This window comes from Bos indicus, chromosome 20 (genome assembly GCF_029378745.1).
Source record: "Bos indicus isolate NIAB-ARS_2022 breed Sahiwal x Tharparkar chromosome 20, NIAB-ARS_B.indTharparkar_mat_pri_1.0, whole genome shotgun sequence".
Lineage (NCBI taxonomy): Eukaryota > Metazoa > Chordata > Mammalia > Artiodactyla > Bovidae > Bos > Bos indicus.
In genome coordinates, this window is record NC_091779.1 from 5,233,044 (window position 1) to 5,376,587 (window position 143,544).

Here is a 143,544-nt window from a genome sequence, read left to right on the forward strand (position 1 = left end):
TTCTAAGCCAAAAAGGCCAAATGCACAGTCCTTGCAAGGGACTAATGGCAGAATTAGCCAGAGAAATAGTTTTGCTTCTTTGGAACAAGAGACACATTTACCCACTCTGTAGGTGCTATGTGTGTTCACTAATTAAACTGTCATTACCAGTCAGCATTGCCAACTTTCCAAAAAGGTTTCTTAAAGTGGAAATGATTTTTAGTGTGCATTACAATTGTATGAAAGGCTTGCTTGCCACCCCTACCCACCCCTCCTCCCCACAGTAAGTCTCTGAATTGGTAGATCTGGGGTCAGGGCTACGTTTCTAACAATTCCAGGAGATGCTGATGCTTCCCGCTGGTGGCTGGGTGGTTATGCTTTCAGAAGTATTGCTGTAAGAAATCTGCTGGTATTTATTCAGTCTACACTACTAGTGAGTGTTACAAAATGCATGGGAACTCCTACACCCCCAGTTGAGTAAATAGAAGCTAAGGTTAAATGACAGAAATAAGATGAAACAATGCTCGACAATCTTGATCTAGAAGCCACAAACTTCACTATAAGCCAAGGGTTATACAGTCACAACTGGGTGGACATGGTGGTTTGGTGATGCCAATGAAGTGCCCAGGCTAGTAACTGGAAAGCTGCTGGGGGCAGCAGTCTCTAGTCAGTGGGAGATGCCGCCCCGTGTCAAAGAACTGGACCGCAAACATGAACATGGGGTTCTTCATTTCATCACGACTCCAAGGCTTGGATGGTTCCTAAAGGCTGGTGTTTGTTGATGTCTTACAGAGGTTAGTTCTGTGCTTCATGAGGCTTTTGCAAATGTTAGTGGTTTTTCCAACTACAGAGAAAGAAGACTTGAGGTCTGAGACAGCTAGTTTCTTGTTTAGGAGCTTGCTGGAGCAAGGGTGCTTAGGGGTGAGATGTTTTTGGTGGCCTCATCATCAGGGAGGAATTTCGCTTTTTCTCAGAACACAGATCATTTTCTAGGCTCTGCAAGCCTAATACTCAGCATGATGACTCCGGTGAGAATGAAAAAAGGCTTAGCAGGTGACCAGTTCTTGAGGGAGGAGGCGGCTTTGGACGTCCCAGCCCCCCAAGTGCTATTTGCTCTCATTCTCCCTGGCTGCCCACTTAACTACATTTACTCAAGGGAATGTGGGAACTACTTCCATTTCAATTTGGCTCAGCTAAGTCAAAGTCAGCCTTCTGTCCCAACAGTAGTAATGTGTCTAGGTACTTCTGTAATCTGATGATTTCATTTGAAAAAATTCCCTCTGGTCTATGGTGACTCTTAGTGGATATAACAATGATTTTTAACAATGATCTCCTTGGTATTTTGGCATATTTAACATTATGTGAAAATCAGAGTATTTCTCACTAACTGGTACATCCTTCTATAATAACGGAAAAAAAGAGAACTGAGACGGACCAAAACTGTCTGCCAAAAAGATGCACAACACAGTCACTTGCGAATTTGGGGAGAGGAAGAAGCTTCTCTGGGTTGCTCATACTGCCCGGTCAGCAGGTTGAGGCCAGTGGTGGACGGGCAGAATGCTGGTGGGGTTGAGAGGGGCTCTGTTGAGACCTCCCTTCTGGAGCAGAGGCCTCCCTGGGAAGGAGGCCCATGGTCCTGACCAGTGGGGTCCGGGTCTGAGAGGCCTCCTTGCAGAGCACAGGCCTGCAGTCCTTCCGTATCTGCCTCTTAGTGAAGAGGACTGACTGGAGGGCCCGTCTCTGGGCACTGAGGACCCGGGTGTTGAATCCCAAACTGAAAAGGGCAGCAACCTGCTCTACCTGGAAGCAGAACACATTGCAGAAGTTAACTGCCACCTGCTCTAAACATGGCGTCAGTTTGCTTTAAAACAAAGGCATATGCTGCCCAAACATCCTGCTAAACACAGAAGTGCAGTCCTAACTTGTGGTTATTGATGGTAAAGGTGGAACAGGTTAAAGTCTGAGTAACAATATCCAGGAGAAGCCTCAACTAACAATCAAAGACTCTTAGTTTGAAGTAAATTTTGATATCATCCAAAGCTTGGGATGCAAAATGGCAAGGGTCAGCAGTGAAAGCATCACTTGGAACTTGTCAGAAACTTTTAGGTCTTTCTGAACTTCTGAATCAGACTTTGCATGTTGTTTAAAATCCCCTGGTGATCCTTCTGCAAGTTCGGGAACGAGCACACGGCCGTCAATTAAAGAGGAGGACCGGCAATGGTCCGGGGAAGAGAGGACCGCTTCCAGGTACACCCACTAGCTTTAGGACGGTGGTAGCTCCAAGGTGTGTCCACCAGCCCTTCATTGCCACCAAGTCATGTGTTTGCACAGGAACGGCACAGACGGAGGAGAAAGGTTATGCTCTATGTACCTGGGGTCTAAAGTTAGCTGAAGTTTCAGAGTATCAAATGAGTTAATTACAAAACTCAAGTCACTTTATTCATTTTCTAAAAAACACAAAGATGAGAATAAAATAAATACACCCAACTCACTAGCCCTTGCAGGACAGGAAGAAGCCCTGGACAGACAGCCTGCAAGTGTCTTTTCTTACACTTCAGTCTGCATCTCCTCAGGCATTCCAGGGTCCCGTGTTTTGACCCCTCTTGCAGGGGAAAGGAAGTGGAAGCTAAAAAGTCACCTACAAGAGGGTTGCAGTGGCCTTACAGCTATTTGACGCTAGTGGCTTGTAAACTCTGATTTGCAACTCTCAGAAACTGATAGTATCAAATAAGCATTGTTAAAACCCTACCACCCCTGGCTAACCTTTACTGTCAATTCTTTGAAACTGCATCTTTAGGGCTGGTTATGTTCCTTCACTGTAGCTTCTGATTATCCTCAAGCACAAACCCTAAAATCCATACACAGTCTCTAAGTTCAAGTACATAGGTTTGCTTCAGGACAAACCCCAAAGTGATGTAGTGTTTTTTAACATGTCTGTAGTGTCTACTGGGTGTCACCCCCTGGATAGGCTAGCTGGGGGGCAGCACAGTATGGGGGCCCACATGGTCAACTTTTCTACAGCCCCACTTGCTCCCTATTCTATCTGGACACCGCCCCACAGTCAACGTTGAACTCTGAAGTCAGTGAGGACTTCAGCCTGTCTTCATTCTGAAGTTGTACTCTTACGTAACTGAATCCAGTTCTTCACCATTAATTCAACGGAGCTTCCAAAACATGTCAGGCATATTCTAAAAAGAAAGATAATCAAATCAAAATGTTAGTTTTGTGTTATGTTTAATTTCATGCTCCCAAAGGAATTAAGCTAGCTAGAAAGCCTTGAAGTGCATGTTTTACACTCCAGAATGGAATTGAGGTTTTCTCCTAATATAGCACAAAGGGACAATTTGTCTCATGAGTTCCCCACGCAAGCCTGATATTCTTGCTTTGTTCTCTCCCTAATGCTTAGTTTACTAATCAAAAATAACAGACACATTACAGACTCTTTCAGAGAGAACACCAATGTAGAATGCGGGGGGAAGGCACACCGTGATGGTTACCCGAGATGGCTGAGTCCACCACGGCTTACTTGTGATAACTGCATATGTTTGTTAATGTCTCCCAACCCCTGCAAACAGCACTGTTTTGTGCATCTAGAGCTGATTTTTAAAATTAATTTCAAATGTGAAAAAGAAAAAAAGGGTGCTCAGAGCAGAGGAATCCCATGGTAACTGACAGTGGTAAACTGAAATCCTTAATAAATACTACAAGGAAACCCAAGAGGGCTTAAAGCGGGTTCTAAGCACCACTGAGGAGGCATTTTAGCATGCACCACTGGTTTTATTCCAATTGTAAGCCCAAGTTAACTCATGTCCGGGGGAGAGACTCATTTAGGCAATTTCACAACAAGACTTTAATGTGAATTTGGCGTGTGCATACCCAGCATCCCAGCTGGTTTCTAATGAAGCATCTATTCATGGCTTAAATGTTCAGCTCTGCTGGCACAGAAAATCACACTCACTGACATACGAAAAGGCTACTAATTAGTTCTCAGTAAAAAATTACTCACAACAAAATGAAATCCATTTGCAGTAAACACTTTTCTGAACAGATAAGAAATGTGAACCTTGGTAATGGCTTGTCCCTTTTCTACCCATTTCCTGGGTCTACAAGCCGGAGGTGAATGCTCCTGGACAGAAGGCAGGACACTGACCTTAGGAAGCGTCCTGGGATGGAGCAGCAGGGTCCTGGCTTTCAGGCTCTGGAGGCGGTGCTGGCACGGCTTCTTTTTTCTGGGCTGCCAGGAACTCATGAATTGCTCGTTCTATCTGTGGTCTGAAGATGTGGTTCAGTTTGGGATCCACCACCTGGGAAATAATTCTGTCCACTCCAGCTTCCAACATCCCTGACCTTGAGAAGACAAACAGATTATTGCATTATTTAGCCTGCAAGTGTCATGGGAGAGAGCAAGAAGTATCCACCTGGTCCAAGATACAGCCCCATGAGAGAGTGCTTTCAAAGGACGGTGCACACAGGGTTCAAGCCATGATGTCTTTAGAGGGCAAGTCATTATTCCTAATTCACAATCTCAGTCACTCCCAATGCAACCTTGTACAAAAGAACCAAACAAAACTCTACCAACGACAAACAGTAACAGTATGGTTGAAAGAATCGACGCCATGGGTAGATTTGAAAACCTCAATCTAGCAAAGCCAGCATGCCTCCCACTTGACTCCACTTCCCTCAGTATCTATTCTTCTACACGTCAAAGCAAAAGTGGGCCCCAGCAGCAACCTGGCTGCTAAGTCGCTTCAGTCATCTCCGACTCTGTGTGACCGCATAGACGGCAGCCCATCAGGCTCCCCCGTCCCTGGGATTCTCCAGGCAAGAACACTGGAGTGGGCTGCCATTTCTTTCTCCAATACATGAAAGTGAAAAGTGAAAGTGAAGTCGCTCAGTCATGTCCGACTCTTAGCGACCCCATGGACTGCAGCCTACCAGGCTCCTCCGCCCATGGGACTTTCCAGGCAAGAGTACTGGAGTGGGGTGCCATTGCCTTCTCCGAGCAACCTGGCTACCAAGCCCTAAATCTTATACAGCACAAACCAGTCAGGGCTGGGAATGCTTACAGCATCATCAGCAATTCAAAGGCCTTCAAGCTGTGCTACGTACAAGGTAACGTGGAAGCAAACAAGTGAACAGACAAGAAATAGATTGTTTCTAAGCCTCTAAGGGGCTAAAATACAGCCCCAGTGGTTTTTGAAATAGAACAAAAATTAGTCAAAATGTTTATATTCAAACATTAGGGGTGGGTAGCAAGGAAGATTATGGTCATAGGAAACAATCACATTTGAAGAGTTTGGAACCTAGTCCGTGCAGGGTCAAACTGAATTGTTCTCCTCAAAGGATTAAAATATTCAAACACCATTCACAAGTGTGGTAGACAGGTTTTACTTACTTTCCTTTAGACTGGAGTTCTTAGGCCATTCAAGGTTTTGCTTGGGTAAAAATAGGTCCTGAGGTAATGGGGCAAATGGTGTGTCAGAGCACAGCCCAGGAGACGACTGAGCACACACACAGCGATGAGTGAGATGAGAAACAGGCCCTGAGCTGGTTAGGCTGAGCAGTCAATAAAGTGCTCCCTAAACCCAGTGGTGACAGACAGCTTATCAACAGGAAGCTTAGATGTAAATGGACCGCCATTAGAGTACAGGGGCACCTGCGAACAGACCCCAGTAGACAGTGTGTGCCCACGGACCATTGAGGTCAGCAGCAGCCTGTGGGTCAGCGGGGAAGCAAAGCCACCTCACCTTAGTCCAAGCCAAGGACTTGATATCAACCTCCATCACCCTGCTTCCTGGGTCAGGTTCCCAGGTGTCTTTCCAGTTCAGATCAGTCGCTCAGTCGTGTCTGACTCTTTGCGACCCCATGAATCGCAGCACGCCAGGCCTCCCTGTCCATCACCAACTCCCAGAGTTCACTCAAACTCATGTCCATTGAGTTGGTGATGCCATCCAGCCATCTCATCCTCTGTCATCCCCTTCTCCTCCTGCCCCCAATCCCTCCCAGCATCAGGGTCTTTTCAAATGAGTCAGCTCTTTGCATGAGGTGGCCAAAGTATTGGAGTTTCAGCTTCAGCATCAGTCCTTCCAATGAACACCCAGGACTGATCTCCTTTAGGATGGACTGGTTGGATCTCCTTGCAGTCCAAGGGACTCTCAAGAGTCTTCTCCAACACCACAGTTCAAAAGCATCAATTCTTTGGCGCTCAGCCTTCTTCACAGTCCAACTCTCACATCCATACATGACCACTGGAAAAACCAGAGCCTTGACTAGACGAACCTTTGTTGGCAAAGTAATGTCTCTGCTTTTGAATATGCTGTCTAGGTTGGTCATAACTTTCCCTCCAAGGAGTAAGCGTCTTTTAATTTCATGGCTGCAATCACTATCTGCAGTGATTTTGGAGCCCAGAAAAATAAAGTCTGACACTGATTCCACTGTTTCCCCATCTATTTCCCATGAAGTGATGGGACAGATGTCTTTACGGGAGGTGAAAATCTGACCACTGAAAACAAACCAAGAGTACAGCTCCCTTTCCTGGAGATTTTAAAAGTGCCAGGTGGAAGTAAGAAGTATTGTCAGGTGCCTAAAACAGAAGATGGAACAAACAACTATCATATGGGTTCCTCCAGGCTGGAGACTAGGATACGGCGTCTGGGCCTGAGCAGCGGAGCGGGGCTGGTCAGCCAGTGCTGAGGGCTGCAGTGTCGCACTGGCAGGGTTAAGGAGTGAATCCTCACTGTAAAACGTCATCAGAATTTGCCTCAAATTCAAAATGTTAGCAGGAATCACAGACAAATGTCTCAGTATGACATCCAAATTCATGTTTTCAGGTTAAATACATTCTAGATCAAACTGAAAAGCAGGGAATAATTACATAGATGGTAAAACTATGGAAAAAAAAAAGGCAAGGAAATAAGGACCATCCAAGTGAGGAGTATGGTCAACTTCTGAGAGGAGGACGGGTACCAGGAGAGGTGGGAGGCAGGGCTGGGTTGGGTAGGGCGTGGGGTTTGCAGGGTGCTGGTAATATTCTATTTCTCAACCTGGGTGGGACTACAGGGATGTTCTAATTATTTGTTATACTGCATTTCTGTTGTAAGCACTTTTCTGTGTTACATTTCACATGAAGGGTATATGAAGAGAAGTGCCACATGCATACCTCAAGGATGATATCAACACGCATTAGAAATTAAGAGTAATGCTGACAGTCTTCATGCCATTATTGGCACCTTTTCAAATATTTAAATTATTTTGTGCTTTATTTTCTTAATATGGTTGCCAATCTTTTAGAAGGTAGGGTTAAAAAAGTTTCATCTGATTTGTTACTTAAGCTGTCAAATAGTTTTTTTTTAAGGACTAGCAATAAGTCATATGCAGAGTACGTCATGAGAAATGCTGGGCTAGATGAAGCACAAGCTGGAATCAAGATTGCTGGGAGAAATATCACTAACTTCAGATATATAGGTGACACTACACTTACAGCAGAAAGTGAAGAAGAACTAAAGAGCCTCTTGATGAAAGTGAAAGAGGAGAGTGAAAAAGTTGGCTTAAAGCTCAGCATTCAGAAAACAAAGATCATGGCATCTGGTTCCATCACTTCATGGCAAATGGATGGGGAAACAATGGAAACAGTGAAAAACTTTATTTTGGGGGGCTCCAAAATCACTGCAGATGGTGACTGCAGCCATGAAATTAAAAGACACTTACTCCTTGGAAGAAAAGTTATGACTAACCTAGACAGTGTATTAAAAAGCAGAGACATTACTTTGCCAACAAAGGTCCATCTAGTCAAAGCTATGGTTTTTCCAGTAGTCATGTATAGATGTGAGAGTTGGACTATAAAGAAAGCTGAGGGCCGAAGAATTGATGTTTTTGAACTGTGGTGTTGGAGAAGACTCTTGAGAGTCCCTTGGACTGCAAGGAGATTCAACCAGTCCATCCTAAAGGAAATCAGTCCTGAATATTCATTGGAAGGACTGATGCTGAAGCAAAAACTTCAATACTTTGGCCACCTGATGTGAATAACTGAATCATTTGAAAAGAATCTGATGCTGGGAAAGACTGAAGGCGGGAGGAGAAGGGGATGACAGAGGATGAGATGGCTGGATGGCATCACCGACTCAATGGACATGAGTTTGAGTAAACTCTGTGAGTTGATATGGACAGGGAGGCCTGGCATGCTGCAGTCCATGGGGTTGCAAAGAGCTGGACACGACTGAGCGACTGAACTGAGACTGAGCAATAACTCATATAAGGACCAGTGCCAGATGTGAAACAACTGTTCTGTGCGTAGCAGCCACTGTCCCCTTCTCTTTGAAGGACTCCTGTGCCAGTCTGCTCACCAGAGGAACAAGGCCATGGGGTAATGAATCCAGAATGACAAGGTACTGGGCATCTTCTGGAATCATGCTTCTTCCCTAACTTTGAGAGCTTTTATAAATTTTACATTTAGAAAGATTCAGATTTCATCAGCCATATTTAAAGTGCCAGCATGTTAATAAACATTCTTTTCTACTTTACAAAACTTTCTATTTTGAAATTATATATTCATAGAAAGTTGCAAAGAAATACATAGGGAGGTCCATGCTCTCTTTACCCAGATACCTCTAAAGCTTGTACTGTGCACAACTGCAGTACAATATTGAAGCCAGGAACATAAGAGGGAAGGTTCTGTAACCATATGTGGTGATGGATGTTAACTAGTTATTGTGGTGATCATTTCAAAATATACATGAATTGAATGCTTGAAACTAATTACAACTGAAACCAATAAGCTGTATGTCAACAATACCTCCGAAAAGGCAGGGGGTGGGCAAAACCCCCCAGAAAACCAGCATGGGTACTCGACCTCATTTACATCCCAGTTATAGCTGCATTTGTGTGTCTGCATACGCGGCTCTGTGCAATTTTATCGTAAGAAACCTCATGAACCACAATTACTCACTTGTATCCCACCCTCTTTCAGCTACCCTTTCCTAGCCACACTCACATCCCTCCAACCCTAAGCCCTAGCAATCACTCATCTATTTTCCATCTCTATAATTACATGTCAGTTCACAAATGTTATGGAAGTGGAATCATGCACCATGTATCTTTTTGATACTGTTTTTTTTCACTTACCACAATTCCCCACCATTTCTCTTTTTAAAGAGGAAAGCATCACAAGCTTTTAGATATTCCAGGAGAGTGAGAGGATCAAGAAAACCTGAACATAAGCACTGGTATTAAGAAGAAAAAAGAAAAAGCTTATCTCAGGACACCAGATTTCACGAGCCACCTCCACTTTTGTGCCCAGTGACACGCAGAAGTCACTTGGATGTGCAATCAATAGCACCTCATTAACTGAGGTCCAGTTTGCTATTATGAAAAATACACTTTAATAAAACCTCATGCCTTCTTGAACACTACCACTGCACTTTAGAGGGGTCATGTGGATTCAGAAAGTCTGTGTAACTCACACCGGCTTGTGAGAAGATCCAGCTGCTCTTGCCCAAGGCTCACTGATATATCGGTATGAGCTTCAGTGTATGTTCATGCTACACTGAAAACTTCAAAGACCCTGAAATATGTCTTACAATTTGGAATACCTTTCCTGGTAGAGACGTGCACAGGAGGCCTCTGTAGGTGTCAAGAATTTTAACTGAGTTCTTTGCTTACTTGAACTTAACTGGGGGGTGGGGGTCTGCTGCAACTTGTATGTCATATTTGCTAGAAGGTACCATGCACTTGGGGCTTCCCAGGTGGCTCAGTGGTAAAGAATTTGCCTGCCAATGCAAGAGCCACAGGAGACACAAGTTCAACCCCTGGGTTGGGAAGACCTCCCAGAGGAGGAAATGGCAACCTACTCCAGTATTCCTGCTAGGATAATCCCGTGGACAGAGGAGCTTGGTGGGCTGCAGACCATGCACTTGACCAAACAGGGCCTTTCACTGGCCTTTGGAGTCACACTTGTGGTTACTGCCTTTTCACTTTCAATTCTGCTTACTTACTGAACCACACTCTGCCTCAGACCATTTCGCAGCTGGTTTTTGTTCATCGTGGGATTCCATTCCTGCTTGTCCAGATGTGTTGACACAAAATTATCCACTTTTTGCCTCAGGTTTTGGTAAGCTGGCTAAAATATTAAAAAAAAAAGGGGGGGGTCAAGGTCAGAAGTTACACACATCAAACTTTTATAAATTTGCCATTCAGATCACAGATTTTCATAGGAATACAGAATTTCAAGTCCTTAATTACACTCCTAGCATGTCTATGAAGGCCACCATACAGCACAGCAGAGCGTGGACTAATGACCAACACGTGTGCCCACTTTAGGGCATGCATGTGTGAGTGCTAAGCTACTTCTGCTGCTGCTGCTGCTAAGTCGCTTCAGTCGTGTCTGACTCTGTGCGACCCCATAGACGGCAGCCCACCAGGCTCCCCCGTCCCTGGGATTCTCCAGGCAAGAACACTGGAGTGGGTTGCCATTTCCTTCTCCAGTGCACGAAAGTGAAAAGTGAAAGTGAAATCGCTCAGTCGTGTCCGACTCTTAGCGACCCCATGGACTGCAGCCCACCAGGCTCCTCTGTCCATGGGATTTGCCAGGCAAGAGTACTGGAGTGGGGTGCCATTGCCTTCTCCTAAGCCACTTCAGTTGTGTCCAACTCTTTGCAACCCTGTGGAGTGCAGCCCGCCAGGCTCTTCTGTCCATGGGATTCTCCGGGCAAGAATAGTGGAGTGGGTTGCCATGCCCTCCTCCAGGGGATCTTCCAGACCCAGGGATCAAACCCATGTCTCTTATGTCTCCTGCATTGGCAGGCAGGTTCTTTACCACTAGCACCACCTGGCAGGTAGGTCTGAGGCCAGAGGCTCTACTGCGCCGATTACTTTTCAGATAACTCTATGAAGGTGGTCCTATTAGCTCTCTTCTGCATTCATGTTCAAGGATTTAGGTTTAGAAAAAGTAAACAACTTGCCTACAAGGCTAAAATGTGGCAAAGTCAAGGTCAGACCCAGGCCATTTCCAAAACAAAGGAACTGAGTTCTAGCCCGGCTCTACTGCTTACTAGCTCTCTGACTTTCAACAAGGCAACCAACCTGAGTCTCAGTTATTTCCATCTGTAAAACAAATACTGCCCCACTTACCTCATAGGGTATTCTCAGCAACAAGCAAAGCCTCTGTGTAAAATGAAGCCACCCAGCCCTCACAAACACAGACTGAAGTCAAAGTCTATGGAACACTGGGAGAGGCTGACAGGAAGCAAAACTTAAGTCCCCAGAGGAGCCTGACTGGCAGCACTGCTCTCTTAAAGCCAACTAGTATGAGGAGAACAAAATCAGAAAGGAACTGGATGAACACAAGGGATGCATGTGAACACAATGTGCATTCTGAGCCTCCAAGACCTTCTGTTACCATCAGCTGCTGTTGTCCAAACCAGGTGTAACAGTGTGCATCGCCGTTTCACACTTCACGCCTCTCTCCTCCCACTGTGGCCAGGGACCACTTCCCTGCCCCTTGAGGTTGCATTTAGCAGTGTGATTTTATTTGGCCAATGAAGCGTCTGGTAGCTCAGCTGGTAAAGAATCTGCCTGCAACGCAGGAGACCCTGGTTTGATTCCTGGGTTGGGAAGACCCCCTGGAGAAGGGAAAGGCTACCTACTCCAGTATTCTGGCCTGGAAAATTCCATGGACTGTATAGTTGGACACGGCTGAGTGACTTTCACTTTGATAATACTGTGTCGCTGACAAGAAGTCCTAACGTGGTTGTGGCATCTGGCATGGCTCTGGTGCTCTGGTGACCTCCTATGAGGGTCTATTCTTTGCAACCTCTGTCCCTTGGGCCTGGGATGCAGGAAAACTACACATGCAGAGATCTTCTCCCAACCACAGCTTGGATCTAAGCCCAGGTTGCCTATAGCTGAGCCACCAAGTCTATCCAGATCAGCTGAACTTTAGCTGACTTGCAGTCCCATCAGCATGCAAACAAATGCTTATTATAAGCCACTGAGATCTGGTTTACTATGCAGTGTTACTCTGGCAAAAGTCTGTTAACAGTCAGGTATTTGACACTGACAAAGGAATCAAGAGGCCTCAATTCTGTGAGTGGGCTCTTCCCAAAGGCCATGACTCACAAACAAAGACTCTCCACCAAACCTGAAAAGAGAAAGGCAGGGAGATGGATGAGGACTAAAATTCAAAGATACCCATGTACTATCCACCTAGCAAGCCCTTCTTCCTGGTAATTACCTTCCCTTCTTCACAAGGATAGGGCAGTGGGTGCTACATTCTCCTGGCCACAGGGGTGGCTGCCTGACCCAGGTTTAGACAATGTAGGTATTTCCTGGGTTTGTTTTTTTTTTTTCCTTTAACTGGAAACATTTTGAGAGGAAGCAGCTGTAAGATGTAACCAAAAGTACTAGTAACCAAATGGATGACTCTGCTCTGCAGTGACATAGGGTTAGATAGCCCTGGTGGAGAATTCTTGGTTCCAAATGCATCCCTACCCTTCTGGCAGTTTTTTAAATTCTATCCTTCCTTGGATTCCCACGAGTCAATAGATTCTCCCCCTTTGCTCACAGGAGTTAGAGTTAGATTTGTCACTTGTAACCATCAATCCTGATACTGTATCTTTTACTATTCAAAATAATTCACCCAGTTTTAGTTGGACTGGTTACTGAAAAGGACAAAAGACAGCTAATGTCACCAACCAAACTCTAACCTTAACAGACCCTGACAACATAGAAAAATCCCTTCAGTTCATGAAGTGAAAGATCTACAGTGCCTGTCACTAACGTTTTATTATACTACCACTTTCTCTTAACCTATCATTCTATTTATTTATATTTTGGATGCATTGCAAAGTAAATTACAAACATCAGCAGTACACATTCCCTTCCATACATCTGCAGTCTGGGGTGGAACCTAACAATATGCAAATCTAACAAGTTCTTAGCTGATGCTGATGATCCCAGGACCACACTATGAGAAACCTGGGACTAAAGCAACAAAGGATGTGCCTGGAGACACACTACCTCAAGACTAAAGCAACCTGGTGACAACCAGAAAGAACATCTAAGGGGGTGTTAAGTGGTGAAGGCTCCGCTTCCCTCTACCCCAACAGATTCTCAATACCGACTAAAACAAATGTATACTACATTGGTTAGGCCACGTAAAACCTAATGAGACATAAGAAACATAGTGGAGAACTTGCGATGGGAAGCTGAGAGTACCCAGGACTGGAAAACGTGAAAGTTCTGTCAATACGTATGTTAAAAAAGAAAAATTAAGTATCCCATCTCAAGGAGAGAACTGCTCCGTGAGTTTTTTAATATTGGAGAATAACAGTATACGCTACTTACTATACATATTATCTGGTCTACACTTCAGTTTTCTACGCCAGAATATACACTTTGAGGACAGGATAGTGACATGCTTGACTCTGTGTCCAGAAACCTCACCAATAAATGTTTAATGGATAACCTATCTTTAAGGCCTAGTTCTAAGCTCACAATCTTCCTGTGAGGTAGGCAAAAGATTTCCATGTTGGGCTCAGAGAGGAGAAATCACTTCCCTAGAGGAGCCCATTCAGTAAGAGAGCCTCCTATGTCTACAACCACAGTCTTGTGAGAGAAACTTCTGAAAAGGGAGTAAAAAAAGATTTCGGCGACCACTCTTTGTCTGACACTTAACACCGGTGACTTCACTGAACCCAAATGAATCTGGGCAAGGTCAAGTGAAACAGTATTAGTCGGTTGACCTATGGCATTAGGATCTAACGGAGAATCTTTCAACCAATGATGGAATACAAAATACGGGTGCTGCTTCTACGAAAACGTACCTTAATTAACTGCATACTCAAGCCTGCAAATCACTGAGCTGGAGAAAAGGAAGAAAGGCTGATGTTTGTGCATTCAAACCATTCCTGCTTACTTACCCGGTTTTCTCCAGTGTTGTTAACATACTGAGATTTGTTACTGTTGTGCTTAAAGGAGTCTCATCTTGGGAAATACAGGGTCGAGGTTGTAAAACCCGTACTGGGTCCCCAAGTTCAGAGATGCTGTTGGGCTAAGCAGCACAGAGCAAGGATGGGGCGGGAAGCCGAACGCACGTGGACATCCCTCAGAAAGCTTCCTATACTGCCCCAAGCGGTCTCCTCGCTGCTGAGATTTGAAAAGTACCTTTTGTTTTTCTCTAGGATTTGGAAATGCGAAGCTGCAGCCATAGCAGCCTCACGCCCACCCGCCCCCCGTGAGCCCAAGCCGCCTCTGCTGACCTTGGTGTCCACGTCGGCCAGGCAGTCCCGGCGGAAGCTGTCAAACAGACCCCGGCTCTTGAGCTGCTCCACGATGAGCGCGATGAGCTGCGGGTCGCCCGGGGGCAGTGACGCCGGGTTGATGGGGCCGCCGCTCCCGCCGGCCCCGCCGCCGCCCGCCGCTGCCCCAGCCGAGGCCGGGCCCGCGCCGCCGCCGCCCACCGCGCCGGTGCCCCCGCCGCCCCCGCCGTCAGCCATGGCTACGCGCCGGGCCCGCCAAGGGGCCCGAGTAAGGCTTCCTCTCAGGAACAGAGGGCCCAGGTCGTGGAGAGGCGGCGGAGGGGCCCGAAAAGGAGAAGGCGGCGGCGGCGGGGACGTAGGAGGAAGGGGCGGCGGCGGCGTCGACAGCGGCCGCAGCAGTCTCTCAGGTAGCAGAGCTGCTGCCGGAGGCGGCGGAAACCACCCGCCGCGTCCCGGACGCTCTCCGGATGACGTCACCGCTGACCTTTGCATTGTGGGGCGGGAGGTCTTCCGGCAGGCAGCTCCCTCTCTCTTATAGGCAGAGATCTGGCGGACGGAAACTACATCTACCGGCAGGCTCCGGGCTCGCGTCTCCAGTTTGTGGGACAGGATGGGACTTGTAGGCGTAGGCCCTAGTGATTGCTGCAGCATGGGCTGGCCTTCCTCGCCCTCACCCGGTACTGCCCCCTCGCTCTAAATCTGCGCATTCCCAGAGTACCTGATTTTAAGAATCGTCTGCTAGGCTGATTGAATATATAGGTTAACAGGTTTGTCCCTTAGAGATTCTGATTCAGTATTTCTAGGTCGTGGCCTGGGAATCCGTGATTTTTACATGTATTCCCACGCCCTTCTTGAGCAACAAATATGATCTGGGAAATGTGGGAAGCAGTGGACTAGTCACATTTTTTAAATTCAAAAATTGTGGGTTTTATTTCCCCTTCTGATTTTAGTAGAAATACATACTTATTTTAGAAAATTGAAAAATAACAGAAAATTGTGCTGTAAAAAAGTTCCCTGATTTTGTGTGTGTGTGTATTTCCTTCCGGATAGTTTTTTTTTTTTTTTTGACTTGCTTGGTCAGTTCTGTGTGACTCTTTGCAACACCCATGGACTGTGGCTTGTCAGACTCCTCTCTCCATGGAATTTTCCAGGCAAGAATACTGGAGTGGGTTGCTATTTCCTTCTCCAGGGGATCTTCCCCACTCAGGGAACAGAACTCTAATTTCCTGTGTCCCCTGCTTTGGCAGGTGGATTCTTTACTACTGAGCCACCTGGGAAGCCTATAATAATAATAAGTGAATGTTGAGTAATTGGAATATTACAGGCATGATACCAAGTACTTTATATACACTACTTCATAATCTAAAAAGCAGTTATTATCGCTATTTTGCAGATCCAAAAATGGAGGCACAGAGTTTGTTACCCTGATCACCTAGCTAAAGGTGCAAGAGGAGGGGTTGAAGTCAGGTCTCCTGAATCCAAATCTTGGCGATGTTTAAGCTAAGGTGTACTACATTTTGCGAGCTAGCTGATATCAAAGGTAAGGCTTTTTTTCTTATTTTTTTTTGTAGCTACAATTCATCATTGGAACTGCCACCACTATCCTCTCTTCCTTTCAGCTTTTGCCTGTTACTGACTGAACTCTTGCCCATAACCTAGGCATTGTTATTTCCTCATCTTCCATAAGCAGTGGAGGATATGTAAATAATAAATTCTTCAATATCCTTGGCTCCTAAGAAAAGAAATAATAGAGATCTCTCTATTATGGATGCTCTCCACTCCAACATTTCCCATGTAAAAGCATTTAGCCCTTAAAATGAATACTGGGGTGTTATAGTTTATACTCAGCCTTTAACTCAAGTTCACTCTTCCTCAAAGGTTAAGTTAACAACCAACATTATCTCTTAATACTTCAGCCATCCTGGGGATTTCATAATGACTATTTCTCCTAATTGTTCCCACACTTATCACCCACTTTTAGCCCCAGGAGAGGCCTGGGTTCAGGCTGCCTGGGCCCGCAAGTTCATTCTTCTCTAAACTCTCTGATCACTTTGGCCAGCCTCTTCTCCATTTTGACAGGTACATCTTACTCTCTTTCCTCAGGGTAAACTTTTCTGACCTTCTGACCTAATTGGTTTTATCTCACTTTTATAGACTCTCAAAGCCTCTTTCTTGTAACAATTATTATAATTGAAAGTGAATAATTTATAGGTAAATTGGCCACCTGTTCCCACGGCTAAAGTTTTAGAGCCAGGACCGCAGCTTGCTGTTCATCACCATGTTTCCAGCCCATAGCTCAATACCTAGCTGAAACTACATTTTGGTCCATTTCCTATAATCATGGGGTAAAGTCAGAGAGACAGTCTGTGTTGGGGGTGGGTGGAGGAGGGTGTCATTTGTAGCCACCACTTGCAGAAAAAGCAGGGGATGATGGATTAATCCATCATGACCAAACGGATAAGTGATCCTGGAGACTGACAGCAAATGGTTTAATCGTTTGTCAGTCTCATGAGGACCTTGTATCATATCCTAGTTGCTAGAATTCTGAACTGTGAAAACAGGTTGAATCTTATAGCTGTGACCTTGTGTCTGGAATCGCTATAAATGGGTTGTGGTGGGGTCAAGGGAATGAAGAGAAAGTAATCAAGACTTGTGCAGTTGCTAAGTCCTATTTGACTCTGTGACCTCATGGACTGCAGCACACCAGACTTCCCCGTCCTTCACTATCTCCCGGAATTTGCTCAAATTCATGTCCATTGAGTCGGTGATGCCATCCAATCATCTCATCCTCTGTCACTCCCTTCTCCTGGTTTATTACTCATCCAGAGTTGCAGTAAGTTTCCACTACACCCAAAATACAAAGACATGTAATATACAATGACTGTCACCAGGGAGCGCCATTGCTGTATTAATAATCCAGGATCTTTAGAAATTTCTACGCAGATATTGTTTTAATTTGGCCCAGGTAGTGATCTCATTTTCAGATATCCTTTAGGAAAAAATAATCATTGCTTCTCATTGTTACAATTGGTCTGTAGCACATTGCCTGAGCCCTGTGAATTGTACATACTAAGGACTGGAATATTTTATGTCAACGACTACAAGGCTAAACCTGGATGTCCAAAAGAGAGAGGGCAGAAACTGGAAATGAGATCCATAATTTGCCAAGGGAGATATGAAAAAGCAGCCAGGCATGAGGGCTTCTGCATCAGATGACACTGGATTGGAATCCTGGCTGCATCGCTTTGGGGTGGTGTGACTGGGAAAGTCGCGTCATGTCTCAGAGCCTTAGTTCCTCAGGGCTCTGGTGAGGATGAAGCTTCAGTTTGACATTCTAGTTAGCGTAATTCCTGGTCCCCAGCCAATGTTGATAATATAATACAGTCACAAGTTTACGTTTGGGTGGGGAAGTTATTTAATTAACCAGTGTCTCCTCTACTAACTTCTAAATTACATGAAGGAAGGGTTTGTCTGTTTTATCATTGTGTCCTTAGCACCTAAATAGTGCCCGTACGTATAGGCTCTTGGTAAATATGGATGAATGAAAAAAAATAATGAGTAAATGGGAAATTTGCTCTTCTAAGTATATAATGTAATGTAATGTTAGTCGCTCAGTTGTGTCTGGCTCTTTGTGGCCCATGGACTGTATTCCTCCAGGCTCCTTTATCCATGGAATTCTCCAGACAAAAATACTGGAGTGGGTTGCCATTCCCTTTTCCAGGAGATCTTCCCAACCCAGGGATTGAACCCTGGTCTCCTGCATTGTAGGAGGATTCTTAACCATCTTCTAAGTATCAGTTCAGTTCAGTTGCTCAGTTGTGTCCGACTCTTTGCAACCCCATGGACTGCAGCACACCAAACTTCCCTGTCCATTACCAACTCCCGGAGCTTGCTTAAACTCATGTCCATTGAGTCGGTGATGCCATCCAACCATCTCATCCTGTCGTCCCCTTCTCCTCCCACCTTCAATCTTTCCCAGCATCAGAGTCTTTTCAGATGTGTCAGTTCTTTGCATCAGGTGGCCAAAGTGTTGGAGTTTCAGCTTCAACAGCAGTCCTTCCAATGAATATTCAGGACTGATTTCCTTTAGGATTGACTGGTTTGATCTCCTTGCAGGCCAAGGGACTCTCAAGAGTCTTCTTCAACACCATACTTCAAAAGCATCAATTCTTCAGCGGTCAACTTTCTTTATGGTCCAACTCTCACATCAGTACATGACTACTGAAAAAACCATAGCCTTGACTAGACGGACTTTTGTTGGCAAAGTAATGTCTCTGCTTTTGAATATGCTGTCTAGGTTGGTCATAACTTTTCTTCCAAGGAGTAAGTGTCTTTTGATTTCATGGCTTCAGTCACCATCTGCAGTGATTTTGGAGCCCAAAAATAAAGTCTGACACTGTTTCCACTGTTTCCCCATCTATTTGCCATGAAGTGATGGGACTGGATGCCATGATCTTCATTTTCCGAATGTTGAGCTTTAAGCCAACTTTTTCACTCTCCTCTTTTACTTTCATCAAGAGGCTCTTCAATTCCTCTTCGCTTTCTGCCATAAGTGTGCTGTCATCTGCATATCTGAGGTTATTGATATTTCTCCTGGCAATCTGGATTCCAGCTTGTGCTTCATCTAGCCCGGCATTTTGCATAATGTACTCTGCATATAAGTTAAATAAGCATGGTGACAATATACAGGCTTGATGTACTCCTTTCCCAATTTGGAACCAGTCTGTTTTTCCACGTTCAGTTCTAACTGTTCCTTCTTGACCTACATACACGTTTCTTAGGAGGCAGGTCAGGTGGTCTGGTATTCCCATCTCTTTAAGAATTCTCCACAGTTTGTCCTGACGCACACAGTCAGCGGCTTTGGCGTAGTCACTAAAGCAGAACTAGATGTTTTTCTTGAACTCTCTTGCTTTTCCCATGATCCAGCAGATGTTGGCAATTTGATCTCTGGTTCCTCTGCCTTTTCTAAATCCAGCTTGAACATCTGGAAGTTCATGGTTCATGTACTGTTGAAGCCTGGCTTGGAGAATTTTGAGCATTACCTTGCTAGCATGTGAGATGAGTGCAATTGTGCGGTAGTTTGAACATTCTTTGGCATTGCCCTTCTTTGGGATTGAAATGAAAACTGACCTTTTCCAGTCCTGTGGCCACTGCTGAGTTTTCCAAATTTGCTGGCATATTGAGTGTAGCACTTTCACAGCATCATCTTTTAGGATTTGAAATAGCTCAACTGGAATTCCATCACCTCCACTAGCTTTGTTCATAGTGATGCTTCCTAAGGTCCACTTGACTTTGGACTCCAGGATGTCTGGCTCTAGGTCAGTGATCACACCATCATGATTATCTGGGTCGTGAAGATTTTTTATACAGTTCTTCTGTGTATTCTTGCCACCTCTTCTTAATATCTTCTGCTTCTGTTAGGTCCCTACCATTTCTGCCCTTTATTGTGCCCATGTTTGCATGAAATATTCCCTTGATAATCGCTAATTTTCTTGAAGAGATCTCTAGTCTTTCCCATTTTATTGTTTTCCTCTATTTCTTTGCACTGATCGCTGAGGAAACCTTTCTTATCTCTCCTTGCTATTCTTTAGAACTTGCATTAAGTTGGGTATCTTTCTTTTTCTCCTTTGCCTTTAGCTTCTGTTCTTTTCTCAGCTATTTGTAAGGCCTCCTCAGACAACCATTTTGCCTTTTTGTGTTTCTTTTTCTTGGGGATGGTTTTGATCACTGCCTCCTGTACAGTGTCATGAACCTCCATCCATAGTTCTTCAGGCACTCTGTCTATCAGGTCTAATCCCTTGAATCTATTTCTCACTTCCACTGTATAATCGTAAGGGATTTGATTTAGGTCATACCTGAATGGTCTAGTGGTTTTCCCTACTTTCTTCAATTTAAGTCTGAATTTTGCAATAAGGAGTTCATGATCTGAGCCACAGTCAGCTCTGGGTCTTGTTTTTGCTGACTGTATAGATCTTCTCCATCTTTGGTTGCAAAGAATATAATCAGTCTGATTTTGGTGTTGACCATCTGGTGATGTCCATGTGTAGAGTCTTCTCCTGTGTTGTTGGAAGAGGGTGTTTGCTATGACCAGTGTGTTCTCTTGGCAAAACTCTTCTAAGTATAGGAATAGCCTATTCAAGATTTTTGATACTGCCCTCCACCAAATGGCAGAATATCATCAATATACTGGCTGTGTTTACAGAGGGGTCAGGTGCAATCCAGTGAGCTTTCCATAATGAATGACTGAACTGAGCTAGGAGCCTGGAGCTGAGAGCAGGCCCTAAGGTTAGAGGGAAATCTGTGGGTTGCCTTGATATCCTTCCAGTCTTTCAGGAGCATTCCAGAGTCCGGGGCTGCATTTAGACACCACGCCCAGTTGGGTTAGACAGGTTGTTGGTCCTCATTCATGTTTATGGTGTGGCCCTTTTTCTCCTTGCTTCCATATGTTCATCCAAAGAGCCTTACTAAGTCTTAGGCCATACAGATGTTCATTTTTTAATTGACAGTATACGGCGTTTCTCGAAATTTGCTGTCTGTAGTATATTGGCTACATCTGCACCAAGGGATCTCAGCTGCTTTTTGTTTATTTCTTTGTGATGTTTTCCAGAATCTCTAATGACCGACTGGATCCAAACACACACTCAGAAAACAAGGCTTTGATAAGCAGGTGTCCTCAGCACCGATCAATACTATCACTGCCTCTCCCACCAAATGTGCATCTTAGATAACATTTCAGGCTGCAATGTTTTTAGCACATTGTCATTTCAAATTCTTATTACTAAAGGATGCTTAGTGAAAGAAGTGATCTGATATAATGTAAGAAAAGAATGGGAAGTTTGAAATCTGGGTTGAGTTTGGATTGGGAACCTCTCTTATCATGTGTGTGACCTTGAACCATCCATGAACCAGTCTGAGCCTCAGTTTGCTCATCTGTAAAATGAGAATATTAATACTTGCTATTTGTTGTTGTAAAACAGATAGTATGTATGCGGAACCTGACACATAGTTGGCACTCAATAGCTAATAGCTAATAATATGGCCTTGATACAACTTCCTAGTGTACTCAGTTGTAGTCTGTTATGGGGCAGAAATCTTGATTAATATGTGTTTATTTTATAATTTTTTTTTAAGTATTTGTTTTTATTTGGCCACTCCAAGCCCTCACTGTAGCAGACGGGATCTTTTAGTCTCAACATGTGGAATCTAGTTGTCTGGTCAGGAGTTGAACCTTGGCCCCGTGGTTAGGAGGGTGGAGTCTTAGCAGCTGGACTTCTGGGAAGTCCCAATATGTATTTTGAATTATACTTGCTACTTGCTAGTTTTGATCTTTTGATTACATAGAGAGCCTCTTAGCCAGCCCCTGCACTGATGGCCTCAGGGAAGCCAGGCTCACAGTTGGGCCGTCCACGCTACTGCTGTTGGGATCTGGATCCATTCTGTCTGTCTTCTGTTTTCACACAGACAATGCTACCTGTCATTCTCCAGTGACTCCCCTGTTGATTCATTTGCTTCTAGTTGCCTACCCAGTATCCACTCCCTGTCTTATCATCCAAACCCAGTTTTCTCTTGGGCTTCAGTGTGCCCTGTTAAAGTGTCTGCCCCAGATTCCTTGGGTTGCTAAGGGTGACCATAGGTGTCAGTTCTGACCGAGGAGATAGAAGCTGAGGGTGTCTGGGAAGGCTTTGTCTTGCTGATAGAGCCTCTGCCCCGTCCTGCTGTAGTATGGAGGTGCAGCAGTCCTGAACCAAAGGGTTAGTTGGGGGCCATGTAACTGGTTCTGGCCAGTGAGCTGTAAGCAGAAGGGATTCATGTCCCTTCTGGGCTGGGATATTTAAGTACTAACATGAGACCCTCCAAGAATTCTCCTTTCACCTGTCATGATAACCAGCACAATTTGAGATAGTGGCTGATCTATCATCCTGGGCCCAAATGAGAGGTCGTGGAGTAGGGGCTCCAGTTGGCCCCTAATGGACCAGCAGGATTGAAAAATAAACCTTGGTTGTTTTGAGCCACTGAGATTGTGGAGTTGTTTTTTACTGCAGCATAATCTAGCCCATCCTGACTGATACAAACCTGACCACATTGCTCCGCTAAATCCATTATTGTGGAATGACTGAACATAGAAACTAACAAACAAATGATTGGCTAAAAGCGTGAATGAATCAGCTTCCTTCTCCTGGGCCCCATCCCTTCAGATCATGTCTAGGAATGACTATAAATCCACCTAGTTCACTATGTATACCTTTATAGATGTCTTTGGTTAGTCTTTCTTCAACTTTGGTGTTCATCAAAATTCCCTGAGGACCTCATTAAAAATACAGATGCCCAGCCGTCCCTCAGATCTACAGAATCATTCGCAAGAGATGGGTCATGGCCATTTGCATTTATAACAAGTTTCCTAAGAGATTCTGACAATGGGTCCGGATCAGGAACATTTGCCTGTTTGGGTAGAAAATTCCGACCCCCATCAACAAGCCCAAAAGGGCAATTATTTTTTGGCATGTTGGTTTTTTAGCTTCTCTTTGTCAACCTCCCCACCTCAACCTCTACTCCCAACTCTCACCCTTGTTTCCAGCTGGCCACTTATACCTAAGTGATTACCTTTGGTTGATGGTGCCCTTGAAAATATCCTTGACATCTCCCCTCTGGCTCTTGCATCTCTTGTCTGTAAAGAGAAGCACGTTCATACCTTGAGGGAGGTCATCAATAGTGGTTCCTGAGAATGGAAGTGGGTACCAAGGGTACAGAGGGTGCAGGTAACTGCTCAAGTCAGCCGTGGGGATGTCCCACAAGAGGTGACATTCAAGCAGAGTCCTCATGAGTGTGGTGGGTGTTGCCCTTCTTTATGGAAGTGCCTTTGAACACGTTCGTTCATTTGGGCCACCCTGCCTGTGAGTCTCTGTAGGGTGGGGAGACCTCTTCTACCTGGCAGCCCAGAGACTTATTTCCCCACTTCCTAAGCGTATGGTTTCCACTCCAGCTATCAGAGGCCACTGTGGTGCTTGGTGCAGCAGGTGGCAGGTGAAGAAAGCATGTTCCCTGCCAGAAGGTGGTGTCCTGCTTTCAGAGGGCCGTGGTGGGGGCCCCACAGGGGTGTCCAGTATCTGTACAGTCCATGTCAGAGGCACCTGATGCTGTTCCGACCCAGCACTGGGGCGGTGGCATCTCCGTGGAATGTCCAGTGCTGTGATTTTAGGGGCGACTCCTGTCCACATGATCTCTAGGCTTGGATCTCTGGCCCTCCCAGGGATTCCAGGAGCCATTCGTATTCCTTTTTTTGGGGGGTGGGGGGGTGCTGTGCTGAGTCTTCGTTGTGCAGGACTTTCTCTAGTTGTGGCCAGCAGGGGCTACTCTCTACTGTGGTGTGTGGGCTTCTCTTCGCATGGCTTCTCTTGCTGCTGAGCACAGGCTCCAGGGCACACGGGCTTCAGTACTCGTGGATCCTGGGCTCTAGAGCACAGGGTCTATAGTTGTGGCACACAGACTCAGTTGCCCTGTGGCGTGTGGGATCTTCCCGGATCAGGAATTGAAACCCCTTGTCTCCTGCATCGGCAGGCATAGTCTTTACCACTGAGCCATCAGGGAAGCCCCACCCCATATTCTTTACTGCATAACTTTACTGATTAAACCAGCCAGAGTTCATGTATGTTGCAACTAAAGGACCTTTCCTGGATAAGCACATAGAGAGGAGAGAGGATCAGAGCCCCAGGCAGAAGGTTCCAGCTTGAGCAGAGGCCCAGGATCTTGAAGAGCATTGGATGTATTCTGCAGAGGGATGCCAGTCCCGTGGGGTTGCAGAGCATGTATTTGGGGTAGAGTGGGGACCAGCAGGAGATGAGGTGGATGAAATAAGCTGGGAGCTCAAATGCTACCATTTCAGGAATTAAATTTGACCTTGGAGTGGAAACAGTGGGCTTTAAATAGGACAGAAGGAGTACCAGATGGAAAATTGACAAAGATTTCTCTGGGGCAACATGGGGTGTGATTGGACCTGGTGAGACTTGGGGCAGGGAGACGGATGAGGAAGCGGCAAGAAGTATCTCATGTGGTGGATGCTGGCTAGGGCGTCCCTGCCCCTTGAAATCTGGCTCAGACTGCTCACTCCTTCCTTGTCACTGCCCACCCCGCCCTCTGCCCACCACCACTATCCTAGACCCTGCAGAAGGCCAAGCCTGACCCCACGACACAATTTCTGCAACCTCTCCATGGTCACCGCTGCATCAGAGCTCCAGCCTCTACTGTGTTCATTTTAGTTTATGGATTTTCTTGTGAAATGCAGCACCTTGATTCCTTAGACGACTTAGATTCTTAGACGACTTTATATATCCCGAGGGATTCATGGTCAGCTGTTTCTCCCCATGGGCACACCAGCCTCTGTCCCAGCTCATCACCTTCTCTCTTCCCTTACTCGCTCCGTCTCATCTTCACTCCATGCCTCGTGGTTTGCCTGTGAAATGCCGGATACTCCTGCCTGACAGGTTGCCCCACAGATGATGCCTCTCAAGCCCTCTCTTCCAAACCCAGTTCCAGGCCCATGAAAGAGGCCATCCGAACATGAGGTCACACTTTTAACAAGCCCCATGCTCCTTCAAAGACAGGAGTGATTAACAGTTACTTTTCTGCCTCTACAATAGCTTTGCACAGTTGAATTTTGCTTTTATCAATAGTAATTATAAACCACAAAATAACAGAAATTCGTCTGTCTCATGGAAAAGTCTGGAGGAAGACCGACAGGGCAGCTCCATGACCTTTAGCCTCCCAGGCTCCTCTGCCATCGTGAAAGCTCTGACCCAGGTGGGCTGCTTAAGTCACCAGGCCCTAGAGCGCTGTGGAGCAGGTTGGGAAGTGTAGCTGGACCTCTGGTACAACCCCTGGTTAAAAACTGCTGTACGTATTCTTAAGGAAGAAGCGGCAAGTGTGTGTTGGGAGGAACTAGTGGTTTCTGCTGTGTCCATGAAACCCACTTGTCTCAGAAGTTCCACCTGCACTTTTTCCAGGACTGGATCTTGAAAGAAGCTTAAATGTTTAGTCTGTGGATCACGGGGCACAATGGTCCCAATAGTTGCTCTCACTCCTTTGGAAGTGTCAGCTTTGCAGCTTTAGGAAGGGCTGGGGTGCAAGGCCGCTCAGGAGTCAGCAGACGCTGCTCACAGTGCCCCACTCCCTGATTTCCTGGGGCTCAGTCTGGCAGGCACCTCTCTGCAGCTGAAACAGAATGGGGCCCAAGAGGCCTGTGAACACACCGGAAATCTCAGCTCTTGTTGTTCACAGAGGGTTAATTTCCAGAGGGATCCTGGGGCTACCGAGAAGTGCTTTTCTTTCTGGGGAGACAGTGCAGCCGCTGAAGAGCCTGTGGGTGAGGACAACATTGCCTTCCTGCCTGAGCTCCAGGAGCCTGGGTCCGCTCCTGGCACTGGCTTCTCCAAGCCTGTTCAGGACTTCATTGGTGGGCTGTGTGCTGAGCATTTGCTGCTGCCACATGCTGCTAATATTTGAGTGGACTGCTTCCTGGGATCACACTTCAAAGTGGCGGTTTTCTCCATTTTTAGGGGTGCTAGAGAAATGTACAGGTCCCAGTGGCTCAACCCAAAATGAAACCCAGGTCTCCTGCCTCCATTCCAGTGCCATTTTCTTCTATTCCCTCCCGAGGAAGGCTCTGATTGGCAGGTTCCATTTAGTGGGCTGTGGACATCACCAGGTATTCTCAGCTCTCTGCCTTCTAGGCCCAAGGCAGTATTGTACATGTTGGCCCCAAGGCAGGACCATGTGACTAGTTCCAGCCAATGAGCCAGGAGTAGAGTGATGTCACTTCTGGACTAAACTCTGTAATAACTGCTCCAGATCTCTCTCTCTGGCAATGATGGTAGATGCTCCATTAGCCTGGGCTCTGGGTGACCTAGAGCAGAGCCCTCAGCTGACCCTTGATGGAGCTGTAGAGTGATCAAGAAATAAGTCTTTGGTGTTTTAAAGTCATTCAGATTTAGGATTTTTTTGTTGTTGTTACCTGGCCTGACCTGACTTTACCTGCACACTTACCATCTGCTTGGTCACTTGGCATTTCAATACCCTTCCTATTTTGGGGGTAGCCTCCACCCTCTAAGATTTGTTGGGCAGCAGAGCCTTCCTATAGAAGGTGGAAGTGCCCAGTACACACTTTCCCGGCTCCCCTTGCAGCTCGGGTGCAGACACGTGGCCAAGGTTAGCAGAGACAGCACCGGTGGTGGCGCCACAGACTCTGTGTTTGTAGCAGCTGCAGTGGTGACGTTGCTGGGCTGGTTTTGTTGCAAGAGTTTGAGCTGTGATTCTGGCTGTGTGACTTCCCTTTATTCCTGCCTACCTTCTAAGCCTCGTTCTCCACCCTTCCTGTCTCATATGTGAGCTGCTCAGCATCCTTTTAATAAATTTGCTTTCAGTTTAAATCACCCATACTTCATTTATGTTGCTTGCAGCTAAGAGCCTTGGACAGATACAACCAAATAGAGGGCAGTGTGGGGTGGCACAGGAGCCAGGACCTGGAAGGAAGGATCTGGCAAAATGTGCCTGACTTTTCTCCCTTGCACAAATTGCTTCTCTGGGAGCAACTTTTGTCTGTCTTAGGCCGGAGCAAACCAAAGTGCTGGGTAGGAGCTCTGGTTAGACTTGGTCAGCCTTTTGGGCATGTGAACCTCACTTTTCTTATCTGTAAAAGGGCGAATGATAGGACCTCACTTATAGGGTAGTTGTGAGGCATGTATTTGAAAGAGAATATATTTGAGGAAGTTCTGGGAACCATAAAACAAAACCCCAGTGAAAGTTCACAACGTTATTCTTCTGTGTTAACTTGCCCAAATATATCCAGCTGGGGAGTCTTGGATGGCACGACAGGTTAAATGAAACCCATTCTTCCTGATGCCACCGTTCTGTCACTCACCTCTCGGGAGGTCACAGACCAGTCCTTAAGATTCAGACCTATCTGAGATTCTGCTCAGGAGACCAGAGACCTCAGACTGGAGGGGATGAAAAGATTCCTGGTGGGCTTGGTAAAGGCAGAGAAGCACAGAGGTGAGAAAGGATATTAGGCCTTGTTCTATTCAATCCTCTCCATTTTGAGAGTCCAGAGAGAGAGGGAGAGCCTCCAGCCCACGGCCACTCAGCAGCTCTGTGGCTGAGCTTGAGGTTGGGATGCAGATCTTTTCATTTTGACAGCGTGCCTTCATCTGGACATACATGTGTGCTATCATCCAAGAATGCAGAGAACACGGGAATATGACAACTCTTCCTCAAATTAACAACCCCCACTTCCTAGCAACCTGTGACCGACTGGTCCTCATCCCCCCATAGAGAAGGATCTCCAGAGCACTGTTTCTGTTTTTTCTTTCTTAGCCCTCTAAACACTTTATTGAGGAAGGCTGAAAACTGCTGAATCGATTTTTTTTTTTTAATTAGCACAGAATCTGAATCAAAGAAATTTGGAAGAAGAGAACTTTCTCATCCAAGTGGCTGCCGGCACCCCCACCCCAGCTGAAGCGCTCCCTTGTTCTCGCCTGCTCTGCCCCAGATTCATGGGCCGCGCTCGGGATCGTTGGCAGTTTCCTCTGCACTGTCCTGACAACCTCCGGCCATGAAACTGAAAAGCTAGTTAGCGAATCTCGCTCCTACCGGCTTTGTCCTTGCCAGGGATTCAACAGAGAAATGTGGAAGAGGGAGCCTCCCCACGCCTGCAGCAGGCTGAAATGCCACCAGAATGACAATGGGCTGGGGTGTGGGAGGAGGGGAGCGTGTGCAGCGTGCCAGGAATGAATGAATGAATGAGAGGGAGTGAGAGAGAGCAAGAGAGAGCGAACTTGGGGCTTCAAATTAAAAAATTCCAGGGTCTCAACAGAGGTGCTGGTGTCTGTACTCCAAGGCTTGCTACCGAATGCTGAGCTGGGCACTTTTCCCTAGGCGGGTGCCCTCTGGCCCTCTGCCAAGGTACAGAGCTTGGGGCTGCAGAGGGGGGAAGTAGGACTTTGGGGGCGGAAATGGCTCCAAACTGGGGCAAGGCCTGGGAGGCCAGCCTACCCAGTCAGCTTACTGTCTGGCCAAACTCCCCCTCCCATCCCCCTACCACCTCAAGGGTCTCCGCTGAATTTAGACATTAGTACTCACTCCACATACCCTCCCCACCCCACTAGAGGAATTTTAAGAAATCCACAAAAACCAGAGGAATTTTGATTACCCTTAATTAAGGAAAAGCTTTCCAGAAGACCACGTGATGGGTGACTCCCTGTGACATGGGTGTCCCGCAGCTGCAGGAGGGTGGGGCAGCCCGGTGGCTCTGTGTCCTCTGCCCTGGGCCCTGGGACTCACACAGAGCAAGGTCCTGGTGGATGTTTGTAGGAACGGCTTCGTTCAAAGAGCTCTTGTTCCTGCCTCATCCCCTCCCTAGACTTGGGGACTGACGTAGGGGTGTGTGGGGAAGCGGGAGAGTGAGGTGTCTGAGCAGTGGGCCTCCAGGGCCAGGCTGAGTGGGGTCTCTGACTTGATAGCCAAGAGACCTTGAGCCAGTTGCTTAACATCCTCAAGTGTGTCTGCTTATCCCTGATGTGGGAATCACCATGGTGACCATGCACAGGGAGGCTGTGAATTAAACAAAGACCTCCATGTCTGCTTGCCGGGTAGTCAGCGTTCAATAAAAATAACTAGGCATAAACCCAGAGCCCATCCTGACATAGGGAGACTCTTCTCAAGAGCTTCCACCTCATCATCCACAGATCCTGGGACTGGTCTTGTTACTGGACCGGCCTGGCATTGGCAGGACCTTGGGAAGCTGGGCAGGTCCTTTGTGTTTTAACTGAGCATGTGCATTCACTCAGTCAGCCTCTCTGTTCTTGTTCAGTCGCTCAGTCGTGTCCGACTCTTTGCGACTCCATCGACTGCAGCACGCCAGGCATCTCTGTCCTTCACTATCTCCCTGAGTTTGCTCAAACTCATGTCCATTGAGTCGGTGATGCCATCAACCCATCTCGTCCTTTGTCATCCCCTCCTGCCTTCAGCCTTTCCCAGCATCTCATTTGTTCGCAGAGACTGTTTCCCGGTCTCTTATCTGTTCACGCAAGTATTTATCGAGTGCCTTCCACACGCCGTCTTGTGCTGGGGTTTGAGCTAAAAGAGCAAGTGAAAGGGCCCCTGATCTCAGTTCTTGAAGCTCACAAGCCAGCAAGAAACAAACAACATCAAAGTCAGAATCATCTGCGGCCCAGATCAGTAGGTGATCAGGGAAGGCTTCTCTTGGGGGCAATGTTTGAGCCTAGATCTAAATAGCAATAAAGAGCAGCCACCTCCTGAGGGAAGGGCAACCTGGGAAGGAAGCAGTAGTTTGGAGGCTTGGAGGTGGGCCAGGACTGGTTAGGGGGTGCTTGTGGCTGAGGCTGATGGAGGTGGGACAAGACTGGTTAGGGGGCGCTTGTGGCTGAGGCTGATGGAGCACCAGGACTGCGGCGGGAAGGAGCAGATGCATTCTGGGAAGCCACGAGAGAGCTTATTTCATAGGAAGGCAGCCTGGAGGACTGGGGTTGGGCCCAGAGTCCAGCATGTGGTAGGAGCGGGGTGCTTCTGCCAGTGCCTCCGGCCCCGCTTTGCCCTGCACCTGCTGTAAGTGCATTGAAGGACAGATCATTCAGAATCGAGGTGTAGTCCCATCATTATTATGCATGGCCTGCTTTCTCAAAGGGCGTCTCCCCGAACTTGGGGTCACCCCTGGGCCCGGTTGAGGGGGAGTGGATATGCCCTCCCACCTGTCACCAGCCTCTCCTGCTGTTCTCTGTGTGGGGCGCACACGCTGGTGCTGACTCCCAGGGGTGCAGGCAGTTCTGCCGGAATTGGAGACGCCCTTCCCCAGCTGGGTCCTGACTGAGGCAGGTGTCAAGTAAGCTCCAGGGTGGGCCTGTTGTCCAGGCCTGCAGCCTGAGATCACCCCCATGATCAGTCTCCCTTGGTCCCAGCTGCACAAACAGAGGACCTGCAGCCACCCTGAATGTTGGATCTGGGGTCCCAACGCTGTGTGGGCATCGCCAGCCGATTCCCAAAGGGCTGCCTGCTGGGGTCAGGCAGCCAAAGACCCTCTGGTGGAACGGAGCCTGAGGCTCTTCTTGTTGAAAGGAGCTAAGAGACGTGTAACCCAGCCCCATTCGTTCAGTCATTCATTCAACACATGTTTGTTAAGCACCTACCGTATACCAGGCATTGTATTAGTGCCAAGTTATACACTAGACCCAGGGAACTACGGTGAAGAGCAGACCAGCGCTTCTGGTCCTCATGGCTGTCAGTACTTTTAAGCAGGTGAAGACACACAAAACAAGGAAACCTAACAAATACATAAATTGGAACATAATATATGTGAGAGAAAACATGAGAGCAAGACATACAGCATATGGGACAGACCCAGTTTGGTCAAAATGGTCCAGGTGCGAAGGCTCAGGTAAGTCACAGTCCCATATAAATGGGATTTATATAAATATAAATCCCCAGAATGCCCGTATCATCTCTGAGGCTCATTACTAATAATACTGCCAAAAGAATAAATATGAAAACCATGTAGAGAAAATCTGAAACGTGGCCAATATTGAGATTAGTTGCAAATCCTGATGTTAATGAAAGTGGTGAAATCTGACAGTCGCTGGCTGTGTTTATAAACTCAGAGATAGGAACAGGTGACATGTTTGTGGAGCATCTCCAGTGTTAGGCTATGTGGTGGGGGGTCCGGGGGTCCCCAGGATGTTAAATGTTAGCTAGAAGTAAAGTATTCCTGCCTGCACCCAGCTTGGAGCACCTCTCAGGGGCTGTCTGTGCTGTGCCACGTGAGGCATGGCAGAGCTGCAAATTCCCAGCTGTCTGTTTTGTTTTGCTTCAAGATCTGACCTTGTTGCCAGATTTCTGTCAAGATTAACTTACAGAGTCCCAGATGTAGTTCATTCTATGGCAGGTTAGGTTTCCACAGTCGATGAAGTTAGTTATATCTACATCTCGGTGAAGCAGGCACAGAAGGGGAGGTTTGAATGGCAAAAAAAATCTCATTTTAGATTGGGAAAAATAGAATTCATGCTTGAGAAAAGAGTGCTATTTCTGTCTCCAGTCTGATTTTACACCCATTTCAGTTTAAAGCTGTGTCCCATTCCAGATCAAAACCTTCCTCTCCCCCTCCTCTCACTCATCTCCTCTCCCTCCTCCCAGCCATCTCCTCCCCCTCCTTTTACTCATCTTCTCCCCCTCCACCTCCTCCCACTCATCTCCTCCCACTCATCTCCTCTGCCTCCTCCCACTCATCTCCTCCCCTTCTCCCATTCATCTCTCCCTCCCCATCCTCCCTCCTCATCTCCTCCCCCTCCTCCCAGTCATCTCCTCCCCCTCCTCCCACTCATCTCTTCCTCCTCCTCCCACTCATCTCCTCCCCCTCCCCCTCCTCTCACTCATCTCCTCCCCTCCTCCCACTCATCTCCTCCCTTCCTCCCAGTCATCTCCTCCCCCTCCTCCCACTCATCTCCTCCCTCTCCTCCCACTCATCTCCTCCCTCTCCTGCCACTCATCTCCTCCCTCTCCTCCCACTCATCTCCTCCCCCTCCTCCCACTCATCTCCTCCCTTCCTCCCACTCATCTCCTCCCTTCCTCCCACTCATCCCCTCCCCCTCCTCCCACTCATCTCCTCCCTCTCCTTCCACTCATCTCCTCCCCCTCCTCCCACTCATCCGCTCCCCCCTCCCCCTCCTCCCACTCATCTCCTCCCCTCCTCCACTCATCTCCTCCCTTCCTCCTACTCATCTCCCCCTCCTGCTCCTCCCTCCTCATCTCCTCCCCTCTCCACCCTTGTCTTTTTGCCTTTCCTCCCACCTCCTCTCCCCTACCTCCTTCTCCCACTCTTCCCTGTCCTCAGTCCATTTGCTTGACTTTGACTGGGGACGTAGTAGCAATCAGGAGATTTAATGTTAGAGGGAAATCCGATAACCTTGGAGCCGCTGACGCAATTTATAGGAGTTCCTCTGTTTTTATCTGTAAAATGGGAATGGTTCAATACCACGTATATTTGAGCCTATATTTGTTTATTCTAGTCTTCTAGGCTCTGTGAGATATAAGAAAAGGAACGAATGGGACTGTACCCTCCCTCTTAATAACTTCCTATCTCAACGGGAACCTCCCATCTGATGGGGACTTTCTATCTCAGGACACTCGAGACAGACTACAGTATGTACATAATTGAAAAACAGATTGAGAGGCACAGACAAAAATTGCTCATGGAGACTGGGCTCACTGTGGGCTGGAGGAAGGCTCTGCAGGCAGTGTGCTGCTTTAACTGAGTCCTGAAGTTTGGAAAGATCCAGAGTCAGAGGGCTAGACATCCTGGTTCTGATGGAAGGAATGGTCTGTCACAGGACCAGCTTGTCTGTCCCCAGATTCCCTGCTCCTGCACCACGGGACTTGCCTTCTTGTGTCTCTGCCTGTCGCCCCTGCGCAGCAGCCCCCTGCCCCCACATCTTTTTGGTATTGGGCTTTTCCTCTCCCTTCTCCACACACTGACAAGGAGCACACCTGTTAGTCGTGCCCATTCAGTCTGGGAAAGGTTCCCTTGTCTCTCCCAGGAGGACCAGGTGTCCTAACACAGCTGGAGCGGTGAACGTGGCAAGAAGGGCTTGGGCTGTGAGCTCACACTCGCTTGCGTCTGGATCCTACTCTGAGTGTGGACCTGGGCAAGTCAGCCCACAAGCTGAGCCTCCAAATCCTCTCCTCTAAGCTGGGGGTGATAATCCCTGCCTTGCAAGGCTTTTTCTTTCTTCCAGGAGGAAATAAGATACTTCAATGGGTAAAAGATCTGGTGCAGGCAGAGACTCTCCCAGAATGCTCGTGTCAACTTTCTGCCAGTTCATTTCAGCCAACTGTGATGAATAGCAAAGAAGATTGGCGGGAGTAAGTGGAGTAGAGCAAATGCCCTCACCCCTGTGGAATCTGATCACACTGGCCTTGGTTTCTGGTTCTTGGGTCCAACTGTGGTGTCTTTTGGACAGAGGATGTATCCTTTGGCAGTTGCACTTTCCTCATCGGTCGAACAGATCCACAGTCCCCCCAGGCCTGTGCTCAGTTTGAAACTAGACAATGCAGTGAAGAGTTGCGCCCAGTGGTTGGCGTGTAGAAAGTACAAGCATCACTGTGGTGACCGTGGCTGAGCCAAGGCCACAGAAATGGTACCTGCGTGGCATCAGGCAGAACTTCTGTGCCAGCCTTAGATGATGAAACGAGCTGGAAATGACATCAGGTCTTTGCAGGGAGTGGTTCACCGTCTCTAACAACAGTATCCGCAGGCCAGAAGCATGTTTGGAAATAGAACCCGGGAGCCCCGACATGAGTGATTGACTTGAGTCGCCCTTTGGAGCTCACGCACACGTCCTACCTTCTTCAGAATTCACACAATGCCAAGATCGCATCACACCTCGAGAAGAGAGTAGCCAAACCTGAGGCAGCTGGCATCCTGGGGCGCTTTGCTCACTAACCTTAAAAACAAACACATCGCACTGACAGCAGCCCACCAGCCTGCTTCGGGCAGGGCAGAGCCTGGAACCCAAGAGCCCTCCTAGTCTGCTGATGAGAGTGACAGCAGCAGAGATCAAAGTTTAACGCACTGACTGTCTCTGGTTTTGAGTGCCCAGCGGGGCTGAAGGGGCTGCCTCCTCCTCGGGGCCCAGAGAGGGTGGTTGGGTGGACCTGAAGGAGGAAGGCAGCTCAGCTGATACAAAGCCAACCCCACTGCAGGCTCAGTCGGGGCTCTGGGTGCCCTGGGCCTTCTCTGCAACTTGGCTGGAGGGCCTGGTTCAGTTATTTTCAGACTTCCCAGATCCATGGAGTTTCAGCAGGCATGAAGAACAGAACACAGGGAACCAGCTGGAATAAGCCCTCAGAATAGAACTGCTTGCAGAAAGACCAAAATAATAAATATCTGAACACATTATCCTGTTTCTAGATTGGCTTCAAATGCATTGTGTTACCAGACCTGCCATTATTATGGGAAAGTGGACCATGAAACAGCTGGGTGTAGGAGGTGCTCACCCCCTCTCCCTTCATGATATTTTACAAGAGTGATTATTTTGATGACAGTAATGAAAGCAGCTCATGTTGATTGAGTCCTTCCTATGTGCCAGGCAGATTACTAGACACTTGACATTCATTAGTGGAATGCTCCCCACAGCTCTCTGAAGTAGAGTACTAGTATCCCCATTTTACAGAGCGGGAAATGGAGGCTCTAAGTACAAGACCCAAGAGGTAATTTTCTTAGACCAGTGTGGTGCCAGCCATCAAGGAGCCTGAGGTCCAGTGATGGGTCATTAGGTTTGAAGAGTGGATGAATGAATTGATCAGCAGCTGTGGGCAGACCATGCTACCTGATGTCAACACAAATAAGAGATGCAGACGATTAGAAAGAAGAGGTTGTCTGAGCCTGAAAAGATTGGTGGGAGTCCAACAGTCAATCAAGATGGGAGGGAGAAGGGGCTCCTGCTGGAGGTCACTGCTCCGAAAAGACCCAAAGCAAGTCTGGATGAAAAGGAAGGATCCTGGCGTGGCTGGACTGGGGATTCATAGAAGGCAGGCTGGAAAAGGGAGGTGGAGCTGGGTTGGGAAGCCTTGAATGCCAAGTGGAAGGGACTGGATCTTTTTTGGTCAGCTGTAGGAAACTATTGAAATTCAAAGCAGTCAGGGCCCAGAACACTGCTCTTCCTCTTGGCTTAGCAGAAGTAGAAAGAACAAAAGTGGCCTTGGGAATCAGGAAGTCTGGCTTTAATCTAGATCTTTCCCATAGATTTGCTATATTGTCCTGGAGTCAGTCACCCCACTTCTCCAAATAAAGAGAATACTTACGTGCATTTCAGAGGTTTTTGAAAGTAAAAGTGTTAGTTGCTCAGTCATGTCCCACTCTGTGACCCCATGGACTGTAGCTTGCCACGTTCCTCTGTCCATGGAATTTCCCAGGCAAGAATACTGGAGTGGGTTGTCATGCCCTTCTCCAGTGGATCTTTCCGACCCAGGGATTGAACCTGGGTCTCCTGCATTACAGGCATATTCTTTACCATCTGAGCCACCAGGGGAGCCCCACCAGGGAAGTGCCACTTCTCCAAACAAAGAGAATACTTAGGTGCATTTCAGAGCTTTTTGGAGAGTGTTAAATATAATGTGAGTGCAGCACTTTCACAGCATCATCTTTCAGGATTTGAAATGGCTCAACTGGAATTCCATCACCTCCACTATCTTTGTTTGTAGTAATGCTTTCTAAGGCCCACTTGACTTCACATTCCAGGATATCTGGCTCTAGGTGAGTCAGTTTTCATTCCAATCCCAAAGAAAGGCAATGCCAAAGAATGCTCAAACTACCGCACAATTGCAGTCATCTCACACGCTAGTAAAGTAATGCTCAAAATTCTCCAAGCCAGGCTTCAGCAATATGTGAACCGTGAACTTCCAGATGTTCAAGCTGGCTTTAGAAAAGGCAGAGGAACCAGAGACCAAATTGCCAACATCTGCTGAATCATCGAAAAAGCAAGAGAGTTCCAGAAAAACATCTATTTCTGCTTTATTGACTATGCCAAAGCCTTTGACTGTGTGGATCACAATAAACTGTGGAAAATTCTGAAAGAGATGGAAATACCAGACCACTTGACCTGCCTCTTGAGAAATCTGTATGCAGGTCAGGAAGCAACAGTTAGAACTGGACATGGAACAACAGACTGGTTCCAAATAGGAAAAGGAGTATGTCAAGGCTGTATATTGTCACCCTGCTTATTTAACTTATATTCAGAGTACATCATGAGAAACACTGGGCTGGAGGAAACACAAGCTGGAATCAAGATTGCTGGGAGAAATATCAATAACCTCAGATATGCAGATGATACCACCCTTATGGCAGAAAGTGAAGAGGAACTAAAAAGCCTCTTTATGAAGGTGAAAGAGAGCATGAAAAAGTTGGCTTAAAGCTCAACATTCAGAAAACGAAGATCATGGCATCTGGTCCCATAACTTCATGGGAAATAGATGGGGAAACAGTGGAAACAGTGTCAGACTTTATTTTTCTGGGCTCCAGAATCACTGCAGATGGTGACTGCAGCCATGAAATTAAAAGACGCTTACTCCTTGGAAGGAAAGCTATGACCAACCTAGACAGCATATTCAAAAGCAGAGACATTACTTTGCCAACAAAGGTCCGTCTAGTCAAGGCTATGGTTTTTCCTGTGGTCATGTATGGATGTGAGAGTTGGACTGTGAAGAAGGCTGAGTGCCGAAGAATTGATGCTTTTGAAGTGTGGTGTTGGAGAAGACTCTTTTGAGAGTCCCTTGGACTGCAAGGAGATCCAACCAGTCCATTCTGAAGGAGATCAGCCCTGGCATTTCTTTGGAAGGAATGATGCTAAAGCTGAAACTCCAGTACTTTGGCCACCTCATGCGAAGAGTTGACTCCTTAGAAAAGACTCTGATGCTGGGAGGGATTGGGGGCAGGAGGAGAAGGGGACGACGGAGGATGAGATGCCTGGATGGCATCACTGACTCGATGGACGTGGGTCTGAGTGAACTCCAGGAGATGGTGGTGGACAGGGAGGCCTGGCGTGCTGCGATTCATGGGGTCGCAAAGAGTCGGACACGACTGAGCGACTGAACTGAACTGAACTGAAATATAATGTGAAGGGATGGGAGGAGGGTGCAGGAGGGAGGGAATAATGTACACGAAAGCTGATTCACTTTGTTGTACCGCGGAGACTAACAGAATGTTGTAAAGCAATTATATGCCAATAAAAGACGATATAAAGTGCAAGGTATATAGTAGGTATCCCATGATGGCAGCCAGTATTTACTAATAATTTACTAGGAATATGAACTCTGTTGTTTATTTTCTTTACTGTACCCGTTTCCAGAAGCAGGTCTGCAGACTCCTAGGGATCGTCCAGACTCTTTCAGGGGGCTCTCGAGCTAAACTGTTTTCATACAAACCCTGGGACATTGCTTGCATTTTGTATCCTGTTGATATTTGGACTGGTGGTAGTAAAACTGCAGGTGTCTTAGTACCAATCAAGGAAGTGGCACCAAAGGGTACAAGGAATTGTTGTGTCATTTACTATCACTCACATGCCAGCTTCACTTAAGAATGTCTTTAATAAAGCAGTAATATGATTAACTTTATCAATAGACATCTCACCCTTGAGTACCTGTCTTTTTAATGATTTGTGTAAAAAAAATGGAAGCACATATAAGGCACTTCTGCTGCAGACCAGAACACACTGGTTGAAGGTAAGGTCAAGGAGAACACATGTGAATTAACTATCTTCTGGACTTGTGGCTTTTTTCATGGCACACCATTTTTACTTGAAAGAAAGCTGATACACCATGATTTTCAGATTTGAGTATTTGGCAGATATTTTCTCAAAAATGAGCAAAGTGAACCTGTCTCTTTGAGGAAAGCAGCAGGCAGTATTTGTCACCGGTAATAAAATTCAAGCTAAGTGAAAATTAGAAGTTTGGAAAACTTTTATCTGCTGCTCTGAACTTGACAGCTTCTCATGAAACAGTCTCTGATGAGAGCTCTGGTGATACTAATGGATTTGAATTTTTGATGCTGTGTAATATAATGTGTCAATATTTGGAAGATCTATAGGAGTCAGTGAGGCCATCTTTTTCAAATGAACCATGTTATACAATGTTATAAAATCATGCCTGGGTAAAAGATCTCGTTACAGTGCAAGATAGACCAGTGAATTTTAATGTGACAGAATACAAGAGTTCATTGACGTGGTTTCAGATCCTCCATTGCAACAACCCTTCACACTTGTCAAGTTTTGGTATAGAACCAGAGAATATTCATCATTATCTGTAAAGGCAATTAGAATACGTTTTCCCTTTTCCAGCTGCATAATCTGTGTGAGACCAGATTTCCTTTATACATTTAAACCAGAACAAGATACTGGAACAAACCAAATGTAGAAGCTGATCAGAGAATCCAGCTGTCTTCTGTAAGCTGGACGTTGAAGAGATTTGCAAATATATGAAACAATGACCTTCTCATGAAATGTTTTTATTCTGTAAAATAGTTTATTTTCATAAAATGTGTTACATGTGAAGCTGTAATGAGTTTTTTTAATTGATCTATTTTTTTCAGGTATATAGCAAAGTGACCCAGTTTGTGTATATATATATATATAAATTATTTTTTCAGATTATTTTCCATATAGGTTATCACAAAATATTGAATATAGTTCCCTGTGCTATGCAGTAAAATCTCGTTCCTTGTCTATTTTATGTATGCGTGAGTGCTAAGTCATGTCCAACTCTTTGCCATCCTCTGGATTGTAGCCCACCAGGCTGCCCTGTCCCTGGGATTCTCCAGGCAAGAATACTGGAGTGGGTTGCCGTTGCCCTCCTTCAGGGGATCTTTCCAACCCAGGGATTGAAGCCACGTCTTACATCTTCTGCAATGGCAGGAGGTTCTAATGCCCCCAGGAAGCCCGTTTTATGTGTAGTAGTGTGTGTATGTCGATCCCATACTCCTAATTTATCCTTCCCCTCTTCCTTTACCTTTTGGTAACCATGTTATTATTATTTTTAAATGAATGAATGAATCTCAGTGTAATTCTTTAGTTTCTTCTATGAAAAATAGAAGGAAAAGTGCTTTGGGGTCCTCAGTGATTTTTAAATCTCTGTAAAGATCAGAGATTTGGGGAGCTGCTGCCTCACGGGCTGGCACGTAGCAGGTACTCATTGGCTAGGCGTGGAGTCGGGTCTTTGGGAGTGCTGGCAGGCCGGGCCGCTGGCCCCCTTGCCACTCTGTCCCTCTGCTCTTTGAAGGACTGTATCTGGGCTGCCCAGTGCTCCCTCCTGTGGTTCTCAGCAGGGCCTGGACTTGGGGACCTTGGAGCTGCCTCAGACTAAGTTCTACTGAAAGTGTTAGTCACTCAGTCATGTCCAACTCTTTGCAACCCCATGGACTGTAGCCTGCCAGACTCCTCTGTTCATGGAATTCTCCAGGCAAGGATACTTGGAGTCTGTAGCCATTCTCTTCTCTGGGGGATCTTCCCCAGCTAAGGATTGAACCTGCAGCTCCTGCGTTACAGGCAGATTCTTTACCGCCGAGCCATCTGGGAAACCGCTTATGCTGAGCAGGGTTACCGTGAGCCCACATCCCAGATCACCTCCACGGACTGCAGGTTCTGATTCCATCTTTGTCTGCCTTTATCTGTTGGGTTTAGAGCAGACTGAGAAGCCTGCAGAATTGCTTAGACAGCAATTTGCGATTAAATGTAAGAAATGGTAGAGTCAGGCCTGAGGCAGATGTAGGCTATTTTTAAAGACGGGCCACTTGAGAGGAGTCAAGGTGGACCATTAGCCCTAGGGCCTTCCTCTGCCTGGGATGCGGCTCCTGCAGGAGGGGAAATGCTGATTCCACCCTCCTTGCTCAAAGGCGGAGAGAGGCTGGGGAGCAGTGACCTTTCCCTGACTCCCCGCCATCCAGTCTCCTTTCTCTCTCCTTCTCAGGGCTGCCCTCTGTGAGCCTGAAGGAGTGTGTCTTCCCCTGTGGCCTGAGCGCCTGCCTGTCATCAGCGTTGAGGCCATGATCCACTTGATCCTCTCAAGGAAAGAGTAATGGGGCCTGGGAATGAAGCTAATTAGCTGAATGTATTAAAACACAGAAATAAAGAAACCCACCCACCCCCAAGGCTTTCAGGGCTTGTGGAGGCTGAGGGGACCCTGGGGGTTCAGGGCCCTTTGAGAAGGTCAGACGCACCTGGGTTCCCTTCACCTGGGTCTTACTGGGGAAGGACCACTGGGGAGATGGAGCTGTGCGGCGCTGGTTGGGAGCAGATGCTTTTGGACAGCATCTTCGGTGGAGTTTCTCAGGTAGCAGGAGGTGTTTGGGAGAGTGGACTCAGGAACCACACCTGTGATGGAAGGTGGGCGGGGCTCGCAGGAGAAGGTGGGCTGGGATGTGGCTGCAGCAGAGGCCTCAGCCCATCCCCAGGGGGTCGGGGGCCTGCAGAGTTATCCTGAATTGAATGAATCAAGGGGGTTTCCGTTTTGTTCCTCCGCAGTACTCGGTCCCTGCTTGTCCACCATCCCCAGGGGGAAGGACTAGAAACGACGTCCACACAATTCCCAGAGAAGGACTCAGTGGGAGTCGTCAGCTTCCGACACCCCTGGAAGCCAGAGGGATGGGTGCCTGGGTCCCGATGAGCCATCCAGGCCGGGCACCACAGCACAGCCCCTGGAGGCAATTGCAGGCCATTTGAGGATGCAGGGACCAGGGGATGCGAGTCAAAGGACACAGGGAGCTGGATAGCAAATTTCACTTAAAAATAATTATTGCTTCATAAGAAACACAGAAGATACTCAATGTATATCTGTTCAAAGGCTAGATGAAAGAAAGAATAGAAAAATGAAGTTGTATATGGGAATCCAATATGTAGAAAGGATAGAATGGCTCTTGGGCAGGTATTTAACCTTTCTGTGCCTCAGATTTCTCATCCATAAAGTGGAAATAGTCATGGCACCATCATCATCAGTGTTTTTGTGAGGGTGAAGTGATTTAATGCACGGAAATGCTTAGAACAGGGCCTGGCACATGATAGGGGATATAGAAATGTTCACTATGATGGTGGTCGGTGCTGCCCAGGCGGTGGTTGTGGGTACTGCTTTTCTGCAAAGTACTCACCCGCCGTGGCAGGCCCCAGGCGCAGCCATGAAGTTCAGGGTCTCCTGTGAGCATAGTTACAGCTGCTGGGACCGTGGAGACACGTGTATGGTTGGGGTTTGGCTCAGGTTCTGGCTGGGACCCAGCTTCTCTCGGTGTGGGGAACACCAGTAGTTTGTTGGGCACCTGTAGTGAGGGACACAGGAAAAGCGTCAGAGACAGCATCTCTCAACCCCGATGCTGTCAGGAAGCTCTCGGTGCTCGGGTGTCCCCGACACCTCCCTACTGCCAGCTAGTCTCTCTCTAATGACAGCTAGAGAGCAGGCTGCAGACTGAGCGCCTCTCAAGGCTGCGGAGCCTGGCTGGGTGTCAGGAATGTTATCTTGCTTTCAGTGTTCTTATTTTTATGATGATCTCTCTATAGCAAGTAAAACCTGTTTTCCAGTTGTTACCGTGAGAGGAAGATTCTTCTTAATATAAATTTCATTTTATTAAAATATCTTATTTTAATTTTAGGGTAGGTTTTTAAAGCTGTTTAAATTACTTTTTATTGAACATTAGCTTCTTTTTTTTTAAGTCATTTTTATTTATTTTTTAACTTTTGGCTGTGCTGGGTCTTCACTGCTTTCCCGGGTTTTCTCTAGTTACGGTGAGTGGGGCCCAGTCTTTGTTGCCACGCAGAGGCTTATCATTGTGGTGGTTTTTCTTGCTGCAGAGCACCAGCTCTAGGCACACAAGCTTCAGTAGTTGTGGCACTCAGGCTCCGTGGTTGTGGCCTGTGGGCTCTAGAGCATGGGCTTGGTTGCTCTACAGCATGTGGAATCTTCTTGGACCGGGGATCTAACCTGTGTCCCCTGCACTGGCAGGAGATTCTTATCCACTGCGCCACCAAGGAAGTCATATAGTTGTTTTTTTAATATGCTGTCTAGGTTTGCAGTAGCTTTATTTGCAGACAAATGTCTGCATGTTGAAAACTATGGTTTTCCCAGTAGTTGTGTACAGATATCAGTGTTGGACCATAAAGAAGGCTGAGCGCCGAAGAACTGATGCTTTTGAATTGTGATGCTAGAAAAGACTCTTGAGAGTCCCTTGTACAGCAAGGAGATCAAACCACTCAACCCTAAAGGAAATCAACTCTGAAGATTCATTGGAAGTACTGACGCTGAAGCTGAAACTCCAATACTTTGGCCACCTGATCCAAAGAGGCAACTCTTTGGAAAAGACCCTGATGCTGGGAAAGACTCGGGGCAGGAGGAGAAGGGGGCGACAGAGGATGAGCTGGTCAGATGGCATCACTGACTCAGTGGACATGAGTTTGAGCAAACTCCGGGAGATAGTGAAGGACAGGGAAGCGTGGCATGCTGCAGTCCATGGGGACGCAAAGAGTTGAACGTGATTGAACAACTGAACAACAGCAACAAAATTTTTATGATGATCATCTATGGCATGTGAAGCCCATTTTCCAATTGCTACTGTAAAGTTAAGATTCTTCTTAACGTAAATTTTATTTTATTTTTCGGGAAGGTTTTAAGTTTTTAAACTAATTTTTATTGGAGGATAGTAACTTTACAACGTTGAGTTAGTTTCTGTTGTATAGCAAAGTGAATTCAGCATACAGCATATGTTTACATGTATCCCCCCTTTTTTGGATTTCCTTCTCATTTTGGCCACCACAGAGCACTGAGTTCCCTGAGCTATACAGGAGTTTCTCATCCGTTATCTATTTTATACGTAGCATCAATAGTGTAAGTATGCCAACCCACCTCCCCTCCAAACAGAAATTTTATAAAACAGAAATTGGTGAGTTGATTTAAGGAAAAATGTGACGTAAAGAAGAGCACAGGTTATACAGGGATATGGCAAACATGCGAGGGGTTTCCGTGAAGGACTGAAGTTTGTGAAGCCCTGGGTTTAAGGAGCAGAAGGACGTGTCGGGGAGGCAGGATGGGCAGGGCTGGAAACGGCCTCTGTCGCTTTGTACACAGTTGGCGCCACAGGGCCTGCTCCCGTATTCGCCCGTCTGCGCCCCGGACCCCCCACGCCTTTCCCATCCTGGCTCCAGGGCCACTTCCTTCACCAGACGTTTCCCGGTGGCTCCCCAGGTGACAGTTCCCTCTCCACCTGCTCCGTCCCGAGTTCATAGCAGGCAGCGGGGCGCTTCTGTACTTTCAAAGCAGCACACACTGATTCAGTCTCGCGCTAGCACAGGACAGGGCGCGCAGCAGGTGCTCCATGGATGCCGACTCTGAATCAGCGCCTCGCTTACCCGTGGCCAGGTGAGTGGGAAAAGAGGGAGCCCAAGGCACAGTGCTGTGGGGCCCCCAGCGGCCGGGTGCACGGGGCCTCCTGTGCTCAAGACTGTGACGCACATGTTTTAGGCCAGGGCCTGACGCTGCTTAAGGACTGTGATGAGATGCCCAGGACTCAGGCTGGACTTGGTGGGAAGTGGGCCTGAGGGCTGGGAGGTGAAGCACAGAGGCGGGCAGCCACCACGGCTGTTTCTGTGAGGTGCTGTGGGCCGCCAAGGGCCGCGGGAGCCCTTCAGAGCTGATGCCTGCGGCCACTCTTGTCCTGTCCCCAGAGCCGTCTGCTCTTATCAGAGCCACTCCCGCCTCCCCCACCTCAGGGCCCTGCCGTGGCCTCCTCCAAATCAGAGGGGACTAGCATTCTACCCTGCTGGTGTTAGCAGCTCATCAGGAGGCAAGAGGAGCTTTCTTCTCTCAGCACCATGATTACCTTCTGCCTGTTTCCATTTGGGGGGAACCATTTCCATAGTTTGGCCTGGTGGGAAGCTCCCTAAGGGGACCCTAGCTCCTCTGCCGATGGCCTTGTGACCTTGGCCAGTGACCTCCCTCTTGGAGTCTCAGGCTTTCGACTGCCATCCCTGCCCTCCAGGTTGTGCCAACATGACCAGCCCAGGGATGGGCAGGTGGTAAGAACTCCTGTTCCACAAAGCTTGGATGCCTTCGCGGGCTATGTTCCAGAGCTGCAGTGAGGTGAGGAGTGGCCTGGCTGGGGAGAAAAATACCAAGATGGGAGGGCACCCCTGCCACCATCTTAATGGCCTCAAGTGAAGAGCTTAATTTCCTATTAAAATGGAAAATCCAGAGTTTGTAGCTCTCAAATTTTAGTGAGTGTAAGCATCTGAGGATGCTTGCTAAAATGCAGATTCTTGGGTGCTGGCTGCAGAGTTTGGGTGGGGCTGGAGAATGCCTCTTGAAACAGTCCCCACAGGCATCTACGCGGGTGGTTCCCGGAAAGGCCTCTGAGCGCCATGCCCTGCTCACAGGGCTAGTCCACCTAGGGCAGAGGTCGCAGACCTCAAAACAGAGTTTTTCTTTTCGTTTCTATTTAGATTTCTTGTTCTTTAGGAAAAGCTGGCGCCTTAGCGACCCTGGGCCTGCTGTCCTACCTGACGGGTTGGGCAGCGCTGGGTGGCGCCTGCTCCCTTTCAAATGGGGCTGCCGCCTCTATTTCAGACCCTGGCTTGAACCCTCGTGGCACTGGCGTTTGCAGCCTCTGGCTCAGTCCAGTCCCTTCAACCCACAGATCCAGAAACTGAAGTCCAGAGTGAAAATGTCCAAGAGATAGACAGCGGGCTGTGGGTGCCCTGGTCAGAGGCCACCTCCAAAGAGCTGCTGTTTTCCACTGTGGTCTGAGTGGGGAGAAGGAGCCAGTGGTTGAAAGGGATGGGAAAGGGTCACTGGGTTCTGGGCCCTGACAGATAGCAAGCCTAGGGGAGCAAGCCCTAAGTGCCACGTGCAGACAAGGGGGATCACTGGGCAAGTCCAGGCTCAGCGTGGGCACAGGATGAGAAGTAGACAGGGTGGCAGGGGGGCCTGGAAGGCAGGGAGCATCTTCTGCATCGCATGTTCTAAGGAGAGGGCCCAGGTGGTGGTTGTACTCCACTCCCCTCAAGGAGTGAGCCTCCCTGAGGCTTCAGAAAGCTAAGCCCAAGGTGGGAACGGGGAGAGGAGAGAGAGAGAGAGAAGGTCCTCATGATGTTATATTTGAACTTCCAGATCCAGCCTATGTCATGAGTTATAAGGCGCCACCACAGCTGTGTTTGCCAGATGAAACCCAGCTTGGTCTGAATTTCAGATACACAATGACTCTTTTTTTTTTTTTTTTTGGTACAAGTGTGCCCCCATACAATATTTGAAACATACCTGGACTAAAACGTTATTTGTGGTTTATTTGAAATTCAGATTTAACTGGGAAACCTTTATTTTTATTAGCTAAATTTGGAACCCTAACCTCATCGCTCTCTGGGGCTGAAGCCAGTCTGGTTGTTTCTGAGTCTCTCAAGTAAAGAAATCTCAGTGGGAGCAGGCACTTGAGAAATGACTCAACTTGCCCGGGGTCACAAGGCCAGCAAGTCACCGTGGCTGGGTTAGAACTTGTGTCTGTGACTCAGGAACTTGTGGTTACTCCTCTGGGGATCTGGGTGTGGCAGAGAACAGATGATCTGAAGCTCAAGTGACACAACTGGGCTTGAACAGACCGGGGAGCAGGGAAGAGGGCGAAGAGGGAAGGAGACGGGGATGGGTAGCTTTGTTGCCTGGGAGATGGAAGTACTTCTTACCATTGTTTGCTAAGCTGCTTACTCGATACTTACCAAGTACCCGTCAGGCACTGTGCTTGTTTCTCTGATGTCTGAGACGGGCTGGTACTATCATTCTCTTTCCCATTGTACAGAATGGGTACATTGTACAGAGGCTCAACAAGGCGGTGGGGACAGGTGCTGAGGGACCTGGGACTTTTCCAGGCCTCCTGAGCTTCGTGCCCCAGCCTGCCCACCCTCATGGAGGCAAGTCGGCTCTGCCACATGCTGCATGTTCAGACTGGACTCCCCATCCCCTGCCTGAGCAGAGCGATGCAAATTGAAACTCTTAGTAAAAAACACTCAGGCTGCCTCTGCCCTTGGCAGGTGTGTCTGCTGTGAGGTGTCTGACGTGCAGTCCTGACAGCCTGTGTCCCGCACCTGGCCGCAGCTCTCCTAGGACAGCCCCTGTGTGGGGCCCAGCTGTGTCTCCTTTCTGTGTTGTGAACCGGAGGATGCTTAGGGGAGGGGAACAGGCACTCCGGGAACCTCAGCAATGCCGGAAGTTGGATCCTAGCCTCTGGTGCCATGGTGATGGTTACTATGGAAACACATGGACTGCACTCCACACTCCTCCTGCAATCTATGGGGGTTTTTCCTAGACTGGAGTTGACAGAGAGGGGGCAACTCCATAGTCCAGAGTGAAGGGCAGGTCTCATCTTGGGGCTGCACCCCACCATGTCTCAATCTTCCTCTCCTGCCAATGCCCCACCCCTGCCCTCCCCTTCCCCCGAGTTGTCTCTGGTCCTCTCAGTCCGGAGGACCCAGGCTTCTTCCCTTGGCAAGTTCCTTCTCCTCCTGCAAGCATCATCCTGATGCTCTCTCTCTCATTCAGCAATTATTTAAGGAGTATTTACTAAGTAAGAAGAGATGGCAAGAATACACAGAAGAACTGTACAAAAAAGGTCTTCACAACCCAGATAATCACGATGGTGTGATCACTGACCTAGAGCCAGACATCCTGGAATGTGAAGTCAAGTGGGCCTTAGAAAGCATCACTACAAACAAAGCTAGTGGAGGTGATGGAATTCCAGTTGAGCTATTCCAAATCCTGAAAGACGATGCTGTGAAAGTGCTGCACTCAATACGCCAGCAAATGTGGAAAACTCAGCAGTGGCCACAGGACTGGAAGAGGTCAGTTTTCATTCCAATCCCAAAGAAGGGCAATGCCAAGGAATGCTCAAACTACCGCACAATTGCACTCATCTCACACGCTAGTAAAGTAATGCTCAAAATTCTCCAAGCCAGGCTTCAGCAATATGTGAACCATGAACTTCCTGATGTTCAAGCTGGATTTAGAAAAGGCAGAGGAACCAGAGATCAAATTGCCAACATCTGCTGGATCATGGAAAAAGCAAGAGAGTTCCAGAAAAACATCTATTTCTGCTTTATTGACTATGCCAAAGCCTTTGACTGTGTGGATCACAATAAACTGTGGGAAATTCTGAAAGAGATGGAAATACCAGACCACCTGACCTGTGTCTTGAGAAATCTGTATGCAGGTCAGGAAGCAACAGTTAGAACTGGACATGGAACAACAGACTGGTTCCAAATAGGAAAAGGAGTATGTCAAGGCTGTATATTGTCACCCTGCTTATTTAACTTCTATGCAGAGTACATCATGAGAAACGCTGGACTGGAAGAAACACAAGCTGGAATCAAGATTGCTGGGAGAAATATCAATAACCTCAGATATGCAGATGACACCACCCTTATGGCAGAAAGTGAAGAGGAACTCAAAAGCCTCTTGATGAAAGTGAAAGTGGAGAGTGAAAAAGTTGGCTTAAAGCTCAACATTCAGAAAACAAAGATCATGGCATCCAGTCCCATCACTTCATGGCAAATAGATGGGGAAACAGTGGAAACAGTGTCAGACTTTATTTTTCTGGGCTCCAAAATCACTACAGATGGTGACTGCAGCCATGAAATTAAAAGAGTTATGATCAACCTAGATAGCATATTCAAAAGCACAGACATTACTTTGCCAACAAAGGTCCGTCTAGTCAAGGCTATGGTTTTTCCTGTGGTCATGTATGGATGTGAGAGTTGGACTGTGAAGAAGGCTGAGCGCCGAAGAATTGATGCTTTTGAACTGTGGTGTTGGAGAAGACTCTTGAGAGTCCCTTGGACTGCAAGGAGATCCAACCAGTCCATTCTGAAGGAGATCAGCCCTGGCATTTCTTTGGAAGGAATGATGCTAAAGCTGAAACTCCAGTACTTTGGTCACCTCATGCGAAGAGTTGACTCATTGGAAAAGACTGATGCTGGGAGGGATTGGGGGCAAGAGGAGAAGGGGACAACAGAGGATGAGATGGCTGGATGGCCTCACTGACTCGATGGACGTGAGTCTGAGTGAACTCTGGGAGTTGGTGATGGACGGGGAGGCCTGGCGTGCTGCGATTCATGGGGTCACAAAGAGTCGGACACGACTGAGCGACTGATCTGATCTGATTTACTAAGTACGGGACACAGGGTCACTGGGGACCAAGACAGACAAGGGCCCTGCTCTCATGGAGCTGCCAGTCTCAGTGGAGAGGCAGGCAGGACAGAAGCACCCAAGTAGGTGCCCAGGACTCCATTCCGATCAAGCGGTACCTTGGCGGGAGCAAGGAGGCTGATGACAGCGCCAGGCCGCAGGGCTTGCGGGTCAGGGGAGGCGTCTAAGGAGTCTGTCCTGTGCGCCCTCCGGCCAGCCCCACCTGCGCAGCCTGGCCTCCGAGTCAGTGCACTGACATCATAGCACCAACAAAAGGTCCCTGCCCAGTTCCCACCCTGAGCTGTTTCCCCTGTGAAGGCAGGAGTGCAGCTCCATCCGTCTCTGGGTCCCTAGCGTCTGGTGTGTAACCGGGATTTGATAAGGCGCCCACTTACTGAATTGGGCAGTATCACAGACGGCTTCTCATCTCCTCTTCATATTGAGTCCAGGACAGAAGTATAACTTGATCATTTCTTATCACTTTTGAGATTTCAGAACCAGGCTCCGCCAGGTTAGGGAACTAGCTTTATGTCCCGCAGCTAACCCAGAGTAGAGCTGAGAGTCAAAGCCAGTCTACCCTGTTTGTGCTCCTTTTGTGTTATAACGCGGCAGATTTATTGAGATGTAATTCACATACTATACAGTCTGCCTTTTAAAGCATACAAGTTAATGGTTTTCAGTTTAGTCACAGAGTTGTGAAAACATCAGAACAATCAATTTTAGAACATTTTAGTCACCCCCCCCCACCCAACAACAACTGAATTCCTACAGCCAGGGCCCAGCCTTGTAGGAGGACTTGAACTTCAGAAGTTGGCTGCAGTTGTAAATTTGGAGCTGAGGGGTTCTGTGTGGGATGGCTGCCTCTCTCTTGGCATAGCAATAATGAGCTTTTGCTTTTTGGCATTTTAAATGTATATTCCTGACTTCTCTGAATTAAGACCCTGATTCTCTACTGCGAATCTCAAAACAACCTACGGACAAATAAGCCAAATTCCAAGAGAGCTTTGGAAGGTTTTCCTAGCTGGGGGCATGGGGGCTGCTGTCTGTGGCTCAGAATGTCTGGAATCCACCAGACTCTGCCTGCTTAAAGCCCCAGGCTTTCTGGAAGCCTGACTCTGTGGTATGTGCAGGCACAGGAGGACCTGTAGCCAGGGGAAACCAGGAACTCTTTGAACCCCAGGACTGCTGTGTCCTCCTTTTCCTGAAGGGCCCTTGGTGACCCGTTTAACCCGTATTTCCAGTTCACTTAGCCCCAGAACCCGTGAGTGGAGTAGGCAAGGGATTCACTCTTTCCTCGGTGCCAGGGGAGGTTCCATTGTCCCCATTCTTCTCATCCTTCCCCCCTCCCTCCTACAGCTAACCAAAATTCACGTCCAGGGATGTATTTATTAAAGTATTGAAGGGGAGTTGTTTAACTTTCCCCTCCTGGTGCACAGAAAAGTTTGCAGGTCATTTCACTGCGCGCACCATAGCCCCCAGTGGCCCAGTTTAGCAGAAGGGTTAGAACCGCGCTCCTGGCTCCATCTCTCCTTCCCTTGGGATTGTGTAAGAAATTCAAGTTCTTCATTGGTCTCCAGGGGTCAGACTGCAGTCAAGGACGCGTAGGGTGAGCTCCGGAGATCCTTACCGGTCCTTGCATCCTTTTGCTCAAGACTGGCTCTGCATTCTCTGCCCCTGCTCAGAAACAGGAACCAAACCTGACCAGTTGAAATATAAAAGGATTTCTTAAATGTTGCTGGTTGGCTGGCTTCCAGAGTTCTTCCAAGGGCCAGAGACCCAGGCTTGAAAAGTCACTTAGCTAGAAAACAACTTCCAAAACCACACAGCTGTTCTTCTGCTGGTCTCAGATGCTGCCTCTGGCACCAGCAGGGCTGGACCCTGCATCCCAGGCTGATGTTGCCACTGGGAACAGGATTCGGCTCATGACTGTCATCTTTGCCGTACAGTCCCTGCTTCTCTGTGTCACTGGTGGAATGTGTCAATGCTGCTGTCCCTGGAAGGGATGTCTGATAGTAGCCTAGCTCATGTGGCATCTACCTAGCTGTACTGGAGGCTGGGAAGTGAATTTCAGATTTGTAAAGGGAGGTGGTCTTTGCCCACCTGCTAGACTCATGAAATGGTGAATTCGCCCTTAAATGAGCCACCCAAATAAATAGTTACCAATGGCTTCTATACAGATTTGCCTGTCTCCACCCTGTGCCTCTGTACCATGGGGTGTGGAGAGGGACAGCCATTGGCCCCTCCTTCTCCCTCCCCAAACCACGATTGTCCACCTGGCATTTCTAGAACTATGAGAAGCCACAGGTGACTGCACAGAATAAAGAAGCCTACTTCAAGATGACTAAAACCCACATGGACCCAAGTGGGAGGAGCTGTTATCTAAAGGAAATCAGGGTACTGTTTCCAAGTGAAGGGATTCTGGGCAGGAAAAACAGCATACATTCACCATAGTTAGGGAATCCTGTGGCCAACTGATCAGGAAGCAAAAATAACATATTAGAGGAGATACAGAGGGGTCTCAGGGAACACCAGAGTCGGCAGTGAACGCTCTGGAGTGCGCATGGCACTCAGCCTGTTCTGACACTCCTGTTGCCCCCTCAGAAGTCCCTTTCCTCTCCTTTCCATATTCTGCATTCCTTCCTGCCTTATCCAGGGAGGCTGGGATGCCCTCACGTGGGTCTTCATCCTTGACAGGTAGTATGCTCTGGGCTTAGAGATCGGGCTCTGGACTTGAGCAGATCTGGGTTCTGCTTGGCCTCTGCTTCTTTTAAAAATTATTTTATTTGGGGGCCATGTTGTGTCATATGTGGGATCTTAGTTCCCTGACCAAGGATCGAACCCAAGCTCCCTGCAGAGGAAGCACAGAGTCCCAACAACTGGGCATCAGGAAAGTGCCAGACTCTGCTTCTTTTTTGCAAGTTGAGCAACTTTACCTTTCTCAGCCATGGTCTCTTCACCTATCAGTTCAGTTCAGTTCAGTCGCTCAGTCATGTCCGACTCTTTGCAACCCCATGAATTGCAGCACGCCAGGCCTCCCTGTCCATCACCAACTCCCGGAGTTCACTCAAATTCGAGTCCGTGATGCCATCCAGCCATCTCATCCTCAGTCATCCCCTTCTCCTCCTGCCCCCAATCCCTCCCAGCATCAGGGTCTTTTCCAATGAGTCAACTCTTCACATAAGGTGGCCAAAGTACTGGAGTTTCAGCTTTAGCATCAGTCCTTCCAATGAACACCCAGGACTGATCTCCTTTAGGATGGACTTGTTGGGTCTCCTTGCAGTCCAAGGGACTCTCAAGAGTCTTCTCCAACACCACACTTCAAAAGCATCAATTCTTCGGCGCTCAGCTTTCTTCACAGTCCAACTCTCACATCCATACATGACCACAGGAAAAACCATAGCCTTGACTAGACAGACCTTTGTTGGCAAAGTAATGTCTCTGCTTTTGAATATGCTGTCTAGGTTGGTCATAACTTTCCTTCCAAGGACCAAGCATCTTTTAATTTCATGGCTGCAATCACCATCTGCAGTGATTTTGGAGCCCCCAAAAATAAAGTCTGACACTGTTTCCACTGTTTCCCCATCTATTTCCCATGAAGTGATGGGACCAGATGCCATGATCTTTGTTTTCTGAATGTTGAGCTTTAAGCCAACTTTTTCACTCTCCTCTTTTACTTTCATCAAGAGGCTTTTTAGTTCCTCTTCACTAGAATAAATAAAATGATAGTATTTATGTCATAGGATTGTTTTGAACTTTAAATGAGATTATTCAAGTGAAGTATATAACAGTGCATGATATACAGTAATTCTTGATAAAGGCAGGTTTTTTTTTTAATATTACTAATGATAGATAATCGTTATTATCATTTAAGAGTTGGGGAAAGTTATTCACCATCTCTGAGCCTCAGTTTCCCTCATCATAAAGGGGGAACAGTTGTGCTTGCCTTTAGAAAGTTACTGTAAGGATGCTATGAAAACATCTGGATGGAACCTACCAGAGTGTCTTCAATTCTCAGCTCTTTATTTAACTGGGAAGTCACCACAAAGCATTTATTCTGTGAGGAAGATCACATCAAAGTAATAATGGAGTCCACAGCCAGGAAGGACTTTCAGTCTACATGACGTGTGGAGAGAGCTGTTCTTCACAGAAATGGCTCTCGGGCTCAGAAGTGGGGCCATGAGAGACTGAATTCCCTGCTCGCCTGGGTAAAATGATACTTTTCTGCTTCATTAACATCAGGCTTGCCCATGTGACCTGTTTCAACCTGAAACGTGAGAGAAATGAAGTGTGTTACTTCTGTGGGAAAGCTGTAAGGGTCATTGTGTGGTTCTGCATATTCATTTATTCTCTGCCACAAAAGTAGCCATGTTGCAGGTAAGGGTCTCTCCATCATCCTGAGTCCTGAGGAAGTCCTGGAGCAGAGTCAGTGGACTCTGCTGGGCACATAGCCAATTGACTGTTGTTGTCATAATCCACTGAGATCTGGAGTTTTCTGTTTTTGCAACATAACCTAACCTATCCTAACTGACACAGGCCAGATACGCCAAACAGTCCTCTTCTCCCTTCCAGGCCACTGTGACCAGACTCTTTGCTTTCAGTCTTGGATGTTGCTCAGGAGTGATAGTCTTAACTCATACTGCCCCAGAGGAGGACAAGGCAGTGGGATCCAGTGAAGACTCCATTTCAGTGTGTATAAAGTTGTTCTCAAAGTTGTGGATGGAACGTGACTTGATCTCACCTAATCACACCCAGTAGCCACTGTTGAAGTGTGGTGCAGGGAGCACTGTGGATTGTCTACCCAAATTTCTTTCTACCTTCAGGCCTTGCCAACGTTTCCCTGACTTTCTCAGCTCTTCATCCTGCCCCACATGAGTTGGGGGAAGCTGACCCCATCCCAGGTCTAGAAAGAGATTCTGAGTAGTCTAGGCCAGTGTTACTCAAAGTGTGATCCATTGACCAGGGCTGTTCCACAAACCATTTGTTACTGGTGCATTATGAGATGAGTATAGAAACAGAGTACAGTGATTGAACCTTGCCATGGCATGCAGATATATGAGAAGTGAACTCTTGTTGAACAGAGTGTTGACCCTTGAGATGCTGTCAAAACCACGGAAGTTTTCATGTGATAGAATTGCATACTGTCCATGCGCATAGGGAACCCTGTACTGATCTATGGATGGTCTCGGCCAATCATGGTAGCCCTCTTCCACTTACCAGTGATTGGTCTAGGCTTGGGCATGTGACCCAGATCTGGCCAATGAGACATGAGAGGAAGTCTGATGGGGGTTTCTGGGACAGTTTTCTATATTCCTAGGAAAGAAAGAGAAAGAAATCATTCTTATTTTCTTTGGGGCATTGGAGTCTGGATGTAATGTCCCGAACTGCTGCTGCTCTTCCTCTGGATATTAGTTATGTAAGAGCACGTTTCCTCATTGTTTAAGCCCTTGGGAGTCTGGCACTACTGTTATTTATGGTACTCCCACCAGTGCATTCACTCAGGGCTGGTAAAAAAGTCAGACTCTCCGACTTCTTGAATCAGTAACTTGCCGTCATAGTAAAGCCTTCCCTTTTTTTTCTTTTCAGCTAACAAATGTTCGCTGATCACCTATTATGAACAGACATTTTCAAGATACCCAGTTGTGTAAGACAGTTCTTTTACCCACAAACACCTTATAATCAAATCACAGAATATAAAACTATATGCAAATAAAGCCAGCTAGAATGTAGTGCCTATTATTAAAAATACACAAAAACATGCAAACAGAGAGCAGGGATAACTAATTTCCAGTGGATGTAATAATACGTTGTTGGCACAGCAATCAGCAAGTACTATAGCACATATCTGAGAGCATGGCTTTGTTTTTCTCTTCTCTCTCTCTTTTTTTTTTTTTTTAAATAAAAACTGTTTTAAATAAGAGAAATTCCAGCTGAAAGCTGTTCGTGTTCTTCATCATTTTGCTTGTCCATTTTACCTTTAGTATTTCTATTCAAGTTTTACATATTGATATCAGTATGATTATGGCCTGTATGTGTTCAGTTTTATTTAATGTCACGAGCACTTTCTGTCTTTTTCTTCCTGGTTCTCTTCCTTTCTTTGTTTCTACTTTAATCCCCCTGAAGTAACAATAACAGTCTGACGTGTAGCTTTTCATGCTCTTGCTATTATGTATAAATATGTTGTTTTTGTTTTTCTAGAATGGGGACACAATATATAAATTTCTCTGTAGTTGCTTTTCTTATTTAACCATAGGATAAAGACTTTTTTTTTTTTTTACCAACTCCTATTACAGACAGTTGCTGGATTCGCCTTGCTCTCTGTTCCCCAGGTAAACGTATCCTTGGGTGTCTCTGGAGGGCAGACACGCTCTTGGCCAGCGGGTTCCCTTCTAGTGTGTTGGTGCCCTTCTCTCCCTCTGTTGACTTCTGGGTTTACAGGAGTCAGGTTGTGTGGGTCTCTAAATCTGGTTATAGTGTTGCACTTGTAACTGTATCTCTGCAATTAGATGTTTTATAAATCAATGCAATGAGCATATAAAAGAAAGAGCATCTCGTTTCTATGAAAATTAAGTTAAAAGCTTAGGAAAGATTTGCCAAATGTAGCTTTCTAAAAATATTTGCAATCAAGGCAATGGTAAAGATCAGAAATAATATGGTGTCTTTTACTTTGTAACAAACCACCACAAAATGTTTTGGTTTAAAACAATAATAACCTATTGCTATGGCTTGAATGTTTGTGTCCCTCTCAAATTCATATGTTGAAGCCCTAACCCCCAGTATGATGGTGTGTGGAAGCGGGGCCTTTGGGATGTAACTAGGTTTGGATGAGGTGATGGGATCAGCGTCCCAGAGCCCTTTCTCTTGCATCACTCTGTGAGCCCTCAGCAAAAGGCAGCCTGCTGCAAATCAGGAGGGTTCTTACCAGAACCTGACCAAGATGGCACCCCAATCTCAGACTTCCAGCTCCTAGAGATGTGAGAAGGAAATGTTTGCTGTTTAAGCCACCCAGTCTCTTCTGCTCCATCCAGTTGGTAAAAGGACATCACAAAGTCATCCCAGCTTCAAGACGTAGGAAGCGGAAATGACCTCTTGATGAAAGAAACAGCAGTCACGCTGCAAAGGAGCATGCACAGGGGATAGGAGGAATCTGTGACAGCACTTTGCAATTTAACACAAGAGGAGAAATTATTTAAAATCTAGAAGTATTCATTCATAGGGTTTAAGCTTAAAAATATAAAAAACAATGTGTCTTTTGCATGACTTTTAATTGACTAACTCCTACCCCAGTTACATTGCAGAAGAGAACTTCTGCCATATACCAGGCTTATTCTTTTAGGCCAGTAACTAGAGAGGTCTCTCTCAGCCTTTTTTGTGGCTCCATGGAATTTCATGTCATGGGTATGACATATTTTATTTAACCAGTCTCTTATTAATAGGTGTTTGGGTGATTTCCTTTTTATTGCCTCACAGTGAACAGTGTTATGATAATATTAATGTAAATATAGCCTTTCATACTGGTGTTTTATTTGTGTGTTTAAATATAAATATATGTGTGTGTGTGTGTGTGTGTGTGTGTGTGTGTGTGTAGACACACACACAAGTCTCAAAGGAATTTCTGGGTCAAATGTCAGGTATATATTTTAAAATATATTTATATTTAAATGTATTTCCTCTTCGCTTTCTGCCATTAGAGTGGCAGAAGAGGAGCTAAAGAACCTGTTGATGAGGGTGAAGGAGGAGAGTGAAAAAGCTGGCTTAAAACTAAATATTAAAAAGACTAAGATCATGGCATCCGGCCCCATTCCTTCATGGCAAATAGAGGGGGGAAAGGTGGAAGCAGTGACAGATTTCCTCTTCTCGGGCTCTAAAATCACCGTGGGTGGTGACTGCAGCCTGAAATCAGAAGACGATTGCTTCTTGGCAGGAAAGCTATGACAAACCTAGACAGTGTGTTGAAAAGCAGAGACATTACTCTGCTGACAAAGGTCCGTCTAGTCAAGGCTGTGGTCTTCCCAGGGGTCATGTATGGTTGTGAGAGCTGGACCAAAAAGAAGGCAGAGCACCAAAGAATTGATCCTTTCAAATTTGTTGTGCTGGAGAAGACTCCTGAGAGTCTCTTGGACAGAAAGGCTATCAAACCAGTTGATCTCAAAGGAAATCAACCCTGAATACTCATTGGAAGGACTGATGCTGAAGCTGAAGCTCCAGTATTTTGGTCACCTGATGCAAACAGCCGACTCATTGAAAAAGTCCCTGATGCTGGGAAAGATTGAGGGCGGAAGAAGAGGGCATCAGAGGATGAGATGGCTGGATGGTATCATCGATAAAATGGACATGAACTTGGGCAAACTTCGAGAGGTGGTGAGGAACCGGGAGGCCTGGCACGCTGCAGTCCATGCGGTTGCAAAGAGTCGGACACAACTGGGCGACTGAACAACAACATTTTAATGTATATTTTAAATTGGGCAGATATTGCCAAATTGCTTTCTGAAAAGCTCCATAGTAATTTTCATTGCTGCTAGCAATGTAAGAGAGTATCTTTTCCCTGACCTTTCCAGCCTTTAAGTTTTTCTTTTTGCCAAGCTGAGAAAAATGTGAAAAATGAGGGAGAGAGACTTTTTTTTTCTTTTTTGCTAAGGGAGGAAAGCACCGTGTCCCTGCCATAGTCTGCATGGCCCGGTGAAAGAATCTCTCAGTCTCTGCACTTTTGTGTTTGTTCTATACCTTGTTTTCCATGTTATACACCTGGATGCCCTTTTTTCTTCTTCCCTGCCTGGTGAGCTCCTTCATAGCTTTGAGAACTCAGCCAGAATGCCCTCTGCTTGGGAGGCTGCCCTAATCCTGCCAGATCAGCATGCCTTCCTCTCTACTGCCTTTGCTCCCTCTGTGGTTTCTCCTGCCAGGCCCGCGCCAGGGCACAGACAGACCCTGGGTTTCTGGAAGGCTCCCCCACAGGACTCTAAGCTCCTGGGGGGCAAGGCACAAGTCGCAATCTTCCCTGGGTCCCTTTTGCTTGAACTGTGCCTGGTGCAGAGCAGCAGTCCTGGAAATGTTCGTTTATTAAGTGACATCATAATGAAGCTTTCCCATAAATGTCTGTAGAATAAAACAAGGGATTTTTAAAAATTAATTTTTATTGGGATATAAGTGATACAGTGGTAAAGAATCTGCCTGCTAATGCAGGAGACACAGGTTGAGTCCCGGGGCCAGGAAGATCCCTTGGAGTAAGATATGGCAACCCAATCCAGTATTCTTGTCAGGGAAATCCCACGGACAGAGGAGCCTGGCAGGCTGTGTCCATGCGGTCGCGGAGTCGGACGCAACTGAGCGACTGAGCACACACCCGCATACTTGCTTTATAATATTGAGTTAGTTTCTGCCGTACAGCAGAGTAACTCAGCTGTATGTTTGCATATATCTCCCCTTTTCTTGGATTTCCTTCTCGTTTAGGTCACCACAGAGCACTGGGTAGAGTTCCCTGGGGAGGGGCTTTGGAAAAGGAGACTGCTGCTTGTGGCTGTGCAGGCAGGGTGAGGTGGAAGCGACGCACGATTACACACTCCGTGGACAAAGCACCTGGGGTGGAGGGAGGCCACAGGCGCCGAGCAGGGCTTGAACTTTAGCAGTTCCTGGGAGCCGACCTCCTCTCTTGTTCATTCCCCACTCAGGCATCCAAGGTCACCTTGCTGTGGTTCTGTGTGAAGACAGTACCCCAAGGGGCCATCGATTTGGAACATCTGATCGGCTCTCTGAGTTGTATCCACTAGCTCGTAAAATCCAATAAATGTCAAAGATCTGGCAGGCCCATTAACCTCTGGAGGTCTATTAAAAGACTCTGCTTTTGCTAAGGAGGTTCTGTTTCTGTATGATAGATGCCAGGGCAGCCAGTTCTAAAAACTCCAGAATTAAGGAAGTTAGGAAGGGGGCAGATTTAAAGTGGGGTCACCTGGTCTCTACCAGTTTTGTCCTAGGACTCTGTCATCTCTTGCATTGGTACATACGGAGCCTGTCAGTGTGACTAGCCCCATGGTAGCTTTGTGAGTGGGGGGCCCTCCTCTAGGAAATGTTCCAGAACTTCTTTATCTGCCTCCAAGAAAATGAACCCAACCCCTCTCTTCAAAATACCCCACGTACATCTCTGTTTTACCCCTTCTGACACTGAAGTGTAATTATTTGCTGCATGTGGGTCCTTTCTGTTTGACTGTGAGGGCTGCAAGAATGGAGCGTTCATTGGAATCTCTTTGACAAGAAGTGGGGGAAACCTGAACCCAAACTACTTTAGCAAAAATAACTTCGGTTGGCACACCTGTCTCAAGCCCTCCCCATACACTGCAAGATGGTCCCTGGCAGATCCCATGTGATGGCACGCTGCCTCCAGCAGCTCCAGCATCCTGCGGCCAGCCTCACCTTCCTGGGAAAAGAAACTTTTCTCTTCCAGTTGTTGTTTTCCAGTGGCTCAGTGGAATGAATAAATGAATGAAATTAACATCGTTGTTGGTAGTCTCCTATGTATTCTTGTTGTTTGCTGTTGAGGCGCTCAGTTGTGTCAGACTCTTTGCAATCCCATGAACAGCAGGACGCCAGGCTTCCCTGTTCTTTACCATCTCCCGGAGCTTGCTTGAACTCATGTCCATTGAGTTGGTGATGCCATCCAACCATTGCATTCTTTGTTGTCCCTTTCTCCTCCTGCCTTCAATCCTTCCCAGCATCAGGGTCTTTTCCAATGAGTCGGCTCTTCACATCAGGTGGCCAAACTATTGGAGCTTCAGCTTCAGCACCAGTCCTTCCAATGAATATTCAGGGGTGATTTCCTTTAGGATGGACTTGTTTGATCTTTCTGTCCAAGAAAGAGTTTGAGAGTCTTCTCTAGCACCACAGTTTGAAAGCATCAATTCTGCGGCACTCAGCCTTTTTAATGGTCCACCGCTCATGTCCGTGCATGATTACTGGAAAAACCATAGCTTTGACTAGATGGACCTTTGTCAGCAAAGTGACGTCTTTGGTTTTTAATATGCTCTCTAGGTCTGTCATAGCTTTTCTTCCAAGGAGCAAGAGTCTTAATTTCATGGCTGCAGTCACTATCCACAGTGATTTTCGAGCCCAAGAAAATAAAATCTGTCACTGTTTTCATTTTTTCCTCATCTGTTTGCCATGATCTTTGTTTTTTGAATGCTGAGTTTTACTCCAGCTTTTTCACTCTCCTCTTTCATCTTCATCAAGAGGCTCTTTAGTTTCTCTTTGCTTTTTGCCATTAGAGTAGTGTAATCTGCCTATCTAGGTTACTGATATTTCTCCCAGAAATCTTGACTCCAGCTTGGGAGTCATCCAGCCCCGTATTTCAGATGATGTACTCTGCATATAAGTTAAATAAGCAGGGTGACAATCCACAGCTTTGATGTACTCTTTTCCCAATTTGGAACCAGTCTGTTGTTCCATGTCCGGTTCTAATGGTTGCTTCTTGACCTGCATACAGGTTTCTCAGAAGGCAGATAAGGTGGTCTGGTATTCCCATTTCTGTAAGGATTTTCCAGTTTGTTGTGATCCACACAGTCAAAGGCTTTAGCATAGTCAATGAAGCAGAGGTAGATGTTTTTCTGGAATTGGCAATTTGATCTCTGGTTCCTCTGCCTTTTCTAAGCCCAGCTTGTTTATCTGGAAGTTCTCAGTTCACGTACTGTTGAAGCCTATCTTGAAGGATTTTGAGTATTAACTTGCTAGTATGTGGAATGAGTGTGATTGTGCAGTCATTTGAACATTCTTTGGCATTGGCCTTCTTTGGAATTGGAATGAAAACTGACTTTTTTCAGTCCTGTGACCATAGCTGAGTTTTCCAATTTGCTGACATATTGTGGGTAGCACTTTAACAGCATCATTTTTTAGGATTTGAAATAGCTCAGCTGGGATTCTGTGACCTCCACTAGCTTTGTTCATAGTAATGCTTCCTAAAGGCTGCTTGACTTCTCACTCCAGAGTGTCCACCTCTAGGTGAAGGACCACACCATCGTGGTTATCTGGATCATTAAGACCTTTCTTGTATAGTTCTGTGTGTTCTTGCCGCCTCTTCCTAAACTCTTCTGTGTCTCTTAGGTCCCTACCATTTCTGTCCTTCATTGTGCCCATTCTTGCATGAAGTGTTCCCTTGATACCTCCCATTTTCTTAAAGAGACCTCTAGTCTTTTCCATTCTATTTTTGCCTGTATTTCTTTGCATTGTTCATTTAAGAAGGCCTGCCTATCTCTCCTTGCTATTCTCTGGAACTCTGCCTTCAGTTGGGTGTATCTTTCCCTTTCTCCCTTGCTTTTTGCTTCTCTTCTTTCCTCATATATGTAAATCTTCAAGTGACCACTTTGCCTTCTTGGATTTTTTTTCCCCCTTCGGGATGGTTTTGGTCACTGCCTCCTGTACAGTATTATGAACCTCCATCCACAGTCCTTCAGGCACTCCGTCTAGGAGCTCTAATCCTTTGAATCTATTAATCACCTCCACTGTATAATCATAGGGGATTTGATTTGGTTCATATGTGAAGGGGCTAGTGGTTCTTCTTACTTTCTTCAATTTAAGTCTGAGTTTTGAAATAAGAAGTTCATGATCTGAGCCACAGTCAGTTCCCAGTCTTGTTTTTGCTGACGGTATAGAGCTTTTCCATCTTCCATTGCAAAGAATATAGTCAATTTGGTTTTGATATTGACCATCTGGTGACCTTCTGTGTGGGGCTTCCCTTGTGGCTCAGCGCCTGAAATGCCAGAGACGCAGGTTCAATCCCTGGGTTGGGAAGATCCCCTGGAGGAGGGCATGATAATCCACTCCAGTATTCTTACCTGGAGAATCCTGTGGACAGAGAAGCCTGGCGGGCTACAATCTAGAGGATTGCAAAGAACAGGACATGACTGAAGCGACCTAGCACATACGCAGCCTTCCGTTTATTGGGTACTGTGAAAGTCTTTGTAGAAAATTGTATTTCCAAAGTGACTGAAAAAAAATATTTCCTACCTCCCGTGCCTTTTTGTGAAAACTTCTGTGTGCGTACCAGTGGCAGAGTCCATTTGTCCTTCCCTTGAATCTTGGCACGGGCCCTCACACCTGTTATAATCAATGGAATGTGATGGCAGTGACACTGGGTAACTTCTGGGTCTTAAGAAATCTGTAGCTTGTCTTCACCTCTTGGGTTGCCCTTCACAGCATACAGGCAGCCGTGTGGTCGAGGAGCGTGGAGGAGAACCGAGATTCCTGGCAGACGGCTCCAGCTGAGACCCCAGATGGTGGTCGGAGCTGAATACCAGGCGTATGGGCAAGACCATTTTGGACTTTCCCACCATCCCTGGGCTTCAGCTGTACCATGTGAAGCAAAAGAATCATCCAGTCAACCTCCAAAGTCCCGAAATGTGTTCAATAATAATAATAATACAGCTTTATCCTCACATCAGTCCTGTAGAAATAGGTTCGGAGATGTTATACAGCTTTCCTTAAATCACACAATCCTTAAACAGCAGATCATCTGACTTATAACTCAGATGTGCTCATGGAAACTAATTTTGCCAGCAGATAATAGTAGAAATCAGTCATTGGAACGTAAACCATCTGGCACCATCCCAGGGATGCATCTCACAGCAAGGCAGTGGGTTTAGCGCGACTCTTTTTGAGGACTTTAGCATGGTAGCTAGAGTTAGCCTGGCAGGACCTTAGGGCCTAACCTCGGGGCTTCAATAGTGGCACAGCGGGAGAGATGCAGGCAGCTGTGGCGTGGCTGGGGCGGTGGGGACGCTGGCGAGCGGGAGGGGCGTGCCTCCTCTGAGAGACCAGCCAGCGTGAAGGCCATTCCTGGTGCTGCCAGGTGCTGCTCGGCCCAAGATCGCCAGTTCTTTCAAAACTTCAAAAGCACTAAGTGTTCAGAACCCTCAATTTTGTCTGACTCGGGGATGAGGGATGGAAGAAGACATTTGCATACCACCACATCTGACCCACAGAAGCCCAGATTTTGACTTTCCAAAAAACTATCCACGTTCAGTCTCTAGAGAGGGAAGCATACCCACTGCCTTTGTTCCAACAGAAAAAAAAAAAAAGGAAAGAGTTTTCACTCTAAGCTCTGGAAACAGTTCCCAGATGTCCCAATTTTTTTTTTTTTTTCCCTGTAGTTAAGATAATTCACCAGGGACTCCTGGCCCATCATCCACCTTCCACCTGGCCTTTACTTCTCTGAGTCCTTTAATCCTATGAAATGCTGCTGCTTCCCAGGGAAGGCCAGCCAGGGAAGCTCCTTGTGGAGAGGCAGGTAGTTCCTGTTTTCCTACGCCTGGCTGGCCGTGCATGCCCGTCCCAGGCACAGGTCCCAGGCGGTCTGGAGGGAGATGTACTCCACGCCTGCGCCACGCATCTGTGTGCCCCACGGGGCCACCCTGGGCAGAAAGCATAGCAGTAGGTGACTTGCTTACGGGGTCCGGGGCCTGAAGGTGGAGGCTTCTGCAGGAGCAGGAGCCGGGCCTGCTGCCCTCACCCCGACCTTATCTTATGGCCAACCGCAAGCTCATGGCCTTTGTTTCTCCGTGTTTTTCTGCCCATTTACAGAATGATGAAAACCTCGCCCGCTCCCCTGTCTCACGACGCTCCGTGCGGCCGTGTGGGTGCCGTTTACAGCTCCATCGAGTGTGTCACGTCCATGAGCTGATTTGGCATCTACTGCCGCCCACCCGTGTTGTAGCGCGTAGACCGGGGCTCAGAGAAGGACAGCAACTTGTTCAAGATTGTGCAGTCAGTGAACGTATTAATAGTCGACCCAGGTGTTCTCTGCTTCTTTCTGTTTTGCACGTAGAAGGTTTTGAAAAAAAAAAAAAGACCATAATTCCTGTGTGAATCATTGAAAAATTCCATTCTTTACCCTGACTCCCAAATGCCAACTCTTCTCCCCAGAAATAGCCACTGTGACTGGCTTCTTGTGTGTCCATCTGGATATCAAACATAATAAAATTAATGAAGTTGGGACTGGTTGGGATTCACCAGGCTCCATGGCCACTTAAGCAGTGACCAGGGGAGAGCCTGGGGCGCCCTCAGGGACGTCCATGCGGGCCACCGGTAGCAGTGACGATGCAATCAGGCTCTTCACAGCACTGAGGTGGAGCTGATAACTGACCTGATGCAGGCCACTTATTTTCACTGGGCAGCATGCTCCTCTTTCACAAGGTGAACCAGGAAACTCCCATGGTGAGTGTCCATCTGAGTTATGGGGGAGCTTTCTGTAATTCAGATTCCCGGGTGTCACCCCAGGCCAGTGGGATCAAACTTTCTTTGAGAAGGACTGAGAATCTGTCATTTTTAACTTCCTTAATATGCTTTAGCAAACTCACAAAAGTACACAAAGATTTATGCATAAGGGAATCTAAGTGCTAGGAAGACATGCTGCTGCCTTGCTTGAGCACATAACTAGAATGTCCATAGATGGCCATCCATAAGGGGCCAGGTCCACTCAATGGAATACTACGCAGCCATAAAAGTTAGTTATAGCTTCACGTCCTGGCATAATGATGGATGCATCAGCGTGCACTGGCAACAAGAATGGGGAATGGTGTGTGGACTGGGCGTGTGTAGAGGAGTGTAGGAACAGCTGTGCCTGCACACATATGGTGACCTGCTAGAAGTACATAAGAAAGAGTGTCTGCTTCTGGGGAGGACACGCTGGGGGACTCTTTACTGAATACCCTCTTGTACAGCTGGAGCATCCCCGGTGTGTATGCAGAAGGAGACCGTTCTCACACTAATGTCTGAAATGCTCCCAGGTAATCTGATGAGCCCCCAGGCTTAGTAACCACTGGATTAGATGATTCTTTGGCCTCCTGAGGACATTTCAGCTCTAAAACTCAGGGCCTGGGATTTGTGGTTAATACATGTGACAGAGATGAATGAATGGTAGGGTGGCCCCGGAAGTGCAGTGTACCATCACTGCCCCTGGTGAGTCAGTCTGGAAAGGCCACAGTGATGGTACAGTCTCTGATGGGGCAGTGCATGCAGTTCATACATGCCAGCCCCCTGCAGGTACACACCAAGCACGGGCTGTGTTGGACCCCTGAACAGTGCTTGGCCTCTGCAGCCCTTCAGGGAGAGGCACGGGGATGGGACACACCAGTGGGCCAGAGCCTGGTACACAGTAGGCACTCAATAAGCATGTTGCCCAACTGAACAAATGAGCCGATGTCCTTTTTGCTGGAGCTGCTGCTAACACACTGGGTGACTCTGGACCTGTTCCTTCCCCTCTTCTAGCCTGTTTCCCCATCTCCGAGGAGGTGGGTCCCTCCTACCAGGTCTCATCTGAGCCAGCCTTCAGGGACCTGTGAGCAGCCCAGAGCAAGTTGTCCTTCTATTTCCCTGACTGTTAGTCTTCAAATTAAACAGATCTCTTTGGAGTGTTCGGCGTCGCCATGGTATTACCACTGCTCTTGTGCTCTCTCTCTCTCCCTCTCCCTATCTCCCCAAGCAGTTGAGTCCCTGCCTCCTCCCAGCACCCTCCAATGCCAGCCCAGGAGACGTCACGGACCAGCTCTGCAGTCCCCAGAGAAAGATGCCTTCTGAAGTCACAGGATGGCTGTTGCTTCCTGGCAAGGCACTCATTTGGTTTTGTCCTTTGGGGAGGCAAACTGTAGCTAGGAGCTGTGGAATGAGAGCTCCCTAAGGAAGTGGGGACTCTCCCTAGTCTGCAGCTGTGGCTAGGGAGAGCGTGCCTGAAAGGTCAGACTCTCATTCCACCTGTATGACTCTCATACCAGTGTGACCCCTGACACATGCTGGGTGGGAAACAGGAACGTCCTCTAAATGGATCCATGGACAGAGGACCCTGTGCAAGGCCAGAGCGCTGCAGACATAGGGCATTCCTTTGGGGCAGTAATTAATATTTAAAATTTGAGACTTAAATTTAGTCATGGTTGCTCTGTGAGGCAGAGGCTTTGGGGATGGAATTTTCTTTTCCAGCTTTAATGAGATATGTGGTGGCTCAGTGGTAAAGATTCTGCCTGCTTATGCAGGAGACACACACTTCGATCCCTGCGTTGGGAAGATCCCCTGGAGAAGGAAATGGCAACCCACTCCGGTAATCTTGCCTGGGAAATCCCATGGACAGAGGGGCCTGGAGGACTCCAGTCCATGGGATCACAAAGAGTCAGACTTAGCAGTAAGTAGCACCAACAACTGACATAACATTGTGTGAGCTTAAGATGTACAATGTGATGATTTCATACATTAGTATATTGCAAAGTGTTGGCCCTGACACGGCTTATGAACACATCCTTCACCTCACATAATTACCATATTGTTGTTGTTATGGTGAGAACAGTTACGATTTACTCTCATATCACCTTTCAAGTGTACAGTGCAGAGTTGTTATCTATAGTCTCCATGTTGTGCATTAGATCCCCGGGACTTACTCATCTTATAACTGAAAGGTGTGCGCCCTTTGACCAGCGCCTCCCCGTTCCCCACCCCCAGCCCCTGGCAGCCATCCGTCTACTCTGTTTCTATATGTTCTGCATTTTCAGATGCCATGGTCAAGTGAGATCCTGCAGTATTTGTCTTTCTCTGTCTGAATAATTAGGGGTGGAAGTTCTCAAAGACACTGCTGCAGTGGGAGGGAAGGGCCAGAATTTCCTCAAGTAACCAGATTCTGGCAAAAGTTAGTAGATAATAATATATTATTATTATAGAAGTGATAACTACAATAAAATATGTGTGCCTGATGTGTTCTGAGCTAAGCAGTAACATCCCCATTTCACTGATGAGAAAACAGAGGCCCAGAGGGATCCAGTATTTGACTGTGGCAGTTTGGACTATGCTGTTCAGAAGGCCCTTTGCTGCATGGCTGTGAGCATGAGCTGGTGGTAGGAGGTACGTGTGTGAGAATCCGGAAGTGGAGGTGGGCAGGGACCACACTCGCCGTAGACCTCGTTGCAGGTGGGGGGAGGCAGTGAGATGCAGAGGGGCCAGAGGCTCCTGGGGGCTTCTGCTCTGTTTGGCTCTGTGTCCAGCTCTCCTCTCCCAGATGCACGGAGGCAGCAGCTCCCATATTTCTCCCCCACTAACCACCACCCACCCCCACCACCCCCACCAGTCCCACTCGACTTCCTGGATCCTGGCTGGTGAGCCACCTGACTCACCCACTCCCTGTCCCAGCGTTCCTTCTCCCGCACGGTGTAAGGTCAAATTCCAGTGATAAAGCCCTTGTCCCATGCCCCTCGTGGCCTTTCCCCACTTGAATCCTGACTGATCCCTTGAGGAAGGCATGGTGACTAAGAGGTGGAGGAAACCTCAATCTAAACCCAGCTCCGTCCGACTGGGAAGCCTCTATTCTGTCCAGGATGTCCTCTAGGATTCCCATCGGTAGGGAGTTACTGGTCAGCCTGGTGCCCAGTGCTGTGGGTTAGACCATGGATGACACTGAAGACAGAGAAGCCAGGCTTGCTCTCCAGGAGCTTTTGTCTGTTTAGGGAGAGCAAGTGAAGATTCCTGGCACTTTGAGGATGTACATATACCAGGGTCTTTCCTAGCAGAGATCATGTCGATTACAGAGTTTAATTCCACCAGCTTATGTGTAGGGTGTAAAGCAGTGCCCTGGAAGGGCTGCAAAGGTGAGCCAGCCACAGGCCCCGGCGGAGTGAGATGTGCAATTACGGAGACGCACAGCTGAAGAGCCAGTGACACTGGCTGTGTGTGCTTGGCTGGCCTCCAGACCCTCTTCTTCTAGAAACTTATTCCTTTGGGAAAGTGTGTCCTCTAATCTCACCGCGTGTGACGTGGACAGGGCTGACCCTTCTCTCCGGCCACAGTGCGGGGTCCAGCCTGCTGAGGGTCAGTGGAGGGACTTTGGCTGGAGCAATAGGAAAGAGAGCTCTTGCCATGGGCTCGCCACGCCGGCAAGTGAGCCCCGGGTCTTCCAGGGGCTGCTGCCTGGAGAGGGGCTGCCCAAAGGTGGGTGGGGAGGCAGAACGAGAGGTAAAAAGAGGCCGCTTCCAGGCGTCCTTACGCCAGCCCTGGGTCTGCTCTGGCCCTGCCATGCACAGATGTGTGAGCCGCTCCTTCCAGTTGCACTTTGTTGTGGAAACCACCAGGACTCAGGAGAGAGTGGTCACACTGGGCCTCAGAAGGGCCTCCTGGGGGGATTGGCCTGGATCCTTGGGAATGAGGTCAGGGAGGGACAGATGAAGGCAGAGAGAAGGGAAGGTGCTCGGGGAGCGGTGAACTAGGGCAGGGAACGGGCTCCAGGCTCTGTGGGATAGGGTAGGGTGATGTATGGAGGGCCCAGGGACAGGCTGGAGTGGCCTTGAATCAAGCTGAGGCCTTGCAGAGTTCTGGGGGCTTTGACATTGGGGTGCAGTGGGTGTCATGCCTGGTGTTGCTGAAGACGCTCCCTGTTCAGGAGGATGGGTTTATCGGCATGAATGAGCGGTGATGTCGTTCAGAATGTGAGGTGTGCTCCGTGGCATCTGCACTGGGGAGAGGCTGGATGACTCACCCCACACCTGGCTGCCTCGGGCTCCAGAACATCGCTGGGTCTGAAGCTCCCCCACCGCTTAGGAGAGGATGGGGTGACTCCAGTGAATGGGGACCAGCGGGAGGCTTCCCCAAGTTCCATAGCGGGAGGCGCCCAACCCCGTCAGGCCCAGGCCTCAGGAACGCCCCCCTCGCCCCACTCCTCCATGTCCCCCGCTGCACACTGATCACCCAGTTGGAGGATTATTCGGTGACTGTCTGTCCGTCTCAGATGCTGATGAGGAGGCTGCCGAGGCCAGAGAGCTGAGAGAACAGAATGAGTCCTCATAGAGTAGGGGCCTGATGGGCAGCAGAGCTCACGACCCTCTGGGGGTGGCAGGACCCACTCTGGGCAATGAATGCCCGGAGGGAATGGAATCCTCATTTTCCTAAGAGAAGCTAGAATTCTAGACTTTGATGTGAAATTGCCTGGTTTTTAAATGTTGGAAGCCATTTTCTTTTTTTTTAATTTATTTTATTGGAGGATAATTGCTTTATAATACTGGTTGGTTCTGCCATGTATCAGCATCAGTCAGCCATTGGTACACATATGTCCCCTCCCTCTTGAACCTCCCACCTCCAACCCCATCCCACCCCTCGAGGTTGTCACCAAGCACCAGCTTTGAGCCCCTGCGTCAAACGGTAAATTCCTGCACCAAACAGCAAATTCCTGCTGGCCATCTGAGTTTACCTGATAGTGGATACGATTCAATGCTGCTCTCTCAGTCGGTCCCACCCTCTCCTTCCCCTGCTGCGTCCACAGTATCTTCTCTGTGTCTGCGTCTCCACTGATGCCCTGCAAAGCCACTTTCTTTTAGGAATAAACCAGACACACCCAGGGCCCGAGTCCTGTCAGCCCCTTGCCTGTTCACCCTGAACCAGCTCTCAGTCCCACAGGGACAGGAGCGGGTCGGCTATAGCCCCGGGGCCCTGCTCCTGGAAGGGAGGCTGTGCTGCCTGCTGTGTGAACTCAGGAGTGGAGTTTTTCATGGTGTTTCTGGCTGGACCACGGTCGTGGATCCAGAGGACCGTCCTCTTTTGGATACACTGATACAACCGCCTGGGCTCTCTGGCTGGCCTGCTGGCCTGGAGGCATCACGAACGAGCACATCGACCACTTTACCTCTCTGGCAGCGGCAGAACCTTTATTAGCGTCATCCATCCCATCAAGAAGACGTTCCCCCACCATCTTCCCCAGCTACGTGGCTGGGATTTCTGGAGCCCGAGGAAGGTGCTGGCTATGTGCCGACTTCCAGGGCCCTGCTGCGGCTTGGGCGTCTTTGGGCAGCCATGTGTGGGAGGGGACCAAGATGCCGCCTGGCTGTGGGCGGCAGGTGTCAGCACCCCATCTTCTGGACACCTTCCCGGGGCCAGCTTGTTTCCTCAGCTGTCCACCTTCGTTGGTGGAGTGAGGGGCCCTGCAGTGAGCCCAAAGCCAGCTGGCCATTTTCCAAAGTCTTCCTGCGCCAGGGGAGGAGAAAGTCACTGCAGCCCTTCCATCCCAGAAAGACCTCTCATCTTGTCCTGGAGTCACTGGGCCTGGTACCTGAGACCCTCTGGGGATGTGTCCCTCCCCGACTTTTCCCCTGCAGGCCCCATCTCTGCCAAACATCCTGGGCTTTAGCATCTTCCTGTCCACGCAAAAAAAATTTACAGCAGGCTTGCTGGGTGCAAGACCCACCCATCAGACTGAGTCATCACAGACGTGTGTGTAGAAGTGTCAGCTCTGCTGAGCATCAGGGAGGAGAAGAACATCATATCATGAGGCCTGAAACAGGGATCTGATCTCGTCGGGGCTGGGAGGCCTTGTCAGGGAGGAGCATTTGAGCAGCACCCCGGAGGGTAGTTTTTAGCAGGGATTCTGGTGTGCAGAGGTGAAGGCTGTCGTGGCTGCTCCAGGGGTGCGGGCTGGGGGTGTGGGACACCATCAGGAGACGGCGGCAGCAGAGGGAGGAGCTGGGGGGAGCTGCTGGGGGCGGAGTGGTGGGCAGATTTGGGCTATATTTAGGATTTGCTGACAGCTTGGACCTGTGAGTGGGCAGGTGCCAGGGCGCCTGCCGCCTGTGTTTGTGGCTCGTGCCCTTGGGAGGCTGGTTGTACCTCTGCTAAGATGGGGGATCGCGGAGAAGAAGCAGGCTGTGGGGTGGGGTGGGGGTGGAGAGGATTGGGAGGGGGTCTGAGGCAGCCATCTGTCGACGTCATCCCTTTTCCTCAAAAGTACTCCGCTTCTCACACCTGCAGACTTTTCCAGCTGCCTGGAACACTGGTTCTTTCTGCCCTCTGGGTCAAATGCCTGTTGAGGTTGCAGGGCCCAGGTAGGATGCCCCTTCCTCCAGGCTGCTCAGCTGCATCCCTGGTGGGAGCTCAGCATCTCTTTTTGCTCATAGCGAGTCCCACCTGACCCAAAGGAACATTTCAACTGGGGAGGAAGAAGGTGGGGAAGCTGGCAGCAGGCTGAGGGTCACCGTGGCTTCTGAGAGCAAGAGTGCAGGGTGTGTGTGTGTGTGAAGAGAGAGAAAGAGAGAGTCTATGAGTGTGCATTTGCGAGAGCATGAATGTGTGTGTGTGTACTTGCCTGAGGGAGGAGGGGGAGGCTGGCCTTGCCTGGCCCTGCCATTCCCAGGAGGGCTGTGTGCTCAAGGTCATGGCGTTGGGGACAGGTCCGCCTTGTTTTGTGTCTGGTTCTTTTCCACATCATAAGCTCTGTGCCCTTAGGCAAGCACTATCACCTATCTGAGCCTAAGGGGACTTTGTCTGTAATGGGATTATCATGGCATCTGCCCCACAGGGCTGGTGTGAGATGTGAGTAAGAGATACTTGTAAGAACACTTAGGCAGGACATGAAAGCACTCAGACCTAGTGGCCCTTCACCCTGGCCTCCCCTGCCCTGGGCACACTGCCCTGACCCACCACCCGGGTCCTGTCTCCCGGTCATGCCTGTGCTCAGACTGTGTGCCCATGTGCTTCTGCGGCAGTCAGCAAGGCAACAGTCCTGTGTTTATTTATGCTGATGTGGTTGAAATGATCTTCTCCATAAGCTCTAAGAGGGCTGGAGGGGGTCTTGCTTTGCTCACTGTTGTCTCCCTGGCACCTGGCGGGAGTTGCACACAGTGTGACAAGCATTCATCGGATCTGTGAATGAATGTAGAATGGCAGTCTCTTCCCTCCTTTTCGCCTTCCCTCCTTCCTTCTTGTTTCTTTGACAGCCCATCCCCACTAGCAGAGCCAGCCTTCGCACTGGACCTGGGACAGGCCTCACTGCCCTCGCAGGGTGGGGTGAAGCTGGGAGCCGGAAGGCAAGTGAAATGGCCAAGACAGCTCTGAGGCTCCCCTGAGACTGTGGTAAGGCCAGTGTCAGGCAAAGAGCTGGGGCTTCATTATTGAACTGATGGTTGCTGTCACCGTTCACACCTCTGTGCATACTTGAGAAATTACACTTCCCTTTTTTTTTTCAATCCTAAGGTTCATTATAATTTTGATTACTTTTAAGATCTCCATTCCTGTTTTAAGCATCCTTAATTAAAGCCATTAATTTATATTCAGCCATAATGGCAGAGTTTTCTAATTTGTTAATTATTGTTGAACTTTAACCTGCTAGATCTTACCAGAAGGTAGCTTTTGGCCTGGGGAACTCTTAAAATTGTTAATGAATCTGTTCCTGGTTGTACGTCCCACCAAATAAAACAAATGCAAGAAAGCATTTGCCATCTGAAAGATTGCTGTTCATCCTCCTGAAATAAAACCTCTTCTTTCCCGTTATCTTTGGGAGCTGAGGCTCAAGATATTTACATGGAAGACGAGGAGCGGCCAGCAGTTTGATGTTTTCCATTTTTTTTTTTTTTACCTTCAGGAAATTGCTCTCTTATGCAAGAGAACTGCAAGTTCACCCACAGCAGAGCAGTCATATGATAAATCTGTTTGCAGGAGAGGGAGGCTCATATCCCCTTTGAGAAGCTGCATTTGTTTGCGGGAAGCACGGAGGGAGAGCATTTTTCTGGGGGACAGCGAAGGGATTAAGGCATCATGACAAGCACATGGCTTAGAAATGAGCCCAATTAAAAAAACATGAACCTGTCTGACCCTCATAGGAAAATCCAGAGCTGTCACCGTTCACGCCTTGATTTGAGAAACCAGCACAATTACCTTGGAGATCATTAAGATTCTGGGGGAATGAGTTTTCTGGTTTTGCCTGTGATTTCCATTTTCTCATTACTGACAGAAGCCGCATTTATGGATCTTTCTCTTTTAAACAGGAGCTTCTCAGACTATTAACAATTGGCTTCCCCCAAAGGTATCATGTCAAAGCTTAAATGGGTTCATCTCGGCTGGTTCCGTGAGAACTGTTTCCCTCCCCCTGCCCCTCCCCCTCCTACTTAAAACAGTTTTTTTTTTTTTTGCCTTTGGAGAGGGATTCACAGCCATGGGCAGGCAATTAGATTTCAAAGCTGGAGAACTCCGTTGCACTTTGCCAGGAACTGCTGAAGCAAGCAAGACAGCCCATGGGCTTTGAATGGCTGGCCCGGAAGCAGGCCCTCCCAATGCAGCTCTCCCAGGATGGGCTAGAAGAGTGTGTGTTTGTCTTTGTTCTGCAAAGGGAAATCTAATTTCATCCCTGGAGCCCTATCTGCGTGGTAATTCCGTAGCTAGGCGATACTGGCACATTCAAAAGGCTGGGAGATGGCTGAGTTTGTGAGAGGCTGAGAGCTGGCGGGGTCTGAGAGGGGGACAGCTTCCAGCAATCAGGGCAGCCTTTGGGACTGATTCTCAGCCTTTATCTGTGACTCGCTTCCTTGGAGGGCTGCTATCTCTCTGAAGACTGAAGGCACCTTTGTGTCCTCATCGCACCCTTCTCTCTTGCTGCCGACTGAGTCACACGGCTTGGGAATGAGATCTGATTTCCAAAGCTGCTGAGAACAAAATGCCAGCACTTGTTTCAGAAGCAGGCTGGTGCGATGGCTAGAACTTTGAACTAGGAGCTGCCTGGAGACTGACCCAAAATTGTGGGTTGTGTTTGTGACCCCAAACAACGCTGCTTCTCTGGCGCTCATTTTGCTCATGGGGGAAGGAGAATACATAACTGAATAACCAGAAACATATTGCTGGTGATGAGTGCTGGGATTAAAGAGAAACTGAGTGATGTGAAAGAGCAAGCCGGGAAGGCTCCATGGTGGAGGTGACATTCAAGGGGAGACTTGATGAGAAGGAGCCAGCCATACAGAGATCTGAGGGCACAGCACCCTAAGGCAGTAGGTGCAACACCTCTGAGCAGAAAGTGATCTTGGCATGTCTGTGAGGCAGCATCTGCAGCTGGAGCCTGGCAGTCAATCAGGAGAAGGCCTGAAATGTAGGCATAATCTAGGAAGGGGTTTGGGGGAGATGTTGTGTGGTGGTAGTTTTGGAGGCAGGGAAGAGACAGACGACTTGATTTGTGTTTTAAGAAGATCACTGTTTTCTGGATGGAGAATGGATTGGAGGGGCACAAGGCAGGAAGCAGGGCTGCCAATCAGAAAGCTACTGCAGCGCCCCAGGTGGGAGAATAAAACCATTTTGTCCTCCAATGACAGAAGGCACCTTCCACAAAACGAATGGGGTTATATTTCTAGGGTTTTGCTTGTTTCGGACATTGAGAACCTCACTCAAAAGTAGGCAGCTGGGTGGAGGTTATGAATGCTTCCTGAAGTATGTTTTACTAACCAGGCCCCAGAAACTCGTTTGTGTGCAAGGATCTGATTTTTGTTTTTTGGTTTTTTTTAGCACCAGCAGCTCTGCAATAATGAAGCAGTGTGGATGGGCTTGAGCACGGTAGATACTCAGAGCAAACCCCAGGGGAGAGGAGCAAAGGCCACAGTCTGTGTTGTATAGCAACAAGAAAACAGAATCGCATCAGCCATGCCTGATTTTCAGGAATGCGCTCCAGACCACGGGTCTGATGCTTAGCTGTCTATAGAAATCAGCACAAATAGGGATGAGTTTAACATATGCTGTATACTTATTTCCCACACGTTGCATAGGCTTCTGATGTGGATATCAGCTACACTGTACAAAGGAAAACGAATCGTGTCCATTTTAGTATGTGATGTTGTACACCATTCAAATTTCTTAAATCCTTTGTGATTTCTGACTTTACACAAGCTGGGAGAATATCATTAGTGTCAAAAATCAGAAAAATTTCTTTGGAAGGCTTTTGACTGTCATTCTCCCAATTGCTGTATGACTTGGAGCAAACTAGCTGCCTCTCAGGGCCTTAGTTTGTTCTTTTGTGAGGTGGTGCCTCCTTCTCAGGCTGCTGTGTGCGCTAAGTCAGATCTTGACCACACAGAATTCTTGGATAGTGTTTGGGCCCTGGTGTGTTCTGGAAACGTGTCAGCTGCTCCTGATGAGATAGCTTTTCTTCATATGAGTAGGGCTGCATTGGATGTAAAATGCCACGGTTGTAAATAGACAAGGGATAAAAGTGTGACTCTGCAAATCAAACTGCTAGCAAGTCAAGGACTACATGTCAACAACAATGATGATAATAACTATACAGTGAATGGAGCTAGTGCTACTATTAAAAGGTATATTTTCAAAGTCCCGGCAGGAAATAGAACTTCATTCAGATGATTCCATTGAATAGACACTGATGAAGCCACCACTCACATAGGAATGGAAACTTAAGGGAACCAAAGAATTGAAATAAATTCAGAAACTATGGTGCTAGATTTCAAGTTAGGGTCACAAATTCTTCCCACTCCAGTATCCAGGCCCCTCTGCAAAGAGACTTTGGAGTTGCTCCTATGAAAAGATGAATCCATTTTCCCATTCCTTGAATCTGGCCTAGTCTTGGCACTTGCTTTGGTCAATAGAATGTGCCAGCAGTGGTACTGTGAAAGGTCCAAAGCAAGGCTTCTGGAAGCCTTGCAACTTCTGCTTTCACCTTCTTGGAAGATGACCTGAGACTTCCCTGTCCAGAAGCCTGATTTAGCCTAATGGTTGATGCGAAGCCACATAGGGGAGAACCAAGGCGCCCAGCCAATAGCCAGTCAAACTGTCAGATGATGGCAGCTCCATGAGTGATCCTTGACCAGCAGAATAACTGCCCAGATGAGCCCAGCCCAGACTGCAGAATCATCTGCAAATAAGTAATGATTGATTTGAATCCCTACATTTGGGATGATTTGTTGCACACCAATAGATAACTGATACGTCTCATAATAGCGAAAGCTGTTACCAGCCCCAGGTCTGAAGGGTCACACAGCTGCTAGAGACCTGCGCTTTAGGAAGATGGCAGTGGGGAAGAAATGCCCCAGCCTCTCTCCCTTCCTCACTTTCTTTCTCTTTGGTGCCTCCTATTCGGCAAACTCAACCAGACACCAGAGGTTGGGAAAGACTGGGTGGTACCGTCCCAAGGGGGCAAGCTTCCAGGGCTGGGAACCGCTTGGGGGGTGGGAGGAGGGCACAAAAGGAAGATAGCCAACTGAGAGGAACGAGTGTGAGGCCTCACACTTACTCCGCCTGAGCCCCCAGCCCCTGTGGTTCTGCAGAGCCCTCCATCCTCAGAAAAACCCAAACGCACACACAGCCAGCCCTTCTAACATCACTTGATTTCCTGAAGAGGAGAGGACAATTTGAGACTGTGCGGTCACTGTTTGTCCTGAGCTTTCAGTGGGTGATTTTCTTCATCGTCTGTGCCATGCTCACCACCACCCAGATGCTCCCCGTTCCCCGTGAAACCTGAAGAGGGAGAACGGAGTGCACACCGATCCGGGGACTTCACTCCCTCCATCCTCACCTCGCAGCACGTTTCCCGCAGGGGAGCCCCTCAGCCACCCTCCAGACTTTGATGAGCTCCCCAGTCCCCGCTGACAGGTTGCTGGCAAGCAGTGCGCTCACAGTTCTGCAGGGCTGTGCACTCCTGCTGCAGACTCCCACTGGCAGCACTCTCCAGTCACGAGGTCGGTGACCTGGACCCCGAAGTTCTACTCTCAGGCTTAGAAGGAGCCAGGGGGCTTTCTTCTAATCCCCGGCCTTGCAGCAGGAAAAACGAAACCGTATTTTCAACACTACCCTTTCATAAGCAGCTAGGAGAGGCTTTGTGAATTGGTGATCATTTCAACTTAATTCTGGAAATGTGGAAAAATGTGATCTTCCTGCTGTTTTACCCTGACATGACATCAACAGACTAGAGAGTGGTCTCGCTTTAGAGAGTAGCAGGGCAGGGTTTCTGGGAGGCACGGGTTTTATCCTGACCCATGCAGGGCTAGAGGAAAAAGCCCAGAGAAAAATTGCAGCAGGTTGACTGATAGGGGAGAAAGGAGAGCTTGCAGAAAACCTGGATAATGAATGCAGACAATACAGGCAAAGTAACTCTTTAGCATCTCACAAAAGAACCCAAAGGAGGAGCCAGCTGATGTTGGGATGGTGGAAACGGGCTGCCTGAAGACGATGGCATGCTAGCCGACTCTAGCGCAGATGGACCCTGGCTCCCCAAAGCAGAGCCGGAGAAGTTCATCTCGGGTGTTAACCCCCAGGGTGGAAAAGCAATAGAAGGAATGTGAAAGGGAGTCGCTTCCCTGGGAGACAGACCTAACAGCCTTTCATTCTTGGCCTCAGGGTGCTGGGGTCCTGGTTCAGTGGTGACTTCTTCAGGAGGCCCAGCGTGGGGAGGCTGCCCGGCTGTGTACCCGTCCCACAGCCATAAACAGAGCCCACTGTTTCCTATCCTTTTCTGCTGTGGAATCCAGGCCCATCCATCCTGCTAAGTGACGGGATGTGGTCAGCATCCCACGCTTCCTATCTCTGGCGGGAGCATAATGATGTGCCTCCAGACCTTGGGACCCAAGAGAGACGAGGCTTTCTTCCTGCTGGAGATAGAGAAAGGGCGGGCCAGGGTTTCAAACACCTACCCTTCCTGCAGTTGAATAGACTGGATGTGGAAAAGTGAGAGGCAGCCTGGAAGACTCTGCAGCCTGGCCGGGAGGAGCAATCCGTCAGGGACCTGACATTTGCCTGCTGACCTCTTATCGGAGTTGCTAAGTCATTGAGGCCTTTGTGCTGCAGGGTTGGGAAGGAAGGGATCACCTCGCCGGCTCCCAGGCTGGCGCCCGCCATTAGCATTTCCCTGACATCTGACTGATATCTTCATTTCACTTTGGTAAACAGGCCACCTCAAGGCCAAGGTGACAGTGACCTCTGGCGCTGCAGGCAGCACAGGATTCTCCCTGGAGACCCCGCTAAAGCACTTTCACGTGGGCCAGGGCTCTTATTTCCCATCCCCACCACACTGAGGAGTGCTGACAAAAATAAATAAATAAAAAGCCCTCCTGCAGAATACACAGCGGGGTGTGCTGTTCGGAGAAAGAGATGGGAGGAAGGGCGCCAGGGAGGGATGGATGAGGCTGGGGGTGGGGGTGGTTGGATTTAGAAGGTATCCTTTGCCTCTCTGCCTCTAAGAACAATGCGGCTGCCCAGGAAACACAGCCAGAGGCTATTAATAGGCTGGGGCACGAGACTGGCCAAGCTGCTGCGTTTCTGACGTTTGGGAAGGATCTCCAGTGCAAAGTTGCTCGCAGGCTCTGATTTTGCAAAGACAATTAAATATAGATCCTTTGGGGAGAGGGGTGGGCGGAGTGTAAGCTGCCGCTTCAGTGCAATTTTAATTCTGAATGTTTCCACGGATCTAGTTGCACGCCTGGCAAGTGCTTTTGAACGTGCCCAGTGTGCCAAGTGCAGGGTACACCCGGAAGAGATGCGCCCTGCCCCCAAAGAAACCCATGGTCCAGGGGATTGCAACCCCTTCTTCCTGCAGGGCCAGGGAGGCGACATAAATAAAGTGAAGCGGACGTGCATGAGACAGTAGGGCCTGGTGGGGTCTGTGCGAAAAGTCCTGCGTCTTCTGCACAGGAATTAGGGAGCTACTCAGCCCCAGTCGACTGGTCTTACACAAGAATGACTGCCCAGTGTGGCTGTGCTTTTGTGATTTTTAAGGCGAAAACGCACTTAAGGGTGTTTTAACCTTAGGCAAGTTGCAGTTTCTCTGCCTCATTTTCCCTCTCTTTAGAATGAGGATAAGCTGACTTTGTCTCAGTTCTTCTCAGCATTGTAGATGTTCAAAGAATTATTCGATATTTGTTGAATGAACAAGGTGCCCATTACTAGGTCCACATGTAATTATTTTATAGTAAAAATTAACTTAAAAAAAAGAAAGAAATTTTGTATGATTTTTTTTCTGTTTGTTTGTTTTTTTTTAAATGGAAAGAAATACTGTGGGCCAAACAATGTCTGTTGGTCTGTGGCCCAGGGGAGATCTTATAATAATATATGATAAGGGCTGAAATAGAAGGAATCTCAGAAGCTTATGAGAGCCTGTGTTGGGGTAGTGGTGGGGGGTGGGGAGGGCATTAACCTAGTCAGGGTAGGTGTGGGAGTGTCTTCCCAGTGAAGATGAACTGAGTCTTGAATGATGGTAAAGTGAGCCTAAATCATGACAGAAAGGTTGAGAGACCCATTCCAGGCAAAGGAGGAGAAATTTCACTGGCTACATTGCACGTGCCTGCCCAGCCAAAGAATGCATTTGTCAGCCTTCATTGCAGCCGCAGTGGCCGTCGGACTCCCGGTGTCTGTCTCTGAAAGGGAGAGCCTTCAGCCTCACCCTCCCAACTGGCTGATAGGTGTGGTTGCAAGAGCTCAGATGGTGGAGGGCTTTGTTTTTGTTTAAAACTGAGTTACTACTCTCTGCCTCATAGGATATAGGTTAAAGGATTCAGAGCTCTAAAGCATTTAGAACAAGGCCAGCCCCACACGTGTGCTGCCACAGCATTATCCCATCAGTGCGATGCTGTTGGCAGCGTGGTTCTGCAGTGTTCAGGGGAGGGCAGGGCAAGAAGAGTGCTGGAGCCCGGGCCCCAGCTGCCGCCTTGCACCCCCACTGATGCGCGGGGACGTGCTGACTGCTTTCTCCTTTAAGCTTCTGTGTGTCTGCCTCTCTGATGCAGCACCTAAGCTCATATCCTTCCAACACAATGAGTCAGAAGTCAGCTGAGGTTCACTAGATGAATTATGTCAAACTGCCCCAAAGTGCATGACCCACAACAGTCCAGAGTGACCCTAATACCCAGATGCTTGTGGCTCTTGGACCTTGTGAGCCCTGCATCTTCTCATGCTACCCTGGCCCACACCACACCGTGCCCTGGAGTTCTCACAACAGTGACAACAGCCAGGTGCCCAGATGATACCTCGGTGGACGGAGCTGAGTTCACTGAGAGGTTGACAGAATCCCTGGGTGACGGGGAATGTGACCGTCACACAGACATTGGTCCCCAGCTAGATCCCTGGGTCTCCTTCCCCCCTACCCTGCTGGGAGCCCATTCATGCCCTGCCTCCCCGCCTCAGCTGCCTGTGACAGCCAGGGAATGCTCCTTGCAGTCCTCTACTTGCAGGGTGTGTAAGTGACCAGGGGCCTGCTGCATCTGTGTGGCAGGAAAACTAAGGTGGTCCATCCTTGGCGGACACAGGACTCCTCTCACAGTAGACTTGGCAGAAGGACAGTCCTGCCAGACTGTTGCTGCAGCATGACAGCCTAGGGCATCTCCACCCTGTCTCCCCTCTCCCTCACTCAGGGTCAAAGTGCATCATAGTCTGCCTGCTGTCTGCATCCCCCCTCCCTCCCCCATTTAATCCTGTGGGCATTTCCTTTAATAAAACCCCTGTACATGCGTTACTGTCTTTGCATCTGCTTCAGTGGGGAATAGTTACTGCCTACATTTCTTAGAAGAGAGAGATGTGATTAGTTCCTTCACAGTTAGGGGACTTATTCCATCCCAGGACGTTTTGCCTGCCTAAAGAGAACCATGCCTGACTCAGAGTGGTATTCAGAGACCAGGAACACGTTTTGGTAATGGTAGAGCTTTCCTAGCTGCCTTCAGAGCAGACCCTGTGTGCTCTGTCTTTACACAACGAGGAGAGTGGGAGTGCAGTGTCTGGGAGTTGGGAAATGTCTGGAGCTTTGACTAGGCCTGTTTGAATCTCTCGAAGGAAATGGGAGGTGGTTTCATGTACCAGTTAAGGTGCTTTGGAGGCAGGTAACAGAAATCCAACTCAATGATTTAAACAAAGGAGGATCTATGATTCAAGGCAGAGTGTCTGCAGGGCCTGTGGACTCCTTTGTTCTTTATGTTCCCAAGCATCCCGTTTCCTTCCGTCTCACTGCTTCGACACGCTAGGCCTATCAGTCCTGCCTTAGGCTGCTTCCCTCATGGTGCCCAGGTGGCTGCCACAGCCCAGTCATCACACTCAGTTGCAACAATTTTTTGACATAAGTAAAAGATACTGAATTTATCTGTGTTTCTCATTTTAAGAGTGAACAAACTTTCCCCAGAGTCCTGCAGCAGGACCATGGTCAGAAATGTGTCATAGGCAGTTTTGTGCTTATTATTGTCAGAGGAATGGGATTGTGTGTTTGGCTTGGACAATTGGGATTTAGTCTTGAGCTGAGGATAGGGTTACCTTCCTCGGAGTGGAATCTGAGCACAATCGTGATTCCATTTTTAGTTGGAAAATGTGTTGCTCTTCCTCCACTGCCCACCATTCAAGCTGTTCAGCCCCTTTCTATTTTTGCTGAGCTGTCTCTTGGTCTCCCCAAAGGCAAGAATTTCTTCTTGATCTCTTGACTGCTAAATTGGTTCTATTTAGTGTCTTCCTGAAAGCCAAGAGTGGTCTGATTCCTGAGGTTATTTTACTAGTGAGTTGCCTTTGGCTGCAAATGATTAAAATCTTTTGAAGTAATCATAAGTAATGAAAGAGCTTTTTAAAAAATGACTTTCTGACTATGTGATTTCATATTAAAGATAATCTCTTAAGTTCCCTTCCAGCTTAATGTCTGACCTTAGGACTGCAGACTAGGTGTCCGGCCGTGATGGCCTGTGCTTTGCCTCTGGTGCGCTATGAAACTGGGGGGGAATAAGGGTCCCCCTTAGGGTCTCAGAATCTCAATCCAGCAATTTATTGGGGTGGGCCAGATCTGGGATATCAAGTCATTTCAGTTAAGTGGCTGAGGCTGCCTGGAGCAATACATTAAGAAGGACTCGGAAGTTCAGAGGGAGAAAGTGCTTTGATCTACTGGTGATGTCTGCCAAGGGCACGAGAGAGGAAAGCGACAGGACACGTTTTGTTGACTCTGGGCTAGAAGATCCTGAAGAACCTTCTAGCTCCAACATTCTTTGAGTAGCCACTGCTAGACCTGGTATGATCTTGGGCTTGTATTTCTTCAAATACAGTATTGTTTTGTCTCTAAAATTCTTCGGTGGATACAGAGCCCCAAATAAAATCTTGGTGTGTATCTCTTTATGAATGAATATGTTCTGCTTTGTGTTTTATAGATAAATGTAGATATGGATACGGACATATAGATATGAATAGTGTGTGTATGTAAATGTATGTGTATATAACAGCACATGTACCTACATATCCTCATGTCTGAAAACCTTACCTGATGTCCACTAATCCATTCAATCAATCGCTCAACACATCTGTGTTGCTCACCCATGTTCCAGGTGCTGCCAGGTGCCGGGGATACAGCAGCCAACGAGACGGTAAGTCTTGCTTGTAGAATAAAAGTCTTCAAGAAGCTTTTCTTCTAGGAGGAGAAAGAGACAATAAGCATATGAGTACATCATTGTTTCTTGTACAAAATCGTAGGAACCCGAAGGAGGTGAGGGAGCAGCATCCCAAGCAGAGGGAGTAGCAACTGTGAAGGCTCTGAGGCAGAAATGAACTTGGCAAGTCCAAGGGACAGCAGGGTGGCCAGAGTGGAAGGGGCATGACGGCCAGGGGGAAACATCGTGGGGGAGGATGAGAGGTCAGAGGCCACGTGCTGCTGCACTCTGACAGGTGACACTGAGGATTTTGCCCTGAGTGGGATGGAGGGTAGTAGGGTTCCTTAGGGGAGGGGCCTGGTTTTTAAAGGATCCTCTGGTTGCTGCGTGGTTGAGGAGTGTCCAGGGGTGTGTGGGAGGGAACACAGCAAGGGTGGCCGCCAGGAACTGAGTCGGCAGGTGGTTGTAACAGGGGATGGTGCCTCTGGCTAGGGTGGTAGAAGCAGAGGAGAAGGTAGGTAGGGAGAAGTGGTCAGTTTCCTGATGTATTTCGAAGATGGAGGTGACAGGATTTGGGGATGGATTTTGTCTCCAAAATGAGGGAAAGAGGACTCAGGGATGACTCATATTTCTGGCCCCGAGCATCTGGTGGAAGGTGGTGCTATTTACCAAGAAGGGAAAGACTGGGGAGAAGCAGGCCATGGCGCAAGGAAATCAGGGTCCTACTTGGACAAGTTAAGATCATCACTAGACAGGGGCAGGGGAGCCCAGAGCTGGAGACAAGATCATCACTAGACAGGGGCAGGGGAGCCCAGAGCTGGAGACAGAAATTAAGTATTACTTGCTGATGTATATTTTAGGACTGTGTGTCAGAGCCAAGGCTCAGAATTTTCTAAGTGTAGTGATCTCCATTAATCCTCCTAACAACATTGTTGGGTGGGCGATACCATTTCTAATTGCATCCAAAACTCTGTTGGTTGTATGGCATGGTCTGATTTCAGACCATGTGAAAAATTGCATCTTAGAATTGATGACATATGGTCATATTGTTCCCATTTTTCAGATGAAGGGACTGAGACTTACGTAGCTAGCTCGGGCTTTCAAAGCCGGTATTCAGCACAGTTAGGATTGCTGTTCTTGCTCTTGTCGTGTTACTGTTCCTCATGCACATGAAATGCTCAGCAGTGGCTGGTCTGTAGCCAGCCTCCTTAATGCGGCCAGTTATCAGCTGTTTAATGCACTGGGCCCTAAGCTTGCTACATACGTTCTGCAGATGCCATGCAGTACAGGTAACACACAGCGTAAACACCTGTACAAAGGTCAGGAGCATACAAAAATGTCTTGGGCCTAAAAGCACACCTCTTAGTATATGATTGTGTAACTTTTCAGACCAAAATCTTCTGGGCTCAAATTTGTATGTATTAAAGCCAGGAACAGATATTCTCAAGAATGAACAGCCGCCATCCTGCCCCAGGCCAGTCTCTCTTGCTTTTGAGTGATTGATTTTGCTCAAGACTTATCCCACTATCCCCCTTGATTTCCAGGGAAAACCAGCTTCCATTAAGTGGAGAGAGTCAGGTCAAAGAGCAGCTGCTGGTGGGGCATGTGGCTGTGACTCCGGGATTTTTCAGGCGTCTGCAGCTGCAGTTTTGGAAGTGGGTGAAGGTCATTCCATCTCTTGCACATGGAAGCCTACCTGGATGAGAACTGCAAGATGTGAGGAGCATAAGCCTACACCTGAGTCTTAGATGATCCTGAGTTCCTCTCAGGAGCTCAAGGTCACTCTGAGCAGCATCTATTAATAAGCAGAGTAATTTTGGAGGATTTAGAATTGCTGCTCAGATATTGACATGTGGAAGTGTCTCTGCTTCCATCTCCATGGGACTAGATTGGACCCATCTGGATAATCCATGCTCCTCTCACCACCTGCAAAATCCCTTTTGCTACATAGGATAATACATTCACAAGTTCCAAGGATTGGGATGTGAACATTTGGTGGTGGGGAGGGTCATTAGGTCATTATTAGGGTGACCACATCAGCTTATTCCCTTTATGTCATTAGTGTGTAGAATAGATCTGAAAATTAGGAGCTGTTCGTTAAGTTTGTTGAATGAGTGAATAGCTCCCATGTACAGGGCAGGGACCAGGCAGTAGGCACATGTGAAGTACTGGAAGTGTGGTTTTTCACTTGCTCTTTACAATCACCCTGGGTGGTAGGTTTTACCCCCATTTTACAGATGGGGAAACTAAGGCTCAGAGAGGTGACATTACTTGCCCAGGACCATCCACTTAGGGATGACAGAGCCAGAACTTGAATCTGTATCTTTCCTTTTCCAAAGCCCAAGGCCTATATTTCTGTCTCTGTAGCTAAGGAGGATGTCCCAAACCTGAGCATGCCCCTGCCAGCAGCTGTCTTTCTTATATATCTGCTCACCTTTTCACATCCACATTGCCAGTTCCAAAACTGAGTATCGTTTCACACCTGTCTTCCTCCCTCTCCTTCGGAAAACCCCTTAACTTCTTTTGATAAAATCAGTTTCACCAGCCTGAGGATTAGGGGAGATCGGGTGTAAGTTTTGCCACTCCATGTGTGGCCCAGAGGCTAGAAGCACTGCCATTGCCTGGAAGCTATTAGAAATGCAGACTCCCAGGGCCCTACACTATTGATCCAGGCTTTGTGTTTTGATACACTCTCTAGGGCTTCCCTGGTGGCTCAGAGGTTAAAGCGTCTCCCTGCAATTCGGGAGACCTAGGTTCGATCCCTGGGTTGGGAAGATCCCCTGGAGAAGGAAATGGCAACCCACTCCAGCATTCTTGCCTGGAGAATCCCATGGACAGAGGAGCCTGGTGGGCTACAGTCCACTGGGTTGCAAAGAGTTGGACACGACTGAGCGACCTCACTTTCACTTTCTAGGTGGTTTGTTCACATATCAGTCTTTTTACATTTATTTTTATTGAGATGTAATTGATATATTACCTTGTATAAATTTAAGGTGTACATTGGTATAAATGTCAGTTGATTTGATGCATTTATTATGTTTATTGCAATATGATTACCACCATAGCCTGTTAGCTAACATCTCCATCATGTCAAATAAGTTCAGATAGTGATCTTTTCATCTTTGTGGTGAGAAACTTTAAAATCTACTCTCTTAGCAACTTTAAAGTATGTAATACAGTATTGTTGACTATAATAAAAATGCTGTGCATTAAATTACCAGAACTTATTAATCTTCTAACTGCAGATGTGTACTCTTTAATCAGCACCTCCCCAGTTCTCCTACCTCCAACCCCGGTAATGACATTCTGCTGTTTCTAATGAGTTCAGTTTTTCTAGATTCCACACATAAGGGAATACATACAGTACTTGTCTTTCTCTGTCTGACTTATCTCACTTAGTATAATGCCCTCCAGTTTTATCCATGTTGTCACAAATGGCAGGACTTCTTTCTTTCCCACAGCTGCATAGTATTCCAGTGTATATATAGGTACCACATCTTCTGTATCCATTCATCACTGACAGACACTTAGGTCCTTTCCACACCTTGGTTGTTGTGCATAATGCTGCAGTAAACATGGGAGTGTAGGTATCTTGTCGATATCCCTGTTTTCATTTCCTTTGGATAAATACCAAGAAACAGGATGGCGGACAAGCGAAAATCAACAAGTGGGACTGCATCAAGCTAAAGCAATTCTCAAAAAACAATCACCAAAATGAAAAGACAACCTGTAGGATGGAAGAAAATGTCTGCAAGTCATATATCTGATAAAGCGTTAATACCCAAGATATGTAAAGAACACATACAACTCAATAATGACGACAATAACAAAAACCCAACTGAAAATAGAACTACCACATGTCAGTCTGTGAAAAGCAATGGCACACACCCAGACACACCGTAAATGTGCCATAACATGTTAGCTGATGATGGCAGGAAGTAGGACCTATTATTTTTATGATAAAAAAAAAGCATCTCAAATTCTCCTGTGATGTAAATAGTTTCACAGGCCCTTTAAAGTATTATCTAAATCAGAAATAAAAAGAAAACAAGAAAGGGGCAGATTCAAAAGATTCGGTTTCTTTGGGCGAATGAAAAAGGTGGCAGGGAGAGAGAAAAGAAAAATATATTGAGTGGGGTGAGTGTTTCCTAGGCCATCTGTGTGAAGAAATAACAAAACCAGCCTTGAAATGCCAGCAGGAGAGAACACTGGAGAGCTTTACTTGACAGAATTATTGGAAATGGTGCTTCCTGATTCAGGAAAAAAAAAAAAAATTTCAAATATATTTGTCCTTTTTTCCTCTAGCATGCTTATAACTCCCGGTAAAGCCAACAATCGGTTTTCAGCTCTTTTTAATTCTGCTCATCCTGTGGTTAATAATTTCCAGTTTACCCAGCAGGCTAACGTCACCTCCCCTTTCCTGGGAAAGACTTTCTCTGCTCCGGCTGGCAGTGAACCTGTCTTCCCAGCAGCTGCCCAAGTCATCCAGCCCGCCCCTGCCTTCTCTCCAACAGGGACCCTCCTGGTGGGTGTCAGACAGTGACTTAGTGTTCTGCACGGGGAGAGGGAAGAAGAGAGGGCTGTCTCCCTCTTCTTTTATAATCTGGCAACGAGAAGAATTTTCTCCCTGTTTCCTGGGAAATAGCTGATAAAGGACATTTTGTCTGCTGCTATTTATGTATACCTAGGCCCAACAAATCCCCAAACTCTGCCCTTCCCAGCCCCCTCCGGACTGGGAACTTTGAAAACAGGGGACAATAGTGAAAGCCTAGAGCCAGCAGCCTGGTATGGGCCTGGGCATCCCAGCTCCCCTTCCTCCTCTGGCCTGCTGTTGAAAGCTTCGCCAGCTGCCGTCACCACCCAGGGGTTGGCTTCTCAAATGTCCATGGCCCTGAGAAATATTTACTTTGGGGGGTGGCATGGAGGGATTGGGGAAAGTGGGCTAGAGTAACCAGAGGGTGCATCCCGGAAACTTGTAGCCCTACCCACCACCGCCTGTACCCTCCCCGGGTGCAAATCTTTGCCCAGCATCCTTGCTATCATCAGATCTGGCCAGCGTGGTTCAGAGGGCTGCCAACAGGCTTTCGGATCATCTTCTCCCTGGTTGCTCTGAATGGGCAGAATGGCTATAGAGTAAACCAGCAAAAAAAAAAAAAAAAAAGGGGGTGTTCCTGAAGCATGTACCTTCAACTTCCTGTTTACAACTCCAGAGGAGGAGCCCTGGGGACCAGCTCTGTGCGCGTCAGCTTTGCTTCTGCTTCCTCTGAGATCTCTGACCTTGTGAGGGCAAAGGCCTTCCCTTCTGCCACCTGGAAAAATAATACGCTGGGAACACGGGCCTGACTGCGAGCGCTGCTCAAAACAAACACCAAGTTGGCAAGTTGGTGGTGGTGACTCAGGTTAACTTGAACCTGAATCTTCAGGTCTTTCTGGGAGCATCTCCCATCCCAATGTGCGGTTCCAGTCTGAGACCCCATCCGATAGCCCACTGGGGGACTTAAGGGGGTCAGTGGCGGGGAGGGGGAACCCAGCTGCGAAGGCAGCTAAGCTCCCCCCATGCGCCACAACCCTGCCTACTGTGTGTCCCTTGCTTCCCACATCCCCCTTTCCTGGACTAAAAGAATAGTTAGGCATCCTCAAAGGGATCTATCACGGTGACACCGAGCGAGTGGCTGACCCAAGAACAGCTGGATGGCCTGGAAAAGATGGTGGCACTAGAGAGCTGCTTCTGCACAGGAAGTAGGGGCCAGCAGCATTATCCTCCCCAGCACTCCTTAGAATGCAGCGTCTAGGGCCCTGCTTGGCCCTGCTGATCTGAATGTGTCTGATAACAGACCACGCCCAGGTGATTGCTGTCCACGCTGAAACTGCAGAAGCACTGTCCTAGGGCACCCGGCCCTGTGGATGCCTGCACTGACTTTGGACAGCTTGCATTTAAAAAAAAAATCTCATGGGCACTTTGACTTTATGTAATTGATCTTGTTTTCCTCTTTGCTAAGAAGAGCAGGTTTAATCCCACTGAAGTGTCAGCTTATTTGACCTCATGTTCAACAACATAAGACATGCTGCATAGCACAGACCTAATAAGGGCACCGCTGGGTCCTCAAAAGAAGAGTTTCTCAGATGAATATGATCTGAGACCAGAAAATTCACATTCCAGAGGGGGCGGGCAGATGACAGAGATGCAGAAAGTGAGCTGGGCGGACCCATGACGACTGGACTGGGCAGCAGATGTTCTGGCTGAAGGGCCAGGTGCTACTCAACCCCGTCCTGTCCTTGTCATGCAGAGACCCAACCAGGCTGCCAGGGCATATTTTTCAAGAGAATTCTGAATTTAGAATTTTTTTTAAAGTCACCCAGTATTAAAAGACTGGCAATTAATGAAAACCTTTTTTTTGTTTTGTTTTGAGAGAGATAGAAAACGTGGGGGTAGACCTAACCAAGCATGTCAGGGAACATCTTGGGGCCTCAGACTGAACCCCTCCATCCTGGACAAACTCACAGACTGGTGGGGGAGATGGAAAATTTCAATGTGGTACCCCAAGGGAACGTATACTTCCAGAGCTGAGAAAAGAGGTACTGAGCTCAGCCTGTGGACATCTTTTTTCAAACTGTCGATTCGTTACTCAGAAGTGTTTACCAGGCTTTATGCTGAAACTAGCGATAAAACAGTAAAACAAGACAGACCGAGTCTCTCACAGAGTATGCAGGCTGGAAGCTGGGGCGGAAAGGCTAGGGTAGGAATGATGTTCCAGGCAGGGAGACTCACATTTGCAAAGGCCCTAAGTTGCAAGCAGCATGTTGTAGGTGGGGGGCTGCCAGCCCATCAGTGCTGGGGGAACTTGCCGTGTGGCTGAGGGAGAGGTGAGAGGTGAGGCTGAAAAGGAAGGCAGGGGCCAGAAGATAGTGGTCCGTACTGTACACGCAACTGTTGTTCTTGTTCAGTCACTCAGTCGTGTCTGACTCTTTGCAACTGCTGAACTGTAGCATGCTAGGCTTCCCTGTCCTTCACTATCTCCCGGAGTTTGCTCAAACTCATGTTCATGTTCATTGACTCATTGATGCCATCCAACCGTCTCATCCTCAGTCATCCCTTCTCCTCCTGCCTTCAATCTTTCCCAGCATCAGGGTCTTTTCCAAAGAGTCAGCTTTTCACATCAGGTGGCCACAGTATTGGAGCCTCAGCTTTAGCATCAGTCCTTCCAATGAATATTCAAGGTTGATTTCCTTTAGGATTAACTGGTTTGATCTTGCTGTCCATGGAACTCTCAAGAGTCTTCTCCAGTACATGCAATTAATGAGGTTGAATTTGGACCAGCGTGACTGGAATGCAGTTTTCCTAAATTCATAGTTGCTGAGAGGAGGGTGAATCTAATGAGCAGAGAGTTGAGAAATACCAAAATCCAGACAGTCATTAGGGCAGACTTGGGCAGTGGTCCAGGAGTGAGGTGATGTAGGACCGAACCATGCATTATGCAGGGATCGAGAGGTGGCTGTGGAGCTGAGAACCGTGCAGAGTTAACATCAGGATGATGCCTTTAATGGGGACCCTGGGGAAGAAGGAAGAGCCGGGGCTTCTGGCCAGGGTGACAGGGGGATGTGGATTGCTGTGGTTGGTGGTAATGGTGGTTACTTGCATCGCCAGTGGAGTCAGAGCCTGCCTCTGTTCAAATGCCACCTTCACCACTTATTCTGTGAGTGACCCTGGCCAAGTTCCCAGGGTCTGAGCCTCCGGTTCCCCGTCTGAGGAAGGTGGCAGGAATCCTGGCTGGGTTGGTGTGAGGATAAAGTGAGGTTAATGGTGAGAAGCAGTCACTGTCGGACATGTAGTAGACACTCAGCGATGGTGTGTTCTTACTCTCCAGGCGTCCATCAGCAGTCTATCACATTAGCATGCACTTTGAGACCTACTGGTCACCTCATAATAGAAATAATAGTAGTAGTGTTCAGAAAACACTAAAATGGTTTGCAAGTTACCTGTCGTGGCCTGAATGGTGGTCCCCAAAAGATGTGTATGTGTGCTCAGTTGTGTCCAACTCTTTGTGACCCCATGGACTATAGCCCGCCAGGCTCCTCTGTCCATGGGATTCTCCAGACAAGAATACTGGAGTGGGTTGCTATTTTCTCCTGCAGGGGATCTTCCCCGCCCAAGGATTGAATACATGACTCCTGCATCTCCTGCACTGGCAGGTGGATTCTTTACCACTGAGCCACCTGGGAAGCCGTCTGCCCTCCTGCAAAAGATATACCTATATCCTAATTCCTGGAACCTGTGAGTGTGGCCTCATTTAGATAAAAGGTCTGCCATGTGAAGAGACACACAGAGAGGACAGACAGGTAGACAGTGGAGTGACGGAGCCCAGAGCCAGGGAATGCCTTCCCTGGAAGCTGGAAGCCAGAGGAAGAATCTCTCGTAGAGCCTTTGGAGGGAACACGGCCCTGCCGACACTTTGATTTCAAACTTACGGCCTCCAGAACCGCGAGAAAATAAATCTTCATTGTTTTAAGCCAGCCAGTTTGTGATTTGTTACAGCAGCCCCAGGAAACTCAGTCAGTGCTCTTCCACAGCATCTCACCTCAAAACCGCACAGGAAGTAGGGGAGGTCTGTCGGCAGCCCTGGAGACGATCCTTTTACAGAGAGGGACACCAGGGCTCAAGAGGTGGAAGGAAGGAGTGGCTCAAAGCTGCGTAGCCAGTGAGCTTCACGAGCCTGACACCCAGCTTTCTGGAGTCCTCCTCTACCCTCTGGCCTTTCTGGAACATTCTACATTCCTCCTGTACCATGCATCCTTGGATGATGGTTCACTCTGTAGTCAGGGCAGGTTTGCAGGGTCCCAGAGCAACTTCTTGTCACCGTGCTTATTTAACTTCTATGCAGAGTACATCATGAGAAACGCTGGACTGGAAGAAGCACAAGTTGGAATCAAGATTGCCGGGAGAAATATCAATAACCGCAGATATGCAGATGACACCACCCTTACGGCAGAAAGTGGAGAGGAACTAAAAAGCCTCTTGATGAGAGTGAAAGAGGAGAGTGAAAAAGTTGGCTTAAAGCTCAACATTCAGAAAACGAACATCATGGCATCGGGTCCCATCACTTCATGGGAAATAGTTGGGGAAACAGTGTCAGACTTTATTTTTTGGGGCTCCAAAATCACTGCAGATGGTGACTGCAGCCATGAGATTAAAAGACACTTACTCCTTGGAAGGAAAGTTATGACCAACCTAGATAGCATATTCAAAAGCAGAGACATTACTTTGCCAACAAAGGTCCGTCTAGTCAAGGCTATGGTTTTTCCTGTGGTCATGTATGGATGTGATGGATGTGAGAGTTGGACTGTGAAGAAGGCTGAGCGCTGAAGAATTGATGCTTTTGAAGTGTGGTGTTGGAGAAGACTCTTGAGAGTCCCTTGGACTGCAAGGAGATCCAACCAGTCCATTCTGAAGGAGATCAGCCCTGGGATTTCTTTGGAAGGAATGATGCTAAAGCTGAAACTCCAGTACTTTGGCCACCTCATGCGAAGAGTTGACTCATTGGAAAAGACTCTGATGCTGGGAGGGATTGGGGGCAGAAGGAAAAGGGGACGACAGAGGATGAGATGGCTGGATGGCATCACCGACTCGATGGACGTGAGTCTGGGTGAACTCCGGGAGTTGGTGATGGACAGGGAGGCCTGGCGTGCTGCGATTCATGGGGTCACAAAGAGTCGGACATGACTGAGTAACTGAACTGAACCGAACTGACTGAAAGTAACTTCCTCCAAGACCAGGCAAACAGCCAGTGGGGGCGAGGGCCCTTCTGTGAAGGGGAAGGGAGCATACACCCAGTCTGACTTTATTAGCTCCCAGCAACCTCTAGTGGCTCCCAGATTCCTTCCTAGAAACAAAGCCATGAAGAACCAAATACACACGTGGGCACAGTGGGGGAAGGGATGAATTGAGAGGTTGAGGTTGACATATATACACTACCATGTGTATTAATAAAATAATTAGCTAGAGGGAAGCTGCTGCATAGCACGCGGAGCTCAGCTCCATGCTCTGTGATGACCTAGAGGGGTGGGATGAGTTGGGGTGGGAGGGAGGCTCACGAGGGAGGGGATATACATATGTATGCGTGCATGCTCAGTCGTGTCTGACTGTTTACAACCCTATGGACTGTAGCTCACCAGGTTCCTCTGTCCATGGGATTCTCCAGGCGAGAATAATGGAGTGGGTTGCCATGCCTTCCTCCAGGGGATCGTCCCAACCCAGGGATCGAACCCATGTCTCCTGCATTTCCTGCATTGCAGGTGGATTATTTATCCACTGAGCCCCCTGGGAAGCCCCGGATATATGTATACATATAGCTGATTCACAGCAGGGACTAACACAAAACTGTAAAGCAAGTATCAGTTCAGTTCAGTTCAGTCACTCAGTCCTGTCCGACTCTTCGCGACGCCATGAATTGCAGCACGCCAGGCCTCCCTGTCCATCACCAACTCCCAAAGTTCACTCAGACTCACGTCCATCGAGTCAACTCCAATTAAAAAAAAAAGAAGACCAAGCTGGGAAAGCGTTCATGTTTGTTGGAGAAAGACTCTACTTTGAATAACTGAATAACTTTACAATACTTGTACTGCACACGTACCTGGTAGTCTTACTTGTTTCCTAAGACGGGGTGGGGTTTAACAGACTCCAACCAGCAAATCAAAATAAATAAATACATAAGTAAATGTTATGGTCTCAAATGAGTGAGTGAGTGAAATCACTTAGTCGTGTCCGACTCTTTGCGACCCCATGGACTTTAGCCTAACCAGGTTCCTCCGTCCATGGGATTTTCCAGGCAAGAATACTGGAGTGGGTTGCCATTTCCTTCTCCAGGAGATCTTCCCGACCCAGGGACTGAACCCAGGTCTCCCATGTTGTAGGCAGATGCTTTAACATCTGAGCCACCAAGGAAGATCCTATGGTCTCACATATTTGTGGCTAAATTTGCTTTTCCCTAATGTTATATTGTGAGTTCAAATTTATTGGAAGGACTCATAGAGTAACCAGCTCGAGTACCTAGTGATGCACAGAGCACAGAACCTGCTGTCTCAGCGAACTCTCCGTCCCATGCTTGTGAGGTTGTGTTGTTATTGCTGATTTTAGACACTTGAACAGCTCAGGACTGCGTGGTGAGTTGAGTGTTGCATGTAGAGCTGCACTTAGAAGTTCCAGAGCCAGGATTCCAATGCAGGCCAGTCTCACTCCTGAGCTTGTCCTTCTGATTTAAGCCCCTGATTCTCAATGCTGGCTCCACACTGGGTGTGCTTGGGGGGCTTTACATCATCCTGCAACAGGTGCCGCCCCCATGAGTCTGAACCAGTTGGCCTGGGCTGTGGCCCCAGTGTAGGATTCCTCACAGCTCTCCAGGAGATCTGGATGTGCAGCCAGGGTAGAGATCCCCCATCTGAAATCCGTTTCACATGATGGAGTTCACAGAGAGCCAAGGGGCTGGTTTCAAGGCCAGCTTGCCCTTCCTGATTTTTGCCTTTTGTCATCCCGGGTTGGCTTAAAGGGAAATGCACAACCATCCTTTAAAGCAAAACAGAGCAACTGGGATCGAAGGAGCGTGCCCCATGAACCAGCACCATGCTAATGGGCTCCCTGCGTGATGCCACGTCACCCTCACCACGCTGCCCTCATTAGACAGAGGAGGGGACTGAGACCCGGAGGGCGGAGGGTTTGCACCAGCCACGAAGCTCGTGGGCGGCGGGGCCAGGACTTACACTCAGGGCCTGTTTCGTGTCCAGCCCCAGTAGCCACTCTGCTGTGTGCTCACACACACGTGTGCCCAGCATTCTTTATATCTTTTAGTTAAGGTTGTGGCATGGGCCTTGGAGAAGTCATGGATGCGTGGATGGGGCTGGGTATCTGGCTTCTATACCAGCCTCCAGGGCCCCAGGGAAGTGTGTGCTCAGCTGGGCTGAGAAGGGTCAGAGGCAGACAGGACCGCCATCCATCCCTGAGACTTGGCCTCCCCTTTCAGCTGAGGCCCCGCTGCCACCCTTCTGTGCCCCTCCAGGTTTGTTGGGACCTGCTGTCCCAGGTGTGTTGTGAGGGGCCGGAGAACCAAGCACCCCAAACTCCTGTGACTTCACTTTCCGCCCCTACTTTTAGGCCCTTATATTAAATGTGATGGCTGTTTGTACCAGGGTAACAATAATTAAAAATGTGAAAAATAAGGATTCTATCATTCCTTAAGAGATTGTTACATGTAGTAGCAGAAACCAGCAAGTAGTAGGAATCAGTATTCTCATTCGAGCCTTCTAAAATGCCACAGAGGGTGGGAAAATTATCCCCATTTTACTGATGAGGAAAACTGAGGCTCACAGCTCACATGACTTTCTTAAGATCATCCCACAGCTAGGACATGGCAGGGTTGTTATTTCCAGCTGCATTGTTACACTCTATGCCGACTTACGGCAAAAGAGGGGTTTTTCCTACCCACTCAGCTAACCAGCTTCGTGGCTACACTGCCTCGTGCTGGAGAAACTACAGGTGTAGACTGTGCTTCATGGAGACCAAGGGCTTGCAGACACCTTCTTCCTGGTCTCATACACTGAATCATATAACTTATCAGTTAACGCTGAGAGCAACCTCTGCAGAAACTCAAGTCCAGTCTTTTTGCTGACAGATGGGGAAACTGAAGCCCAGTGGGGCAAAATGACTTGCCCAGCGCTATACAGTCGGCTAGCTCTGGACTGGGACCAGAACCCAGGGGTCTGGACGTGACCTCTGGTTCAGGTCTCAGTCACAGGCCAGCTGGTTTCATTCATTCATCTGTTCAGTCTGTTGAATAGTTATTTGTTGTGATGTCGGCCCTGTTTCATTTGCCTCTTGACACAACCCCCTGAGGTCAGTCATATAACTGCAGATGAGGACCCTGAGTGCAGAGGGGTGAGGTGTGCTGTCCAGACGGCCAGCGGCAGAGCGAGCATTTGAAGCCAGGTGTTCTGAGAGGGGTGCAGTGAGGAGTCAGGAGGGAGGCAGCACGGGGGCCCCGCAGGGGCAGCTCAGAGCTGCCTGGGCCCCATGGGCTTTGCCTCTGTTCCCGAGTTGGGGTCAGGTCACTGGAGTGGAGTCGAGGGTCGGGGTGGGCTGGACCTGTGGGCGAAGGATGGCCGTGGACACAGAAGTCTGTGAGGCAGGCCCATGGGAGGGAACGTGGATGGTCTTCCCTGAGAGCTTTCTGAAAAGGAACCTGAGCAGAGCACGCGGAGCATGGCCATCTTTCAAAGGCAGGGGGCTTCTGCCTGCTGAGCCGCATGGGGCACAGTGGGGCACAGCCCTCCCAGAAATGTCCTGAGGTCTGTGTCACTGGGGTGGGAGTAGAGAGGATGGATGCGTCATGCCCGGCACTTCTGCTTGTTCTGTGGAGCTGGTACACTCACAGCAGTGAAGAGTTTACAACTGGAAATGGTGCTCAAGGCGATCGGGGCCAGCATTTCCCCAAGAGCAGAGCAAGTGGATGTGCTCTTACCTGTGGTCTGCAAGAACACGGAGGGGCTCCACACACTTGGTACTGAATGACACTGAATTACCCAGAGAGGCTTGCGTTCCCTCTCCAGGTCTCTTCCAACCCTTACAACTCTGCAGGGAGAGAGTCTCACCTTGGTGAAGTCTCACCTAGGTGTTGGGGTGTTTTAAACACCTCCCAGGACATCTGCTCATCTCTTCCACCCCTTCACTCCAGACCCTAGGCCCAGAGTCTTCAGGAAGTACCAACATCTGAGTAGTGGTGTATTGCCTTGTTTTGTTCACAGCTATTTTCTATTGATGGCAAATGATACTGGCTCTTCGGTTGTTACAAAGTTTTTGTTCAAATGAGCAATTTAAAAATATTTTCGTTTAGAAATGAGTGATTTTTAAATAGGGGTGCCTCTGTTTTGAGACAAATATCAAATCGGTCATCATGCAGGCTTCCGTGGCTGTGGTGACTTGTGAAGTAGAAAGGAGATGACTGGGGCTGGAAGGCACAAGGCCGGGCCCTCCCACGCCGGAGACGGAGGGGAAGGGTCTTGCCCAGAGGCTCACGGCGAGGCCGGATAAGCAGTCACCTTGCAACCACTTTTCTCTCCTGTTGCTTCCTCTGCTGTGTTAGTCGCTCAGGCGTGTCCAACACTTTGTGGCCCAATGGACTGCTTCCAGGTGGTGCTGGGGGTAAAGAGATCAGATCAGATCAGTCGCTCAGTCGTGTCCGACTCTTTGCGACCCCATGAATCGCAGCACACCAGGCCTCCCTGTCCGTCACCAACTCCCGGAGTACACTCAGACTCACGTCCATCGAGTCAGTGATGCCATCCAGCCATCTCATCCTCTAACCTGCCTGCTAATGCAGGAGATGTCAGAGATGTGTGGGTTTGCTCCCAGGGTCGGGAAGATGCCCTGGAGAAGGAAATGGCAACCCACCCCAGTATTCTTGCCTGGAGAATCCCATGGACAGAGGAGCCTCCTGGGAGCCACGATCTGGCGGATGAAGTTCTCCAGTGCCATGTGTGCCTGCGTCCCCAGCGTCCCGAGACGTGGCTGTACTTTCTGATTTCGGTCTCTGACTTGTGAACCCCACCCCCGCCCCAGGCAGATTGCCTGCTGCTCTGGGCAGCAGGTGTCTGTCTGCCCCTCTGGGGACTCCCGCTGCCTGGCCAGGTGCTTGTGTTCCTGACTTCCAGGCTCTACCTCTGCCATCACTCTGCTACATAACTTCAACCAACCCGCCGCAGCTCAGCTGTAGTATAGCTCCTCTCAGGGGATGCCCCAGGTCCCCAAGGCTGGGGAGTCCCTGGTCGGTGCTCTCAACCGTCTATTCTCTCCTCTGTCAGCATTCTACTTACTCATCTGGAGCCCCCATTACATGATGTGTTCTTTGAAAGAAGGACAGTGCCTTCCTTACCTTGGCGTTCTCAGAGCCTGGAGCCTGGCACATCGAAGGCCCATGTGAAGTTTGTGAGCAATTTAACAACAACAGTCACTGTTTGTTGAATGCTCACTGGGTATCCCCATTTTATGAATGAGGGCTTGGAGCTCAGAGATGTTAAGCGTCTTGCTGAAGGACACACAGCAAATGAGAGAACTGAAAGCTGAATCACAGCAGCCTCTGGAGCCCACATTCCTCTGGCATGTGGCAGCCATTCTGGCTGTCCCTCTCTCCATACACGCACCACAGAACACAGTGAGGCGGAGGGGCTGGTGCAAGGTTCCCCTGCTCTTCCTGCTCCTCCCCATCGTTTTGCTGTTTGCTAACCCAGTCTCTCAGAGAAGGCAATGGCAACCCACTCCAGTACTCTTGCCTGGAAAATCCCATGGATGGAGGGGCCTGGTAGGCTGCAGTCCATGGGGTCGCTAGGAGTCGGATACGACTTCACTTTCACTTTCACTTTTCACTTTCATGCATTGGAGAAGGAAATGGCAACCCACTCCAGTGTTCTTGCCTGGAGAATCCCAGGGACGGGGAGCCTGGTGGGCTGCCATCTATGGGGTCGCACAGAGTCGGATACGACTGAAGTGACTTAACAGCAGCAGCAGCAACCTGGTCTCTGTCCCTTCTGGAACCCTGACTCCGGCTGCCTGTGTGTGCAGCCGCCCTCACCAGGCAGACTGGCCAGGCAGCCCACCAAGGCCTGGCTGCCCACCGGGAGCCCATTAGTCAAGCCATCCTCTGGCAGGATTATGCCTTCGCCTCGGCGATCTCAGGCCCAGCTGCCAGGCCCATGTGCAAATTTGTACTGATTTGATTAGCTTGTTTAGTCATCGCTGCTGTTGAGCGCGGGCTGCAGCCCCCAAATGACATTCTGCTGCCTGCAACTCTGTAATCGCTTTTGGAGGGGATATTATGTTAATATCTCACACAAGAGCCTCCGATCAGGCAGAACGTCAGGGCGGCCAGGCCCAGGCCATATGGTGCATCCGAGGTCCTCCTTTGTAATCCTGGGTAATTGAAATCCTCTTCCTCATTCGGACGTGGAAAGCCTTCCTCGGTGGGTAGCAGAGGGCCCTTGGGTAATTTACTCACCGCTCCTCAGGGGAACATCATTGGGGGGATGATGGCAGGGTGGCTGGGAATTCACGCCAGAGGACTTTACCCTTTTTGAGAACAAAAATCCCTTGTACCTACTTAAGAGGAAAACTGGCAACAGTAATAGACCCACCAATTACCGAGCTCCTGTGATGCTCCAGGCACTGAGATAATTACATCTGCTGCCTATGACAAACTGCCAGACATGCATTACGCCCATTTCAAAGATGAGAAAACTGAGGCTCAGAGCAAGCAGCTTGCCCAAGGTCAGCAGCTTGGAGTAGAGGCACCAGGACTTTCCCCAGGTCTGGCTGGCTAGGGCTGCAGTCAGACTGGGAGCTGGAAGGGGTTTTGAGACTGTTGATAACCCCCAGACAGCTTAATGCGGTGCCTTGAAATTGTGAGCGTCAGAAAGCCCTGGAGGTCTTGTTAAAATTCACAAATTGCTGGGCCCCATTCCCAGAAGTATGATTCAGTAGATCTGGGGCAGGATCCGAGAATTTGCATTTCTAGCAAATCCCCAGGTGCCGCTGCTGACCCAAGGACCCCACTTTGAGAACCACTGGTTTAGGCAATACCTGCTGTAAGCCCAGTGCTACCCAAGTATAAGAGGTTTTGAACTGCCCTTTTTCTGAAGAGGAAACTAAGGCTTGGACAGCTGAATTCGCTTTCCTAGAGGCTCTGAGCCAGTATGCGGGACGTGAAAGGAGGCGACTTGTCCATGGCAGGAAGGTCACAGAGCCAGGACCCAGCCTGGTCTTTGATTTGCCATCCAAAGATGTGGCCTCGGGGAAGCAGATGTTACATTTTGATTTTGCTTCTACCGGAAAGAACATAGAAAACTGTGTCAATGATGACTGAGCGGGCTGTCCCTGGGTGGCTCCAGGAGGTCGCTTGCATTGTCTTACGGGCCCTGACTTGGGCCGTGGTGGGTTCTGGCCTGTGGACTGTGCGCAGGCCCGTCTGTCCTTTCTAAGGGCTGGCTCTGGTCCCCACTTGAAGCTGACTTGTGCTTGCACGGAGGACCCTAAGTTGGGATAGGCAGCCTCAGGGGCAGTGAGGAGTTGGGGGACTCAGGGCAGAGTGTGTGTCCTGCCTTTCGTTCCACCGTCCAGTATGTTGCACGCTCTGCTGGGATCCTGGTGACAGTTAAGTACTTCTCTATCTGGTGACCGAGTTCTGCCCAGGCTGGCCAGCCAGATCATCCCTGGTCAGCCTCTCCTCCCTGTCCTCCATATTGCTGCCAGGTGAAGAAAAAGGAAACCATCAATCACGGAGGATCAACTAGGCTGGACCAGACCCATGCCCTGTCCAAAATAAGATGCAGTGTCCCCACTATCCCCATTTTACTGAGGCACAGACTGAGGCTCAGAAAGGCTCCTGCCAGGTCACCCAGCTGGTAAGTGGACCAAGACAGGGTTTACAAGTGAGGCAAGCCAATCCCAAACCGAGTCCACTCCCCAACTGCCACCCTCCTTCCTGCATACTTCCTGAAAATGCTGATGAACATTTGTCAGTCTTCTGGAGGAGAAATATTGCTTGCAGTGATTCCAAAACATACTCATTAGTGGAAACTTTTCTTTCTTATTGTTTTCCTAGTACAGAGTACCTCATGAGAATAAGATGCTGAAGAATCAAGGTCTCTTGACCTGTGCCCTTGACTCCAAAGAAGTAGCCCTCCAACTCAGGCACCTGGGTACCTGTGACATGCTTACTGGGTAGGAAACTGCAGAGGGAACAGAAAGGGTCCCATCTATTGACTCCAATGCTGTGTCCCTAAAGCAGGCACGGGCTGTTGCACATGACTGATGCTTGATATATATGTTTGTTTGTTGGTGGCAAATGTTTGTATCTTATAGCTCAGAGTGCCTGGCAGGGCCACCCTCTTGAGAGCAGAGGCCTCAGATCCTGTTCCGTTTGGCCCCTCAGAGGCTAGGAGACCTTGGCAAAGTCACTTTTCCTCTCTGGGCCGCTTTTCTTCTCTCCTGCTCTGAGAACTCCCTCCTCCCAGCGTGTGCTCAGTCGTGTCCGACTCTTTGTGATCCCTTGGACTGTGGCCTACCAGGGTCTTCTGTCCATGAGATTTCCCAGGCAAGAATACTGGAGTGGGTTGCCATTTTCTCCTTCAGGAGTTCTTCCCAACCCAGGGATCAAACCCACATCTCTTGTGTCTCCTGCATTGGCTAGCAAATTCTTTACCACTGAGCCACCTGGGAAGCCCCCTTCTCTCCCAGGGTTTGTGCCAATTGGCAGGTGTGAATATTCATTGGAAGGACTGACGCTGAAGCTGAAGCTCCAATACTTTGGCCACGTAATGCAAAGAACTGACTCATTGGAAAAGACCCTGATGCTGGGAAAGATTGAAGACAGGAGGAGAAGGGGATGACAGAGGATGAGATGGTTGGATGGCATCACCGACTCAATGGACATGAGTTTGAGTAAGCTCTGGGAGTTGGTGATGGACAGGAAGCCTGGCATGCTGCAGTCCATGGGGTCATAAAGAGTCGGACATGACTGAGCGACTGAACTGAACTGAATTGAAGGGCTTCCGTGACAAGGGACCATGCTGGGAAGATGAGTTGTTGTCATGGCTGCTTTGGTGAGAATAACAACTTGGACTAAAAGAGAGAGAAGTCACAGCACTGAGAGGGGAACCATCTAAATCTGCCCTGTTCAAAGTGGGAGCCACTGGGTACATATGACTGTTTAACTAAACTGTTTAAATAGAATGATGCATGCAGTTTCTCTGGAGTGGCAGCCACATTTCAGGAGTGGCCAGTGGGTTATTGGACAGGGCAGGTAGAGGACATGTCCACCATGGCAAAGTCCAGCTGGACGGTGCTGAGGCGTTTGTGCTGCATCATGATGTTCCTAGGCGTTTATTGTTTTCACGTCCTCATATGACACTTAGCCCTTTGGAAGTCCTCTTTCACCTGCTTTTAGGAGGAAGAGGGAAACACACATTCGAAATCACCCACTGCATGATTTGGGTCTTCCTAGGTGGTGCTAGCGGTAACAAACCCACCTGCCAGTGTAGGAGATGTAAGAGACACGGGTTTGATTCCTGGGTTGGGAAGACACCCTGGAGAAGGGCATGGCAACCCACTCCAGTATTCTTGCATGGAGAATCCCATGGACAGAGGAACCTGGTGGGCTACAGTCCATAGCACTGCAAAGAGTCAGACACGACTGAAGCGACTTAGCTTGCACGCACTGCATGATCTAATTAGCTCCTTCTTTACCAGGAGAGCCATCAAGGAAGACCTTAGCTCCTTCTTTAAAACAAAAACAACAACCAAAGAACAAAACAGATAATCTGAAATTCCCGAAGAGCTGATTGAGATTGATTAAGTGCCCTCCCTCCCATATTAGCTCTATAAACTTTTTAACACCTGGGACAGCCTGGATCTCACTCAACTCAGCCCAGGTTGGGCTGACAGTGTCCCACATGAGTGACATCCAGATGAATGAGACTTTTACTCTATTTCCTGGGCTGATGCCTCTGGCTTCTGGATGGCATCAAGATCTTTCTCCCCCTAAGGTCTTTCTCCCCTGGAGCAGAGCCCTGTGGGGGCCCCCCCACTTCAGTCCCTTGCAGGCGGAGGGTGACTTGCTGGCCTGCTGACTTTGGGCCGTGACTTTCCATTCTCCCCAGGAGCACCACTGGTGTCCTCTGGAGCCCCCACACCACGCAGTTCGTAATGACGACTACTGCATTGGCACGTCTCGTTGGGGTTCAACTTCTGTCCCTGCAGCTTCTGAGCTGTGTGACATGGGCAGGGGACATCAACTTTCTGAGCCCGAGTTGCCTCTTCTGGAAAGCGGGAGTCATGCCGTCTTGCTCGCAGGGTGGTGGTGAGTTCATGTGCACAGTGTTTCTCAACCTGTTCTAGTCTGTGTCCTCTTTTGTTCAATACAAAAATCTTGGCCTTCCTCCTTAAAGGCTCCACCTCTCCACAGCCTGATGAGCGTTTCATGCACATCCACGCACCGAGAACGTTTTGTCTAGCTTTCCCACAATTTGTATTATGAAAGAAAAGATTCCCCCCCAAAAATATAAAATCTTATTATTCTGCTGACTCTGTTGTTTTGAGCTATAGACATCTCTCTGTAGCTATAGTTTGAGCTATAGCCTCTCTCTGCCTCTCGTCATCTTGGTTCTGCTATATTTCCCGGAATAATGACCTTCTTTCCCCAACTCCCATAGAAATGTAGCAAGTAGGCAGGGCCTGCTGATGCTCACTCACTAAACCATGGTTCCCTCCCATTCCCACAGGCAGTCATGTGACCACGGCCAAAGGACCATCAACCAGATTACGGTTTTAAGCATGTCTCTGCAGGTGCTTGAGTGTAGATAAAGCCCCCTTTTATGGTCTTTTATAGTTTTTAAAAAACAGTTTTGACTTTTCAGAGTAGTTTCAGGTTTACAGAAAAATTGCCTAAAAAATACAGACAGTTCCCATACCCCGCCCCCACATTTCCCTATTTCTAACATCTTGTATTAGGGCAGTGTCCTTGTTACAACTGCTGAACCAATCCTGGGATATTATTATAATTAATAACTAAAGTCCATAGTTTCCATTAAGGTTCACTCTGGGTTCTACAGATCTATGGGTTTTGACAAAAGCATCATGCCTACATCCACCAAAACTGTATCAGACAATATGTGTGTGCTAAGTCCCTTCAGTCGTGTCTGACTGTGTGACCCTATGGACTGCAGCCCTCCAGGCTCCTTTGTCCATGGGCTTCTCCAGGCAAGAATACCGGAGTGGGTTGCCATGCCCTTCTCCAGGGGATCTTCCCAACTCGGGGATTGAACCCACATCTCCTGTGTTGGCAGGCAGAGTCCTTACCACTGAGCCACATGGGAAGACCCTTCAGACAGGATAGTTTCCCTAAAAGTGACCAAGCTCCTCCCATTCATTCCCCCCACGCTTCCCTCTGAACCCAGCTTTCTTCGCTTTTTCTTCAATGCCCTTTTGCCCCACACAGGACATATACTGATTGTTTGAAACCACTTTGTTAGATGAATGAGAAGTGCAGTGGAGGGAACACAGCCGGCTGGAGGTGGTGTCAGGGCAGGAGGAGGAAGCACCACCCAAATTGATTTTGCCTTTCTCAGTCACCTCCCTGTTAGGAAAATGACATGCAAGACTGTTATTCCTGAGCAGAGCGGCTGTGTCGTGGGGGCACCGACATAGCTGCACCATCCTGGCGGTTGGTGCCGCCCGCCCTCACCCCATTGGCATGGCAAGGCCGGGTCACGGGAGCCCGGCCCTGAAACCTATCAACAGGGTACAGTCCATCAGGGTCTCCATCACGGGGACTTTTGGAGTCACCTCTAGATGTTTTGGCCCAGTAAATGATTAAGCAGTTAAATAAAGACAGGCTCATTAAGGAAACACGCTTCCCTGCGTATCTGCCCCAGTTACTCCTAAATTTAATCTGTCCATGAGCCAATTTCAGGACAAAAACACACTGTCTTTTTTTTTTTTTTTTTCATCTTCAGAGCCTTAACCTTGAGGTCATTAATCACTCAGGGCTTTTCCTGATTCTCTTCTCCCACCTCCCTTCTCCTCGGTGGCCCGGGGCGGGGCGGGGCAGGGGTGGGGGTGCGGTTCTCCACACTCACCCCCAGGCTGTGAGGGGCGAGCAGGTCCCAGGATACAAATGAGAGCGGACAGGGCACCCACGGGCCCCGTGCTGCAGGCAGCAGGGCCGGGCCCATGAAGGCGCCCTTTCTTCTCTGTCACACGGGAGCGCCAGCCTTAAGCAGATTGAGTTTCCTTGGTGGACAGGTCGGCTTTGTTCTCCTGTCCAGGTTTGTGTCTGCTGGACTCCCCAAGTTGCTTCTCGAATGTTCCCTGACCTGATTTCACTGAGAACACATCAGACTCTGTGGGTTCCACTGGGGTGGCCAGAGCACAGGGCTAGGTGAGGGTTGGGTGACCTCAGAGGGGAGATGGGCAGTGAGGAGTCAGGCCAACCCATGCGGGGTTTTCTCATGACCACTCATGTGCCCCCCTCCCAGCTTTCTGCTTCCTTTCCCTCTGCCCTGAGCTGACTCCGCTGAGGGTGAGGACCTGTGCCCCCCTGGCTAGGGCCAGTGGCACCCTGAGCTGCAGGGCTTGTAATCAGTAGGTCAGGAGAGGACCTCCGGTCCCTTCCCAAGGCTCTGCAGCTCCCCTAGCCCTGGATGTCCACGCTGCTGCTGGTCCCGGGGCCCTCCGTGGGTAATGTATGTGGAAGGAGGGTTTTGCTGATTAAAAGTCCCAAGAGGAAATCTCTTTTCCTGGAATGCCGAATAGAAAGCTGTTAAAAGAGGACTTCCTCTCAGTCTAGTTGAATCCTGGGTAAAGACCCAGGCCTTACTTGAGAAGGAAGAGCTGCCCACACTGTGAGGAGTGCCCACAGGAGGTGGGGACCCCCAGCCTTCGGTTCCCTGCCCATGCTTCCTCCATTCCTTGGCAGGGTCAGGGTCCCGGTGAACCCATCACTGCAGGCGGTGGCCCTGCTCACGGTCCCTCACCCCTCACTCAGGTCCCAGGGCTTGTGGCTGTGCCCTGCCCCTCTTGGGAACAGCGGGGGCCCAGGAACCTCTCTGCAGCACAGCTACCACCCAACCTCACCCGGCCACGAGCGAGGATCCAGGAGAGGATGCGGGCCCTGGCAGAGCTGATCAGTATCCTTCGCTCATAACTGGTGGATGTGCTAGAAGGGGAGGTGACGGCTGCAGGCAGCCCCTCGCATGGTAAAGAGAATGAAGACAGCACATTCAGAGATGTCAGGGGAGGGGAGAGAGAGGGGTGTCTGAGTGTTCGCCTCCCTGCTCCCAGGAGGCCTTTGTGTCTGCTTCCTGCCTGTCTTATCTGGATTTATTTTTGTCATCCACTAACTCCTCCATTTTACTTCTGTTCATTCATTTGAATTCTGTTTCTTTTTTCTTTTCTTTCCCCCTTTTTTTGCAAGTAAAAGAGTGTTGATGGATCCAGGAGTGGTGAGGAGCTCTCTCCACCTCGTGGGAGGTGGGCTGGCAGGGTGGCCGGGAGGGCAGGAACCAGGCTGCCTGGGCTTGAAGCTGATCTTTCCACTTACACGGGTTACTCTGGGCCAGAACTTCAAACTTCCGATCTGTAAAATGGGAGTAATCCGGTGTCTACCTTGTGCGGTCGGTTATGAAGATGAGGTGAGTTGATACATACCGAAGGTGGTTTGAACAGGGCCTGGGGTGCAGTCAGTTCAAGAGCTGCTATTATGATCCTCTCCCTTGGGCCCAGTGGCTTGTGAACAGAGCCTCACTACGCCCAAGTGCTGGAGGAAAGGGAACAAGCTCAGAGTGTGAGAGATGCTCTCTTGTGACCTGGTTAGTATCCAGCTGGAGGGCTGCTGGTCTTGCTGGCAAGTGAGGGACAGACGGGGTGCCTACTGAGTCCTGGCAGATGACCAGGGGCTGGCCTAGGCCTGCCTCCTCACGTACCAGCACCCAGACCCAAGTCGGGGCTGCTGGACCTGCTTAGGTCAGTGGCATGGAGGGGGCCCACAAGCCATCAGTTCTACCCCAAGGTTGCCTAGAGAAACTTCAGAGAAACACGCACAGGTGCTCACAAGCTGTGCCCGCACATGCCTAAAAGAGCTCTCTTTGGATGGCAAATAGCTGGATACCATCCACAGGCCCGCTGACAGCAGGATGGGTAAGTAAGTTGAGTCATAGACACACAGTCGAATACACCATATACTTTAGAGAGCAAATAAAGTATAACCACATCCTGGGAGAAAATATTTGCAGATGGTATGAATGACAAGAGGTTAATATCCAGCATATATGGGCTTCCCGGGTGGTGCTAGCGGTAAAGAATTCGCCTGCCCATGCAGGAAACGCAAGAGATGTGGGTTCGATCCCTGGGTTGGGAAGATCTCCTGGAGAAGGAAATGGCAGCCCACTCCAGTATTCTTGCCTGGAAAATCCCATAGACAGAGGAGCCTGGCGGGCTACAGTCTAAGGGGTTCACAGAGTTGGACACAACTGAGCAACTGAGCACACACATGTCCAACATATATGAACAGCTCACATGTCAAACAAACACATGGCCCCATTAAAAAATGAGTAGAAGAACTGAAGAGATATTTTTCTAAAGAGGAAATGCATATGCGCAAAAGCGCATGAGAAGATGTTCAACATCGCTAATCACCAGAGAAATACCGATCAGAACCACGATGAGATAGCACCTCACACCTGTCAGCGAGGCTACCGTCAGAGATAACGTAAGTTACAAGTGTTGGCAAGGGTGTGGAGAGAAACCTCCTGCATTGGTGAGAGTGTGAACTGGGACAGCCACCATGGAAACAGTATGGAGCTTTCTCAAAACACTGAAAGTCGAATTACGATATGATCCAGCAGTCCCACTCCTAGGTATATATCCAAAAAAGCCAAAAACATGGATTCAAAAAATGCATGCACTCCAGTACTCATAGCAGCATTGTTTACAGTAGCCAAGATATGGAAGCAACCTGAGTGCCCATCAACAGATGAGTGGATAAAAGAGTACGTGATACACACACACACACACACACACACACACACACACACACACACACGGAATGCCACTCAGTGATAAGAATACAACGTTGCCATTCGCAGCAACGTGGATGGACTTGAAGGACATTATACTAAGTGAAATACGTCAGTCAGAGAAAGACAAATACTGTTTGATATCACTTACATGTGGAATCTAAAGTATACAACACACTAGTGAATAAAACAAGAAAGAATCAGACGCAGAGAACAACCTCGTGGTTATCAGTGGAGAGAAGGGAGGGGTGATAGAGGGAATAAGAGGTACAAAGTGCTAGGTATAAAATAAGGGAAGTAAGAGGCACAGACTTAGATACAAAGTAGATATAAAATACGCTACAAGGATACACTGTACAACACAGGAAATGTAACCAATATTTTATTAGTAACTATTCACAGAATGTAACCTTTAAAAATTGGGAATCACTATATTGTACATTTGTAACATAACATTTCTGTACGTCAACTATTGTTGTTTAGTCGCTAAGTTGTGTCTGACTTTTTTGCGACCCCACACTCCTCTGTCCATGGGATTTCCCAGACAAGCATACTGGAGTGGGTTGCCATTTCCTTCTCCAGGGGATCTTCTTGACCCAGGGATCAAACCCGTGTCTCTTGCATTGGCAGGCAGATTCTTTACCACTGAGCCCACCTGGGAAACCCAATTTAGGAAAAAAAAAAAAAACTGCAGCCACGGGGGTCAACATGGTTAAATTGGAGACACAGGCTACTGAACTTAAAATGCAAGTTGCAGAAGGATCCAAGATGCATTTCTGATAAAGCTTGAAAACAAGCACAGAAGCACATTAGACACACGTTTTATTTGGTAAATACAAGAGTGAAGCAGGGGAAGAGACCAGATGAAACGCAGGGTGTGGTCAGCTCACAATGGGTTTAGATGTGTGGGGATGCGGGTGGGGAGGGCATCAAGGTGGATCCGCCCCAGCTAGGATGGCCTTGGCAAGTTCTAGTGCCTACATTGAGTGGAGGGGTTATGGGTATTTGTTTTATCATCATGTTTTATGATTTAGTATAAACTGCATTCAGTTATCCCTGTGAAATAGTTCATAATAAAATGTTAAAATGTTTCAAGAGAGAATGCTGGCTTCACTTTGCTGTTGGTTATGTTTCTCCCCTCCTTCCATCTTCTTTCCTTCTTTCTTGCCTTCCTCCTTCCCTCTTTCTTTCCTCCTTCCTTCCCTCCCTAATCTCTCCCTTCCTTCCTTCCTTCCTCCCTTGTATTTTAATGAGCAAGGATAGTTTTGCCTCTAAAAAGATAAATTACAAAACAATTTTCAGTTCCACTGCCATTGCCTGGATGAGCCCACAGTTCATCCAGCCACCATCCTCTCCACCTCACTCAGCCTCTACTCAGCCTCAGAGGGATCTTTGAAACCCTCAGTGGCACTGGGCCACTTTTCTGCTTAAAACTCACCAGTGCTTCCTGAAAGCCCGAGGCCATCGGAGCCCACTGTCCTCTTTAGCTGGGTTGATCCCTGACCTTTGTAACCAGAACTAGAATTCCCTGAACCCAAGACCTGCCTGCTGTCTCTGGGCTCTTACCCAAGCTGTACTTCAAAGAACAAGTCAGGTCTAGGAAGCTTTGTCAAGGTCTTTAAGGGTGCGGCAGCCAAAAGAGATCAGGTTCGAGCTTCATTCTCTGCAGGGCTCAATTTAGGTAACACCTCCTCCAGGAAGCCTTCCCTGATGCCCATCCTTTGTTCTCTCAGCCCCTTTGCGAACCCCTATCAAAACATCCTGAACTTTCCACAGTGCCGTTAAATTTTCCGTCGATGTGTCTCCTCCACTGGACAACAGCACCCTGAAGGCAAGAACTGCGTCTTAGTTTTCTTAGCTTCTGTAGTTACTGAACAGGCTCTGGCACTGTGGTGCTCAAATGCCAGCTCCATGAAGGTGGGGATTTTGTCAGTTTTGTTTACCCATGAATTCCAAGTACCTAGAACAGTGTCTGGTACGTGTTTATGAGACATGTCATAAACATTTATCGAATGAGGGAATGAATGGATGGATGGATGGATGTTACACTGTACTGAATAGACTTCTCCTGCTTAGTAGCTGTGGAAGCCTGGGTCAGACATGTGACCTCTCTGTGCCGCCCTTTCTTCCTCTGTAAATGGGGATATTAATAGTACCTTTCTTGAAGGGTAACTAGGAGAATGCATGTGAAAGTACCTAATGGATGTCAGACACATAACCCAAGCTAGTGCATATGATTCTCAGTCTGACCTCGAAGGCCTGGACAAATTCCCAGGCGGCCCAGTCCCCTCCCTGTGTGGTCCACGGGAAAAGTCATCACGGGTCTGTGCTCCTTCTCCTTGACCAGGGACTAGTGACCTCTGGGGGTCAACTCTGACTGCTGGGTCAGTGCATCTATTGTGCAGGGGCTCTTAATGGCTGGGCAGCTCCAACGAGTCCCCGGAGCCCAGCTGGTCTGTGCAGCCATGGCCGTGGTCCCCGTTTCCTGAATGGCGCTTTCTTTAAATAGAGGCGAACTCTTCAGCAGCCACAGGCAGCTCCTGACTCAGCCAACCGTCTGACCACTCTCTCAGGTCACTTTGGGTCTGGAAATTCTAGGACGGAGACAGCAGGGAGGTGGAATCATGCAGACCTGGGCTCCAGGACTGCTTCCCGCACCCCAGCACCCCATTCTACTACATCACTCTGAGCCTCAGGCTCCACATCTGTGAGACGGGGCAGCCAAACCTCTCCTATCCAGTGGGACTGCATTCGATTTGAGGATGCGTTTGATTTTCCTGGTAAAGTGGTACTCACTAAAGAGTTATATAAATATCATATATATATATATATATATATATATATATATATATATATATAATATTATGTAGAAGTATAAGGTGTGATAGCTTCCCTGATGGCTCAGTGGTAAAGAATCTGCCTGCCAAGCAGGAGACATAGGTTCAATCCCTGGGTCTAAAAGATGCCCTGGAGTAGGAAATGGCAACCCATTCGGGTATTCTTGCCTGGGAAATCCCATGGACAGAGGAACCTGGTGGGCTACCATCCATGGGGTCGCAAAAGAGTCAGACACAGCTTAGTGACAGATTATAAGATGTGGTACTTATATAATTACGAAGATGATGATGACAGCGTCTGCATTTCAGTGAATTATTTTCTGTAGACCGAGTGTCAGGGAGGAGAAAGAAGCAATGTGCACGTGTGCTTGTACATATGTGCTGTGTGTCTGTCTATTTATATATAGACATATATGGTGTATATAAGTAGACACTTCACATCATGTAAGAGAAAGTGACATCACAGGAAAAATACATCTCTATTACTGAGCATGTTTGTATACACGAGTGAGCGATGAAGCACTTGGAATGCCAGCTCAGTGCTACAGTGCTGCCTAAACACAGGCCGATGTCTTAGTGTTGCTGATACCCAGACAGAGGGCTCCTGGATGCAGCCTCCCAGCTCTGAAGCACCCGCTCAGCTGCACCTCCCCGTGTTCTTGCTGCTGCTCCTGCCACACCAGGCTTTTCCTGTCACCCACACCTGGGGCAATCACCCTGTTACAGAACTTGTGGTTGGGTGAATGAATGGATGGATAGTTGGATGAATAGATGGGTAGATGAGTGATCAGATGGATGAAAGGACTGATGGATGGATGGATTCGTGCTACGTGGATGGATGGTCAGATGGATAGATGGATGGATAAATGGATGGACGGGTGAATAGATGGATGGATGGATGGATGAATATCACAGATCTATCCTTGAGGAGCTTACGGTCCATTTGGACTAATAAGATTTAGAGCCATAAAATGGTCAGTCATAACTCAAGGCACTTTGTGGTCCAGTGTCTTTGATGGAAGGATGTATTTCTGTGGGAGGAAGAAGAGGAAGGGCCTTGTGACTGGCAAATGGAAAGGAAGCCCATGATCATCTCCTTGAAGGACAGAAATTTTGTTTGTATGAAACAGAAGACATTCTCAAAAGACCCAAGGACGACCTCTTCCAGTTTCAAACACCCTTCTGTGTCTTGGCTGAAATCCAGTACTGCACCGTTTCAGTTCTTCAGGTCGTTATTAGCCATTCCTCCTGCCAGGCTCAGTGCCAGGGTCTGAGGACACAGACAAACCCCAAGGTCCTTGTCTGAGAGCCTCAGATCTGCAAACATCACGCAACTGTGCAGGTCACAGCAGAGAGGTGTCAGCGCAGAGAAGAAGGAAGACAATCTAACCACTGAGACAGAGAGTCAGGGTGGAGGTGGAGGTTAGGCTGACCCCTAAAGCACTGACAGGAGGCTGCCCTAGTAGAAGAAGAACCAAAGGCAAAGCAGAAGAACAGGTGAGAGCTTGTGGCTTCCTAGCCTGAGTGCCCACTACTCATGGGAAAGCGAGAGATGAAGCTGGGAAGCTTGGTGGCCGCACCCAGTTGGCCAAGGCCTTAGACTTTATTCTGGAGGCGATGGAGACCTCTTGTTGGCATTTAAGCAGGAGGGAGACCTGGTTGCATTTGAGGCATGGTAGGAGGGGAAGAGGTGGAGGCAGGGAAGCTGGTTCAGAGGCCACAGCAAATTTGAAAGTGGTGTAGGTCTAAATAGAAGCTCCAGATAGACAAGACATTTCATTTACTCATTTATTCTCTAAAAGTGGAGGGAAGGCAGGTAAAGACTGCTTATCCCACCGTCCAGGGCAACGCATGGGGGTGGGAAGTTGATGACTGTTTTTCCTGCTCTAAGAAAGTCAAGACATCTGACCCCACCCCTGCCGCACCTCCCGGGTCCAGAGTGCACTTACTTGGCAGTGCTGTCTGTCTGTGGATTCTCTTGCCTGCCAGATGCAGAAAGGAAGGGCAGGCCCCCTCTGAGCTGCAGGGGACAGAACACAGGGCTGGGCTTCTGTAGGGAGGAGGCGAGGAGAGGCACCGAGTAGGCAGGCAAAGGAAGCGGGTCGGGGGAGGAAAGACTGTGGAAAAGTGAGGACTGTAACCCTTAGTAAGATCCAAACTGAAAGGCAGAGTGGGAAATCTAAAGGGCTGAACTATGACCACAGGCAGAATTTTCTGTTTCCAAATGCTCGTGAGGAGGAAGGTTTCATTTCCCACGAGTTTGAGAGAAATGACTCAAGAAAACAGAAGGTAATATGGTACAGGTGGATAAGAACATGTTCTATAGCTCTGTCTCCTAAAACGTTTGTTTTTAAAGGAAACACTCTAGGGCCAGAATACTAAATGCCTGACCACAGGACAGGGCAGGTCACATACATGAGGGAAGCAGGCTACGTGTTCAAAACACAGGCAGTCAGGCATGAAGGTGCACAGCAGGCAACAGCAGGCTGTAGTAACCAGGAGACAGTAGAGAAGGGCGGCGACTGCGGCAAACAGACCGTGGAGCCAGCCAGAGGGAGCAGCACAGGTCAGCCCCAAACACTTACTGTCTGAATAAATACAACCAGTGCGGCCAGGGCTTCTGATTTTTTTTTTTTTAATTCAGAAACTTGCATTTTTCCCCCTTTTTAAAAAGGTTTAAATTTATTTATTTTTAATTGAAGGATAACTGCTTTATAGAATTGTGTTGGTTTCTGCCAAACATGGACATGAATCAGCCATAGGTATACATACGTCCCCTCCCTCGGGAACCTCCCTCCCCATTCCACCCCTCTAGATTGTTACAGATTGTTACAGGTTTGAGTTCCCTGAGTCATACAGCAAATCCCCATTGGCTATCTATTTTACATAAGGTAATGTGAGTTTCCCTGTTCCTCTCACTTGAAACTTCCTGATTTACAAATTGTACCAAGTAGGTCAGATATTTTTCTAATCATCGTGCTGCCTAAATTGTAGAGACCGGCAAACCCAACCCATCCTTGGGACACTTGTGTGCCCCTCTGCTCTAGGCCAACCTTGCAGTCAACTGAAGACACGTTTTATAGGTTCTGCCGCCTCCCTAGCGTTCCTGGCTCTCCCAGAGGAGGTCTGGAGAGAGGACTGGCCTGGGGGTCAGGTGTGGCATTTACTCCCCAATTCTACGTGTAATGAGATTGCTAGAGCAGGCCCGCCAACCTCTCCAGACCTCAGTTTACCAGTCTATGTAGTGGCAGGAAGATCTCTAAGGGATCCGCCTGCCCAAATTCTCTTCTCTTTGTTCCAGTCTTCCTTAAATCACTACCACTTTCCATTATGTAAGGCCCTACTATGTGCCAGGCATGGTGCTACCCAAGATCACACAGCTGTTAACGCTGCTCGAGCTGGTTTCCAGCCCCAAACTGTGTGACTCCAAATACATTGGCTTAAACACTACTCTACCATCTCCAGGAAAAGCAAATTGTAATTCAGGTGATACTCGGGGGAAAAGGAAAGATGCTCAGTTGCTTTTCATTCTGCTACCCAACTTCTAGGTGACCCCAAGGATGATTTTGGTAGCTCATGGGCCAGTACAGATTTTTGAGGATTCTCTCCAACTTTGCAAAAGGCTGGAGACTAGAGAATGTCACCAAAGGCCAGAGGAACGACCAACACCAAACGCATGGGGCCGCGGTGGGAGTGTCTCAGCTTGACGGCTCAACCTGGGCTCCCCTAAGGTTTCAGGCCAGGCCTGGGCTCACTGGAGTGGGGGGCATCAGTTTGTACATAGGGCAGAGGGAGCTGGGAGGAAAGCACTGACCTGCAGAGAAAGAGAAATTGGAGTGTGTGGGTAGGTCAAGAGCATGGCCTCTGCTGGGGTCGGGGGTGACTCTTCAGGCAGCTTGTGCTTGTCCCTTGGCTCCAGTGTGGAGGCCAAGACACAAACTGGAAGTTCTGTTTAATTAAAGGGATTCCCCCCATATTGGTTTCTTCTGTTATTTCAAATGCCACCACTTTCCACTCCATTGTTGAAATCAAATTCTTGACCCCTTCTTTCCCCTCAAGCCCCATATTCAATTCTTTGCCAGATTCTGTGACCCTCCCTGAAAGGTCTCAAGAATCCGTTAAGCTCCCCTCCATCAGCCTATATCCGCAGCCTCCCTGCCGATGTTCATGGTCACCCCTTTCCAATCTACTCTTGATCCAGCAGCTGGAGAAATTTTTATAAAATGCAAATCTGGCCTTGTCCCTTCTCTGCCCTAAAGCCCGTTGGTGGCTCCCCAGGACACCATTAATAAAACCCAGGCTTCTCTCCACGACCTACAAATCCCTTCATCATTTGGCCCTTACAGACCACACTCCAGCGACTGTGGCCTGGTTTCAGTTCTTCCCACACTTTGAGTTCTTTCTGACTTTGGAGTCACACTGATCTGGATTTGAATCCCAGGAAACCACGGGTCAGTGACTGTGCCTCTCTGCGCCCCACTCTGCTGACTTCTGAAATGGGTATAAGTGTGTAGCTTCTTTCAAGGTTTAAACAATACAACCAACAGGTATGGAGCACTCTTTTGCTGGAAACTTATAGTCCCACTGGAAAGGGAGGAGAGAGAGATTTAGTCTAGTGATAATTTCACCTGCCTCTTCTACTTTAACAACATAATAAGTCAAGAGACATTCATAAATTTTGGCTTCTTTTTAAGTGAGTTGTACAATGAAGTATCAACTTTCACTTTTTAAAGAAAACTACAGCATCTCCATCTCCTTATTTTGAATGTGGTATTAATTCCTCCCTTGCTTTTCTTTATATTTTTATGATTTAGTTATGGTGGCTCAGACGGTAAAGCATCTGCCTACAATGCGGGAGACCCGGGTTCAATCCCTGGAAGATCCCCTGGAGAAGGAAATAGCAACCCACTCCAGTATTCTTGCCTGGAAAATCCCATAGACGGAGGAGCCTGGTAGGCTACAGTTCATGGGGCCGCAAAGAGTTGGACACGACTGAGCGACTTCACTTTCACTTTCAAACAATGGATAGCTAGTTTTGGCTGTGTGGGGACTTCGGGTAAATGGAATCATACTGTATGTGTCTGTGACTTGCTTTTTTCACTCACATGAGGGTTTGGGAGCCCAAACCTAAGCCCTTGAGCCCAAGCCCCAAGCCCAAGCATCAATTCCCGGGTTGGGAAGATCCTCTGGAGAAGGGATAGGCTACCCACTCCAGTATGCTCGGGCTTCCCTGGCGGCTCAGCTGGTAAAGAATCCACTTGCAATGCGGGAGACCTGGGTTCGATCCCTGGGCTAGGAAGATGCCCTGGAGAAGGGAGTGGCCCCCCACTCCAGCATTCGGTCTGGAGAACTCCGTGGACTCAAGCCCAGGCATGCAGTGGTTGGTCCGTCTTCACGGCTGTGCTGTGTTCCTCTGGAGGAATGCCACCCAGTGTCCTCACACGTTCTCCTTTCTGTGGGCGTTTGGGCTGGTCCCGTCTTCACGATCGTGAATGGCATTGCTGAGCGAATGAGTGTGCGTGTATTCTCCAATGCGCTTGCTCGGTTCCCTGGCAGGTCCATAGCTGGTACACCTGTGGGTCTCTGGGTATGTGTGTGTCCAGCTGACTGGGTGATGCCAAACTGCTTCCAGAGGGATCATTTTGCGAGAATTCTCCCACCAGCGATGGATGGGAGTGCCCGTTGCTTCTCATCCGTTGGCATCGTGTTGCGGCTGTTTGTCAGAATGATCAGGGCGTTGTGCAGCCCTGCAGTTCCTGCCTGAGCCCACCAGGACTGCTGCTGTACCTCTCCTCAGACCCTCCAATGTAGGGCCTGGGCTGATAGCAGTCTTGAAGAAGGTCAGAAACACTGGAGCCTGCTTTTCTAGAGGAGGAGGACTCCTCATCCAATCTGGTCAGGGGGAAATACGACCATTGTATTCCCCTGCCCTAAACTTTCCAGAGGTGCCCAGATCATGTGCATTAAAATTCCAAGTCCTTCCTGTGCCCATGTAGCACCATCTCCTGCACTGACCTCCTTCTGTGTTTGACTCACCAAGCATGTTGATCAGGGCTTTGCCCTCTTGGATCCTCTGAGGAACACTCTTGCCCAGATCTCCACTTTGCTCTGTGCCCGCTCAGTCCCTTTTTGGGCCTGTGCCCAGGGACCTTCTCTGGCCACCCTGTCTAAAAGGCTGGGCACTGTCCATCACTCTGTTCCCTGCCCTGCTCTATTTTTCATGCAAACATGACTGCGCAATGCTTTACACGCAGGTGTTCATCTGTTTGCTGTCTGCTGCTCTCCCAGGGTATGAGCTCCAGGAGACAGGGATGCATCTAATTTCCTGTTGTGTGCACATGCCTAGGGCAATGCTCGCTTAGGAAGTATTTGTTGAATGAATCAGTGAATGAGTGAGTTGCTCAACGTACTTTAAATAAATAAAAATAAAATTCACTTTTCAAAAAAAAAAAGAGCCCTCAGCTTTGGAGACTGGTTCAATAATGAGTTCTCTTCATTTAACAACATTCCTTACTAAATTCTTACGAAGAAATGAACAGAGTAGACTTCTTTCATTACTGTGCGTGAAAACACCCAATGATTGAATAAGCTATACGTACACATATACAAAAAGTAGTCTCTGTATATTCATTTTATTCCATGCTTCTTGCCCAGCAGCCAATGTTAGTAGTTTTCATGCTCAAACATGTACAAAATGAGGCTTATAAAAATAAGTTGCTTCTTGCCAAACAGTGGGATCTTGTAATTGATACTATTCTGTATCTTATTTTTCTCACTTAACTATATCCTAGGTGTCAACCCCGATTATTGGCTATACAGCTAATTTCTTTTAAAAATCACATTAGTATTCCATTGTTTGCTGCTGCTGCTGCTGCTGCTAAGTCGCTTCAGTCATGTCCGACTCTGTGCAACCCCATAGATGGCAGCCCACCAGGCTCCCCCGTCCCTGGGATTCTCCAGGCAAGAATACTGGAATGTGTTGTCATTTCCTTCTCCAATTCCATTGTTTGAGTGACCTGTTATTTACTCAACCAGTTGATGGACATGAAAATGTTTCCAGTCTTTGCCACTACAAACAGTACTACAATAAACATGTGCTACTTATAAGTCTTTTAAACTGGTGTGTGTTATGTTGGATAGATTTCCATGTAAAGGATTATGTGGTCAAAAGATATGACTATTTTGTATTTTAATAGATATGATAAGGTTACTTTCCAAGGGGTCATTTGTTCTGCTCCTTTGCTTTCCCAGATGACTTTCTTGGCTTCTGGCTTCCCTGGTCCTGGCCCCCACGCCCCACCCCACCTAAGGTCACCCAGAAGTTGGGTGCATCCTGAACATCTTCTCTGGAAAACTGGTTTCCAGGTACGTAGTTGCTCCTGGCCAGCCAGTTTATCTGGGGAGAGCGATCCTAACGCCACTCCTCACTCCCCTGCAGGTGCCTCGACCACTTCCCCTTCAGCTGCTCAGCTAGGCCGGGTCTGGTCAGGTAAAGTGGCTTCAGGAGCCAACCGCAGAGAAAGGGCGGGGATCGGGGGTGAGGAGGAGAGAGAGAAGGGTCGTGGCTGTTGGAACAAAGGCATGTTCTCACTCTGCTCTGGGTCCCCTTTCTTTTTTATTTTATTTATTTATTTTTGGTTGCCCTGGGTCTCTGTTGCTGTGCACAGGCTTTCTCTAGTTGCGGTGAGCAACTCTTGGTTGCGGTGCGTGGGCTTCTTGTTGCGGAGCATGCGCTCTGGGTCCACGGGCTTCAGTAGTTGCAGCCCTCGGGCTCAACAGTTGTGGCGCAAGGGTTTAGGTGCTCTGCAGCATGTGGAATCTTCCCTGACCAGGGATTGAACCTGTGACCCATGCACTGGCAGGCGGATTCTTATCCACTGCGCTACCAGGTAAGTCCTGGGTCCCCTTTCTGTACTGACTGTCTTATAGCTAACATCATCCTAATGATGGTGATGATAATCATAGCAACAACACTAATAATAGCATATTATCAATTAATTAATTAATAATAACATATAATTAATTAATAGTAACATGCATAGCAGTGATTCGCAACAGGGGGAGATTTCGTACCCCCCAGCGGACATTTGGCAGTGTATGGAGACATTTTTTTGTTGCCACAACTTGGAAGAGGGGTTTCTATTGGCATCTAGTGAGTAAGGCCAGGGATGCTGCTATACATCCTACACTGTGCTGAACAGCCCCCAACCACACATACACAGCAAAGAATTATCTGCCCCGAATATCAATAGTACCAAGCTGAGAACAGCTGGTTTACAGTGCGCTTACTGTGCGATGAGAGCTGTACTGGGTGTTCAATAAGTGTTAGTCTCTCAGTCGTGTCCGACTCTTTGTGACCCCATGGCCTGTAGCCTGCCTGGCTCCTCTGTCCATGGGACTCTCTGGAGTGGGTTGTCATTCCCTTCTCCAGAGAATCTTCCAGACCCAGGGATCAAACTCAGGTCTCCTGCATTGCAGACAGATTCTTTACCAGCTGAGCCACCAGCCTATATGCACCATCTAATTTAGTTCTCACAGTGTTCTTTGAGCTAGGATTATCATTGAACTCATTTTACAGATGAGGAAACTAAGGCTCAGACAGCTACAGTGACCTACTCAAGGCCCACAGCTTTGGGGTGACAGAAGAAGCATTTGACCTCTGGTTTGCTTGACTGCACTCCTTTAGATGACCTCTGGTTCACCCTCTTTCCCCTGTCCTGTGACTGAGTGCCCGTGGGTCAGATGGCTTCGTGCTATTGCAGCAGATGGAGTGTCTAATACAAACCATGTGCTAAAGACGTGGGTCGGGTGACGGCCTCGCCCGTGTACTTACGGGGCAGTGGGGAGGCCTCCCTCTGAGTCCCTCAGCCCTGAGCTCCCTGTGGGGATGTGGGGTACCCTCCTCCCTGTCCCTAGACACCTGGCTCAGGCCCCGCTCCAGGGCACGCTCTGTGACCTGGGAAGAGGGCAGCTGAGGGGACACGTGGGCAGCAAATCCTGTTATGTCTGATGTGACATTCCCAAACCAAAGGTGGGCTATTCTGTACTACAGCTGGGAGTGGATATTTGCATCCTCTGCTTGCGTGTATGCGTGTGTATGTGTGTGTGTGTGTTTCCCTGTGTGTGCATTGATTTGCGTGTGTCATAGTGGGTCTGTGAATATGCAAATAAGTGTGAGATTGTGCTGTGTGTCCTTGTATATAGGTGTCTTTCTTTGTGTATGTGGTGTCTTTCTTTCTCTATCTGCCTGTGTTTGAATATCTGGGCAGATATGTCTGTGGATTTGCTTACTTCTGACGCGGTATCCATGTCTACGTGTATATGTAGGTGATGGTGGGCATGATTGTGTCTACGTGTGTGTAAAATGAATCTGTGTACATGTGCATACATGAAGGTATGTTGATGTGTTTTTATGTACACAGATATTTGTGGGGTGTGTGTGTGTCTGTACCTATATCTCTGTGTTTGAGTAAACAGTGTGTCTGCCTATAAACATGTGTGCATGTAGATGGTGATGACTGTGCTCAGTGATTGCTGCGTGTGTGTGTGTGTGTGTGTGAGAGAGAGAGAAGAGACTGACTCCAGTATATTACCAACACAGAGGAAGCTGCAAACACTGCTCTACATCTGCTCCTTGCAGCCTCCGGGGTCTCAGCATCTCACCTCTCCTTAGGTCGGGAGAGGTAACCACGGGAGGACCACCCCGGGGCCCTGGCTCTCCCTCCCTGCTTCCCTGCTGGCCCCCACGGAGTCAGACATCAGGGGTGATGGCCTCCGCCTCGCCCCTGCCAGCCAGTCACGGGGGCTGAACATTTCCCGAGGCCTCAAAGCTCCGGGGTCAGTGCACACAGGCAGCCTCTGGTTTGAATGCTTTCCCTTCTGTGGACTGAGGAGGGCAGGTGCTGGGGAAGCAGGTAAACAAGGCTTGCAGTTTCCCTCCATGGAATAGGCTGGCTTAATCAAGGTTTGCTTCACCTCAAGAAATTTAACCTTGGCAATGCATTCACTGTGTGTGTTTAACTCTAGTGTTTTTGCCAAATCTGTATACTTCCTGTAACTATTATTTTTCGTTTTAAGGAACTGATCTGCTTTTTAAAATGTGAATACTTATTTAAGCTTTATTCAAAACAATTATCTTCTGTAATCAAAGATTAGACATGCTACTTATATATTTATGCATTTAAAAATTTGTTTTAATATATATTAAAATGAAAGGCACACATCCCTGTACTCCTTTGAACTATCCTGTTTGCCCTAGGTAGGGGTGAGAATGCTCTGGAAGTTCCCTCTTGTCAGCTTTAAAAGGAACAGTCTGTGTTAGAAGATCTGATCTCCATACATCTTGCTCAGAAAGACACCTTTTGCATAAATGCAGGCAGAGCTGGTGTACCTGCCTTCGGTTACCAGGAGGGAGATTCCCGCACTCCCCGGTGGAAAAGGCTTGGTCAGGGCAGGCCACCTGGGGAGCGTGGGAAGGCAGTGCTGGAGGGCAGCCTCAAGGAGCTTCTGAGACGCTCTCTGCCCTTGTCTTTCCTTGGTCAGGAACCTCCCCTGGGGAACCATCAGCTCCTGGTGTCACTGCCTTGGTGACCCTGGTGGATTGCAGAACTCCTCCCTTTGCAGGTGAAGAGCATAGCAGGGGAGAGCAGCGGGGGGAGGGGGGACAGACGCCCAGACAGAGGGGCCGGGCCACCAGCTCTCCCAGCCTAATGAATTTCCTTCCCTGGCCCTCAGGCAGGTCAGAAAATGAGACCAGTGACAGCGTCTGGGATGATTCCAGGGAGAGGCTGATAAATTAGGCCCAGGATGGATCTAGCTTCCCTGGAGATGGAGGGAGGCCAGCCAGGTACAAGGACAGCTGGGGCGGGGGGTCCCCGGGACCCTGCTGCAGCCAGCCTTTGGGTGATGCTGGAAGGAGTGCCCTTCTGACAGGAGTCAGTGGGCTCGGAGGCACCGACTGTGGGTGGGTGGGAGATGAGTTCTCCCAGTGGCCTGGCTTTCTGACCTCTGGGGCTCAGCGCTGGACCACTCTACCCCTACTCCCCACACTGAGACTTCATTTCAAATGCACCGGTACCAGGAGGGCATCATTCCTCTTCAGGGAAGCCTCCTGGACCCCCAGGGGCTCCATCCATGTGCCCCGAAAGGTCCCTGAACTTCCACCTTTAGTGCCCCACCGCCACACACACACACACACACACACACACACACACACACACACATGGAGGCAGGCTTCATCTGCTCCCCTTGTGGAATGCAAGCTTGTGTGGGCAGGGATGGCAGTTCCTGGCATGTGGTAGGTATTAAATATTCATTCAGTGTTAGCTGAGGGAAAGAAAGGAGGAAGAAGTTAGAGGTGGCAGGGGTTGTACCTCTCCAGGGGAGCAGATCCCTCCCGTGTCCGGATGGAGGAGGCGGGAAAGAAGTCTGGGCCACTCTGGCCACTTGGGACCCTGAGGGCGCCCAGGTGCTTGTGCTGGCCCCACCACTAGCCGGGGACAGACCTCAGCCTCCTGTTCATAACCTTCCCGAACCTCCAGGAAGGTTCCCCTCTAGGTTGTGTGAATCCAATCCGGTAGGCTATTTGCAAATACTTTGAGAGGCATGGGGTTTCTCCCACTTACCAAGTGTTAACTATGAAATCACACACTCTCCATCTGTTGGCGGAGCGGATGAGAGAATACCCCTGTTAACTTCCTTTTGCAGACGGGCAACCTCAATGCCAGTTAGGGCAGTGAACTTATCCTGGCTCAGACACAGGTTAAGTGAGCACACGACTGGCACTGATAGTTCAGCTCTGGAGCCACACTGCCAGGGGCCAGAGCCCAGCTTGTGACTTGGTGGCTTTGTGCCTGCAGGCACTTACCCTCTTTGAACTGCGCTGTCTCATCTGTAAAGCGAGGGTGCAAAGGGTACCTTCCTCATGGTGTTGGTTGGAGGATGGAACAAGGTGCTAGCATGTTGTGCCCTGCGCTAGGGTTCAAGGTCTTCCCGGGGAAAGTCTGCATTGTCACAAAGAAAAGGACTGTGGGCCCGTGGTGTGAATATGAGAGTGTGAGTGTTCAATATCATGGGCATTTGCAAATGCTCCTGTGGCTCTGACCCTGCGCACATGCGGGAGAGGATTTGTGTGTGCGCACGCGTGGAAGTGAGAGCGTGGCATTCAAGGGCACAAGGTACCCTGTGAAGTGCGGTTTTGTGTCTATAAATGGGAGCGTGCTCTGAGAGGTGAGTGGGCGTGTGGTGCCGTGTGTGCATGGGCACGTGTGTGTAGTGTGGCTGTGCGCCCCAGGCACGTGCACATCCGGCCTTCTGGAGGGAAGGGAGCAGGAGTGGGTGGGCATCTCCGGGGCTGAATTTCAGATGACAGCAGAAGGGCTCAGCCAGGAATTCTGGGGTTTGCCATTCCAGGCCCAGCTGGGCGAGGCTCAGGCCAGAGAAGGGATGAGGAGTAAAAGCTTTGAAGGGGACTGTGGGGTCAGAGTGAGGCTGGCGCCTGTGTGGGCAGTGTTTCCATGGAGAAACCCCCAGAGGAAGCGGGCTATGGCACTGAACAGAGCATGCACAAAAGACTGCCCCTCCCACACGCACCCCCCAGCATCCCATGTCCTCAGGGACACAAGGCAGGCTGTCTCAACTCTCACATGGATCTCTCTCTGTGAATTTGCTACCTCTTGGTTCTTGAGTTGAACATTTTGCACGTTCTGTTGCTGGAGAAGCTGTCACCTATTCCTTCAGTTCCCATTCAAAAAGTCCTAGGAAAGGTCTCCGGTCTGGGCTGGGGCAATCAAAACTGCTTGAGGTAGGAGGGTGCCATGATTGGCTCAGTTTGGACCGATCAACAGGTTGGGGAGCAGGGTCCTGTAAGACATGGCCTCTCCAGAGAGAGAGCTTCAGTGGCTGAAGTGGGGACAGAGTTATTCCCAGGAAAGGGGGTGGCACCATACAGGAAGGATCATAGTTATTGATTACACTCAAGCCTCTGCCCAAATGCCTGAATTTCCTTCAGAGGTTTATTTGACTAAACCCCAAAGGTGTTTTAGTCTCCGAAGGATCCTATTGGAACCCCTGTTAAACTCATACTGAAGTTGAAATTAGCTACCAAGGATTTGAAATCCTATGGGAATAGGGTAAGAACAGATGCCTATGGATAGCTTTGCAGTTTGGCTCCAGGATCTGCCAATGCATGCATAAAACAGAAACAGCTTGGGGAAAACATAGGAGTCAGGCAAAGCTGGGATCAAATCTCCACTCAGCATTCCCAGGAGCTGGCTGTGTGGCTTTGGGCAAATTACTTCACTTCTCTGAATCCCCGTAAAACCAGGAAATGAAAACTGAGGCTGTCTTGAGTTCAGTTACATCATTCACAGCTTATCGATCTTCACTGAACAGGTGCGGCTGGATGCTTTCTTTATTTCAGTCTGGTTGGTCCTTGTCCTCTGATGACCAGATCAGAAATGTTGTGAACTGTGTAACCAGAGAATGGCATGTATGTAACCATCCTCCTGGCAAAGCAAGCACCGTGCTTTGCTGATTTCCCCATTAGATTAGGGAGAGAAGGGAGAAGGGGAACAGGGATAGCTTTCGAATTAGGTAGAACCAGGCTTGAATCCCACAAACGCCACCAACCACTTGTGTGACCCTGGGAAAGTCACTTTTCCTCTCTCATCTGATCTTTAAATGATAGATAATGATCAAAAGCTGCATGTGAGGATTCGCTGCAGTAACACACGTAACTGCCCAGTATACAATGCCACTGCCCTATCACTGATTTTAAAAGATCATCTTGCATACCTACTGTTCATTCAATTATCTGACAGGTATTTATGGAGTGCCTCCCATGTGCCAGAAATTCTCCTAGGTACTCACAAACAGACTGTCTCTCCTCTTCACAGCCTAGCATATGCGATGTGTCAACTACAGATACGTTCTTTGAGGACAAAGGGAATGGGGATGGTGCGTGACGGGGTGGGTGTGTGGAGCAGAGGATGCTGTGTGAGTTCAAATACTGCAGGCCAATTGTGTGGATTTCCAGGGGCACAGAGATGGAGAGACCCAGTTCCTCTCTTCTAGGAGGTGTCATTTCAGTGGGGAGACAGAGAGAAAGCAGACGGTGTGGTTGAAACTGGAATGGAAGCATGAAGAGGAAGATGGAGGCTCAGAGGCGTCACTGCAGACCTGTGTGCTTAGTAAAGCCTGTCTCTGTCCCCTGTACCCCTTCTCTCTTGGGAAGGAACTAACCCTCCTCATAATCCACGTGGGATTCAGAATTCCACTTAGCAGCATCCTGGTCCTCTGAATGCTCCAGGACACTTCTTTGGATGCCCATGGAACTAAGGCTGCAACCTCCCCGCCCGCTCCCTATCCACCTCCCATCCCTCCTTCTCCAGGTGCCCCTGAGCAGAGCAGGTGGGCTTCAATGTTCAATGAGTTTAGAGTCAGATCTGGTTCTAATCTTGGTTCAGTGCCTACTGGCTCTATGACCTTGGATGAGCCCTTTACTTGGCTGAGCTTCACCGTCCTCACCTGGGAAATGGGGATGACAATGGCGCAGAGTGATGCAACATTTTGAAAGCTCCTCTCCCAGGGTCCAACCAACGAGCCACTGCCCTGCCCTCCTCCTCCATCTCGTCTCCTCTTCACCTTTGTCCTGAATTCTCTTCTGTCTGGGGAGCAGGTCTGTGCTCCCCTTCAAGATTCCTTGGCGCAGCAAGGGCAGGAGGTGTTGTGGTTTCAAGTCAGAAACAAAGTGAAGTCTTGCCTTGGCCTTTCAGCTGTGTGACCTGGGGCACTCCCTTGCCCTCTCATCCCTTATCTTCCTCATCTGCCAGTCATTAGGAATAATGACCACCCCCCAGGCCTCGCCTCCCAGGCAGGTGGTGAGAGTCCATGAATACAGTGCAGAGAAAGGACCTAGAACATCTCACCTCTGATAAGCAGCAGCTGCTGTCTTTCATTCCTAGGCCTCAACACTTCCTCTGAAAATGAGTGACATTTACTCAGCACTCACTATGTGAGTAAAAAGTCACTCGATTGCCTCTCTTAGCCATCACTGTGTGGTTAGTATTTTCATTATCTGCTTTCTGTTTGAAGTCACTGAACCAAGAGAGGTTAGGTAACTTGCCTAAAGCCCCCGAAGTTGTAACTGCTGGTTCAACATCACAGCCTAGCATCTGGCTCTGGGTAGATGTGGTGATCTAGCCACTGTGGTCCTCTTTTGGCTCTCAGCTGTTGAATAGCTCTGATTGGTGTTCCGGGTGTAGACTGCTCAGCCCAGAGTCTCGGTCTCTGAGAAGGTGCACTGAGGGCCCCGAGGAGGGGCTGAGTGCTGCCTTTTCCTGGTGCAGCGTTCGAATTCTCTGCAGGGCGACCATTAATCCTACAGGCTAGATGGTCAGCGAGGGCCCCCCTGCCCTCGTAGACCTCAGAGTCTGGTGGCAGAACATCATAGGGTGGCTGAGCAGAGCTGAACAGGCCCCGAGTCCAGCAGCCTGGATCTGAAGCTCAGCTCCAGCACTTAAGAGCTATGTGCCTCTGGGCAGGTCTCTGAGCCTGTTTCCTCAGCTGCAAAATAAGGATAATAATCCTAGTGCTATCCCCAAAGTCGGACACAACTTAGCGACTGAACACCACCACCACCTGAAGGTTGTTTGAGGAGTGAGTGTCTACCGGTAAAGCATGTAGAGAAGCACTTGGCTCATGGGAATGCCCAACAATAGTTGCTCTTAGAGGAGGAAAAGCCCAGCGTGCTCTTCCCTGCATGCAGGGCCAGCTGGGGCATGGGTGCTAGGACCAGGCAGCTGCCAACAGGCAGTCCAAGAGGTTTATTAAACACCTATTTTGTGCTCTGTGCTTCACAATTATAATCCCACTTGATCTTCACGGTAATGCAGTGGGTGGTAACCACTGGCAGACAAGGAGGCTTGGCTTAGAGAGGTCACAGCCAAGGGCCCACAGTGGTGTGAGTGAGCCGCCCTGTGTCTCCTGAGCAGGGGCTGTGCTCCTGGCAGGGCTTGCCTGGTGTGGTTGGCCAAGCCTCTTCCTCCCTCTGGCTGGCTTTGTGTCCCTGCTTCCCTGGGCTGGTGCTCCCGGGGATCCTTGCAGGCCTCTGTCTTCTCCTTGAGAAGCTTCCTATTGGCTCCCAGGGCCCCAGCCCAGGGCTCACCAACTTGGCTTCCCTCTCCCGCCCTTCCCAAATTCCATGGCCAATTCCAACTGGTCCCATCTACCATTGCTCTGAGACTCAGCCCTACTTCTCCCTGCCCCTGCCGGCCCACCCCAGCCCGCCCCATCCATGCCTCATCCCATACTCAGCTTGAGTCTTATTTAAAGCCATCTCCCCTTCTCAAAATTTCAGTCTCCAATATCTAATAAGAAAGAGCCTCATCTGATGAAAACGTATTGTATTAGTTAGGGTTCCACAGAGAAATAGGTTAGATAGATAGATATGTATCTATATATGTAGATTGGAAAAGACCCTAATGCTGGGAAAAATTGAAGGCAGGAGAAGGGGATGATAGAGGATGAGATGGTTGGATGGCATCACTGACTTGATGGACATGAGTTTGAGCAAGCTCCAGGAGTTGGTGATGGACAAGGAGGCCTGGTGTGCTGCAGTCTGTGGGGTCGCAAAGAGTTGATACTGAGCGATTGAACTGAACTGACATATGTAGATAGATATAGATATCATAAAGAATCGGCTCATGAAATTATGGAGGCTGACAGGTCCAAAATCTGCAGTGTGGGCTGGCAGGTTGCAGACCCAGGAGAGCCAGTGGTGCAGATGAGGTCTGATGGCAGTTTTCTGGAGAATTCCCTCTTGTTTGGAGGCCTGTCTTGTTATATTCAGACCTTTGATTGGATGAAGCCCACCCACAGTATGGAGGGCAATCTCTTTTACCCAAAGTTCACTGATTTAAATATTAATCTCATTTAAAAACACCCTCCAGGTTGACACATAAAGTTAACCCTTGCATATATTATCTGTCTCTTGAGAAACCTATATGCAGGTCAGGAAACAACAGTTAGAACTGGACATGAAACAACAGACTGGTTCCAAATAGGAAAAGGAGTACGTCAAGGCTGTATATTGTCACCCTGCTTGTTTAACTTATATACAGAGTACAACATGAGAAACGCTGGGCTGGATGAAGCACAAGCTGGAATCAAGATTGCCAGGAGAAATATCAATAACCTCAGGTATGCAGATAACACCACCCTTATGGCAGAAAGCGAAGAAAAACTAAAGAGCCTCTTGATGAAAGTGAAAGTGGAGAGTGAAAAAGTTGGCTTAAAGCTCAACATTCAGAAAATGAAGATCATGGCATCCGGTCCCATCACTTCATGGCAAATATATGGGAAAACAGTGTCAGACTTTATTGTTCTGGGCTCCAAAATCACTGCAGATGGTGACTGCAGCCATGAAATTAAAAGACGCTTACTCCTTGGAAGGAAAGTTATGACCAACCTAGATAGCATATTCAAAAACAGAGACATTACTTTGCCAACAAAGGTCCTTCTAGTCAAGGCTATGGTTTTTCCAGTAGTCATGTATGGATGTGAGAGTTGGACTATAAAGAAAGCTGAGTGCCGAAGAATTGATGCTTTTGAACTGTGGTGTTGGAGAAGACTCTTGAGAGTCCCTTGGACTGCAAAGTGATCCAACCAGTCCATCCTAAAGGAGATCAGTCCCGGGTTTTCATTGGAAGGACTGATGTTGAAGCTGAAACTTCAAAACTTTGGCCACTTGATGCAAAGAGCTGACTCATTTAAAAAGACCCTGATGCTGGGAAAGATTGAGGGCAGGAGGAGAAGGGGACAACAGAGGATGAGATGGTTGGATGGCATCACAAACTCAATGGACATGGGTTTGGGTAGACTCTGGCAGTTGGTGATGGACAGGAAGGCCTGGCGTGCTGTGATTCATGGGGTCGCAAAGAGTCGGACATGACTGAGCAACTAAACTGAACTGATAATATCTGCCCCATGCTCTGCTTCATGCTAAGGAGAATTCCAAAGGGAAAAATGGGAGTTCTGATATTCTAAAGCTCAAAGTTTAGTAAAAAGATTATCTGAATTCTGTTTTCAGTCTCAACCTGGGCTTGAAGCTCTTTGCCTGCTCCATCCCGTCTACCATGCTTGTGGTTTCTGAGGAGGGAAATCAGTCTCCATGCTCGTCCCCACATAATTCTCCATCTCTCTGGCTCCTGAGCATTTTACTGCCCTGAAAGGGACACTATTGTTTTATCTTCCCGGCACTTCACCCTCTTCTTTGGATGAACTACTCCCCTTGCTCCTACCTCATGATCTGGGAGTCCTGCCTAACCCCTGTGCAGCAGTAACCATGTGACCTAGGATGGGCCAATCAGAGACCTGCCCTGGGAATTTGGGAATGAAGGTTAATGGAAAGGGGCAGAGAGTCCTTCTCTGTGGTCAAAATGAGATGTGCAAGCTTGGAGCCCATTAACATCCCTGGTTTCAGCCTCATAGAGTAGAAGAAGGTTGAGGGGGTTAGAGAAGCAACAGTGAAAGATGAAGAGAGAATACTCTGCTGACGTTCCACCACTTGGTTCCATTTGTCCCCGAGACCCAGCCTCACCCCTGCCTGTCCCCTCTTTTGGCCACACAAGCCAATACCATACTTCCCAGTCCCCCCAGCTCCATCTTATTCTAGCACAGTGGTTCTCAAATGCGGATGAGGTTGCCGCCTGCTCCAGGAACATCTCGGAGTATCTAGAGATATTTTTGGTTGTCACAATTTCAAGATTGTTAAAAAGGTCCATCTAGTCAAGGCTATGGTTTTTCCAGTGGTCATGTATGGATGTGAGAATTGAACTGTGAAGAAAGCTGAGTGCCGAAGAATTGACGCTTTTGAACTGTGGTGTTGGAGAAGACTCTTGAGAGTCCCTTGGACTGCAAAGTGATCCAACCAGTCCATCCTAAAGGAGATCAGTCCTGGGTGTTCATTGGAAGGACTGATGTTGAAGCTGAAACTTCAAAACTTTGGCCACTTGATGCAAAGAGCTGACTCATTTAAAAAGACCCTGATGCTGGGAAAGATTGAGGGCAGGAGGAGAAAGGGACAAAAGAGGATGAGATGGCTGGATGGCATCACCCACTCGATGGACATGAGTTTGAGTGAACTCCGGGAGTTGGTGATGGACAGGGAGGCCTGGCGTGCTGCGATTCATGGGGTCGCAAAGAGTCAGACACGACTGAACGACTGAACTAAACTGAACTGAATGGCCTCTAGTGGGGAGAGACTGAGGAGGTTGTAAATATCTTACAACGCACAGGTTATTCACAACAAAAAACAATCCTGACCGAAACGTCAACACAAGGAGCCCTGTTGTAGGTCCTTGTCCAGATGATCCCTGCTACTCAAGCACATCTCATGGTCGCATTACTGGACTGAATTCCCAGCTCAGAAGTATATAATCTGGGTGACCTGAGACAAAGCCTATCACATAGCCAAGGCTGCATGTCCGATATCAGAGTTGCAACGTCCGGTATGGTAGCTACATGTGCTTGCTGTGGCTTGAAAGCACTAGTCCAAAGGGAGATGCACTGTAAGGGTGAAAGACACACCAGATTTCCAAGACCTGGTTGAAAAAAAAGGAATATAAAACATCTCATTAGCGATTTGTCTATTGACTATGTATTGAAATGATATTTTGGATGTATTTATTGGATTCAATAGAATATAGGATTAAAATGAATTTCACCTGTTTCTTCTTACTCTGATTAATGTGGCTCCTAGAAACATTAAAGTTAATAATGTGGCTGACCATAAAATGGTTAATAAGAGACCAGGACCTTCTTGAGGTGGATGAGATGATACGTACAGAGCCATTTTTGTGATGCCAGGTACCTCGTGCTGACAGACCTGGAAAACTGCACCTCAGAAATCTACTGAAGAGCTCTCTTCTGTGAAGTCCCCTCCAGTCTGGGTTCTGGGTGCTTCCATCTCACTGATGGGAGCATCCCGTCTCCTTCTCTCTGCAGCATCTAAGCTGCAGCCTGGCAGACAACTGTTGGTGGCTGGGATCTCAATGCAAAGACTAATCCCTGTTTGGGGGATCTCAGCACCAGTAAGTCTTAGACACGTTTCTTTCTCTCAGCCTGAATGTGGTTTGTTCCTGGGTCTTTTCACTGCCTTCTGGGTTCACTGAAAATGTAGGAAATGTGACTGCCCCTCTTTTCCAGCTCCCAGCAGTTCCCTGGTGTGATTTTTCTGTTCATGGCTCTCACTTCCCAAATATGTTTTCCGTGGCTCTGCCATTGTTATAGAAAATTCAGGGGCAAATTGGAAGTTGATGCTGCCTGGTTGCCATGGCAATGCCAGCTGCTTCTTCCTTCGCACAGGCAGAAGCAGCCACGGGGCTGACAAGATGTGATTTGAGCCTCTGAGAACAAAACACACGAGGCCCTTCCAGTCTCTTTTAATACCAACCTTCTTCCAGACCCTCAGCACCACCACCTGTTTTTCTGGGGGTTGGGAGGGGGGGTTGGTGCCATCCTACAGCTGATCTGCTGGTGCAGTGAATGAAACACGCCCCTCTGGGTGGAAGGGGAGGCCTGCATTGCCCTTGCCAGCCAGCCCAAGGTGTGACGACCTACTGTGTGGCTTCTGTACATGTAAACGTTAGTGACTTCAGCTCCTACACCAGCTTTCAGGATGCTGACAGAGAGCCCTGCCCTGTTGGCCTGTCTCCTTAGCTACTGTCACGGGAAATTTCCCTTTTTGGAAAGAGAGCTGTTTTTCAGGGAATGTGACATCATCTTTTCTGATTCCTGGATGATGAAAGAAAATCATTTGCGTCTGAATAGATGGTGTTCCTATAAAAAGAGGAAAAGGCAAGAAGCCCGGGAATCTTTAGGGCTTTTGCATCCCTGGGTGAGTTCTGAGTAAGTGCTCAGTGAAGAGATGTTAAATGGCTGGTGGACCGCTACAGATGGTGTTTGATCTTTACCACAACGCTGTGGATTAGAGACTTTCATTATCCCCATTTTATAGATGAAGAAACTGAGGCTTAGCAAGGCCAAACAAGGTGCCCAAGATTGGCAGGCAGCAGAGCCAATTGAGATCTCTTTTCCCAGAGCCTGAGGTCTTACACAACTTTGGAGCACATAGGAACAAATGTGAGGTCAACAATTGTCATCCCAGTTTACATCTGAGGACACTGAGGCTCCCAGAGGTAAGATCAAATGCCCAAGGTCATTAAGCTAAGTTGCAAAGCCAGGATTTGAAACTCAGTCTATTGTGTTCCTTTTCATACTGTTCATGAGGTTCTCAAGGCAAGAATACTGAAGTGGTTTGCCATTCCCTTCTCCAGTGGACCACATTCTGTCAGATCTCTCCACCATGACCCGCCCGTCTTGGGTTGCCCCACGGGCATGGCTGAGTTTCATTGAGTTAGACAAGGCTGTGGTCCTAGTGTGATTAGATTGACTAGTTTTCTGTGAGTATGGTTTCAGTGTGTCTGCCCTCTGATGCCGCTCTTGCAACACCAACCATCTTACTTGGGGTTGTCTTACCTTGGACATGGGGTATCTCTTCATGGCTGCTCCAGCAAAGCGCAGCCGCTGCTCCTTACCTTGGACGAGGAGTATCTCCTCACCGCACCCTTCCTGACCTTCAACGTGGGATAGCTCCTCTAGGCCCTCCTGTGCCCACGCAGCCACGGCTCCTTGGACGTGGGGTTGGTCCTCCTGGCCGCCGCCCCTGGCCTCGGGCATGGGTTGCTCCTCCTGGCCACCTCAGGTCAGGAGGCAACAGTTAGAACTGGACATGGAACAACAGACTGGTTCCAAATAGGAAAAGGAGTATGTCAAGGCTGTATATTGTCACCCTGCTTATTTAACTTATATGCAGAGTACATCATGAGAAACGCTGGACTGGAAGAAACACAAGCTGGAATCAAGATTGCCGGGAGAAATGTCAATAACCTCAGATATGCAGATGACACCATGCTTAGGGCAGAAAGTGAAGAGGAACTAAAAAGCCTCTTGATGAAAGTGAAAGTGGAGAGTGAAAAACTTGGCTTAAAGCTCAACATTCAGAAAATGAAGATCATGGCATCCGGTCCCATCACTTCATGGGAAATAGATGGGGAAACAGTGGAAACAGTGTCAGACTTTATTTTTTGGGGCTCCAAAATCACTGCAGATGGTGACTGCAGCCATGAAATTAAAAGACGCTTACTCCTTGGAAGGAAAGTTATGACCAACCTAGATAGCATATTCAAAAGCAGAGACATTGCTTTGCCAACAAAGGTCCGTCTAGTCAAGGCTATGGTTTTTCCAGTGGTCATGTATGGATGTGAGAGTTGGACTGTGAAGAAGGCTGAGCACCGAAGAATTGATGCTTTTGAACTGTGGTGTTGGAGAAGACTCTTGAGAGTTCCTTGGACTGCAAGGAGATCCAACCAGTCCATTCTGAAGGAGATCAGCCCTGGGATTTCTTTGGAAGGAATGATGCTAAAGCTGAAACTCCAGTACTTTGGCCACCTCATGCGAAGAGTTGATTCATTGGAAAAGACTCTGATGCTGGGAGGGATTGTGGGCAGGAGGAGAAGGGGACAACAGAGGATGAGATGGCTGGATGGCATCACTGACTCGATGGATGTGAGTCTGAGTGAACTCCGGGAGTTGGTGATGGACAGGGAGGCCTGGTGTGCTGTGATTCATGGGGTCACAAAGAGTCAGACACAACCTAGCGACTGAACTGAACTCAACTCAACTATTGTGTTCCAGCCTTTGCTCAGCCTACCGGGTCACTGGAATAAGCAGAAAGGCATCTGGGACACAGGCTGGTGCTTCCCGGCTGTGAGTAGGCATTTCGCAAGTGGGACGCTCTCTCATGAGGCCCCAAACATGTCCAGAATGTATTGCGAAGAGTCCTGCTGGGTTGGGAGAGCCAGACTCCCGCTGGAGCTTGGGGCTCACGTGGTGATCTGAGCCCAGGGAGCAGCTGCGCCCTCGGCCCCCTCGGCAGGCCCTGTGGTGAATTAGGAGCAGGTGAAGCAGCCGAGGGGGGCTGAGAATGCTTAGCATGCTGTGGGGACTGCTTTTGAGCCCTAAGGGCACGGCATTTGCTTGGGGAGTTTCGTCATAGCTACTCAGCCCACACAGATGTAGCCAAGCCACTGACGACTGAAATCTCTTCTAAACATGCCCCAAGGTCCCAGGAAAAGCATGGCTGTCTTCCTAAAGAACCGCCAACCCTGAATATTCACTGGAAGGACTGATGCTGAAGCTGAAGCTCCAATACCTTGGCCAGCTGATGCAAAGAGCCAACTCATTGGAAGAGACTCTGATGCTAGGAAAGATTGAGGTCAGGAGGAGAAGGGGATGACAGAAGATGAGATGGTTGGATGGCATCACTGACTCCATGGACATGCCTTTGAGCAAGCTCCAGGAGATGGTGAAGGACAAGGGAGCCTGGTGTGCTGCAGTTCATGGGGTCACACAGAGTCGGACATAGCTGAGTGACTGAACAACAACAAGACCTTCCAAGGAGGAAAATGCACACAGGAGGAGTTTTCTGAGGTCTGTCAGCTGGGAGGTGATCTCAGACACAGCCTAGTTCAGGGGCTGGTGAGAGATTTGCTTTCCTAGAGTTTTGTACCCCAAAGAAAAAGCAAGAGAAGACCCCAAAGAAAGAAAAGCAAACTACAGGAGCCCCAAATTGTAACCAAACCACTCAGCCTTCTGATGTCACCCTGTGCTCTAACAGCCAGAAGGCTGCCTGGGGCTCATGTCCGTGCCCATCAGCTGGCTCCCCAGCTGGCACCCCCCTCGGCCAGGCTCAGATCCACGTTTTGCTTCTCTGCTGTTCACCCCTGTTCTTCATGGTTTCTCAGCTCCAGAATGGACCCGCCTCTTCCTTCATTTCCTCCTTAGAAGAAAACAAGCTTTTGGGTTCACCCTGTTTGAATCCTCATTCCACCATTCTTAGGCATCTGAGCAATTTGCTTCACTTTTGGAAACTTGCATTTTCTCATCTCACATGGAGTAAATTACACCTGCCTCTCTAGGTGGAGAAAGCAGAGGTAAAAGCCCCAGCTTAGCACCTGGCCCACAGCCAGGGTTCAGCACAATTCTTTCTCCCTTTCCTTCATCTTCTCCAGGGCCAGTGCGTGTGGGGTCTGGAGCCAGCTAGATGCTGAGCGGGTGGCCCACTGGAGCGCTCCCGCAGGCCTGCACACTGCCACCCCTCTCTACCCCAGGCCACTCCTTGTCATCCAACCTGCCTCTCATGACAGAGCCGGCCTGTAATTAGTCTGCTGCCTGGCTGCGGAGAACGTGCCCGTCAGCACCGCTAGTGCTGCCCCTGGCTTGTCGATGAGGCCTGCCACAGCCCTGGAGGCGGGTGAGGGGATACGCGATCTGAGGCACATGGAGGCCCAGCTAAGAATGCGCTATCTGCAGCCCTGTCCTCTGAGGAAGGCCCCACTCCTTGACCCGTGATAGCAGGGATTGGTGACATGGGCCTGGCCCCAGCCAGGGGTAAGAAGGGCCTTGACTACAGTCACAGCTGTCTGGAATATTGTCAAGAGAGGCTCCTGGAAAAAACTCTGAAGCCTTCCTCATATACTAGATATAGGCTCTGTGGGTCTCGGGCCTGACCATGCCCTGGGGCCTCCTGGGAGCCACTTGCCTCTGGGTCCAAACAGTTACCCCTTACACCCCTCTCTTCTCTCCACCTCTGTGGGCTTTGGCTTCGTCACCCTCTGGCAGGCCCTTTCTCGTTTCTCTGACTGCATTGTAAAAGTCGTCTCCTCAGGACCCTTCCCTGGCCAGCCTCACCGACCCCTTCAGTCGCTCTAATTCCTCATCCGGTTTTATTGTCTTCACAGCGTTATCCTCATCAGAACCAGCTCATCTTCTTCTGTGTTGACTGTCTGCCTCTCCTAATAGACCCTCAAGTCTATGAGATTATGACTGGGTTTCTCCTGTTCAAGATTGTACCAGCACTGGAAATTCCCCAGCAGTCCAGTGGTTAAGACTCTGAGCTTCCACTGCTGGGGGCACAGGTTCGACTCCTGGTTGAGGAACTAAGACCCTGCATGCTGTGCAGTGCAGAGAGGGCGAGGGGAAATTGTACCAGGTCTTGGCAGGGGGCCTGTACAGCATAGAGCACAGGAGCTGGGTGGATGAATGGGTGAGGTAATGAATGAATGAGTGAGTGAATGAGTCAGTGAGTGAGAATGAATGAATGGGCCAAATTCTCTGGGCCCGAGTAGGAACAGGCCTCCATGCCTGGCACCACACCATTAGGCTCTGGTTTTCCTCAAGTCCATCTCACTAGGTAGACTCTACGAGATCTCAGAGCCCCTCCATGGGCTCTGGAGGGTCTGATCCTTGGCTAAACCCCCAGCTTCAAGAACAAGACTAGGCACAGAGTAGATGCTCCCAAAATATACACGCCTGTGTCCAATGGATGGGTGGATGGGATCTGACTCCCATGGCAAATGCAATTATGAAGAACTTAAAAGCATAGCTCAGGAGTCAGGAGCTGACGACTTAGGTTCAAATCTTGAGTGTGATACTTTCTTGTCCTTTGACTCAGAGCACATTTCTCACCCTGTCTGAGCCCTTGTTTTCTTCAGTACAAAGCAGACAAAAACAGTAGGGACCCTAGTGGGATATGGTGAAGACAGAGTGAGCTCATGCTTGTGTAAGTGCTGACACAGGGTAGATCTAATGGCACGCGCAGCTGCAGCCTGTACCCTCCCACAGTGAACTCCTGAGGTGCTTGTCAAATGCAGGAAGGGACATACATGCACTCTCACTCCACCCTTCACTGAGACACTGGAGGGAGTGGAGAGCCTCTCTGACACGCTCTCTTCTCTGTTTCTGCACCATCACTACCACTGGGTTATAGCTACGTCGTGGATGAAATTAGCAACGTGTCACAGAGAACAGGGAATGCTTTCTTCTCTTTTCCTTGGTTGGGGTGGGGGCGCGAATTGATGATCACAGCCTGGTTGCCTACCATGTGAGTGCTGGGAAGATGAGGCTAAGGGGCAAAATCCAATCACCCCAGCTAAGTATGGACTTGGCCAGCTGGGAGGGCCCATGAGGATCACTTACACTTCTCGCCTTAGACAATGGGGAGACTGAGGCTCAGAATGGGAAAGAGACTTGCTAGCTCTGAGCCGGCACTCGCTCCTGGGCCTCTTGGCTTCCCGCCCTGCTGTTCTAAAGTCAGTCTTGGGCCCAGGAATGAAGCCTTTAGAAACATTTAAGAAAAATTTGGGTTGCATTTAGAAACTAATTTGTATTTTTTAAATTTTTTGAAATTTATTTCTAACTTACTTTTTTCATTTTGTGTCTGTTAGTCCCACGGCCCAGGTTTGTCCCTCTCTGCTTCTTCTCCCCGTTGGCAGCCATAAGTTTGCTTCATTTGTCTGTGAGTTTGTCTCTGTTTTGTATATGCATTCACTTGTATTGTGTTTTATATTCCACATAAAAGTGACATCATATACTATTTGTCTTTCTCTGACTTATTTCACTAAGCTTAATATTCTGTAGGTCCATCTATTTGCTGCAAATGGAATTATTTCATTCTTTCGTATGACTGAGTAGTAGTCCGTTATATGTATGCACTACATCTTCTTTTTTGTTTATTTGTGACTGCATCAGGCCTTAGTTAAGGCTCTTCAGTGCAGTGGATGGGCTTCTCTCTAGCGGTGGTGCACAGGCTCCAGAGCAGGTGGGCTCTGTGGTATGCAGCATGCAGGCTCTCTAATGGAGGCATACAGGCTTAGCTGCCCCTCAGCGTGTGGGATCTTAGTTCCCCAGCCAGGGGTCAGACCATGTCCCGTGCATTGGAAGTGGATTCTTAACCACTGTGCCAACAGGGAAGTCCCGTCCCACATCTTCTTTATCCATTCATCTGTCTGTGGACATTTTGGTTGCTTCCACGTCTTGGCTGTTGTGAACGGTGCTGCTATGAACACTGGGGTGCGTGTATCTTTTCAGATAAGCATTTTTTTGATATGTACCCAGAATTGCTGGATCATAAGCTTGTTTTACTTTTAACCTTTTGAGGAGCCTCCATGTTGTTTTACATTGTGGCCGCACCAGCTTGCCTTCCCACCAACAGCGTTTGAGGTTTCCCTCTTCTTCACATCCTTCCAGTATTTGCTATTTGTAGACTTTTTGATGATAGACATTCTGACACGTGTGAAGTGGCACCTCATCCTGTCTTAAAAAAATTTTTTTTTTTAATCGATTTATCTGACCACATCAGGCTTTAGTTGCAGCATTCAGGGTCTTCATCAGGTCATGCGGGACCTTCCATCGCAGCACAGACTCTCACTGTGGCTCTCAGGCTCAGTCGTTGTGGAGCACTGGTTTGGTTGCTCAGGGGAATGTGGGATCTTAGGACCAGGGAATCAAACCCAGTCCCTTGCATTGCAAGGCAATTCTTTCCCACTGGACCACCAGGGAAGTCCTCCTCATTCTGGCTTTCAGTTACATTGCCCTAGTAATTACTTTTAATTTCTTTTAAAAACACCATAACTACTCATACAGTTACTAATCTTAAAAATAAAAGCAAACAAAAAGACAAGAAACCCAAAAATTTAGACTGGCTGAAACAAGGAAATGGTAAGTGTAGGGATTTTCCAGACCTAGAACCTCCCCGCCTTCAGTTCCAACCTATTGGTGTGATGGCTTTGATCTCCATCTAGATTCCCTAATGCACAAGGTGACGATGGCAAGACAACTGTAGCCTTCATATCCACACACTGTCTCTTCTTGTAGCTGTTCTAGAAGACCCCAGTCCACCTCCCTCACATCTCATTGGCCCCAATGGACTCACATGCTCATTTCTTGAAACAAAAATATTTTTAAGTATACTTGATTTTCATTATTGTGTTAATTTCTACATACAGCAGAGTGACTCAGTTATATACATACATATATATGCGTTTTCATATTCTTTTCCATTATGGTTTATCACAGGATATTGAATATAGTTCCATGTGCTATACAGTAGGAACTTCTTGTTTATCCATTCTACATATAAGAGTTTGCCTCTTCTAATTCCGAGCTCCCAATTCTTCCCTTCCCTGCCGCCACCTCTTGGCAACCACAGAACACTGTCTGCTCTTGTTTCAGAGATGTGTTGGTTTATGTCATATTTTAGATTACACGTGTAAGTGATGTCATATGGTATTTGTCTTCCTCTTCCCGACTTACTTTGCTTAGTATTATAATCTCTAGGACCATCCAAGTTGCTGCAAAAGGCATTATTTCATTCTTTTTCAATACATACCCATTTCCAAATCAGTTCCTGTAGCTCTTTTTGGCTGAATACTGGATTAAGCTATTCTTCCTTTCAACAAATATTTTAGAACCTCAGCATAGTGATGAACAAAACAAGCAAAAGTTCCAAAAATGGACTTATATTCTAGCAGGAGGAAACAGACAAAACAAGGAAACAAGTGAAACACGTGGTACTTTGAATCTGTCTTCAGTGCAGCAGACACAGGAGATGCAGGTTCGATCCCTGAGTCAGGAAGATCCCCTCAAGAAGGAAATGGCAACCCACTCCAGTATTATTGCCTGGAAAACTCCATGGATAGAGAAGCTTGGTGGGCTATAGTCCAAAGGGTCGGAAAGACTTGGACATGACTAAGTATGCAAGCATATGCCAAGTAGAGAGAAATTTGGAGAAAAATAAAGTAGAGCAGAGATGGAAAGCGCAAGTTGCAGTGTTAACTATGAGAGTCTAAGCAGGGATCAGAGAAGGTGAGCGAGTGAGCCGTGAGCGCATCTGGGGGAAGAGTATTCCAGGCAGTGCCAACAGCCTGTGCAAAGGCCCTGAGTCAGGAATATACAAACAGCTGGTGCAGAGGCCCTGAGTCAGGAATGTACAAAGAGCTGGTGTAGAGGCCCTGGGTCAGGAATGTCCCTAATATTTTTGAGTAAGAAGGAAGCCAAGTGTCTAAACCAAGGAGGAGGGTGCAGGAGTGAGGTCATGGAGGTAAGGGGAACAGCAGGGGGAACAGCCCTTGAGAACTGTGGTGAGAATATTGGCTTCTCCTTGGAGTAAAATAGTAAGTCCATAGAGGTTCTGAGGAGAAAAATGATAAGATCTAATTTTAAAACAGAAGTTTTCTGTCTTGCTTCCACGTTGGAATCACTAGGAGAGCTTTAAAAATATAGATGCCTGGGTCCCACCCCCAGATGCTCTGATGTAGTTAAGTGGAAATGGGCTCTGGGAATTAGGATCTTTAAAAGTTCAGTGTATACCTGAAGTTGAGAAACGTGTCTATAGGCCAAATCCTTCTCTCTGACTTAGAACTGTCCCTGGAGATACATGTTTCAGTCAACTTCTGCCTCCAGGTCTCAATTTGGATGCCTGATCATCATAATAATCATCTCCCAACCTAGCCTGGCCTTTATCAAATTTCCTGACCACCCCCCACCAAACCTGCTGTTCCTGAAGTGTCCTCTATCTTAATGAGTGGGTTCCCCATCTTTCCAGTCCTCAGGAAAAAACCTTGGCATTGTCTTTAACTTGTCTCTTGGTTTCTCATCAAACCTTCAATTCTTTACAAGAGCCTGTTCACTCCGCCTTCAAAATATATCTAGAATGCACCACTTCTCATGTCCACTGCTGTCCTCATCAAAGTCCCAGATAATCTCCAGGCCTTGCAGGGCCTTCTAACTGGTTCCCCTGCTTTATCTCCTGCCTCCAGCAGCGGTTTCCAACCTAACATCAGTGGATTCATGTGAGTAGCTTTAAAAACTATAATGCTGAGTCCTTGGCATCTGCTGGAACTTGGAACTCAGTCCAGGCACTGAGAATTTTAAAAGCACCCAAGTAGAACTAAAAAGCGTTTTGATGAAAGTGAAAGTGGAGAGTGAAAAACTTGGCTTAAAGCTCAACATTCAGAAACCGAAGATCATGGCATCTGGTCCCATCACTTCATGGGAAATAGATGGGGAAACAGTGGAAACAGTGTCAGACTTTATTTTTGGGGGCTCCAAAATCACTGCAGATGGTGACTGCAGCCATGAAATTAAAAGACGCTTACTCCTTGGAAGGAAAGTTATGACCAACCTAGATAGCATATTCAAAAGCAGAGACATTACTTTGCCAACAAAGGTCCGTCTAGTCAAGGCTATGGTTTTTCCAGTCGTCATGTATGGATGTGAGAGTTGGACTGTGAGGAAGGCTGAGCGCTGAAGAATTGATGCTTTTGAACTGTGGTGTTGGAGAAGACTCTTGAGAGTCCCTTGGACTGCAAGAAGATCCAACCAGTCCATTCTGAAGGAGATCAGCCCTGGGATTTCTTTGGAAGGAATGATGCTAAAGCTGAAACTCCAGTACTTTGGCCACCTCATGCGAAGAGTTGGCTCATTGGAAAAGACTCTGATGCTGGGAGGGACTGGGGGCAGGAAGAGAAGGGAACGATAGAGGATGAGATGGCTGATGGCATCAATGACTCGATGGATGTGAGTCTGAGTCAACTCTGGGAGTTGGTGATGGACAGGGAGGCCTGGCATGCTGTGATTCATGGGGTCGCAAAGAGTCGGACACGACTGAGTGACTGAACTGAACTGAACTGAATTCCATTGTGCAATCAGGGTTGAGAACCACTGAAATGGGATTTAAATCCATGAATTTGGCTGTGATTACCTGGGCAGGGAGTGTAGCAGAGAATCAAAGAGACGCAAAGACTGAGTCCTGCATTATCCTGTATAGAGACTGGGAAATGGGGAGGAACCAGGAAAAGATTAAAAAAAAAAAAAAGACTGATCAAATCACTGTGGCAGGAGTTAGAAGGTCACTGGCCAAATCAGACACACCCCTTGAATTCCAGGTGAGGGGTGAGAGTACCCTAGCCAGAGCAGTACAGGCAACCAATGGAATGGAGACCTGAGTCAGCTACTTGTGGAGCAGGGAAGGAGCAAGATGAATGTTGGTCAAGAAATGTCCACCTGTCCAGCTTGTTTCTTTTGCATATAGCTGCCCAGTTTCCCCACACCGTTTATTATTGAGATTATCTTTCCCCATTGTGTATTTTGTCTTCTTTGTCATAGATTAATTACCCACATAAGTATGGATTTATTTCTGGCTGTCTATTCTGTTTCACTGATCTGTGTCTGTTTTTGTACCACCCGAGGCAAAGAGCTGACTCACTGGAAAAGACCCTGATGCTGGGAAAGGTTGGAGGCAAAAGGAAAAGGGGGTGGCAGAGGATGAGATGGTTCGATAGCATCACCAACTCCATGGACATGAATCTGAGCAAACGCCAAGAGATAGTGAAGGATGGGGAAGCCTGGGGTGCTGCAGTCCACGGGGTCACAAAGTGTCAAACACGACTTAGGGGCTGAACACCACCACCGTGCTGTTTTGATTACTGTGGCTTTGTAATAATAGTTTGAAATCAAGGAGTGTGGTCCTTCCTGCTTTGTTCTTCTTTCTCAGGATTGTTTTGGTTATTTGGGGTCTTTTTTTTTCTGTGCAAATTTTAGAATTATTTGTTCTAGTTCTGTGATAAATGTTTTGGCATTTTGAAAGTAATTGCATTGAATCTGCAGATTGCCCTGGGACTTCTGGTCAGTTTAACAATATTAATTCTTCCAATCCATGAACATGATATATCTTCCCATTTGTGTTATCAATTTTTTTCATCAATGTTATAGTTTTCCAAATACAGATCTTTTACCTTCTTAGTTAGATTTTTGCCCAAGTATTTTATTCTTTTTGATGTAATTATAAATGGGATTACCGTCTTAATTTCTTTTTCTGTTGTTTATTGTTAGTGTATAGAAATGAAAAAGATTTCTGTATATTGTGAATTCTATGACTTTAACAAAGTCATTAATGAGTTCTGATAATTTTGGAATAATATCTTTAGGACTTTCTATAGATAGTATAGCCATGAAAATAAAAGATGCCTGCTCCTTGGAAGGAAAGCTGTGACAAACCTAGACATTGTATTAAAAAGCAAAGACATATAGTCTTTCCATATAGTCAAAGCTATGATCTTTCCAGTAGTTATGTACTGATGTGAGAGCTGGACCATAAAGAAGGCTGAGATGCCTTTGAATTGTGATGCTGGACAAGACTCTTGAGAGTCCCTTGGACTGCAAGGAGATCAAACAAGTCAATCCTAAAGGAAATCAACACTGAATATTCACTGGAAGGACTGATACTGAAACTGAAGCTCCAATACTTTGGCCACCTGGTAAGCCAACTCATTGGAAAAGACCCGGATGCTGGGGAAGATTGAAGGCAAAAGGATAAAGGGGCAGTAGAGGATGAGACGGAGGAGGCAGCGGCACCCCACTCCAGTACTCTCGCCTGGAGAATCCCAGGGACGGAGGAGCCTGGTAGGCTGCAGTCCATGGGGTTGCTAAGAGTGGGACACGACTGAGCGACTTCACTTTCACTTTTCACTTTCATGCATTGGAAAAGGAAATGGCAACCCACTCCAGTGTTCTTGCTTGGAGAATCCCAGGGACGGGGGAGCCTGGTGGGCTGCCGTCTATGGGGTTGCACGGAGTTGGACACGACTGAAGCAACTTAGCAGCAGCAGCAGAGGATGAGATGGTTAGATAGCATCACTGACTCAATGGACATGAATGTGAGCAAACTCCAGGAGCTAGTGAAGTACAGGGAAGCCTGGCAAGCTGCAGTCCATGGAGTTGCAAAGAGTCAGACACAACTTAACGACTGAACAACAACAACAATGTATAGTATCGTGTCATCTGCTGTCTCACACCATATACAAAGATAAATTCAAAATGGATCCAAGACTTAAATGTAAGACCTGAAACCATAAAACTTCTAGAAGAAAACACAGGCAGTACTTAAACTCTTTGACATTGACCTTAGCAATATTTTTTTGGAGTTGTCTCTTCTGGCAAGGGAAATAAAAGCAAAAATAATCAAAGAGACCACATCAAACTAAAAAACTTTTGCCCAGTGAAGGAAACTATCAACAAAGTGAAAAGGCTGCTTCCTGAAAGGGAGAACATACTTGGAAATGATGTGTCTGATAAGAGGTTAATATCTAAAATATACAAATAACTCATGAGACTTAACATCCAAAAAAATAATAATAATAATAACTAAGCCAAGTAAAAAATGTGCAGAGGATCTGAATAGACATTTTTCCAAGGAAGACATACAGGTTGTCAAGGGGCACATGAAAAGATGTTCAACATCACTAATTATCATGGAAATTCAACTCAAAACCACAATGAAATACCACCTCACACCTCTCAGAATGGCTATTATAGAAAAGACAAGTAACAAGTGTTGGGGATGACGTGGAGAAAAGGGAACACTTGCGCAGGTGGGAAGGTAAATTGGTGCAGCCACTATGGAAAATACTATGGAGATTCCACAAAAAATTAAAACTAGAAGAACTGTCATACCAGCCAGCGGTTTCACGTCTGCAGAGTTATTTGAGAAAAATGAAAATACTGAGAAAAGATATATGTACCCAATGTTTATCACAGCATTATTTTCAATCACCAAGATATGGAAGCAACCTAAGTGCCGATCAAAAGAGGAATGGATAAAGTATAAATATATATATATATTTGAAGTGAAAGTGGAAATGTTAGGCACTCAGTTGTGCACAACTCTTTGCAACCCCATGAACTGTAGTCCACCGGGCTCCTCTGTCCTTGGAATTCTCCAGGCAAGAATACTGGAGTGGGTTGCCATGCTCTCCTCCAGGGGATCTTCCCGACCCAGAGATTGAACCCGGGTCTCCTGCATTGCAGACAGATTCTTTACCATCTGAGCCACCACACACACACACACACATATACTCAATGGAATGTTACTCAACCTAAAAAATAATGAAATCTTGCCATTTGAGACAACATGAATATCCTAGAAGGTATATTGCTAAGTGAAATAAGTCAAAGAAAGACAAATACGATATGATTTTCACTTATATATGGAATCTAATAAAACAATGAACAAACATCAAAACAGAAAGAGTCATAATTACCAGAAGAAACCAAATTGTCAGAAGGGAGGGATGTGGGGAAAGGAGTGATATAGCCGGAGGAGGATTAAGATGTATAGGAACTTCTAGTAGCAAAGTAAATGAGTCATGGATATAAAATGTACAGTGCGGAGAATACAGTCAAAAATTATGTAATATCTTTGTATGGTGACAGATGGCAACTAGACTTATCATGGTGAGCATTTTGAAATGTATAGAAATATCAAATAGCTATGTCGTGTAACGGGAACTAACATAGTGTTCTATGTCAGTTAAACTTCAAAACAAAAGAACAAGCAATCTTACACAAAAAGAGATCATATTTGTGGTCACCAGGAGGTGGGGAGTGGGGGGAGGGGGAATTGGATGAAAGCCGCCAAAAGGTACCAACTTCCAGTTATAAGACAAATAAATACTAGAGATGTAATATACATGATGAATGGAATTAACACTTCTGTATGTTATACACAAAAGTTGTAAATCCTAAGGGTTCTCATCACAAAGAAAAAAATGTTTCCTACTGTTTAAATTTTATATCTTTATGAGATGATGGATGTTTACTTATGGTAATAATTTCCTGATGTACATAAGTCAAATCATTATTCTGTGCATTTTTATCTTATTCAGTGCTATATGTCAATTATATATCAATAAATGTGGAAGACAAAATGTCTACTAAACCAATAATAATGATAATCATGAAAATAAAAATAATACTAATTGTATTAGTTAATTCAGGCTGCCATAACAAATACCACAGACTGGATGGTGTAAAAACAATGTAAATATTGATATCTTTTCTTGCAGTTCTGGAGGCCGGAAATTTCGCCATCAAGGTGTACAAGGGTTCAGCTTCTGGCAGAGCTCTCTGCCTGGCTGGCAGGTGGCTGCTTTCTGATTGTGTCCTCACATAACCTTTCCTTGGTGGGTGCGCATAAAGCTAGAGAGATCTCTCTCTTCCTCTTCTTAGAAGGCCACCAGTCCCATTGGATTAAAACCCCACTTTATGAGCTCATTTAAACTTAATTATCTCCTAAAAGCCCTATCTCCCAATACAGTCAAA

At 48.1% G+C, this 143,544-nt stretch overlaps 1 protein-coding gene and 1 long non-coding RNA gene across 3 annotated transcripts; one reads left to right on the plus strand and one right to left on the minus strand.

Moving 5' to 3' along the window:
- Positions 1-2,392: 2,392 nt before the first annotated feature.
- Positions 2,393-14,687, minus strand: BOD1 (biorientation of chromosomes in cell division 1). The gene is made up of 4 exons (XM_019982665.2): positions 14,232-14,687; positions 9,969-10,093; positions 4,130-4,326; positions 2,393-3,167 (listed from the first exon to the last, which is right to left on the minus strand). Exons 1-3 carry the CDS (start codon positions 14,466-14,468, stop codon positions 4,131-4,133), a joined length of 558 nt encoding a protein of 185 aa, XP_019838224.2. The 5' UTR covers positions 14,469-14,687; the 3' UTR covers positions 2,393-3,167; position 4,130.
- Positions 14,688-14,764: 77 nt separating this feature from the next.
- LOC109575072 (uncharacterized) lies at positions 14,765-64,863 on the plus strand. Of its 2 annotated transcripts, none has more exons than XR_011562392.1 (3): positions 14,765-14,998; positions 15,625-15,771; positions 62,532-64,863. It is a non-coding gene; the product is annotated as an uncharacterized lncRNA (long non-coding RNA). The 2 variants fall into 2 exon arrangements; XR_002183181.2 differs by lacking the exon at positions 62,532-64,863 and adding an exon at positions 27,657-28,089 and having other exon boundaries at positions 14,766-14,998.
- Positions 64,864-143,544: the final 78,681 nt, after the last annotated feature.

Coding starts and splice junctions, on each gene's coding strand:
- BOD1 (XM_019982665.2), bottom strand. CDS start 14,468: ATGGCTGACGGCGGGGGCGGCGGGGGCACCGGCGCGGTGGGCGGCGGC. Junction 10,094..14,231: donor TGGCCGACGTGGACACCAAG/GTCAGCAGAGGC, acceptor TTAATATTTTAG/CCAGCTTACCAAAACCTGAG. Junction 4,327..9,968: donor CTGAGGCAGAGTGTGGTTCA/GTAAGTAAGCAG, acceptor TGTCTTCTCAAG/GTCAGGGATGTTGGAAGCTG.